The following is a 136,531-nucleotide window of genomic DNA, read 5'->3' as shown; positions in this document are numbered from 1 at the left end:
ATAGACTTTTGTGCTTTGGCTCACGGATCCTGAAAACAAGAGCTTTAATCATTGCTTGCTTTTATGTGCCGAGAGCCAAAATTGTCTTGTTAAATACAGTAAGTGATCAGTGCTTGCAGTAAAGAACATTTCAATGACTGTTTGTGTGGGTAATTATTTCAGGCTTGCCTCTCTTCCCCTCTTGAGAAAAATTACGGAATGTGGAAATTATTGCGAAGCCTCTCCGGACATGAAGCATTTTCTGCCGGTTACAGGCGCTTGCTCTGGGCAGCGTGTCAGCCTGTGCCAACATTTTGCTGCCTGGTTGTGCACCATCCTGCTCTCCAACGGGCAGCAGTCCCTGGGCAGACTGCACCAGGATCCCACCCTCTGCAAGCAGGTACACGACTGGCCTTCAGCCCAGACAGGTCTAAATAACCCCAGTATCAGTCCTAGAGGCAACAGGAGTCTCTGCTGTTCCAGCCTTGGGGCTGCCTACCTGAGCATGGTGCATCAGCACACATCGGCCAACCCAGAAAGTGCTAATTTTATGGTTTTTTTTCCCCAATTCTGCATCCCTGGATGGTAGCTGTTGATCCGTGCTTGGGAGCCCCGGCCATGCCATGGCCCCGGCCCCAGGCAGGGGCCTTTTTCTCCCAGCACTTCCCTTCCAGCCCTCTCTAACATTACACTATTAAAGCTGCCTTTTAGCTTTTATTATGATTTTTTCCAAAGATAAAACAGCGCTGTGGAAGCAGAGGGAGCCCCAGCACTAACCATGTCATTGGAGTTGACAGAGTGGGGAACCTCAAGCTGGGAGCGCTGCGGCAAGGCCAGAGCATGCAGAGGCGGCGGCGGCGGATGGTGCACAGCCACGCTGTCACTCAGCTCCGACTTTGATGAAGGGACCAGGAGAGCAGACTGAGGTGACACTGCATGCTCAAGCACTCAGGGAGTGTTTTTCTGGAAAAAGGGGGATTTTTCCCTTTGAGCAAAACACCCTCAGCCCACTCACAGCCGGGTTTGCATCACCTCCTCCTCTGCAAACGCAGCTGGCAGCTCAAACCTTGGCAGAAGGAGAAAAACCCCCGGACAGGGGACAACTGTCAGTTTGCACTCATTTCTAGAGAAAGGTTTAGGATTACAGAGAAACACACAAAACTGCCTTTTAAACACAGGCAGCTCCGCACGCAGCACGCTCCGCAGCAGGGTTTGGCACCCACAGATTTCTGCTGAGCCTGGAAACACTGGGAAAGCCCAGCCCACGGGGGAGTGGAGGGAATAACCTCCATCTGCAAACAGTGGCCAGCTCTGGCCTCGTCGAGGAAGGACGCAGCCCCGTCCCCCCACTGCCAGAAGCTTAAACCTAATGCAAGAAGAGAGGCACGCCGGCAGCCACCCGCGCCCGCTGGAGCAGACCACCCAGCTAATACCAGCTCCCTGCATTATTTACAGAACATCACAATGTCCCTGTGTGATGGTGATTCATGGGGCACTTTCCTCCTTTTCATTACGCTAATAAATCTCCTGGCAGAGCAGAGACGGCATGTACCCATACCATCCCCATGGACAGTAAGCATCTCTGCTCCCACCTCCAAGAATATTTTGTACAGGTAATTTTGGTGGTGATGTGTGGGATGGAGGAGGGAAAGGCTCCAGGAAGATCTGGGTGAGCGGATGAAGCTTAAAAAGGCAGAACAAGTCCCTGAATAGTTTCAGCATAAACACCTCTATGCAGGTTTACACACAAAGCGAAGTCTATCCCCAGCTGGCAGGGGGGCAAATGCTTTCATTCTGAGGATTATTTCTTCAAGTTTATTGCAGCAGGAGAAACGAGGCAGAGCCATGAGCTCCAGCAGACGCCTGGGTGTCCCCATCACCCCTGCCCTGGGGTACCCCAGCCCCAGGGTCCTGTGGCTGCGGGCAGGAGGGGCTGGAGAGCACAGCTGCCTGCAGCGGGGCACGCAGCATCCCACGGGGGGAACAACATGAGAATTGCAGCAGAAAGACCCCCCACAATACCTTCTTTCCACTACAACTAGAGAAAAATCATAGCAGAAACCTTTCAGGGTGGATTTGAACATAGGACTGTGTCGCCATACGTAAAACCTGCTGTGAAGGCAGACCTGAAGACAGCCCTAGAGGCAGGGCAGTCCTGCCCAGCACCAAGGGGCAGGAGACGTACAGGGCAAATCTGAGCACCATCAGCAGCAAAAGCAGACGTGTCCCATGGCAAGCGCAGCCCCGCAGCACCAAACCAAAAGCAGCCGGGCACAAACAAGTACCCGAGGGGGAGTGAGTGTATTCGGAGGATGCTCCCAACCTTAGCTGGCTGTGAAGCAGCTCCGCAGCACCAGCTCAGTCACACACACGTGAACATTGCTCCAGACCAACCCATCTCCAACTCAAATGTGTGTTTTGTTTTTTTTTTTTTTTCTCTAAGGGCAATACAAAAAGCATCAGTGCAGCCACAGGTACAGCACAGAGCAGCAGGGTTTGCCCACTTCGATCAAGACAGTATTCACATACCTTCACCCATGCCCATCTTGACAGACAGGAGCTCCTGCGCTTCAGGTGTAGCTTTCACATCCTGTACCTGTCCCCACAACCTGGCCACAGCCCCAGTGCTGGTTCCTGGCACCAATATCCACCCCAGAGCCAGGCCTCGCACTCCCAATCCAGCATTTGTGTGCTGGCTGCGAGACCACACTGTCCCATCGCCCCCCAGCACCCAGCGATGCCACCAGCGTGCTTCCCCAGCAAACTGCTCTGGGTGCTACAGAAACTGCGTTAAAGATACTTGGGTGCTGCAACCAGGTCAGAGAAATGGGCTGCTTCCCTGCCTTGCCCCTCTGCGACTGTGGAAGGCTCCCCACCTTCTCCACCCAGCCACGACCCCATTTTTCACAGCCCCATTTTTCAGAAGGCATGGGGGACCGGGGGCAGTGGGGTGGGGACCCGTCACCCGCGCACAGGGCCGACAGGAAGGGAGTCATTCCTGATGAACATTGCTTCTAAACCACTCCAATATGGCAAGGCAATGTTAACCAGCTGGGAAAACGCTTTAAAGATGCTTAATTAAAGGCTGGCTGTTGCACAAGCCCCTTTCCCATCCCCACCAGAAGTGTTTCCCAGTTTCCCGGCCTCTCCCCTGCTGCCCTCCATCCCTCGCACTTTCTTTCCCGCTGGCATCTGCCGGCAGCGTGCTGCAGCTGCCCTAGGGTGCCTCTCCAGCGATCAGCCCCTGCCGTCAGATGGACGTTTCCACTCATAGCAAAAGAAAAAAAAAGTGTAAAATTCTCTCCCTGTTGACTTTCGGGCATGGTTGGAAACAGCAGCTGCCTGAGTTCCTGCCCGGGCACTGAGAGCATCAGCTTCATCATCCAGCTGTGGTCTGCACCAGCCCCCCCCAGTCACGGTAAATCAGGAGAAATGGGGCTGAATCAGACCCTCTATCACTGTCACGCACCTCTAACACTGGCCCTCATGTAAAGCTGCAGCATCACTCGGTGCCCTGGCCGTACCCCTTCTCCTCCTGCCCGCTCTGTGTGTCCATGGCCCCTGGGGAAGGAGCAGTGGTGGCAGCGCCCCATCCCACGTGTCTCCCTCTACTCCACACCCATGGGAAGCAATGGGTAGTACACGATTAAGGCCTGGGGCTCGCCTCCCGCCAGGGGAAAGCTTGCCAGAAAGGCACCAATTTATTCTTTCTATTGATATAAATTGATTAATTATGCAAGGCAACATGTTGCTGTTTCTAATCAAAGAAAAAAAAAAAAACAGAGCCCTTGCATTAGCCGAGGGAAATGCTCAGCCTGTGTGAGGATGCACAGCCCGACGGGGCCACGCTGCCTCCAGACAGGATCCGGCCCCCACGCACAACCATAATCTCAGCTCTCAGAGTGGGAAAAGGATGCTGCTGGGTTAAACCTGCACAGGAGGAGGCTGAGAGGCTGGCATCCCTCCTGCTTTGGAAGCCACATCCGTTTGAATGCACAGGCAAGATTTAAAATCTGAACGGAGAAGCAGCTTGCGTTTTCAAAATGGCTCAAATAATACTGTTTTTGTATCAAGAAACGCAAATAAACTTAGAGGAGCTGGTTTCCTCCCAGCAACCACACCACTTGAGCTTCCATCACATCTGCTCTCAAAAGCCACGGGGTTTGGAGGCAGCAGGGGGGACCCAGGGCGGTGGCGGGGGGGACCAGGGCTGGGGGATCCAGCCCTCACCTGCAGCAGGACCCCCAGAGACACCCTTGCAGGGGGGACATGCCAGCAGCATGCCCTGTCCTTGTTCAGGCAGGCACTAATTCTAGCAAGTTGCTCACAGGTAAATAGTTTGGTTAGTTATTTCAGTAAGTAACTACTATTTTACTAAAAGCATCTCACTGCCTGCTCACAGGCTTCCAGAGGGGCTGAGCACGCGGGCTGTGCTCAATTCACCCCAGTTCCAGTTAAACCAGTGAATAACCTCACCCAACATAAGAGCACAGATGAGCCAAGGCAGCCCAGCTCACTCCAGGATTAGACACAAGCACCGTGTACTCTGTTTTCTTCCTTACAGTCACATGCCCCAGAGCTGCCTACACCTGATGGTGCTTATTTGCACCCACATGTGGGATCCAGGCCACACTCTACATGACTTGGAAGCCACCACTGGGCACCTGGTTGCAATTACGGTGGCCTCTCCCTCAGCATGGGCATTTTCTCGTCTATCGGGGAATATGGCATGAGTTTATTCTGCATATTGAGATCACGTCAAGATTGAAACTAGAGCAGAAGCCAGCGGAGTTGGCAGCCCCAGATGCTGCTCAAGGGCCACATGTGGTGCTGGGCGGCTTTGCAGGAAGGCAGGACACTGTCAGAGGAAGAAGAGCCGGGAAGGGAGGCCACCACAGCGCACCCTGCGGCAACAAGCATCAAGGTCCCAGACATCCTCAAGCCAAGCACGGGACAAGGCAGAGGTCTGCAAGCGATGCTGCCTGCACTACGGCTGGTTTCACCGGGAAGCATGACTGTGTCCTGCCGGGACAACCCAGCCCTGCTTGCTGCCCTGCTCCCACGGAGCCACTGGGCACCCATGTGCACCAGAGAAGCCTTAGGGTGAGCACTCAAATGTCCAGAGAGGTGCAGGACAGCACCACAGGACAGACAAAGCTCTTCTTGGAGACCCCAAGCACAAACACTGGATGCCTCGGGACACACCAGCACCCACAGACACTCCCCAGGCACTACTGCACACAACCTTGCTGCCCCTACCCCCACAACCAAGCAGCGTGAAGGATGCCCAAACTGCCTGGCAGCAGCCCCCCCTTACCAGCCAGCTCCTGCTCCCCAAGATGGGACAGCCCTCTGCATCCTCCACAGCCGGGGCAGCTCCTACAGGAAGGATCTAGCCCCCCGCCACATTCATAGCCCACAGGTGCCCCACAGCCCCAGCAGCACAAGCCCCACCTGGGGACTGTGGTGTGGGATTGGTGGAGATGGATGGGGAGGGAATGGGGATGGATGGGGCCTTTTCAGGGAAAAGCATAGCTTTCCCTGTTACAGGTTATAAAACGTTACAAGGGCATGTCAGGATGAAAAGTGTAATTGCAAATCAGCCCTGCTGCATCTCTGGACCTACGCATAGGCAGGGAAGTTTTAATTTCTTTCTTTTGGGGCTGCTTTTTTTTTTTTTCCTATTTTTGTTCTTCCCCTTCTGTCCTCCTAAATTTGGTCTAAAAGAAAGAGGAGTAAATAAACATTTTGGAAAGCTCTTCCTGGCTTATGCAGCGGTTGGGATGGAGGGGGAGGCCCAGGGCACAGAAACCACAACGCTTTGGGTTTTCAAACCAAAAATGAGGTTAGAAATGGAAACTTTGTTTAACTGAGACTGGGATGAAAACTTCATTTCACTCTTGGCAGCAAAGCTGGATCTCCATCGTCCTTTTGCTCTGGCACTTCCCCCATTTAACCTGGTGCCCCAAAGGCATTTCTGCAGCTCTGGCAGCGCAGGGCACCTTGCCATGGTCCTCTGAGCAAGCAGATGTGGCCATGCCACTGCCCCAGTGCTCTTGGGAGCTTGCTTAGAAACACTTCCCCGAGGAAGCGCCAGCAGCGTGCTGGGGAGTAGATGGACCCCAGGTGCTCACCTGAGTTTTCAGATATTCTCCCAGCACCTACTGACCTGGCGGAAAATAACACCTTCCAGGTTTCTGGGCTTTTTAGCAATCTGAGATAGACATGAAGAAGGGAAAAAGTCATAAAAGCAGCCACCTGGGACTATGTCCCCTCCCCAGCCCACCCCAGTGGTGTGAAATACAGACACACAGAAGACGTCATCACAGCTCGGCATCATCTTGTTAAAACTTTATTTCCAGAGGTCTTGTGCAGAAAGATACAACATGATGCCTGTCCCTGAGCCTCTGTGGGAGTTTTTCTGGGGGCATTTCCAAATGATTCCTGACCCTACGGCACCCCCTGTGCCGGGACCACAGTGCAGGGGAGTGAGCAGTCGGAGTCCCACCATCCGTGGTCCCCGGTAGTGCCAAGGATGCTTCCCGGGCAGCATCACGGGGTCCCACCAGGTCAGACCCCCCCCAGCCCATGCCTGAGCCCAGCAGCAGCCCGAGTTGGGGTCCGCAGGCTGATACCAATGATTACAAAAGACACAGCAAAGGGACTTTGAGCTTAGATTTCCCTAAGAGCCCACTGCCTGTTACTAGGGAAAGCACTCCCAAATAAGCTCCACCAAAGCACCTACAATAAAGAGGCAAAGTTTCTTCAGTAGTCCTCAGCTCTTGGTGACGTGGCACAAGAGCCTCTGCCAAGGTGCGAGCTGACACCTTCAGAAAATCAGATGATTTTTTCTTAAAGCTCCTTTTTTAATTAGGGGATGAGGCAGCGATGACAAAGGCGGTTTCCCCTCTGGATAGACGGGAGAAACACATGTTGCACTAGCACGTGATGGGATCCGCATCCAGCCAGAGAAGGGAACCCACCCAACCCTGGGGAGCGAAACATCACGGTGGAGAACTGCTCGGTGAGCACGCTGAATTTCAAGCAATCGCTGCTCGAGCGATGCCCACCCTTCCCGCACGCCAGCCCTTCCCTTGCACACCAACTCGCTTCTCCGGCAGAAACCCCCATGACACTGAGCAGACCCACACCCCCGGACAGCACGGGTGGGACGTGGGCACTGTGTCCCTCACGCCGCAGGTGACCGGGGAACATCTTGATGCAGATCCTGGCAGAGCCACCGGCCCAGCTGCCGTCCTGCACCGAGCAGCTTCGGTCGGAAGCGCATCACTCCGCTGGGGCTCTTGAAAGCGGCAGAAACGACCCAAAAGGCTGCCGTGGTGGACATTAGCCTGCGCTTGTGCTCAGAGCAAGAGCTGGGAGATTTCATCCCGGGCACCTTCCCCCTTCCGACCCAAAGCCGCTTTTATTGTCTTGATCTAATGAAGTGCAGACTTCACCTGGACAGACCCATAAGTGGCTCCTCTCGGAGGCAATGAATACAAATACTTGACCTCATGAGCTGCGGGGCAGCAATTAGTTTAAGCAGGGGGTTTGTGTAACACTTCAAAAGTCTTAATCCGTGCGGTCAGCCCTGGCACGGTATTTGCCAGAACCTATTGAGTAGTCTTAATGAGTCTGCAAAGCAAGCTTTCAATACATTTTGGGTCGCTTCAGATGCTTTAAATGGCATAGTCTATATGGTATTGTGCGGCTTTAGAAAGGTCCGGGCTTTAAAAAAGTATGGCTCCCTTTCACAGGGCAGACAGAAACCATCTTTAGAGCCGGGACCCTTAACGTTTTGCATATCAATATGGCTGGGGCTGAATGCAGTCACTCAGCTGAGAAATAGGATCACTATCAGCGTTTCCAGGCTTTCACAGGCACTTGGGAAACTTTAAAGCCCTTCGTGGAGAATAATTTGGTCGAATGTCGTGGCTGGAAACAAAACCTAAACAAGCAGAGCGCAGTCCATCATGCGGAGCTGCCAGCCAGGCTGACAACAGGCTCCAGCCGCTCCGACATCCAACCCCAGCGGGTCGGTGGCCGGGGCACTTGCAGTCCTGGGGGGGACACAGCCGAGGGGACCCCGCACCGGGCCCGGGGTGCTGAGTCCCTCCCGGCAATGGCCGCATCGCTCGGAGGGCTCTGGGATCTTAACCAGCAGGCCAGATTTCGTCTCTTCTTACTATTCTTTTACAATATCCCAGTTTAATACCAGCCACAAAGCTCACAGGTTCTGGCACCACACCAGTGGCATCTGCATCCATCCCTGCCACCGCTCACACGTCGACACCACGATGTCCGCTCCCTGCGCGGAAACAGGCAACTGGTTGCATTGAACTACGACATCGCATTAAGCCCGTTCTCGCGCATGTCACTTGTCTCATCAGTGACCAAACAAGCCCAGGGGCTGAATGGGACAAACATGCTGAACCTCAGCTACAGCCCAGAGCATCGGGACAGAAAATACATGTCACCTGCAAGAGGCACAAAGGAGGTGCCAGCGCCCAGGACATGGGAGCAGGGAGAGCTGTGCAGCAATATGCTGGTGCAAAGACACCCCGCTGCTGGGAGGAAAGGTATGCATCCTGCTGTGCATCGCAGGAGAAGCGGTACCCACCACCTCCGTCACCCCCGGACAGCAGCAGAGAGGAAGGGAGGCGATGGCACGCCTGGCAGGACACGCCTGGTGGGACAGTCAGCTTTGGATGCAAGAAACCGCAGCCAAAGCATATTTGCAAACAATGCGAGGCCTGAGGGCCCTTGAAAACACATAATTAGCTCATTAAAGAGACAAATACAAGTCACTAATAAGTATTAGAGGTTAATTAAATGTTTCCCCCATCTTTTACTTAAGGGAAAACTAGTTAATTCAGATTAAACTAATTTCTGCAGCCTCCCATGATGGCCCTCTATGGTTGCAGATTTGAAAATCTATTGAGATTATTGAACTGAAAGGTCAGAGTTTGGGGCTTTTGTTTGCTCTGCCTGGGTGAGTTCAGGGGGTGCGGGGATTTTCATCCTAAGGGTTAGAAATGCCCTGCTTTATCATCTGGGTTACTCAAAGAACATAAGAAGGTATATGATACGCAACTCCCTCTCCCTAACCCTGGACCTGGCATTTAGTCAAAACTACTGCCATCAATCATTTTTTCTTAACTAGGACATTCCTGCAGACTATTTTCTAGCTGCGAAATTTCCCCCATGCTTGGGGTCTGCTGCTCAGCCGGCCTCATCCACCGCCTGACGGCAGCCCCTGCCTGCGCTCAGCACCCGAATTTGCTTTAGCAAACACCCACTGGCTGCACGCCCCAGTGGCCAACTGGTTTCCACAGCTTTTATTGTGGATGGCAGAGCTGTCGCCCCCACGCACCCGCCCACACCCACGCACCCACCCACGCACTCAACGCTCCCACTCGCCAGCGAGAACGGTCACAGTTAATATAGATTGGCAAGATTTATATGGAAGAATATTTAATCTGGTCGGGGAGGGGAGAGGGGTCATCTGTGGTTTTATTTCTTAAATATTTCTCTCTACTCCAGAAGGGTCCGTTTCTCGCTGGAAAAGGTCTGATATAAATTAAAACAAAGGGAGGAGGTTGCTGGTGGGGTGGCCACGGGCATCCCTGGACCATGGCAGCCACGGGCATCCCTGGACCGCAGTCCTAGCCCTGCACGCTGCTGGGCAGACCAGGTCCCAGCACGGCAGCGTGCCCTGTGGATGGCTCAGTCCCACCCAAAGTCCTGCCCTGTCATCTGATAAAACTTCATGTTGAAGGGTCTGTAAAACTCCCGCAGGCGCTGGATCACCTGCCCGTCGATTTTGGGGTGCGGCCGCCCCTTGGATTTCCCCAGGCAGCGGGGCTTGCTGCCACCCTCCGGCTTCTTCAGGCAGGGAAAGCCCTTGGTCTCATTAAAATAGAAATGTTTGTCCGTCACCACCCTCTTGAGACCCAGAAAGTCCTGGACACGGCCCATTTCCCCGGCTGGGTCGCTGACGAGCCTCTCCCCGCTGACAAAGAGGAATTTGGAGAGGGGGAAGTACTGCAGCCAGTTGTCCAGGTGCTTGGCATAGATCCCAATCCTCACCGCGCTCCAGCTCGTGTCGATCAGTCCTGTGCTGATGTTTTTGAAGGCCAGGGCCTGGAAGCTGGGGATGGTGGGGTTTTTGGAGAGTGTCTGCGTGTAGTCCGAGATGGCGCGGGTGACGGGGTTGCGCACCACCACGATCAGCTTTGTGTCCCGAGACATGTTGTAGATGCGCCGGGGAGCCTCCTTGGTGACGAAGTAGCTGGGGGTCTTCTCCATCGTGATCTGTCCCTCCAGCGTCCGCGGCATCAGGCTCCTAGGGGGAGAAAGGGACGCAGTCAGGGCTCAAGGCACAGCTGCTCTGACCTGATGCCGCAACAGGGATGAGCGGGAGCAAACCCCAAAAGCCAGCCCGAAATGCCAACAGGCTCCCCCTCTGCGACTGCTTCTCTCCTTCCCCTCCTGCCAGCCAGGGACACTGTCTTGTCACACCCCACCGGTCACCTCCTCATCTTCAAAAGCCCTCCTAGGAGCCCCCCTGCCCAGGTCTCTCCTTTTTGCTCATCTCAGCCTACGCTTCATCCGCCCAGGGTGTGTGTCCAGGAAGGGACTCCCTGTCACGGGGAAGGGACTCCCTGTCACCCTGCCCCGCCAGCAGCACCGTCCAGAGGGCACTTGCAGGCTGTCAGTCCCCCTTGGAGGTCCCCCACAACCTACTTCCCAGCCCTGGAAATTCCTCCTACTCCCTCCTCCTGCCTCCAGAGAGTTTCAGTGGTGGCCACGCGCATCTCAACATGTGTGTTTTGGGACGGGGCTGGTTTTCATCCCAGCCTCTAGACCCATGACACGTCCTGGATGTGTCCACTCGCCATGTAGGGCTGCAAAGAGGAAAGAGGTCAACCTCATCACGGGGGTGTGCACCCACAGGGTTAAACCAAAGCGGCGGCTAAGGATGGAGATGCCTGAGGATGGAGATGCCCACCAAGGCTCCCACCTCCTCTGCCTCCAGACAGCAAGCAGTTAAGGCCAGAAAAAGACAGTTTCCTTTTCAGAAAAAAAAAAAAAAAAAAAAAAAAAAAAAAAAAAGGCAGAAAACCTCTCAGGGCCCAGCCATTGTGCTGCGTAAAATTCACTGCCCTGATTGTTCCCTTGTGCACTTTAATGAGGCATTAATTGCCGGAGAAATTACCCAGGCATGTCACCCTATGAGGAGAGCCAGGGGCTGAAGAATGTATCTCCCCTGCCACCAGCACAGGCACCTGCCCCAGAGCCCCTCATGTCCCCCAGAGCCCCTCACATCCCCCTTCTTGGGGATGGGCACGTCCCCTCAGGCCATCCTGGTGGCAGCTCACAGGTCCCTGTGGGCACAGCACCAGCGTGGCTCCCTGTCACACAATGCCACCCCGAGCTGCTGCTGCTCCCCATGGTTTCCCTTGCTGGCAGGTGATGCAGATGTGCCAGGGGACCAGCAGCTCTTGCTGCTGCGTCCCAGCCGTGTCCCACCAGCTCACTCCCATGGCACCCCACACAGGAGCCCTCACCAACGGACCCCACATGGACACAGAGACGGAGTGCACTTTTCCTGGGGCTCGTCTGGGATTGAAACGGCTTCATTTCCTTTGTGCTGTCACAAGCTGTGGTCCCCATTCCCTCCGTCATGCTCAGGGTGACACGCACCGTCCCCTTCCCCAGCCACGTAAGCCAGAGGAGTCTCTTGCTGAAAGCCCTGGGCTGGAAACTCATCCTGCTCGGAGCACAGCAGCATCCTGCTCCAGTGCCGGGGGCTCAGCCCTGCTGCCCACCCCACCTGGGTGCCCGTCCTTGCACTGCGTCTGTCCCAACAGGAGACTGCTTTCCCGCAGGGAGGGGACACAAGGATTCCAGAGGCTTGCTTAATACTTTGGGAAGTGACCAAACCATTTCCATAGTTCTTCTGAAATAAAACCTACAGGTCTGTGTGCACACAGAAATACACATACAGAACGAGCACTTCCTTTGCTCCCACCTAGACTTTTCTTAGCAGATGGCAGAGCACTTAACCCAGCCGGCAAGTGCTGGTTTACAAGGGGAAACTGAGGCACCAAGCAACAACATGTGTAGCAGCTGTTGTGTAGACGCCTACATCCAGCCAGCCAACAAACACCCACCATCCTGACACAAAATCACTTGTATGGGTCAGCAAACACATGGGGATCCAACCCGAGCTGCACCATGCCCAGAGACATCCCAGGACGAGCTCCAGGGCTCAGGAAGTCTCTTGAAAAAAAGTACCAATAGCCAAATATTAACTGTGACACGGGATAAAATAAAGCAGAAACATCAAATCTGAGACATTTCACTTAACCAAAAGGAGAGAGCTGGGACTGGACAGCCTCTTTCCTACAAGGACTTTCCATTTTGCCTGAACTTGGAAGAATTCTGGTTTTAAAACTCAAGGTTCCTCCTGGGGTGTCCATGCACCCCTGGGGCTGCTTCACCCCGGGTCCCCTGGGGCTCGCTGGGAAGGAGAGGAGCTTCCCCTGCCTGTCCCGTACGTCTCTCCTCTCTCATCCAGGCAGAAGGATTTTTTAACATTGCTTGTCTGAAGCCAAGCCGACCTACGCAAGGACGGGGAGAGCTCCAAAGCCCTGCTCAGGGGATCCCTGCGGGAATGCTGGCAGAGCAGGAGGATGAAGATGGACCTTCCTGCTGGGCTGCAGCCAGATCCTGCAGCGGGGCTGGCTCTTGGCAGCAGCGCTTTGGGACAGGACAGGGTGTTTTAGGGATCCCCATCCCTGCCCAGGGGAGCGGGGTCCCCACGGCGAGAGGGGACGAGCCACGCAGCAGCCGGGGCTGTGCTGTGGGGAAGGCAGGGCTCTGCCCAGCAGCATCTGTTCCTTATGTAATGGGAAAAGGCTTGAGGTTTTTTGGGTTGGTGTGTTTTTTTTTTTTTTTTTCTCTTTCCCCTGGACGTAGGAAAGAACACTTTATTAAAAGCATTTGCAAGCAACGCTGGGCCCCGCACAACTCCCTCCCCCAAACAAGAGGCAAAAGCCACTTGTGGTTCCCCCCCCCCGCCCTTTTTTTTTTTTTCTGGACAGTGCCAGCATTTTCAAAGCCACTTCTTGTCCCCAGCCTGGCAGCAGCAGTGCCCAGGCTGGGGGGTGCCCTTCGGGGGTACCTGTATCCTGGGGGCAGTGATGGGCGCTTCCCCCAAACTTTTCAGCACCTTCCCCCCCCTGCCCTAAATAACCGCGCTCCCTGGAGGGGCTGACTGCTGGCGTTCCCGTTGGGAAGCGCCCTCCCAAACCAGCCTCAGGCCCTTGCACCCCACACCCCAATTCCTTCCCTGCTGTCAGGCAAAAACCAACCTGCCACCTCCGAACGCCGCCGTCAGCACACCTCCAACCTGCTGCTCCCCCCCTCAAACCAGCCAGCAAAGCACATTTAACTCTAATTATGTCCTGAAACCCGCCATAGGGTTTGCCAGGCTGCTTCATGCAGCTTCTCCGGGCGACTTGTTGAAGCATTTCTGCAGCGCTTCCCCAGATGCCACCGGGATTCCTGCACAGCAAAACGGCTCCTTCCTTGTGCTCTTCACCCGCCCAAACCCTCTCTCAGTAAACACGGGCTCAAGACCTAAAACAGTTCCTCTCCTCGATGGGCAATAAAATGTTTATTATCAAACAGCGAACACTTGGGATGACGTGATCCGCGAGCCTGGAGAGCCCACATTAAACCAAAACACTGCTTTTCTCAGCCTGCGCTCCCCAAACCGGCACCGAGCTGACCCAAGCTCAGGAATTCATGGTTGTGCTCAGCTTTCAGAAAACCCCATGGTTTGGGTTTGCTGCAGTTGCCGTCGCGATGTTCCCGAGGACATAAACCAGAGAGGAAACCCGTGAGCTACGCCTGTAACAGTGCTGCTCTCCGGGAGAACTGATGTGCTGACCACGAAGAACGACGTGAGTTTGGATGCCCTCAGCAAAGGCTTTGCTAAAACATTTTAATAAAAGCCTTTTTACTCCCCCTCTTTCTTTTTGCAGAGGGACAGCAAGGGCCAGGCTGAGCCCCATGGTGCCAAGGCCATCCCTAAGGGTCTGTGGGACAGAGGGACCCCCAGGACCCCACTCACCACAGGCAGCCCAGGAGACCCTCACCCAGCAGTCCCAGCACCTTCCCCGCACTCATCCTGCCGACCAAGGGCTTCTCAGCACACAGGAACCGCACTGGCTTTAATTAAAGCCACCCACACCATCCTAGGCTTAATTAAAAATTAATTAAAATAGAATTTTTAATAAAAGCCCATGTTGGGGCAGGGATTCCCAACTCTGTTTGCACAGGTACTGCTGGAGCAACAGCAGGCAGCTCCTGTGCGATGGGGCGCACAGACCTTCCCCTGCCAGCATGGCCACGTTCTTGGTCCCCCCACTGGGGACAGCAACGGGGCAGCGACATCCCATGCAAAACCCCTCCGAGGCTGGTCCATCTGAGCCAAAAGCTCTGCAAGAGAGCACTGAGGCAGACCCTCGGACAGGCTCCAACACACCTACAGCTTTGTTTCCGATGGGAATGGAAGACACATGACCCCCCGTGGGCTGGAGGCCACTGGCTGGGCTTTAAACCCTCGATCCCGCACTCGGTTAATGGGGAGCCACCTCCACCCAGGTGGTGGAGGACCTGGGTCCCAACCTCATCCCTGGACCACGTCAGGAACAGCAGCCTCCGAGCAAATTGTGCAACACCTCCTCTTCCTCAGCAGCTCCATCACTCCCAGCTACTTGCAAGATAATTACGCTATTTCACGTTTTCATTAACTCCCTAATACTTTCCCCTATATTACCCCAGTTAATTATTGATAACCCCTGTCTCCCTCCAGATCTGGCTTAAACTGGCAAAGAGCAGACCTGGCTTCTATTGTGCTCCACTTTAGTGCAAGCACTGGAAACTTTAATTAAATTTACAGTTAATTCTTATTGACCTTAAGAAAACGCCTTGGGAATGCTAAGCGTTGCCTACAAGCAGGCGACACTGCAATGAGGGGGCACCTCGGCAGCCTTGTAGACAATTTGTATTTCAAGAGAAGACTGTGTGCCCAGGAGAAGAAATAAAACTCTTTTTACCTTTCTATTAAGCTGATAAATTAGCTAGCAAAACAACTGGCATTTGAGAGGCACCAGAAATGGGATTTCCTACATAGAAATAGTCAACGTGTTAGGCTGTTAATGCTTAAATAAAATACAAAAATCATGGAGAGGGGTGGAAAACGCCACCATCAACTTCAGAGCCTCCCAGGAGCCGTTTTGCTCATTGTCTCACCAAATTTTCCTTTCCACCCACCCCAGTTACCCATCCCCATCCTCCTCTCACCCCCCGAGCCGTGGTACCCGCTCGCTCGGGGGCTGCGGGATCGCTGCGGTACCACCCCGTACCCAGCAGCCGGCCGCGACCCGGGGCTGCCGTTACCAGTCACCGAGGGGCTGAGCCGACAAACTCACGTCTGTAACATCCCCTAATTGCTCTCAGCCGAGGTGCGTTTCCAAGGGCTGCTGGACCTCTCTGGGATCTTCCCTCTATTACAGTCAATGGGAAATTGCAGATTAGGGCTGTGCTCCCAGGGGGCCCTCGTTTAGATTAATTACCTCCTCTGTTGAGGTAGCAAGGTGCAATAATTTACAGCCCCGATAAAAATGCAGAAAACTGCATTAAGTACAGATTAACAGCCATAGCAGGCAAGTAATCAAAGCAGACTTCAAAAAACTGGGCCGACATAACTTTCCAGGGTTAATTGGTTCATGATTCCTTGACTCCAGGATGATTTTGTTGCAGACGAAAGAGAACTCCTCCCAGCACCCGGCTGAGAGCATAAAGTAATGGATGCGCCCGTTGGAGGACAACCTCGCTGATAAATAAGTCTCCAGCCCGAGAGCATCCCTATGTTAGTACCCACGCCATCTGCTCAAACGGCAGCTCCACTCGCGGGTCAGGCTCTGCCCACAAATTCATCCCCCCAAAAAATGCCAGGCAGCATCTTTAGCACAGACACAGGCCCAACCTGTGCCAGGAACGTGAAAAGGGAGGCCCCCGAAACCCCAGATAAACCGCAGACATGGGTGATAGGTGCAGTCTGGATCAGGGCCCGTAGGTTCTATGTTATCACCAAAAGTGGGAGAGAAAAAGGGGGGGAAAAAAAGCCCCTCTCCATTATTATTAAAAAAACAAGCCCTCACAAAAAAAAAGCCCCCGACAAAAGCAAGTGAAAGGCAAGGGGATTTCTGCCGGAGGGGATATGGTTGAGAGCTTTCTGCAGGGCCAAAGAAAGTGACTCTTTCAAGGCAATAAGATGGGCGACGGGATGACGTGGGGGACAAAACCGGCCGGGACAGCCCAGCTTAGCGTCGGTGACGGTGACGGCTCCCTCGCCCGCCCCAGCCCAGCCTTGTCTGGGCAGGGGGCACCCAGTGGGGTCCGGCTGCGGTTCCAGGGGACCTCCTCTCTCAAAGGCAGGGTGACAGGCTGCCCGGCACCGGGCTCAATGGGGGACAGAACCTTTTTTGTGTAAATGTAAAACAGTTTGGAACCAGGAGAGGGGGACAAGGCTTGGGACAGATTTATCCTCTCCCAGCAGACACCCGGTACCACCCGGATCTGCATATGAATCGCCCCAACAGGCTTATCTCACCCGGCGGGACAAGGCTGCCTTTGTGGCCGCACAGCGGCTATGAAGTTGTTAAACTGGAACCAGTTATGCAGACTTTAAGATACCAGACCTTCTCCTTCAAGGCAGCTAAAATAGCAGCACCTTTGCCGGGAAGCAAAGGGCGAAAAAGGAGAAAGGGGGGGTGGGACGTCAGGAGGGACGGATCCAGCCTTGTGTCCCTGCTCCCGGCTCTGCCAAGGAGACCCTGGCTGTCAGGGGACATGCTGGACCCCCCGTTCCCCAAAGCGGGGTGGGGGGCACGCGTGGGTAGCTGTGCTTAACCCCCACCCCTGTCCCCTCCATCACCTTCTCTTCCTGGAAGAAGCACCGGGGCATCTGTTGAACCTCAGTGCAAGGCACGGAAGGCTGAACTCACCATCAAGCCGCCCGGGAGCAAATTAGGCCATGTTCCTTTTTATTCCTAATTACTGTGATCTTCCCCATCTCCTTCCCCTGCTGCCCCTTCGGAGGAGGCAGAGGGTCCTGCCAGCGCCTCCCCAGCAGGCAGAACCCCCCCGGGCGCTTTCCATCCCAGGCCTGCCTCCATTATTTTTGATTCTTTCACCAATTCAAAAACGTGCAAATGAGGCCACGGCTTCCCAATCAGGCCTGGCCAGGAGCTAATTGGCTTTAAGCAGGGAAACCTGAATATGCTAATGATGGCAGTAACGAGCCTGTGATGCGCCTGGAAGGGGAGCCAAGCCCTCGGCTCAACGATCGGCTGACTCTGAGACACGTCAATTAACAACAAGGAAGATAATTTATTAATGCTCCTTTGCACCCCCCTGCCCTTTGCTCCTAATTACAGTTTGATACATGAAACATCGTGGAGGTTTGCCCAGTGCCGCTCCCAGCTGGAACATCCCTGAACAGCCCCGAGCGTCTCCTCCTGCCCCCAAGCAGCATCTCGCCCGGCCAGCAGCCCAGGACCACAACTGGAGGGTCTCCAGCCGTCCCTAAGGACCCCAGAGCTCTCCCAGCACCCGACCACGGGTGACGGGGTCCCCAGGCTGGGATTCAGACGGGCCAGGCTGCAGAAGAGGCTCAGAGGAGAAGGGAGATGCGATGGGATGGGTGGTGCTGCCGGCCAGGGCTGCTCCCCGTGGGGTCCAGGCCCCTGCAGACCCTTCCGAGGGGCTCCGTCACCGGCTGCAGGGCCCGGCTGCTTCATTCTGGGAAGGGCACGGGATGCAAAGCAGGAGGGAGGCAGCAATAGGGTCTGTTGGGGGGCTCCGGGAAGGGCCAGCAGCCAGGGATTTCTGAGTTTGGCTTTCCGACCTATTTAGCATCAAGATCCGGGGGATGTGGAACGCTGAAAGGGGAGAAGCCCATTAGCATTTCTAATGGAGTGGCTGCTTTCACAAGTCACCCGACACCCAGTTATTAACCACGATAAGACCGAGGCCATTTAGGAAACCACGACTGCTTTGTCCATCTATCCAAACCCCCGGGTGCCCCAAGTCCCAAGCCCTAGCAGGAAGGCGAGAAAAAGGCCATTTCCCCATCAACCCCACGGGGCAGCCGCAGCCCCCTGCTCCCACCCAGCCCCGCTCCCCGCCGCCACCCAGCATTTGCATTGCCATCGTGCTCGTGTTTATGGCTGGGGGTTGCAATTACAGGCAGCTCAAGGCCCTGAAGGTTTTTCTTTGTATGGTTATTCCAGCGGGGTCGTTAAGGCCAAAGGGCTCCCTGTGAATGCACATAACGGCATATGATTATGAAAAGCAGAAACCAGAGTTAATAAGGGTGCAGCAACTTCCCTGCTTGGAAGCGGCGGTGCTGAAGGAAGAGGCTGCTTGGCCTCTGTTACCATCCAGGGGATTCGGAGACAGTCCCTCTTCACCCTTCTCCACTGTGGAGCTATTAGCACCCCAAAAATGCAGAACAGCTCAACACCCCATTGATGTTTGCCACGGATCCACCACAGCCGCCACCACGCAGGTGCCCCCCATGCCCCTTGGACAAGGCATAAAAGCCACGGCTGCCCTGGGACGCCCGTTTGCTGTTGGAGTCGTCGCCCATGTCTGCAGCGGTGAGCATCGGGCACCCCACAGCCCACGGGGACATCTGGTACCTCCAGAGGTCACCCGGAGACAGAAGAGCAGCAAGACGGTGCTGCCTGCAGCCCTCAACGGCAGGAGGGGGACCTGAAGCCAAACCAACCTCCCGTTCACAGGAGCAACGTTTCGCTTGCAACAGGCAAAGATGTATTTTGAACAACCATCCATGAAAAAGCAGCTGAACTCACTGCTTGGGTTAAAACAGGCGAGAAACAGAAAAGCTAGGTGAATCCCCCCAAACCCTACAGAAAGCGTGGGCTGACAGGAGCCCAGCCTTGCTGGGATGCTGGACTGGGGCTGTGCTAAGGCGAGGGCAGGGCTGCAGCGGGCACGCACGCCCCTCTCCATCCCTCTGGAATGAAGCGCGTCTGCACGGCAGCAATTAGAAATCCTCTTCTTGCTGCTTGCTCCCCGGTGTCCCTTTGATTCCCGAGTCCCGGCGGCCCCGGGGGCGCGGGGACAGCCTGTGGCAGGTGTCTTGCCTGTGACCCGGGTCAATCGAGGGCTCTGATCTCCAAATGACCCTTCCCAGCAGTGAATACGTACCCGCGCTCAAACAGCTTGCAGATGAAGGAGCAACAGACTGGAGATGATTTATTCAGGAATTAAAGGTTCAGTACTCCTTTTAAAGGCTGCGCCTCGGCACTGTCAGCCTTCATTGCACACAATTAAAGGGGTTAGCTGCCCCGGCCCGCCACCGCCCTCCTCCCTTCCAGGGGAATGAAATCAAACAAAACCAACCCCCCCCCGGCCCCCGCCAAGCCCCAGCCCCATCCCTCCAGCGTATGGTTGGGGGCACTGCAGGACTTGCAAACTCGCAGCATGAGTGGCCCCGGGAAGCTGCTCCGGCTCCATTCTGCCAGGGACCAGCTCGGCTCTGCCAGGGACGCTCGGCAGAGGCTCAGGTTTTGTCCCCGCTCGCAGGAGGGGATGCTCGGGGTCGGGGTCTCTGCTCGGCTGGTGGCGGGGGTAGCCCCGGTGCCACCCGTGCAAAGCCTGTTCCTGCAGCTGGGGCTTGGCGGGATGCTCCTGGAGCCCTGGACCGGGGGAGGGAGGCAGGGGCTGCCTGGGAGCAAGGCATGGGGCTGCTCGGGAACAAACCTCCTCTCCTCTTTATGCCTCCAGAGCAAGATCCAACCCCTCCTCTGCCAGCTCAGCACCTGCAGGCTCCGAGCAGGGAAGGCGCTGGCGGCGCTGGTGTAAACTCACACCAGCATAATTGAAACACAGCCTCAAATTTCCCCCTCACACCTGAGAGGGGAGATAAGGACAACACTTAGCATCATCCGGATTATTTTTTTCCCTTCCAAATTGTGAGAACTGATGGGGTGGTTTGGCGGCGGGAGGGGGAGCATCGCTCCCGGGCGCGAGCAGCAGGAATTCAATGAAAAGCTTCCTTCCTCTTAGAAAAGAAAAGGAAGAAATCCTCTGGCAGCAGCGGCTGCTGATAATCTCTTTCCAAGGCAGTAAATTTTCCTGCAGCTACCCCGGCAAGTAATCCGGCAGATTATTACACCTTTCAGCAGAATCAGCCTTTTAAATACGCTCTCCCTTCACCACGCATCTTGTGTTTTATGACCTGACTTGCTGTCTGAGCACAGAGAAACACAAATTATGCTCTTCTGCAACCAGAGTAGAGGCACCGGTGACAAATTTTATACCTCCGGTAACTGGGATCCTTGGGCGCTCCAATAAATAAGGAAAATTTCCTCTAAAAGCTGCAGGGGGCTGCCAGGCTGGGGGCTGTGCATCACTGCAGCCTGGGGAGGGGAAGGGACCCCCCCCATCCGCTGCTCTGGGAGAGCACCCCACTAACGCCAGCAATTGCAACGCCGTGCCGAGGAGGCACACGCCGCTCGGATGGGCATAACATGATTAACGCATACTTATATACTTCCGATGGGCAGCTATTTTTTACGGACCAGTTGTCCCCAGTCTGAGCACTCCAGGCAGGCGGCGCGCTTCTGGCAGGCCGTTCAGAGGCAAAATTTATTGCCGTTTAAAAAAAAAAAAAAAAAAAAAAAATCCCTGAAATCGCTACGTCTAAGGTCTTTGTTTTCAATTACAACTCAAAAAATACACATATTGGTTTTCACTAAATTATCCTCTTGCAGCAAAGGGCTGATCGTTCCCGGTTTCCCACCTAGGTGGAGGAGAGCACAGGAAGGACATGAAAAGCCCACAAAATCTCATTTTGCTCGGGTTTAAAGTTACATGGCCAGCAGAAATGGGAACCCCTCCACTTCTCGATGCCCTTGTGCTTTCTCATTTGTCTCTTAGGAACTGCTTTTTGAGCAGAGCTCTTTTCCTTTTGCCCGCCCGGGCATCGGGAAGTGCTGCTTTTGGGAGGGGACAGAAAGAAAAAAAAAAAAAAAAAAAGAGTTACCTATAATTTTGCAGTTGCCTGCAGGGCCGTGGGCACCAGCCGTGCCGTGGAGCCGCAATACGCAAATTTGCGGCAAAATCCTCCAATATTTTGAGCGCATCCATCCCCTCGCTGCCGTGCGGTGCCACATCCTGGGGGACAGTGGCTGCAGGTGGTCCTGGCCCACAAGCAGTGCTGGCCTGAGCTACGAGCTTTCAGCTAATTAGCTCAGACTAATTAGCCAGGGTGCAGTGCCAGTGGCAGGACCCCCATGGTGATGGGTCCCTGGGACTCCTCCTCGCCTCCTTCACGGGGTGCAGGCGAGGGGTGTCTCCAGTGGCCGGGGCAGCCCTGCCAGCCCTGGGGAGGGCTCTCTGAGGAGCCCCACATGGAACACCCCAGTTCCAGCCCCGTCACAGGTGCAGGAGCAGCGGGAGCCCACGCAAGGGAGGAAGAAAGGAGGAATCCACACATGTCTGCCAGAGCGAGACCTTCCCGCTGGCCGGCGAATTGACAGCTGCTTTGATTTGATTAGCAGATGCTGACGAGGCATCGAGACAAGTCCCCAGAGCGATGAATAATTTCAGTGTATTTGTGTTTATTTGATCTCAGTATGGGGCTGGCCCCGCCACCGCACCCAGCCCCAGCCTGGACCCTCTCAGAGCGATGGGGAAGGGGCTGCCGGGCTCTCCAGATGGCCACTCTGAGGCCACCGCCGGCACGGCTGGCTGTCCCCCTCCGGCTCGTGCTCCAGGGAGGAGAGAGCCCTTTGCCATGCTCTTCTCCTTCCTCCATCCACACCTTCTGCACAGCCATCCCACTCGGCTGGCAGGTGAGGAAAGGGACCCCCTCCAGCAGCTTTTGGGGATGAGAAGAGATCCCCCCCTGCCCGGCCTCACAACTTTTAACATCACTTATTCCAACATTTTCAAGTCTTTTTTACCTTTCCTCCCCTTTTAAACAGACAAAAATGCGAACTTTGCACTTTCTGGTTGCTGGACCAGAGCTGGCATCAGAAGCCATGTGCCAGGACCACCGGCTCCTGCTGGCATCATCAAGGGTCGGATGCACGTTAGAAAGCAATTAATGCATTTTATAGTAACAAACCAGCCATAAACCCCATGGTCCGACACAGATAAACCCATCAGATGTTACCGCTGGACCAGTGTACCCAAACACTGCACCAGGTATCAGGGCTCCCCCATGAATGAGGGCGGTCGGGTGGAAAGGAGAGCTGGCCTGGGCTCCAAACTGGACAGCCAGTGGAAAATGCCACTGGCAGAAGGGATAAAGAAAAACTCCCTCCCTGGGGCGTCCCCAGGATGCTCAGCTCCTTTGCCCCAGCACCGTGGTGCACGATGGCACACGGACCCAGCCAGGGCTGAAGAGAGGGGGTCTGAGCCCAGGGCGAGAGCTGAGGTTCCTCTGGTGGCTCCTCTCGGGGTGGCTTTGGGAGAAGATGACCCAGGACCATGCTCAGCAGGCGCAGCCCTTGCCATGATGCTGCTGGGGGGGGTCTCCCTGCACCTCCCTGGCTGAGGACCCTGGGTCCTATTCCAGTAGGTAAATCAAGCAGTAAAATCTAGGCTCTCAGTCCCTGTTTTAAACCAAGCAAATTCAACACAAACAACTTTAATGTCATTCTCCTACCCACAGCACCTTCCGCATCCAGTTTAAAATTGCACTGGCTAGATCTGATGACTTAAAAATCAAAGATGCTCCGAGCAAGGCGAGAGCCCGACCCCTGCCATCGCAGTAATGCCTCTCCCATCACTGTGTGCCAATTTAGCATGTGGCGAGTCCACCGGCTACGTTCCATGAAGGCTTCTGCAAAAATGCTTTCCCAATCTGGCTCTCCCCTGCTGAACAAGCACCGAGTCCTGCGCGAAGCTTCAGCTTCAAACTAACCACGAGCCGTTCTGAAACGCATCCAAAACTGTCTCGTTTCTACCTAAGAGAACATAAATCAGTCCTTGCTCATGAACTGGAGCCAGGTCTGAGGTCTGCAACGAAGCCGTGGGGATCCATCAGCACAGTTTCCAGTGACAGTTTTAAGCTCTCTTGGCCGGATCCACAAAGGTATTTGGGAACCCAACGCTCACCGAAATCACCGGTGACTGTGCACCTCAATCCCCCTGCGAACGGGATCCCCCCTTCTCCTCCGAAGGGGGAGAACTGAGGCTCTTCCCCGACTCCCCCCCAGCCTCCCTCCCAGCCTGCCGCCCCCTTGGCTTGCCAGGAGCATCCCCCCACGCTGCCCCTGGATGGGGCACCCCTGTGCCCCACAGCAACAAAACCCCCCAGCGCTGGCCACCCATCACCAGCAGCTGCTGACGGCATCAGGTTTTGAGCAGGAGGGTGCCCTGGGCTGCCTGCACCGAGAGGGGACGGTAGAGGTGACGGGGGGGGACATGAGCCAGCAGCACCAGTCCTGCCCTCGCTGCGTGGCGCTGCACCAGCCCAGCTCCGCTCTAAGCAAGCAGCGCCTCCAACAAACAGCCCGAAGTGATGCACGAGCCGTAGGGTTTGGCCCGAGGGAGGAAAAGCACCATATTGGTGCAATTACCTGAGTTTAGACAAACCTCGGCGGGTGCCTGGGCCGGGTTCAAGAGCTGGCAGACGAGCAGCTTCATCTGCAGCATCAGCTCTCGGCTGGCGCGCGGGGACCCTCCGTGGGGCTGCCGGGGCGCAGGGAGCAGATGTCCTGCAGGCGCGCGGCCCCGGGAGCTGTTGCAGGTGTGGGGCAGCGAGCAATGTGCTGAGGCAGCAGCGCCGCCATCGCAGACCCCACTCCCCGCTCCCCAGCCGCGGCCGGGCTGTGGGCAGGATGTGGCCGTCCCCATCTCCCCAGCACCGCTGTGATGCCTTTGACAGCTCGAGCGGGCCACGGCTGGGCTGCTGCCTGCCCAGCCCCAGCAGGAGGCACGGCTCCATGCTGCCTGATGGCCCGGAGCAGGCAGCGGCTCCACGGAACAGCAGGTTACCCCCAGGTTAACCCGTCCAAAGGTGATGGTTACCCCTAATTCCTTGAGACAGCTGCCTGCAAGGAGGCAGGAATGGAGCCAGGGCTACCCAGCCCTTCTCCTCACTACCTTCCCTCGCCAAGCAGGGTGAAGGAGCCGTAACTGCATCTGAAAGGAGAGAAGTTTCGCCCTGCAGCTGGAGAACAAAGCCCAGAGAGTGCCCAACAGCCTCTGTGGAAGAGCAAACCATCCCCTTGTCTCCCCCTTCCCCGGAGCGGAGGTCGCAACGGCATCCATCAGCCCGAACCCGCTGTGTCCCCCCAGTTTCTGCAGCGGTGTTGCCGTTTGTAGCCTCCCTCCCTGCCTTTGGGGGTTGACAGGAGAAACTTCAACCTAAAACCCCCTTGTCATGTGGGTGCCATCTCTGCACCTGGCTGGTCGTCCCCCCCCGCAGCACAGCTCCCGTCTCTCTGCAGAGGACGTGCTGGGGGTGCTACAGCTCACGATGGCTCTGAGCTGGAGGAGCTCGTCTGCCCTCCCAGCCTCCGTCAACAACAAAAACCAGAAATACGGTTTGTTTGGTGTTTGTCTCGGGTCGAATGCCGTCATGCTGCTCTTGTTGGGATGGAAAATGCATCCAGTTTTCCACAGAAACAAAAAAGATTCCCCATCTGTGTCAAATTTGTAATACAGCCTGGGGGAAGATGGGAAACAAATTTAGCTCTTTTTTTTTTTTTTTTTGCTATCAGAAAAAGTCCCATTTCCTGGCAAAGAGCAAAGCCGAGCTTTGCCCCAGAGCACAGCAGTGGCGCGAGCCACCACCGCTCATGTAGCCCGAGCTGCTCTGTGCCATCCTATCCCGTGGCATCCGCCGAAACGCCGGCAGGAGTCGGGCAAAGGGAATTGGGAGAGGAGCCCCGACACGCAGCTCGTGGCCCCAGAGTGGCTGCCAAATGGTTCTTCTCCCTGACAACCTGCTCAGCCACCTCCATGCGTGTGCAGGACTTTCCTCCCCAATCTGCAGCCCATCACATGGGAGCTAATAACTGTTTCCTCTGCAGATAAGGGAGAAGCCTCAGAAATCCAGCCAAGCCCGGACAACAAGGCTTGGGGATGCTGGGGATGCTGCTGGGCGCCCAGCGGGGCAGCAGCCCGTTCCCCCCTCTCCTTCCCCTCGCACTGCGGTTCAGCTGGTCCCCAGGCGAAGGAAATCCCCCACCGAGGAGGGAGACGTGGGTGGATTACGCACTTTGCTGCAAAAAATTAAAAAAAAAAAAAAAAAGAAAAAGCTGTTTCTCCAGCTCTAGAGAAACAGGCCGTGGAGGCATCGGGAAGGCTCAGAGGATCCAGGGGGTTTCTCCAGCCCCGTGCCCAGGCGGAGCTGTTGGCAGGTCCCAGCTCCCCAGCGCCTGGGCTGGATGAGTCCCAGGTGCCCGGTCGGAGGTGGAGGGGCTCCATCCGCAGGTCCCTCGCCCCAGCATCAGTGCTCCCTTCCTCCCTCCCTCCATCACGAACAACTGGGAATTCTCTAACAAAACATTTCTTCACTGGAAAAGCATTGGTTTGTGGCAACCGGAGCTGTTTGTGGGAAAAGGACTGGATTTTGATTATTTTTAGCCTGGCTTCCTAAGGAAATGTGGCTTAAGCAATCACACGGTCTGTCTGCCCGTCCGCCCAGCTGTCTGCCTGTCTTCCCCCAGCCACGTCTGATCCCACCGGCCGATTCCAGCCGGATTTGATGGAGGACAAGGATCAAAAATAGGAATTTTGCACATTTCCATGAAAAGCTGCGGCTGAGCGGAAGCCGGGGCCCTGACCACTGCCCTTGGCTCAGAGCAAGGCAACTCCAGCATAGCCCAAAACCCAGCAGCCCTGTCCACGCCAGCTTTGCCGAGCTTCAGGGCCCCCAGGTCCCGCTCAGTACCTGGGTATTTGGGTGGCCACTGTTGCGGAGGAAAGAGAAATAAGCTCCTCGCAACTAAAATTCATTTGAGGAAATTGGAAAGACTCTCAATAATAGAATCATAGAATGGTTCAGGTTGGAAGGGACCTTAAAGACCATCTAGTTCCAACTCCCCTGCCCTGGGCAGGGACACCTCCCACCAGACCAGGTGGCTCCAAGCCCCGTCCAGCCTGGTCTTGAACACCTCCAGGGATGGGGCAGCCACAGCTTCTCTGGGCAACCTGGGCCAGTGTCTCACCACCCTCACAGTAAAGAATTTCTTCCTAATATCTAATCTAAATCTCCCCTCTTTCAGTTTAAAACCGTTACCCCTCGCCCTATCGCTCCACTCCCTGATAACGAGTCCCTCCTCATCTCTCCTACAGGCCCTCTTTAGGTACTGGAAGGGGCTCTAAGGTCTCCCCGGAGCCTTCTCTTCTCCAGGCTGACCAACCCCAACTCTCTCAGCCTGTCCTCATAGCAGGGGTGCTCCAGCCCTCTGCCCACCACACCGGGCAGAACTGCACTCGCAAGCAGGAAAGTCCTCCCTGGAGCCAGGGACCAGCCTCTGCCAGGTCTTGGGCATCAGTTAATAACAGCAGCCTGCCCAGATGTCCTGAGGGTCACAGTCCTGACCCCAGGGTAACACCAGCCTGCTGCTGGCTTATCCCAAATCTGCCTTTTTCATAAGGACAAAAAGGAGCAAACATCCTGGCATGCCCCAGCCCCACGATGTTAGCGTGTCTCGCTGACACGGCACCTCTTCCCGATGAGGGGAAGCCCCTCGGGTCGGGCAAAAAGCTGGCTCCGCAGCAGGCAGGGCAGCGCAGGAGGGACTCGCCAGCCCTGGCAAAGTGGGACAGAGGAGCCGCAACAAAGGAAGGGCATTTCTGCAAAGCCCCAGCCTCGGGGCTTCGGGAAGAGGAATTCAAAGGCTACATTATTCACTCCCAAGTTATTATGTGTCGTCGTATATATTCAAGACGGTCTTAAGCCCTCAGAAGCTGGTGGCCAGCAGAGCAGCAGAGGTTGAAGCGTAGAGGCTGGCAGAAGCAGAAAGTTGCTCTTCACTTTGCCCCTGTAGAGGTGGGGAGTAAATCTCGCACCGCCTTTTCCACTGATGCAGCGACCATAATATGTACTTAATTTAATTTGTGCTGTTTCCAGTCATCAACTTTTATGCACTTCCAGGAAGCGGCAATAGGTTGATTTTCATTTCTACATTTGAAAATTGGGAAGTCAACCACCAGCCAAGATGGTGTTCCCCTGAGAGCTGGGCCAGCTCTGCCGGCTGTGCCACCATGCTGCCACCTCCACGGCTTGAGGCCAAGCCCCGCAGGTGCTGCCCAGCCCTCGGTGGCGGAGCGAGGGGCGCCCAGACCTCCAGCACCCCTCCCCGACGAGCCTCTCCTGGCTCACAGCAAACAGAGCGAAACCTCCATCAGCGAGCATGCTCCAAACCAGGGCTGGGCATCAGAGACCGCAGGGCTGCTCTCCCAGACCTGCCGGGATGTCCCTGCCATCCCACCGGTGTTTGCCGAGGCGGCCGGACCGCACGAGGTTCTGCCCTGTAGGGATGCTCGGGGCTCCATCGAGCTGCCCTGTAGAGCCGGATGGGACCCTGCCTTGCTTTTACAAGAGCTGGAGACCACCACGTCTCCACCGAGACCACCAAGGCGGGGCAGGAGGAAATGCTTGTCTGCCCTCAAGCTGCGTTTTGCGGCGGGAGCAGGAGCCTCGGGCTGTAAATGCCGGCAGCTCCCAGCCGCTGCTCCTCCAAAAGCCACCAGCCCCCAAGTGCCGCTGCCCCTCATCCCTGGGGATTGATTTAGGGCAAGATGCACAGGCAGCCCCACAGCAGCCAACCCTCTGATGTGGGCTCTCTCACGTCTCCTAACGTGGGTGAGCTCATACGGAGGCTGCCTGTGTGGATTCTCTGGTGTCTAACAACACGGCTGTGCTCCAGGTGCAGCCCCTCCTGGGGGGTCAGCTCCCCGGGACAGGACTGGAGGGGCATGGGCACTAATGGGGTGCCCCATGCATGTTCCCCCCTGCCTTCAACTGCTTATTCACAGCTTATAGGTTTTACCCCTAAATTTATCAGCAGTAAAATGTTTTCCTGAGCACCAGAGGCTCTCCTGCCTTGGAGCCTGGGGGAGTGGAGAGGAAGCAAGGCACAGCAAGTGATTCTGTGGTGGCAGAGACCAAGGCTGTCTGGGACTGACACCATCTTCCCTGGGCTGCAGCCAGACACTCAGCTCGTTCTTTTAATCCAGCTCATTTTTTGAACCCTGCTCATTTTTCCTTTCAGATACCAACAGCAGACAGGCTGGCGGCCACCTTGACCACCTCTGTTAAGGACCTGCAGACCAATAGCTACAGCACAAAACTCTTTGGTCCCAAGGGAGTCAGACCTGGCTGCGATACGTGGGAGGACCACAGCCGCCTGGCACTCTGGAGACATGAAGAAAGCAAGAACCGTGTTCCTATGGGCTCCTCACTACCCCAGAGCCCAGCACAGGACCACATGGAGACTCGCTTACCCACTTACACAGCACTGGGAATGGTTTGGTGTACCTGCCTGAGAAAGAAAGCAGTAATTCCACCAACCAGGAGTCTGAATCTGTTCCTCATCTCCTACAGCGTCACCGCCTTGGCCTCCTCAACTAGACACTTCAGTATCTGGGTGATGATGGATGGGTGGAGGGATGATGGATGGGAGTGTGCAGCTAGATGGACAGATTGATCCCAGCATCCCTGGCAGCTGCTCCCAATAACCCAGCTCAAGGCGGGGAGCAGCGGGGGCTTTGCAAGGGCTGGGGTCCATAGCGGAGGTCCGGACGGTGAGCCAAGCCCACACCAGGGCACATAACCAGTAAGACAGGCTGCATTTAAAGGACTGGCAACATCAAGCCTTGCAGCAATTGATGGTCCTGCTGTGAAAGAGCTTCATGAACAGCCGCTGATAAGGAATAGCACAGGGGAGACTGCAGCCATGTAAGCGTAAGCAGCACAATTTGGGCTGTTTTCTGCTAATACCCAGCCTAAGAAATCATCAACAAGTGGCACTCGTGGAAACCCCGTCCCTACATAACTGATGGGGACAGTGAGCACCAGGCACAGAAAACAAACCCAATGGCAGCCTGGCTCTACTGCCACCATCCCTGTCCCATCAATCAGCAACTGCAGGCAAAGAGCCAGCCCACGACGAAGCCCAGTGCTGCCGGCACCCGACCCGAGCACAAAGAGGCACCACCATCCCCCAGCACAGCTACACCCACACCGCCGCGCACACCGAACAGCACGTCTTAAAAGTAGCCATGAGCAGGGCAGGTACAAGATCCTGGACCCCAACATTACACCAGCCAGGAACAAGGCAACGATCCCGTGGCTCTGGCAGGATCACCCGCTTAGCTGGGACCCGGGGAGCATGCATTCCTGCTAACCATGCCGGCAGAAAGCAAGGAGGGCTCTCGTGTGGTCTGCGCGGCCCCAGGAGGCGCGGGGGAAGGCCCCCAGGCCTGGGGGCTGCTGCGGAACCACAGTTTTCTCTTTCTTCCCCGTTTTGAATGCAGCAGAGGAAAAACCCGGGGCTGTTTGGAGTGCATTAAGTGGTGGGAGGCCAAGAGGCGTTCCTCCCAAGGCATGTTCAGCCGACAGCCAGCACGCCTGGGAACTCCAGCTGCTCTGCAAAAGCTGGGAGGACACTGGGAGCTTGTTTGCCGCTGGACTCATGCGGAGTGGGATGTTACAAGCTGACGGGAGCATTTCCCAGAGCCCCCTCACCCGCTGACTCAGCCTCTGGGGTGCCACCACAGCCCCCCCACCCGTGGGACATCTTCCTCCAGCATCCTTGTCCTCATCTCTGCAGTTGGTGATTTGGAAACGGTATCCACCAGGCTGCCCCCCACTCCCAGGTAGACTGTACACCCCCTCAGGTGGGCTTTACACCCCCTCGCACAGCTGAAGCCACAGGGGAAGGGGAGGCTGGAAATCAGGGAGTGATGCTCCGGTGCAATACTGGAGTAGCTCGCTGTTCCACATCACGGCCACAGACCATGGCTTAGGAAGCACCAGCTTAAAAGCCTCCAGGGACACAGGGGATGTTGCAAGGAGGATGCTGGAGGATCTGGCCAGAAATCCCACCCACAGAGCAGGGGCCTGGGCAGAGCCGGGCTCTGGGGTGAGCGGCAGGAGCTGCCCCACTGCAGGGAGCCACAAGGTCCCCAAGGTCAGATCACACTCCCATCAAGGTCCCTCCCCCTCCAAAAAAAACATGCACTGAGGCACGCTGAAACCATGAATGATGCAAGCGCTGGGCTCCTGCTGGCCGGCTTCATGAGCACACTGCACTGATACATCCCGCTGAACCCCCAGGAGCTACAGGGTCACATCCCCCCCTGCATGGTCCCACCAGCCCATGGACCCACCGACCACCAGGACGCTGCAGCAGCAATGAGCCCCATGACATGCCAGCGGCCGGTGTCATGATGGGACCTGTCCCCAGGCAGAGGAACCGGGGCCACCTCTCCTTCAGCTCTGGTTTTCCACTTTCCACCCAACTGCGTAAGGAGGAAATGGGGAGCACATGGCAGACTAACCCCGGGCTGTCAATGCCAAATTAACCCCTGGCTGTCAGCAGCATTTGCAGGGACATTGAGGGCACTCGGGTCTTTCCAGTTGTGGTCGGAGTAGAGTGACCCTGATGGGATATGGCTTTTAAGCCACGGTTGGTCTGTGCGGACAGGCACGGGGGGGGGGGCACAAGCAGAGCTCTCCTCCCAGTGACAGTGGCTCAGCAGGCTGGGACACCCAGGGGTGGCTGCAATGGGAAAAATAAAAGCAAAATAAAGCAGGGGGTGGAGGGAGAGAGGGGCTGGCAGTGGGGTGGGATGGCACCGAGAGGTGGCTGCTTGCACCCTCCCTGCCCGGTGCCCGCCCGGGTGCTCCGCAGGTCATGGGGATGTCCGGGATGCTGAGGGTGATGCTGCATTTATCCAGGCTCACGCCACTCGCTACACTCGTGTTCCACTGCTCGACACACAACTAAAACTTTATTAGCAGATAAAACAGATCTATTTTTAATCTGTGAGCAGGGGCAAGGCGCTCGCCCGGCTCAAGTTCACCGAGCTTGTTTTCATCATCGCTAAAGTCAGAAAGATGCGGGAAAAGCACACGTAACCAAACACCCCGAGAGCCGAGCAGAGCCGCTGCCTGCCGACTGCGAGCCATTCACGAGGACAAGCCCGTGGCGAGGGCACTCGAGCGGCTCTGCCCAAGCTGGTGGCTGGGGGCTCAGCACAAGGAAGGGGTTTCAGCACGGGTTGCACAGGGCTACAGCACACCAAAAAAAAATAAATAAATAAAAAATTAATTATAAAAGAGCGATACACTGGTCAAAGCCAGGGCAGGACCACACGTGCGTCACCCCATGCCAAGAGAGGATAAAGCTCCCATTTTCTGCGCAGCATCCGACTGGATGGCAGCTCCCCTCAGTGAAAGGTCTCAATGGAGCGAGCGGCGCAGGCTGCGGGGCTCCGTCTCACAGCAGCACGGCCGCCATTCACCCGCGTTCGGGCCTGACTGGCAGGCAGTGGCACGGCCCACAGGTTTCCCATCCCGATCCCGGGGACTGGGCCAGGAAAGCTTCGGGATCAGAGGGGCACAGGGGAGGGCAGGATGGGGCATTAATGCCGCTTTGTGCTCCATTTTCCAGGGCGGGGGGAAATGAATGGAGCCCAGCGCAGAGCCCTGCCGCCCCTGCGGGTGCCGGACATCCCTCTGTGCGCTTTTGATTGAATCAGTCCCTCGGATGGACGGACGGACAGACGGCAAGGTGGCTCAGAAAGCGCTGGTAGTTTCCGCTTCAGAGAGACGCAACCACAGGGGTGGTCTGTCCTGGGATTTGGGGGTCCCGCTGAGCCCCAGCAAAGGATGCTGTGCCTGCTCAGAGTGCTTTTCCTGGGGGTGTCTGCCCCCGCACCCCCACCACTGTGGGCTTTCTGCTGAGAGAAGGGAGGACGGGGAGGGTGACACCACACCAGGGTCCCACCAGAGCCCCCAGGCTGGTGCCAGGCACGGGACACGCACTGTCCCCCGCCAGAGACACAACCCAGTGGGCACAGGGATAACGCCACGCCGGATCCCACCATGCCGGCGGGTACCTGCCCAGGATGTGGACACACGCTGGTGGCCAGGATAAATTCTGCATTAGGATGAAATTTAACGTTGGAGGGGAAAAGATAAGTTCTGAAAAGTCACCTTCCAGTAAATCGATTTTTTTTTTTTTTTGCCTGCACGGCAGTAGCTTTAAAGTTAAAAAACACAAAAACAAAACAAGAACTTCTTTAAGCATTTCAGAATAGTTTTGCCTAGTTATTGTGAAAATTTAGATCAGAAAACGTGTTGGGTAAAATATTCAATTCCCCACAGCCTAGAGAGCCTCATCAAAAATCCATTTGAAGTATTACTCTCAAATCCCTCATGGCAATGGGATATTTTAAGGTCAGTTAAACTTATTATTCACTCAAGATTTTCTTTCAGGTCCCTGCATATTTCAAACAGATTTTTTCCCCATCTCTAGCCCAACTGTGTTACAAAAAGCCCTTTCCCCTTTTTTTTTCTGAAAAGAAAAAAAAAATAAAAAAAGAAGTTGTCAAAAGAAAAGATACTAATCAGAAACAGCTTCTGAAGTCTTAAAACCCGCTACAGTTTGTACTTGTTACCAAAAAACATTGACGGTATCTCCAGATCCTTAAATCCCTTGACTTTTAAAATGCTGAATGGAGCTGCGCTTGGAAGAGAAGAATTAACTCAAATTTGTTTTTCTTATTTGCAATTCAGTTTCCTTGAGACAGGGTACATTCACAGATTTTTTTTTTTTCCTTCTCCCTTCCATTGTGTAAGGGCAGAAAGCAACTTCTAAAAGTGCAACCTGCATTATTTTTGGATTATTTAAGATTTCTAACGGAATGTAACTGCAATTTCTGCTCCTACCATCCCTTTTCCCTCCAAGGACACTTTTTAGTTTTTTTTTTTTTTAAATAAATAAAGATCGCCCATCTTTTAATTTCTGAAGTGTCCCCACCTTGGGGAGAGGCACAACAGCTCTCCCAGCAGCACACGAAAACCAAGAGGGGTCAGCTCTCAAATCCAGGGTACCTGCACACCGTCAGCAGCATTTGTCCCTCGAGACACCACACAACAACCCATATTTTAGAGAAAATATAACAATATCTATTTTTACAGCCATCCACAGATAAACTCCGATTACAAGGTTCTGAAGTAGCAAAAAGCTCAGCCTTTCCCCTAAAACGCAAATGTCTGTTTTCTGCTCAAAACCTCCCCAGTTTTGAAACACCAACACTGACCAAAGCCAAGATTTCACTTGGAAGATCATCCCTTTCTTTGTACTTAAAAAAAAATGCAAACTCCTGCCCTGAAGAAAATTAAACTTTTGACCACAAGAAATAAAAGCTTGGATTCCCCACTGACTTGCACAGGGCTTGTATTTGTGTCTTCCCAAAGACAGAAGCTTTCCTGGAGAGGAGATTAATTGCTGACACAATGCAGCTACTCTAATTAGCAGGGACCCTCAGAAAGGTGTGATTTCGGGTCATTTGCAAAGCCGGACGCACGCCTGCGCAATCCCAGTCCCCCACACGCGGGAAGCTGGCCGCTGGTCACGGCAGAGCACAACTCCTCAGCGCTGCAAACCTCTCCTCTCCTGGCCAGCAATATTGCACGGTCAGCATTTTCCACCTTATTTTGGCACTTCCAGATCTTCTTGGGAACTTGGGGAGAAAATCCGCTGCTAACCTCGCAAGAGGCTGAACGCCGGGACGGACCAGAGGACACAGGTTCCTGCCTGCTCCAGCCTGGCCTTCGTCCTGACACCACCACCCTGATCATGCCCCAAGCCTGCAGGAACATCACCCCGTCCACCTCCTGCACTGATTCGTTCCACCCTGCTCACCACCTCCTAGCAACCCTGTAATGCAAACGAGATATTTGGCCATAGAGACGCAGTATGGGGAAGATCACGCACCTGAAGGAAGGCTGGGAGGGTCCCCCCAGCTTCTCTGAGTCCTTCCCAGTTTCCACAGAAGACAATGCAGCAGCAGGTAATCACCAGAAAACCATCTTGAGGACCCGCTCCTAGGAGAAGCGGTTCAGGCACCTTTACCTTCATCCCCAAAGCCCTTCAAACGCATCGTCCCTCCTCCCTTGACCCACACAACGCGTGGCTCAGCCACTGCTAGGAGTAGGGTGGCACCTCGCAGGACCTGGCTTCCAAATTCTCTCCCAGGAAGGATAACTACTGCAACCCAAATGGTTTGAGCTCAGTTTCTCTGCCAAGTTATATGGTTAAGTAGGAGCCACAGGAGAGCCAGCGCAAACTAGACCTTGTTCTGCCCAAATTCAGTGTCTGTAACAGTGTGTGCTTGTCCCACGGACCTGCTCATGCTCTGCTCCGGGGAGCTGGCAGTGATTTTGCTAGCATTTGGCACAGATAATCCTGCTTCCAAACTGGTCCAGCCAGGTCAGTGTGAACTGAACCGAGAGACCAGTCTTCCCCAGGACCTATCCCAATTACTGCTGGGTTCTTCAGACCCTATAACATATATGGGACTGGGACAGCCACAAAGGCACTTCCAAAGCCTCACCTCCCTGAGACAAAGGGGTCATTCTTACAAATCATTGCCTGCTTCCTGAAAGATGCTTGACATTTATACCCCAGACAATAATAATTTCATGAATTTCTGAAGGTCACAAACAATATTAAGAGCTCTACCCAAAGCCAAGGGTAACGCAGCCAACACAGGAGGCAAATTGAGCTGAGAGGAAAAGATTGCAAGTGCCCATAATCTTGCTCCAGAGAGCAAAGAGTTTAGAAATTATTAAACAGTTCTTAGTGTTTCCAGCCATCTGGCCTGCATTTCTCCATTTATTCAATCAGACATATGTTGCTTTTATCCCCGCCACTGCCAGCTCTCCCCTGTTCTCTGAAAACATGTGCATCCTCCACTCTCTGCTCATTTTCAGCTCAGCACAAAGCAGAGGCCGTGAGCTTGGCACGGTGCAGATATCTAACAAGTGAACGTGCCCGTTATAGCCACTTCCACCAACAGATTTCTCCCACTTGTACCTAAAAATCAGTGTTTGCACAAAACAAGGCAGGTCTGGCAGACTGAGATGTAATTCCGAGTTGGGAACCCCACTGCTGCAAAGCAGCATCGCTCCACCGAAGCCAACAGCATCCTATTGCTTCATGCCAGCCAGGGACTGGAAGGAGAGATCTCCTCCAGCTATGAAGGTGTGGAGAACCAGAGCCCACAAAGAGTGTGTCTCTCTGGGGACATCACAGCACGCGTACGCCAAAGCAAGGAGGCAGATTCCACGCTGCTCTTCACAGGCTCTGCTGTACACTAACACGTGCAAGAACATGTCCAGGCCATCCCTGTCAAGGTGTAGCACCACAAACCATCTTCTCTGATCAGCCCCCCGTTTGGACCTTTCACTTCCAGCTATGATTTCTTCCCTCTAACGAGAAGAACGCCCGCCTAGGGGGACCAGAAGCCAGAACGACAAATAACAGATGGAAAGGGAGAGAGAGGAATGCTGCACAGCTCCAGCAATGCAGGCTCCCACCGCGTGAGCCAACGGCATTGTCCTATGGCCTCTATGGCCTTCAGAGGGCAAAAGAATGAGGAGATCCATCAGCTTGTCCAAGGATGGCCAATGCTGGCACACCAGTGTTGGACACGGGAAGCAACCTACGAGCCATGGAGGCTGTTTCAGAGCTGCAGCCATTGCTAGCAAGAAGATAGAGCTGTTGGTTGGGAGAAGGCTTAGCTTCCACCAAGCATGAAAACTCCCGCCCTGGCTCTTTTGCAACCTGGAGATGACTGCTCTCCCACAACGTGACTCTCATCCCCCACCTGCCTGCAGCAAAAGCACGTCTTCACCTTCACATCAGCTTTGGCTTCACATTCCTCTTCCATGAGGCTCCTCCAAAGACCGCCCTTCAAGCTGGAACCGTCTCTTTGAGTCCGCAACAGGGCAAGGAGTGAATTATGTTTAATTACACACTGTCCAGGGTCTTAAGTATCAGGCCAAGTGTTACCAGATGTGCAGGGATCACTGTCAAAGTGGATCCGCAGCCTTGAATGCCTGTTTGGATATTTAATATGTTGGTATTTGGGGCATGAGGGCCAGAGCCAGGGGTTTCAATGCAAATGTTACGAATCTCTTCTACTCTTACCATCGCCTTTTAATAATGCCATAAATCATAAGGCACTTCTCAGGTGACCACGTAATTGCCCATTTGTGTATGCAAGCAAGCTTCTCTGGACTCTAACTCTTTGCTGCCAGCAAAGGAGACCTGCTGAGAGCAAACTCCAGGGTTTTACATGCCCCATCTCTCTCCTTCAACAAGTCATCTCTTGGCATATGTGCTTCAGATGCACTGTGGCAGCGCACGAAAAAGAAAAGTAACTGATACAGGAAGATTAAAAAAAGGTTGGATCGTTCTGTTCCTAATGCGAGCCTTGCTGCTCGCAGTCCTTTGATTGCAGCAGAAATAAAAGATGGAAATTCACTGGAGGCAAAGGAATTAATTAAAAGGAGAATAAAGGAGCATCAGTCTGTTGGAGTCCTGGCATCAATTCTGAGAATAGTTTTGAAGTGGCAACAGTTTTACTTGTTCTTTAAAGTTGTTCTTCTACGTCCTGCACGGTGACTCAGGGAACGAACATGCAGCATGTGCAGCGCCATAGCTTTCTCGTAGTTCCTGAGCCTTCAGTTTTCTCGTCTTCGAGAGATACTTGCTTCAAGCAAGAACTGAGACTCTCCCCATCCCATCAACTCCAGGAGCTATGGCTCCAAAAAATCTGGGGACAAGGCAACCCAGCCGGCACAGGATCTACCTGCCCGCTGGTGGGGACACCCAGCCACTGCCTTGGCATCCTTCCACCTTCTTCTGCTTCAAGGAGGAGATTTCTGCAGAAACCAGGTCTCTTCAGGACCTCACACCACCATCCTACACTGAACTGCTCCTAACTGCTTTCTTCTGATCCACTGAGATCTTCAAAGCATGGTGGAGCCATCATCCTTCATCGGGCTGCCAGCACTCATTTTGGCCTTGTAAACTGTCTCTGGACAGTTTCATAACTCTGCAAGAAATAACTGCTGAGGTTTTGCTGTAGGTGAGAAGAACGCTAACCACCTTCAGCCAAACCACAGCTCAAACTGGGATTGTCTTGAAATATAGCTATGCACATAAATGCGGACCATGGTTCTTCACAGCTTTCTTTTGGTTCCTGAGCCTTCAGTTTTCTTGTCTTCGAGAGATACTTGCTTCAAGCAAGTACTGAGACTCTCCCCATCCCATCGTCTCCAGGAGCTACAGCTCCAAAAAAACCTACCAAGTCTCTTGAGATTCATAACAAAATCAATAAGAGTTCCCAACCCTGCCCTCCACCCAGGTTCTGCTTTAAAAATTTACATTCAGCTGCCATGCGAAGAGCAAGATCTGTCACTGAGAGCATCCCAGCTGAGCTCGGGAGGGTTTCACGGCCAGATTTCTTTCCAAAGGGCACTGGTTACCCCTCCTCTTCATCCACGAACTTGGCTCCAGCTTCACCCAAAGAGAAGCATGGGGTCTGGGGACTGTTTTCAGGTCAGAGCTGGGTACATCGCGCACACGCACAACCTGTTGTGCGGTTCATCAGCCTACCATGTCACGCAACCAGAAACCCACTAACAACAAGGCGTATGTTAACACTTACAGGCAACTGGTCGGGCCGCGATGGAAAGGCTGACGTGAGGCTCCCACAGCTGGACACAGCTGGAGTTAGGTGATCATCAAACCTTGGCAGGACTGATACATAATTTAAGCCCAAATTTGCCTTTATTTTAAAGAATGTTTGCCTAGAAAAAAACCCCACATTTAGAAGCGGTCTTGCACCATCAGAGTGATTAATACTAAAAAGGAATCGCTCATTCAAGGTTCCTGTTCAGTAATTCAAGTTTTATGAACCTTTTACAGGGCAGAGAGCTTATTGTGACAGAGACCTAAGTTCTGTGAATACAGCAAGCCCTCACACGCTTCCCAACACACTTTGAAGCAGAGAAATATTAATTTTTAATATACATAACAAGATCAGAACAAGGCCACCCCTTGTTATCTGCCTTGTAACAAGATCAGGATCAAACCGAGGGTGCTCTCGGGGAGGACGCAGTGGCTGGGTTACACCGGCACCGTGTGTCCTTCCCATCTGCACAGCAGGTAATGAGCCAGCATGCCACGCTCGCAGCCCGTGCCCGGGCTAATTACGGTGACCCGCTGGGACCCGGGTGGGCTGTACCGGGCTCAGCAGCCCCATCTCCCCCCCGAGGCTGACGGGCTCTGACACTGCCTCCGCCCCGCCATGGGATGCGGCTGAAGGACGAGAGATGAGCTCCAACGGCCAGCACAGGGCAATGCCCACCCTGCTATCGCCACCTGAGGTCCAGGGCCGGTCTGCGTGATCAGGGCAGCGTGGTCTCCTAAACCACGCCAGGCACCCTGCAGAGGCAGGGACCTGCAGCAGAGCCGGGGGGTGGGGGGAGCTGGGGACACCCTTCATCACTGCCTGGAAGAAAGCGAGGGACGTGGCGCAGGCACTCAGAGACCCCCCGATCACGGAGCCAGGGGACAGGAGAGACCCAGAGCCATCTGCTGGTGCTAACGCCAGGATAGCACCCTCCAACAAAACTGTAACCCACCGTCCTCCCATCTAACCCACCCCACCTAAGACAAGATCTGAGCTTCAAACCTGGGCGGATGCAGAGCGCTGCCATCCTTTTAGCAAACCTCCCTCCCCACACAAACTGAAAATAAATAATAAAGCACAACTTCAGCTGCAGGAGCCAGCCAGATAGAGCCTGGACCCCAGGAAAGCCTGGCAGGTGAGGGCAGGATGGTGCCCCGGAGGCTCAGCATCGTGAGCTGCCGCAGCAGGTTTGGTCCCACCCCTGTACATGGCCCCTTCCCTGGACCAGGGCGCTGGGATGCCCCCACCATCGCACTCAGACCTTCATCTCCAACGCGTGCGCTGATCCGGCAGCAGCACATGCCTCCCCTGCAGGGCAGGATCAGGCCCTTGGGGATGCCTTTCTCCCGTCTCTTTCCGGCAGCAGCCCAGCCCCTTCCCAACGGATCCTTTGTGAAGGAGAGGCACCAGCGGCAGCTCTGCGCCGCCCGGGTGGCAGCGGAGCGGATGCAGGTTGTCACGCTTGGGTCTCTGACACCGCAGGGGGATGTTCAACTCCCTCCCTCCCCCCAAAATGGGCTTTTCATGGAGACAAACGTTCCCTTCCCTCAACAAAACCTAAATTCTCAGCAGAAAGTACTTGGCAGCAGCCTCTTGAAATTTTTCTCATGGCTTGTGTGGCTTAGGAACATGACTTTCTGAAATATAAAAGCAGCCAGAGGAAGAGGCCGATGCTCTTGTTGAAGAATAACATCCCCCTGCCCCCCGCCCCAGCTACGTGCCCCGCTGGGCTGTCGCTCGCAGGGACAGAGATGGCAGGTCCCAGCCAGGCAGGTCCAAGCAGTTGGAAAAAGCTTTGCCCAGCCATCAGTAACCCACCCGGTCCCAGAGCATCACTGCCATGATGGGGCTGCATCGGCCAGGGAATGGAGGGGCGGCCAGCGGCCCCCTCCCGCTCCCCAGCATCTATTGACAAGTGGCAGTGATGAGGGATTGCGCTGACGAGCACCTGATCAATGGCACTTATCGAGTCCCCTCCGTGCTCCCGGTAATTGGAGGATTTCTTTCGCTTCCACTCTTATTGACGCTTCCTCCCTGGCAGGGTGTCCGTGGGGGTGCGGTGTCACTTGGAATTACAGGAGAGCTGAGCAGCACAGGCAGGATCGGGAACAGCGGCACGGCACGCAGTGGGAAAGGGCAGGGGAAACCTTCGAGGCATGATCAGCATCTACAGCCAGCCTCAAAGAAGGAAAAAAAAAAAAAAAAATAATAAAATAATCACAGGTAGGACTGCCAAGGTGGCAGAGGCATTTCAGGATCCTGCTCCATCGGTGCGCAGAGGCCTTGGGCTAGAACAGGGATGCAGGACTCTGCTGCCAGGTCCCCCCCTCTTGCTGTGCCATGTGTTTTGGGAGCTTGATTTCACCTGCAGCACGAAGCGAGCATCCCCGGGCTCACGAGGGGCCATCCTGCCCTCAGACGGGTGCTGGTGAGGGGAGCAGAGTGGGGCCAGGCAGGAGCCAGCCCTGCCCACAGCCCAGGCCCCCCCAGGACTGGGGTTTGGGATGCTCCGGAGCAGCTGGGAAGTTGGGCGGTGTAGGAGGGCTCCGCCAGCCCCCGCCGAGCGGCACCACGCAGCGCTGGGCAGGAGGCAGAAGCGTGATGTGGCCTCCGGGGACAGGATCTGTCACTTTTCTTGTCCCTTCCCATCAATCACTGGCGGGTCTTTTTTTTTTTTTTCTTTAATTTTTTTTTTTTTTTCATTTTGCACAATACGGTGCTCACCGAAAGCGGCCGCTAATTCGCCAGCGGAACTAGCCCAAAGGGTGCAGGAGGGGGCAGGCGAGGAGATGGCCAATTTTTCATTCCGACTGCAGAAACACCCCCTCCCCGTGCACCCATGGGTAGCTGCGCACACAGAGGCCGGCCACACACACACGCGCTGTTTAGGGGCTAAGTAATAAATCAATAGCAAAGTGGTCAGCCTTTCCCTCTGCAAGGACGCTTAACAAGGTCACATCCTTATTCTCTCCAGACTAATGAGTGGAGATTACTAATAAGACCTCAGTGACAAGTGACTATATTAATGTAATTCTCTCCTGCTTGTAATCAATTTTGTGTGTTAAAATGCACAGCGGTGTCGGCCGCCCGGCATGGCTGCGCCGTCCCCAGTGCTGCAGAGCTGCCGGCTGCACTGGGAGAGAGGAGTTTGATTCCTCTCGTGTCCCGGCCGAGCCATGGGGTTTCCTCGGCAGAGCACGCTCGGTGGTACCAAAGCGCTCCCAGGAGGAGCCCAGCAGCGCATCCCGCTCCCAACGTGCTGCTGTTCCCCCTCAGCCGCCTAAACCATCTCTCTGCTGGCGCTCGAATGGCCCAAACGACAGAAGTTTTCTGCGAGTGCTTATGAGAAGCTCATTTCAGCCATTTCACCCCGTATTTTAGTCTCAAACACCCACCACTCTGCGCGCTCCAGGTCGGGGTGGCTGGTGTCACCAGCAGCCCCAAAGCGAGCATCCGTGCTGGAACAGGGATGCTCCTTTTGGTCTGTGGCTCTGGATCACATCGGACGTGGAAAGCCTGGATGTCCGCAGGGAGTCATCCCTGCTGCCTGCAAACCCCGGCAGCACCCGGGGTCGAACACTTCCAACCACTCGCAGGTGCACGCTGCCTCTGTGCCCCGGTTACCGCCCCAGTGGCCTGACTGACTGCAATATTCCCCATTTGCATTTCAAACGACTCCTCAGATCAAGAGTGACTCACTTAAAGAGATGCATGAATAATTTTGAAGCCGTTTAGGCTTCTGTGATCGGCGAGCTGTCTCTGCGCAGAGGGAGGAGGCGGCGAAACCTAAAGAGTTGCAGTGGATTTTCCACCCAGGACCGCTACCACCAAAAGGTGAGCGTGTCAAACGCCAGCAGACGTGGGCACGCCGTGCCCGAAGCACCGACACATCAGGATCTTAGACCCTACCCAGGGGAAAGCCCCCACTTGTACAGCCCAGATGAGACTCCCCCAGGCCAGGACACACAACCTAATGCCAGGCATACGGGGCCCGGGAGTTTAGGCAGAGCCCCAGTCACTAACGGAGCGGTGCAGGATCAGACCTGCACTTCTCCAGCCTCTCAGCACATCCGTGGAAAACTGCAATATACTTCTTGTGTGTATTTCATGTCTTTGTTACAGAGCAGAGCTGGCCCACCCAACTCGGGGGGACTAATTCGGACAAGCCCAGGGTGAGACAGCGCCAGAGAGATCCGAGTGGGAACCTGCAAACCCTGACTCACGAGGGCAATGCGTGGCATCCCTGGACGGTACATCCTCTCGCAAGGAAAGTCTCATCCTAAACCATCACCCCGGCGGTGCCGATGCCGGAGCAGAACCTGCCCAGCCTGCGCCTCCCGCCTCTCCAGCTCCCAGCCACAGCCCAGGCTTTCAAAGAGCTTTTCAAAGACCTGCAGAAAGCCGCCCGGAACATCCCTCTGCTCCTCACTTTAATTTCTAAACAAACACACCAGAAAAATGTGGTGGGAGACGCAGAGGGAGATCCGAGAGCTCCGCCGGCTCCTCTGCCCACCACCCCCAGCTAGACGAGCCGGGGATGTTTCAGCCCGCTGGAGCAGGGCATGGGGGGCACGGCTGGCAGAGACGCCTGGCGCAGCTCGCTCTACCTCGGAGCATCTCGGTCTCCCCCACAGCACGGTCCTTGCTGGAGAGCTGAAATGGAGCGTGAGAGCAAGGGCAGGAATTAAACTGAGCCGCCCGAGATGCTCCGTGGAGGAGGACAGCAGCGGGGTCACCTCGCGGGACACAGCTGGAGGGGAGAACAGACCACCCCAAGGGCTCCAGGCTGGTGGCCAGGCGATGCCAGCCCTTCCCAAGCCCCTTCAGCCATCCCAAGAGCTGGGGTGTGGGGAAGGAGCCATTAGGCTTCAGTCTCACCCAGCTCCCGGAGCCCCCTCAGCTCCCGCTCCAGGTCCCGCGGGACACGGGAGCATCCCTCCGACGCAGGCCGTCTCCCTAAGCAGGCGGATTTCCAAAGCCCTTTGAAAAGCCATTTAGAGCTAAGTCCTGGTATTAAACCTGGCCTTTCATTAGTCAGGTTTTCAATCTCTGCCCAAACCCGTTTCAGCAAAAAGTTTTTTAAAAGGTCAGGAAGAAGCTTTTAAGCATATTTGCCAATTAACTATTGTAACCCCCTCCCTGACTCGACGCGAGCTGCCCACTTCCGTCTCAGGGGATGGTAATTACTGTTTTATAAATAAGCTTTGAACTCTCTTAAGTAATAGTCTCTCCTTGCATAAAAGCACTCTCTAAATCCACTGCCCTTTTCCACCTTCTGTCACTGTCTGCATCTAAAAATAATCTAGGAAAAAAAGCTCATAATACTTTTAAGAAGAAACTCTCTCTTACTGTGATGACTATTTCTCCGGCCCCTCAATAATTCAACTAACAGAAACGCTGCAGCTTTCACCGCTGCTTGTGAAGTTTTCATACTTGACATCTTTTCAGAAGTTACATGGACGTGAGAAAAAAACCTGTCCATGTTTATACGTTTAAATTTTAGCCCCTGTGAGGTTACAAAAGAGTAACCAGGGGAGCATGAGAAAAAGGGCGTGAATGAACAAGTATTTCCCAAAGGTATTGATTCGCATAATATTGATTTTTTTTATTTATTTTTTTTTAAACCAGCCCCATGATTTCTAGGTGCCCGGCTTTATGTATTTATTTGAGCAGTCTGGGATAGCAACACGGGCAGACTCAAACTCCTTCAGACACTCGGGTTACTTCTGCACACCCCACTGCACAGCCTGTATATAAAACCACCATTTATTTAAAAGAGACAGCCACAGAGAAAGCATTCCTCAGTCGGGAAGACCATGACTTGTTCCACTCTGCAAGTCACAGCTTTTATCCGGAAAAAAAAAAAAAAAAAAAAAAAATCACAGCCAACACTAACACGCAGCTTTAATCGCTTTAGCCTGACACTATCTATGTAACAACACATGGAATAACCCGACTCGATTTTGCCTTGCAGCTGAGCCAGGCTAAATTTCAGACTCGCAAACCTGCTTGTATCAGCAACAAGCACTTCATGGGCTTCGGCGGGCTTTGGATGGGGAACAAAACTCAGGAGCTGCCACATGAAAGCAAGGGAATAACGTCAGCGTGGAAGTGGGGGGCAGGAGGGCCAAGTCATGCTCCCTTGCCCCATCGCCGACTCGGCGCTGGGGGGAAAAGACCCCCCCCTACACAAGGCAGGCACAGCCCCTCTTGCCTGCCCTCCCTAAAATCCGCCTAGGATCCCTTTAAACGGTTTCAAATGTTAATTCCTCATCGTGACAGCAAAAGCTATTTTTAATCCCACGTGAAAGCAGTTTGCAGAAGACCAAACTTTGCACGTATTACGGCTTGCTTCCCAAGTCCAGGCAGCGCTGTGTGTTCGGGAGCAGGAAAATGGGGGGGACACCATCGCGGGGGGACCTGTACGGCTGGCACGGACACGCAGAGCCCTGTCCTAAGCGTAGCGCTGGGACTAAAGCCTTGTACAAACAGCCAAGGGATAGAAAAGGGACACGGAGCCCCTCTACACATGGACACATTTCTTCTGTCCAACAGCAAATCCAAAGTATCGTGCTTTAAAGTAAAAGCATCAAAATATCTTCTCCACAGTTATGAAATCACAGCTTTTTCTCAGTTTTCCTGCACTTTTTTATTTTGCGTTTTAGGATTTATTTTCCAAACATAGGGGTGTTTGGAACACCCTCCAAACAGAGGGCAGGGGAAGCTGATAGAGAAAGGCCTCGGTTTTGTAACGCAAGTTAAGAAAAGAAAGAAGCGATCACAAAGTAATAAACCCAAGAAGCGTGCTGCAGGACTGAGTTTCTGCAAATGCACCAAGGGAAACAAGGGCCACTCTCAGCCGCAGAACGCTGAAACGCGAGTCCATCAGGAGAACAGATTAGCCGGTGTCAATGAATAAAGATAATGTCCCGGAGCAGCTCTCAGTGCATCGCCATCTGACTCCTCTCGCAAGACCCTTTTGTCTCTTCCCACCTATGTATTCCTTAAATGTGCCCGTGAAAAGCTCGCCCTGGAAGGGGATACAAGCTCCGTGCCAAAATGCTGCCTGGTGACTCCAGAAGAGTAGCTGTAACATCGGATTTTATTCAACAGCTTGTGCTATAGAGTGGCTTGATCTGTCTGTGCAATCACAACACACACAAAAAACCCCCTCAAGGCATCTACTTAGCTCTACTTTTCAACTGCCAATAACACTCACAGCAAAAGTCAAAAGAGCAGCGCTGGAGCCGCGTCCTTTCCCTGCCGCTCAAAGGCTTCGGGGTTGCAAGGTTCGGAGATAACAAAGTCTGGCTCAAGAAATCCTGGATGCCTTTCAAGAACATTATTAGCTCCCATGAATGGATTTGAAGGAGGGGAGGGGGGGGAGAAGGGAAAAAAACCCCAAACCCTACATGGTATGGGTTGTAGCAGCTCTCTGCTGACCATCCACCTCCCCTGGGCACACACACACACGCTCCCCAGCTGGGACACCCCCAGCACTGTTTAATGCGTGCAGAGAAGCAGAGGGTAATGCATGACAAACCACGTGAAAAGTTCCTCCCCCCGCATGCAAACCTGCATGCCCTGCAGCTGATCAAAAGGGAGAAAATGGCAAAAATAAGCTACATCCAGCCTCCAAGAGATTCAGAGCTCCGGGAAGGCTCGGCGGCACCGGAGGATGCTCGGCACCGATGCCCGCTCGCTGTGTGCCACCGCAGCCCACTGTGGGGCTCCAGCCTGGCCGCTCACCTAAAGGCGTTTGCCAACTGTGACGAGCCATCCCATAGTACTTTTTACTACTTCTGCCCCAAACTGTAAGAAAGTAAGGAATTCTTTACAATTCCTATGAAATCCAGTGTGTGCCATCATCCAGGGCTTCCCAACGGCTGCTCTCCTGCAGCGTGCGACACGCGGGGACGTGAAGGGTTGTTGGGAGCCTTGGCCCAGCCCCGTTCCTGTGTAACTCTTTCTTTGGCTATTGGAAAAAAGCAGGAAGAGGAGATGGAAAAGAGGGACTCGGATCATAAGATCATACATGGAAATACAAGAGAGAGGAGAAGTGTCGTAGTGAGCTGGTGTTGCAGCAAAGTTTCGGTGGATGGAGACAAGGAAGCTGTTCTCTGGATAAGCACCCTCAGGCTGAGTGCTCTCAACATGAATTCCCTCAAATTCCCTTTTATGCAAACCAGCATCTGCCAAGACCATTCCCTGCACCGCCTTCGTGTCCCAAATCCGCCGTTACCCACCACTCCTCCTGCCCCATTCCCCACAGCACCAGCGCCGCCGAGGCTGTGCCGGATTATGGTGCAAGGCAGATGGAGCGGTCCAAACCTCCGAGCATCATCGGGCAGGCTGTGTGGGAAACGAACCCGGCTCTGGCAACCGAAAAGGGAACAATCCCGTGCAAAGATCTCAGCTACGTCCCCGAAAACACGGCCAGCGGGGCAGAGCGGCGGCGGCTGGAGAGGCCCCCGAGCACACAGCCCCCTGCGAAACGCGAACACCCCGAGCACCCCAAACACCGCCTGCGGCCCCGACGCCGCTCCCCTCGCACGGGGAAGGCCCTGGGCTGAAAGTGAGCGCTGCTCTGCGGACACAGAGGGGTTTACACCCCTTACACCCCGCAGCGACCTGGCCCACAAGTGCAGTTTTCCCTCAATTCACGCAAGCAAGGGCAGGATTTGGTCCCGTGCCGTCAGGCTGAGCATCCTTTCAAATATTTGCGACGAAACTCTAAATATCACCGGCAAACATCTCACATTTAATTAAGTTCTTACGTTTGCCTTCGCCTGCGCTCCCACAAAGCTGACAGCCAGCCAGCGGGGTCCCCAGGTTCCCAAACAGGACACTCGCACGCCCCAAGCCCCCGCGTGAGCGGAGGAGCAGACACGCCAATATCACTTTTTCTTTTTATTTAGTTTTACTTTAAGCAGTACTGAGTGCCAAAAAAAATTAAAAGTAGTGTTTTGCTTTAGGATAAAACGTCACGTCATGCTTGGATTATCCATTAGGTAATTTATGTTGCAGTCTAGAAAAGGTGTTTAATCTTCTTATAATTAGCTAAACCTATAGCAACTCCAGGAATTTCATATAAGACGCTTGCTGCTTGTGCAGAACATTTTCTTTTCACTAGCAAAAAGAACTACTCCAAAAAAGGGACTTTGGGCTATTTCAAATTTAAATAAAATAAAACACACTAGTAAGAACAAATGGTTTCTGTCAGTAACTTACGTTATAACGTAAACTACTCGGCACCCACAAGCAGATTCTCCTGCCACAGCAGTGAAATCACTACAGGACTGAACTACCAAGAAAGAACAAAATAATTCTGTGGCGATATTTTTCCGAGGGAATTTGGGTTTTTTTGTTTTTCTTTTTTTTCCACATTTACTTAAGACAAGCAACAACCTACAGGTGCCTTCGGGCCAAATATCTTGGCACGAGAAGCAGTTGGTGTAATTTTGGTTTCCTAGCAAGTTCAAATATTTTAAAAATGTTTACACCACTTTGAGATATTCATTGGAAAAACCTGAACTTGTGTCCAACTTCTATTTTCCTCCACTCCAAACGCACCCCAGCTTTAAACATTTAGCTCTGTCTGGCTTTCCCGGGAAAAAAACCCTCAGTGTAGCAAGGTCTTGTAAAAAGACAAAACAAGAGAGGCAAAGAGAAAAGGAAACTAAGGAAAATAGTTGTGCATGTGATTGAAAACACACTTACTCTATGCGGAGTTAAAGCAAAACATCTACTGATATATTTTTTTTTTTTCCTCGCTAGAAAGGATGCAAGCTCTTCCCAGCCCAGCGTACGCTTCCCTGCGATGCATCTGGCCGCGCCAAAAACCTTCCCTGCTCCATTTCTCCAAATTTACCATAACCATATGCAGAATCATCTTAAAACATCTCGCTGGTATCCGGCCAGGCTCCCTGCAAGCACTTACAGCACTAAAAACTCACTACACAGCAACCCAAAACTAAGATTTATTTATTCTTCTCTCGCTGTGGTCCGTCCTGCAAACGTCTCGCCGGACTCCGGCGAGCGATATGAAACCGTTCGATCTTCCACGCTTTAATTACGTGCTCCCAGTCATTAAACTCGCATTCTGCCAAGTGAGATCTATCTTGTAATCCTCACCCAAAGAGGTTAGTTATCATCATTATTGTTTCTAGAGGAGCGTAGATACAAATGGAACTGAGAAATGAGCTAATAAATCACGGCAATATTAATACAGTCATAAAAATAAGTGCGCTACTTACTGTGTTTGAAGGTGTGTTAAGTCAATAACTTTACAGTCCAGATGTGGTCTTACAGAGCTGAAACTCTGCGGGTAAAATTACCGCTAAAATTACACTTTCCATTAAACACGCTGATTTTCACAGGTTATTATTTTGGCAAGGATTGTGAAGTCGCAAGCTCCCCCAAAACATCGAGAAACATTAAGAGCATGTAAGAAATAAAGTATTCCGGTGGGGTTTGGAGGGGCGGGGGGAGGATAGGATGGAGAGAAGCAGGAAGGACAGGGAGAGCTACTCCTTTTATTATTTTCAGATGTTTCCCCGAGAACACCGCAGTGCTTTTATAAATCTACACATTTGGACTCTCTTCAAAATAACGGACCAGATTCTTTCCTGGCCTTCAAGGGACTTCGCGCTCCGGCTCCGTTTGGCCCGGCCACTCCGGAGTTGGCCAGGAGACGGGAGTTTAATAGACACCACATGCACAGTAGCTGCTCTTCCGAATGCTTTATCGCCTGAAGAGTTCAATTCCACCGAAACCCTCAAAACTAAAACAACTCCCTTGAATCAATACGGCTCTGCCCTTTGACACAAACCTACCGAGGAATCCAGGCGATACTGTTTTACCCTTCCTTCGCCGCTTCACCGTTTTTAACGCACAGCCAGGATCAAGCCCGCTCCTGCAAGCCGAGGTCCTCGCCCCCTGTATTTTTATAAGCCACTCGAATAAAACAATTCCTAAAGCAACCCGGTGGGGGAAAACGGTGGGACAGCTGAGAATAAAGCGTTCGAGGGTAAAATCGCAAAGCCTGGATAATTAAAAAAAAAAAAAAAAAGGCAAATTTCTGATGCCGGCCGTCCCGCTCCCGGCCACCTGGGCTGCGGGATGGGGGACGCGGGGACACACAGGGGGACCGGCTCTAACGCTCCCCCCGCTGTGAACCCGCAGCTCGGCTCCCTTCGCATCCCTGAATGGGACTCGCATCCCAGAACGGGACTCGCATCCTTCCCTGCCCCCCCGCCGCCGTTCATTCACCCCTCTCTCTCAGCTCAGCCCCTCGAACCCCCTTTATCTCCAGGGTCCCGCCGCGCTCGGACCAGCCTGTTGCAGAGCAGCCCCATCGCTGCACGGGAGACAACTAAACGCGGCTCGGCGCTTAATTAGCGATTGCCGGGACCACCCCACCGCCCCCCCCCCCATTACCTGTACCAGCGCAGCCCCTTCTCGTAGCACCTGTCGAAGAAGTGGGGTTCGGCGCCCACCGCTCGCACCCCGGGGTGCGCCCGCAGGAACTCCAGCAGCGCCCGCGTCCCGCCCTTCTTCACGCCCACGATGATGGCCTGCGGGAAACGCCGGCTGCCGCCCCCCGCCGCCCCCGGCCCCGCAGCCCCCGCCGCCTCCGGCCCCGCGCCGTCGGGGAGCGCGGCGGGCGGCGGCAGCAGCAGGGCGGGAGGCAGCGGCTCGCAGGGCCCCGGCAGGCAGTAGAAGAAGTAGGTGAAGAAGAGGATCATGGTGAGGAGCAGCGAGGCGCGGCGGCCCCCGACGGGTCCCAGCAGCCGCCCGCTACATCCCATCGGGGGCCGCTCCCGGCCCCGCCGGGCAGCGCATCCCGCACCGCCCGCCGAGCCCCCCCCCCACCCCCCCGCCCCGCAACCGCCGCCCCTGCTCCGCGCTCCCCTCCGCGCCTCTCCGCGCACACCCGCGCCCGGCCCGACCCCTCCCCTCCCGCGCCGCCCCCCACGCCCACCCGCGGGGCGGGGGAGGGCACCGACACACGCGTGGAGGGGGGGGCGCGGCGGCAACGCCCCGAGGGGGCGGGAGGTGGGACACGCGTGGGGCACCGCCGGGATCCCCTCGGGGGGGCGGGACACTCCCCCCCGGACCCCCGTAGGCAGCCCCCCCCGTGGGTGCCAGCCCGGCCCGGCGCAGCCCCGGCGACCTCCCGCCCGCTCCGGCGGAGGGAAACGCTCCCGGCCCCGGTGCGCTGGAGGAAAGGATGCGTTTACCCCTGTTTTCCCATCCGGTTTTCTTTCTTTTTCCTCCTGTTTTTATAATTTCTGGGGTGTTTTCGGCCGCTCGCATCACGCAAAGGGCCGCGCAGGGCAGGCGGCGGCTCCGCGGCGCTGAGGGACCGCGGGCGGGCGCCGGTCTGGAAATAAAGAGCCATCGCCGCGGTGGTAGCCCAGTGCCAGGCAATTAGCACCCACTAATTAGGCTGCTCCGGCTGCAGGCGTGGAAACTCACCCCCCTCCGTGTGCGTGTATTGGTTGTTTGGGGTGAGAAGGACAGCCCTGGGTTTCTACCCAGGCCCCCGCACCTTCCGAAATAAGCCCAAAAGCAGCAGTTTAGGTGTTGTGATGTTTTTAAAGTGAGTGTGTGTAATGGACGGTGGGGTGGGATGAGGTGGCTTTTCTTCCGCTGCTGGGAAAACCTAATTCCCCGGGACCCAGAGCAACGTGCGTCCTGGGTGCTAAATAAATCCTGGCCAGTGCCACAGCATTGGTGACACATCGGAGCCAGGCCCTGCAGCGAGTGGCTCTGCAAGCAGCATCCTCTGGTGCCACTGGCCAGGTCTGGGCTTCACATGTGGCAGTGGCACCGTCCCGGCTTGCTCCTGCCCTCCCAGCAGTGTGTGCTGTCACCAAATGCCCATTAGCCAAGACCCAACCCCGGGGTGCCCAAGCCTGGGGCCATTACACCTGGGACCTGCTGTGCCTTCACTGCAATGCTCCCTGTGTCCCCCCTGCCCCGTGCCTCGAAACACTGAGGCTGATTTCCAGTCTTGTGTTAAAGCCTTCCTTTTTTCTATCTGAACTCAGCAGTGTCTTAATTAACCTGTTAATATAATTAGCTCTTTTTACAATGAAATCCCCCGAGTTTTCCAAGAGGGGGAGCCTGGGGGGGAGGGGGAGATCCGTGGCCTGAGACCAGCAGGGGTGCAGAGCTGCGCAAACACAGCTGCATTGGGAGGCAGCGATGCTCCTGCACGGCTGCGTGGTGCCACAACCGCGTGGTGCCACAACCGCGTGGTGCCACCGCTGCACCATTGCACGCTTGTGCGATGCCACGGCTGCAAGGTGGCACGGTTGCACGATAGCACCGTTGCAAGACTGCGTGACAGTGCAGATGGATGACAGCTGGGTGGCAGGGTTGCAGGATGACAGGGCTGCAGGATGACAGGGCTGCAGGGTGGCAAGGCTGCAGGGTGGCAAGACTACAGAGTGTCAGGATGGAAGGGCTGCAGGGTGGCAAGGCTGTGTGACAGCATGGCTGCAGGGTGGCAGGACTGCAGGGTGACATGGCTGCAGGGTGGCACAGCTCCAGGGTGGCAAGGTGGCAGAGTAGCAAGACTGCAGAGTGGCAGGGTGGAAGGGCTGCAGGGTGGCAAGGCTGTGTGACGGCGTGGCTGCAGGGTGGCAGGGCTGCAGGGTGACATGGCTGGAGGATGTCAGGCTGCAGAGTGGCAGAGACACAGGATGGCAGGGCTGCAAGGTGGCATGGCTGCAGGGTGACCCAGCTGCAGGGTGGCAGGGCTGCAAGGTGACACAGCAGCAGGGCTGCAGCATGGCACAACTGCAGGGTGGCAGGATTGCAGGGTGACATGGCCGCAGGGTGACACAGCTCCAGGGTGGCAAGGTGGCAGAGTAGCAAGACTGCAGAGTGGCAGCGTAGAAGGGCTGCAGGGTGGCAGGGCTGTGTGACGGCGTGGCTGCAGGGTGGCAGGGCTGCAAGGTGATATGGCTGCAGGGTGACACGTCTGCAGGGTGGCAAGGCTACAGAGTGGCAGGATGGAAGGGCTGCAGGGTGGCAGGACTTCAGGGTGACACGGCTGCAGGGTGGCAGGGCTGCAGGATGGCAGGTTGGCAGGGTGGCAAGGTGACACAGCAGCAGGGCTGCAGGTTGGCAGGGCGGCAAGGTGACACAGTTGCAGGGTGGCAGGGCTGCAGGGTGTGAGAGTTGCAGGGTGGCAGGTTGGCACGGCTGGAAGGTGACACAGCAGCAGGGCTGTAGGGTGGCACAGCTGCAGGGTGACATGGCTGCAGGGTGGCAGAGCTGCAGGGCGACACAGCTGCAGGGCGGCAGCAGGACGGGGCTTTGTGCCCTCTCGTGGCTGGTGCTCGGAGGCTGCGCTGGAGCTGCCTGGCGCATCCCGCACAGTAGCTTTTCAACGAGAGGAAATAACCACGCGAGTACGACTGGAGATCCCTTCCAATTCGCAACGCGAAGGTTCCCCAGGGAAAAACGAGGAGGAAAGATTATGACAAGGAAGTGAATCTGTTATCAGGAGCAGTCTGATAAATAAAAACCCATCCAAAATCTGCCGCGCGGCACTTGCCAGCTCTTGTTGGGTTTACGTAAGTGATTAGAAATAGGAACTGTTTCACTCCGGGCGAGAGCACATGGGAACTGCTCCAGCCCCCTGTTTGGGTTGAGGGGGGGCTGTTGTTGTTGGAAAATGCCAATTTGTCAAAATGGAAACATTTGGCAAGGATATACCCATTTTGACAAACTTCTGTCAAAACACAGCCAAGAAGGCCCGGGAAAGGCAGGCAGGGGAGCGCAGCACAGCGCAGCCACCCTCCTCATCCTCAGCACAAGAGGATGCCTTGGGGCACGGGGTTGGGGCTGCCCACCGTAGGCTGGTGCCAGCCCCCCCCTCCGCACCGTGAGTGCTGCCGTGGCTCAGCGCTTGCTGCTGCTTGGGCACGGTCAGAGAAGCAGCACCTTTTTCTTTCTCACCCTGAAACTGGGGAAAAAGGCTTAAGACGTGACCTCTGGACTCGCTGCTGGGGCCAGGCGCCTGGCGGCGAGGAGGGGAAGCACCAAGCACCGTGGGCACTTGGCCTGTGCCCAAGGCTTCCCCAGGCCCGTGTTCGGATGAGCCGGTGGGTGGCCCTGCAGGAGGGTCCCCAGCTTCAGCCTTGACCCTACCGGACAAGGACCTTGCTGGCAGCTCAGGCAATTAAGGACAACAGGCACTCAGGTGCGATTTTTTAAGCAAAATTCAGACATTTTCTTTGAAAAAAAGGGAGTTCTGAAATGAGCAGCTCTGATTTTCCCCTTCCCCTTGGCAGGCAGCGGCTGCCCTCATGTCTCCGTGGCTGCCCCAAGAAGGGCTGTGCGGGATGTAGGATGTGAACCCCAACCAGCGTGGCCGGTGCCCGGAGCCTCTCTGATCCCCTGTCTGCATCGTCTGCCACATGTCTTCCCCCTTCGTTAGCACATCTTCATCTGCAGCTCTGATAACACAACCTCTTGTGTTATCACAAAGCCAAGCTTTCCGAGAGTTTGGTGATCCTGTTGAAAGGTCTCCCGCTGCAGTTGCTGGCCGGGACAGGGCTTGCCTTCCCAGGCAGGAGCGATGCTGCTGCGATGCACATCGATGTGTTTGCACAGAGGAGCCGACACCAGACAGGCAGCAAGGAGAGGAGCCAGTGCAGCCAGTACACCGGCCATGCTTGCTGGTCCTCCACCCTGCACGGCAGGGAACGGTGTTGGGGGGTTTATCCTCCCCCCTGGGGAGAGCGGGGACAGGCACTGCCATACCCCAACACCTCAGCTTGCTCCCAAGGCATGGTCCCTGCCCTGGGTGGCTGCGTAAGCCCTGGCACCGGGGCTCTGCACCCTTGGGTGGCACCTGCGGCTGCAGGCAGGGCTGGCAGCAGCAGCCCCACGGGCACTCCTGGGGCACAGCCGGTCCCCAGGGCCACTCACAGCGTGCAGGAGCCACCAGGCTGCTCTGGCAGAGGCAGATGAAAGTGTTTGGGGCTGTCACCGGCGTTATGGATGGGCTGCGAGCGCTGGCGGGGAGCGGCGCGCAGACACTGCGGATGTGGAGGAAGCCTCCATGTTTCCGACCCCTGATTGATGAGATGCAAGTGCCGGCTGCTTCACTTACTATATCACCGGTCCCTCAGCCTCCGACTGGGATGAGGGTCCTTTGAAGCCCAGAGACGATTGTCTCTGTTGAAAGACAAGAAGGGTCATTTTTCCCCCCAGGATCCCCCCTGACCTGGCTGACAGATTGGCAGCTCCCCAGGGGACTGGGGTCTCCATCAGCTTGGGGTCCACTGGGCCACCGCGCCCATGTGGAGGAAGATGCTCCGTGGAAGGGCTGGAGCGTGGCCAAAGGCACGTGCAGTGCCTTCCAAGGGCAAGAAGTGAGACAAATCCGAGCTGACCAGGAGCTCCCATGGCAGTGATGCCTGGTGCTGGTGGGTGAGCAGCAAAAGGGGAAAATAAAGCAGCCAAGAGGCTTTAAGATGGCCAGTGCCAGTGCTGCCAGGCTCGCAGGAGGCACCAGGAGTCACAAGCAGTGGCCTAGCCTGCAGGATGCTCAGCAATAGCGATGCTCCCTACAGGCAAAGACCCACCACCAGATTTGCAGTTTGCCTCAAGGCCACCTTTTGTTGGTGACAGGCCAGCCCGGCTGTCTGCGAGGGTCCCCGTGCTGCTGGAGGCCACCTGCCTATGCGCTCCCCAGGGCTGGGGGTGGCCGCAGGCTGCCTCCTGCCCTACCAGCTTGGCTGGGCCAGTGGTGACATGAGCTCTCCCTCCAAACTGCCAGGGTGCTGCTGCTACAGCGTCCGAGGGGGTGAGCAAGGACCTCCAGGTGGGATGGGGACACATGGGGAAGCACCCCTCTGGAGATGCGTCCTGGTCCTGCAGAGCCTGGCCCCTGCATCCCCACCTCGCTGGTGCAGGGCAGGCAGCTGGGGCTCCCCGGCCAGCGATGGTGGCGTGCAGCTTCCCAGCCGGGCTGCGGATGTCCCCTGCCACTCCAGGGGCTGCGGGGTCGGAGGCTGGAGCCTGCCTTGGCAGATCTTGCGATAGAGCATCAGTTGGAAATGTCTGGTGAAGGTCTCCATGGGCTGTGTGCCTGCACAGCGGCAAGAGGCCAATGCCAGACACGGTTGCACACATACGTGTGGTTTGAATTGGTTTTTTTGGGGGGAGGGCTCCTCCAGCCAGGCGCATTGCCCTCTCCTCTCCGAACACAGGGCTGTACCTGCCAGCCTTCCTCAGGGTGGCTCAGCCCTGAAGGGAGGAGGCGCTGGGACAGAGCAGGGTCCCGGGACAGCCATCCCCGAAACTCCCTGTGCCCCAATCCGGGGCTCACCCAGAGCGGAGGGTTCGCCAGCCCCACCACGGGCTGAAATCCTGGTCCCAGAGCAGGTGAGGTTCATGCCTGATCCGGGACAACCAAGTGACAAACCCCACCAAGGGCCAAACAGAGCAACATCAGCGTGGCACCGCATGAGCTCAGTGCTCCCCTTGTCTGCCCTCTCCCCCACCCCAAAACCAGCGGGTCCGAGCAGGATGGGACCCCGGATAACCAGCCGGCCACCCCAGCACCGTGACCCAGCCTCTCCTCCGGAGACCTCCCCTCTGCGGCCGCAGCAGGCAGGCAGGAGCCACAGCATGGGTGCTCTGGGATTTCCCAAAGTTTGTTATTACAAAGAGAGAAAGAAAAGGGCTCAAGGGATCAGCAGGGATGAAAAATGCTTTAGAAACACGGGGGATCATTTAACAGGTCACCTCCACAGTGGAGTTTGCCAAGCTGATAAAGGCAAGCAAACTTATTAAGGCGCGCACAGCTTGATTCGAAACGGCTGCTCCCAAACAGCCAATTACTCCAGGCCGTTCAAATCCAATTAGGAAGGCTGTTTCCCTGATTACGCTGGTGTGTTTTACAAATACAGCACAACTCCTTGGGTTCAAAGAGCAATCCATAAAAGGGAGCACAGTAAGAGGCGAGCCAGCGCCTGCAGCCAGGAGAGGCAAACCCCAACCCCATCCCTGGGGATGCAGGTGTCCCTGTCTCCAGGGATGTGGGTACCATATGGGATGGGATGCCCAAGCCCCAGACATGGTGATGCTCGCTGGAAGAGCAGCACTGTGACTGTCCCTAAAGCAGCACAGCCCCCGAGTTGAGGAGAAGCGATCTCTGAGGTGTGGTCCTCATCAGGACCTGGGCCCTGGGATCATCCAGATGCAGGGTGCCACCAGGGTCTCTGTCAGTGCCACCCCTCTGTAGTGCCCTCCAGGGTCTCAGCAAAGGCCACCCCTCGTCACCCAGCTCAGCTGACCGGTGATGTTCGCAAGCCTTTCCCCAGAGACCTGGAAAGTTTTGAGGTTTACCCACTGGGTATCGAAAAAAACCCAGACATCCTCAGCGTAACATTGCAGGGGGATTTGCCCTGACCCTGCCGGTGGGGAGAGGCAGGTTTTAGAGAGAGAAACCCAGATGGGACTGTCAAGGCTTTGCCCAGGCTCACCAGGGCCAGCAGAGCTGGGGTGGATACGAGCACAAAGGAGGAGGAAAGAATCGTGTCTCCCCTAATTGGGATCACGGGCGCTGCCAGGCAGCAAACAGCCCATCCCCTCTGGACCTGGGGAGTTCCCATCACCTGGGGCAAAGGCGACACCAGCAAACTCATCACCTCGCTCACGCAGAGGATGAAAAATTAACCCGCAAACTCCATCCTCAGTCCCAGAGGCTGAGCCGGGCTTGGGGGGGGGGCGGGGGGGAGGAAGGGCCATGGCCGGGGCCGAGCAGCAGCTCCAGCGCCTTCGTGGCCATCCAAATCCTCACCACAACCGCTCCAACGGGTTTGCTTCAAAATCTGGCGTGCGGCCACCTCTGGGGTGTAGCACAGCCCCTGTTATTAAAATGTGTGACAGCAGCTCAAGATGGAAAGTGAAGTTGTACATTCTCCATCTGAAACTCCGGGAGGAATTTCAAGCAGGGGAATGCAATTTCCAGCCTGGAGGAGAGCCAGCAGCACCAGGGCGAGATTTTTCTTAATATGGTTTTGCAAAACTCGAACACAGAGAAATTGCCTGTAGCTATAGCAATACCAGCGAGCTGGAGACAGCCCCGAGCGGGGAGGAGGTGAGGCGTTTGCACAACAGAAACACCCACCGACTCCAACAAGCCTGCTGTCCCCCCGCCACTGCCAGCACGATCGTACACCTTACCTCCCCGCTCCAGCCCGGTCTCCACTGGGATTTGGGGGCTGAGCCAGGTGGAAGCTGTGTGGACCAGGGCAAAGCCGCTCTCCCGCCCGTCTCAGGAAGGGAGCACCATCCCGGGAGCGAGGGTTTCGGCAGGGGAATCAACACCCCCGGCATCGGGCGCTGGCAGCCCACTGCAAAACTCCCCACGGGACGGCAGGACACAGCTGCACGGCACAATACACCTTCCCGCAGCGGTGCAGGCGACCAAACCGCGACGCTACATGTCACAGACGGCAAAAGCTGCTGCTGGCAGCGTGGAAGGGAGGACGCGGCTTTTCCCAGACCCTCAGCGCTTGCAGGTCTCCACTCCCTCCGTCAGCCTGGGAGGAATGCGGGTTCAACAGCTCCTAACAGCATTTCGGGGCAGCGGTGGGGTCCCGGTAGGGTGGCAACCTCCCCGGCCATGGGACCCCCGGCCGCCCCGCTGCCCTCCGCCGCCTGGCCAGCCCGGAGAGCGCTGCCTGCACACCGCAGCGCAGACACGGCTGGCTCCCGGCCAGCTGGAGTTACAAAAGGAGCCTCCCACCCCCACCCCCCCACACACTATTCCTGCTTTTGATTTAAATAATCCCAATAAGGGGATAAAGCAGCCAAAACCCACTGATTTTCTGAACGCTTCAATTTAAAAAATAATGTACACAAAATGTGCGATTTTTATGAGAGTAGGCAGAACTGCAGAGTATCAGACAGCCCTTCGCTAACCAAACCTCTGTCCCCGGGGCACCAGCTATTAACTCTGCCATCCAGAGCCCTCAGACATCCTCCCCACAGCATCCCAGCTCTGCCTTGGCCCTGCTTTCTTTCTCATTTCCCATGCAAGCGCAAACCCGGGGCTGGCTGCAATTATCCTTTATTGGTGCCCTCCTGGGTGAAGACGCAAGACTGACAACAGTTTCACATCATCCTGGGAGTGAAAAATTAGAGGGATGAGGAGGAAGCACAAAAGCGAAGGTGCTTTTTGTTTGTTTGTTTGTTTGTTCGTTCAATTTGCTGTTACTCAGCATCTGGTCACACAGGTGTGTGGAAGCAGAGGGATTTCTTTACCCTGGTTATATGTATGGGGCAAGAAGGCCATTCCCAGCTGAGGAAGTCCCCTATTGAAGAAGCCAGGCGATGCCACATCCCTGTTTCTTGGGCAGGGAGGGAGCAAGGTCTCAGGTCCCACCACCAGCTCCTCGGTATCAGCCTCTCCGACACCCCTTGCGTCCCCTGCAGTTATTTCTGCATCTGCTACATCAATCTGCGCAACGAGCGGTTGACTGACTGACCAGCCAGGGGTACTTGACAACTGTTTACCTGCTCTTTACAAGCTCAGTAACTCAGTGGAACAATAATTATATGCTCACTGCTGATCTCATTTAGAGTTAATTACATGCCAAATAGACATATCTCTAATGTGCTTGGAAGCATCCCAATAAAGGCTCTGAGCAGCCCATCAATACGTACGTGAACACGAGTATTCGTTCTGCTGGTTGTTTCACCACCCGGTGCTTATTTGCAGGTCTAAATCGATGGCATCACCTCATTTAGGTCAGTGGAGGGGGAGATGCGGCGTTAGTTCGGCTCTGAGGGAGGAAGCAAACACAGGGGAACCTCTCCTGGCCACAGCAGGTGAGACCCGACCCACGGCAGAGACAGGGTCAGCCCCAAACCCACCAGATCTGGTGGCAACGTGGCTAGGACGAGGCCAGTTTGGCAGATAAAATAGCATGTCACACTGAAGTTCCTCCTTTCTTTTTAAAAATCCATCTACAACAGCCTAGTATTAAGGATGCTGCATGGTTTAATCCCACTGTTTTTAGCCTAAAAGTCGAACTGACTCCATTTGGGTCATTCTCCCATTGCATTTCCCCCCTGCTGCTGGGCTGGGGGCTGCCAGCTGCGCCAAAGGCACTGGGGAGCCTGGAAGTTGCACCGGGATGCTGCAAAATGATGGTGGCAAGGGAGGGATGCCATCCCCGAGCCCTCTCTCTCCAGCACTGCGGCGCTAAACCCACCGGAGAGAGCCGGGAGGGCTGGAGCCCGGCCGAGCTCTCCCATGCTCCGTGCTGTAAAAGACAGGCGCAGCTTGTCACCTTGGAGGGCAGAGCTGGAGAATTAGATCCTAAATGCTCACAAGTATCAGCCGGGACGCGCGCAGAGCTGTTCCCAATCAAGCAGCGGGCCAGCACAGCTGGGGCGCATCCTCCCCACTCGCTCGCAGCGTGCTGGCTTCCCCTGAGTCCCAGCTGGCGAGCTCAACGCCATCGTGCCCAATCTCTGCGGGAGCCGGCTTTTTTCAAGCAAATCGGTTTACAAGTTTCCTCTTTTTTTTTTTTTTTCCTCCCCTTCCCCCTGAAAAAAAAAAAAACCCAAAACCATTTGGGGATGGGGGGGTGTTTTGCTTGTTTGCCTTTAAAAAAAAAATAAAATAATGTCACCAGGCGCAGATGGCCACATTTACGAGTCTATGGAGCTCTGGCATGCCCACTGCTAATTCCTCGCACAGGTGGGGGGTAGCTTTCATTTGGCTCTGGTTCAGCCAAATATTCAGTGGCCAAAGGGAGAGGAAGGTGTGGGATGGAGAATTGGAACATCTGGAGCAGAGCCGAACAATAACGAAAGGCAAAGCGAAGTTTTAAGGAAAATGTCTCAAATGGATGGAGGGGAAAAGCAGAGTTCAAAAGGCTCCCTGCTGCCAGCAAGGAGGGAGGCAGGCTCCCAAGTGTCCTCCTGTCAGGCGTTTGTTTGGGTTTTGGAAATAAGAAAAAAAAAGTGTGGTGTTGAAGGAGTAGGCAAAACCACTGGATTAAACCCTGGCCAGCTGCGCCCCCAGCAAAACCTGCTCCTCCGCTGCGGGCAACGCAGATTCCAGAGCTTCATGCGATAAAACCTGAATTTCAGGAGTTTTACAGTAGCCGCAGAGGGATCAGAATGTGACTTTGGGTCAGAATCCTGACTTTTAGCCCCCACGAGATGGGGATGGCCCCACTCCTTGGGCCAGCCCGGAGCTCTCCCCGCATCTCGCAGTTGATGCTGGCTGTCCCCAGGCACGGGGCCGTGGCTGCAGGTGTCCCCGGCATCACACAGGCTCCACTTCCCAAGCAGCCCCTCCAACGGTATTTAAGTCATATATAGGGATAATGCATTTTCTTTGTCTGTTTTCATCGTCTATTCCAGTCTTAATTCTGCAAAACCGCTACGACAGCAAAATATTGCACCATTAAGAACAGCTAATGAACAGATAATGAATCGGGTAATGAACATAACGAGCTAATACTCTCATTCCCCCAAATAGTGGCATGCACTCATGAATTACAGCTGCTGAAATCAAAGCCCGAGCAGTCGGCAGGTCACTCCGGAGCCATGCATGCTGAGCACACCACGACCCTGCTTTCCGGGTGAAAAACACCCGCTTTCCGGCAAGACCTTGGGTCTCACGCGGGAGCGAGGAGAGGCGAGTGGAACGGAGCTGCAAGGAGCATCCCTGCCTGCCGGGAGCTCCTGCCGGCACGAGGGCAGGGTCCATCCCTGGCTGCCATGCCTTGCCCAGCAGGCGAGGGCTGATCCTGCTCATCTCTCATCATCTGCCATGCACATGCTGAAGCAATCAGCGGGGAAAGGCTGGAAAGCCTCCAAAAATGGGAGAGGGCGCAGGGTACGCTTGCCTTCCCGCAGCCCCGGGGCTGCAATACCTCCCGCACCAATAAACTGCAGGTGCTGGGGGATTGCGAGCACTTGCCCACGCACTTCAATAGCATTCGGATCCTGCCTCCCCAGCCCCTTCCTGGCTCACGCACAGCAGGAAAAATTATTGTGGAAAAAAGCCCCATTTAGAAACAAAAGCCTCTGGGTGGTGAGGATCCCCTTTCCCGGGGACAGTAGGCATCTGGTTCCTATAGCGCAGGCACCCACATGTGCTGCTTGACCCCCAGCCCCCATTCCTTCCCCGAAAAGGCAGGTCAGCGCTCGCTGGCTCTGCGGGAAGGAGCTGGGGCTTTGTCTGGAGCCAGGCCGACGACAGGAGCTTTCAGGCAAATCACCCGGGCTCTGCCGTGTCTGGGAGAGATGGAGCCGGGACCGAAGCTGCCGGTAACCTGAGGCTGGTCAGCCTGAGAGCTCCACTCCAACGGGAGAGCCACACCAGGGGCCCTTGGACCGGCATCACTCCACGTGGGCTCATGGTACCCACCAGCATCCCATGCCTCTCAAAGGTTCATCCACATATTTGAGGGCTTGTGCTCTAGGACTCTCCTGTCACTCCCCACACCACGGTCCCAAGCACATCTATGAGGGTCAGCTGCAAAGTGGCAAAAGCCCCCATCCCCAGCTCATCCATCCAGGACCCTCTGCCTGTTCCTCCACCTCTCGCCAAACACATCCCAACAGCCCCTGCCCCCGTGTGAACTTCATAGATGAAGCCCCAGAGCCCCAAGGATAAGGGTAGAGCCAACAGCCCTCACTGGAGGGAGCATGGGAGCATCCCCACCAGCTCACTGGGCCACAGCCACCCCCACCCCGGGTCTCCCCCATCACCTCACACAACTTCCGAGCACAGATAAAAACAACAAGAAAGCCTATAAATCTATAATGCTGGGAACAGGTTTTAGGATCACACCTTGGAGGTGAAACTCAGACAGATGTCCGTCCATACCACACATCCTTCCTGTGTCGGGGCTCGAGTCCCCGCTGCAGTAGCAGGAGGGGACCAGAGCAGCCTGGGATGGGGGACCAGAGCATTCTCCAGGCACCTCCTCATACTGGGGTTCTCGTGCAGCCAGGCTTTTGCATCCCAGGCTGCCAGGATGATGCCAAAGAGCAGGACAGATGACAAGTCAAGGGCAGCTGCGGGAGCTCAGGCACAGTGGCTGGCTGCCGTAGCCCCCCCAGCAAGGACACGTCTGGGATGAGCCTGCTGGCTCGACCCTGGCTGTGCCTTCCAGGGCATCCCTGCATCCCTCTCCCTCGCACCATCCCCACCTTGAGTTCCCACAGCTGTCAGAGCTCCTTGGAGCATCCTCTGCCTCCCCGAAACAGCCAGGGCTGCCCCATGGGGTGCCAGGGGACACTTTGGTGCTGGGACCCCCGATGGTGCTCATCCACCCCATGCAGCACAAGGCACAGGGCCAGGAATTGGCGCTGGCCCCCCCAGCCCCTCTCCCACCGTCCCCTGCAGCAGGACCAGCCCGCGGGACCTGCCATCCCGGGGCTCATGTGAATGCCCTGTGGTCATTTTTAACCTCAGATCTCTGGCATTATTAATAACATACATGTGGGTCTCACTTCCCCTATGGGATAACATCTGGGGGATATTCATCACGGCCACCGCGGGCTGCAGCCCCCCGCTCTCCCCGCGGAGCGGGATGGGTCACATCTGAGCACCGAGCCGCTTGATGTGGAGTCATTAGCATGCACAGACTTCCAGCCCAATTACTTGACAGATGAAATCAAGATCCATTGGCCTTATTGTTTGCATCTGGAACACTGCATCCGCACACACACACTCCTCCTGCCTCCTCCTCCCCAGCCCAGCCCTGGCTGCACCAGCGTCGGCTTCATCTGGATGTCGTTTACCGTGGCTTGGCGTATGGGAACGTAGCAAACACGCCATAATAAAATTAGTCCTACAAAACAGCAATTATCCACAGCACCTTCAGAGGGGAAAAGGCGCACCATTTCCCAACCCTGCTTTCTCTGCCTGTTTGTGGGGAAGAGGAGCCCGCTGTTTTTTCCTCCCGTGAGCGGCTCTCACAGGAGAAGGTTTCCTCTCCCAGCGAGCATGAAGCAAAGCCCAGGTGGATCACACCGCAACCTGTTCGCAGTTCCAGTTTTGCAGCCAAGCTGCTGCCGTTCTACCCACCGATTTTACACAAAGGAACAATTATGCTTCATTTCTACCCATTAACACGTTCGACAGCGCCGAGCTTGCTTAAGGAGGAAAGGAGAAAAAAAAAAAGTTGCATCAGAAATACTTGAGGCACTGAAGTCAGCACACAGGTGTCGGGGCTGAGACAGTGCCCGGCAGCGTGCCAGCGCCAGCCCAAGCACAAAGCACCTAATCCTGGCGATTACAGCCCATAAAGGGGTGCGTGGGGATGGGGCTCACACCCCAACACACCCCAGGTAGCACCGGCCGGGTTGGGCTTTGCCTCGAAGCCTCTCCCCGGAGCTGTTAATTAGGGGAGAGGAGCTTAATTCTTGCCACATGTCTCCCACAGCGCTTTGCTCCTCTTGAGGAGCTGGTGCTTCACCGGGGTCTCTGCTCCGCTGCAGGACGGGAATGCGGGATGTCTCCAGAGGAAGCCTCGAGTCTTCCTGGGCCGTTACTGGGGAAGCAGAGAGGATCGGCCGTGGGCAGAGATGGCCCTGGCTGCTGCAGGGACATCATCCCCACTTGGCATCGTCCCCAGGGCGGAGGTGCTGGTGCCCCCGTGGTGGCTCACCCGGCGTGCAGGAAGATGCCCATCCAGCCCCATGGCCAGCACAGAGCCATAGAGGAGACCAGGGGCTGCCTCAGAGGCAGGCACCGAGCACCAGAAAGTATTTGGGTTTCTTTTTTCCCCTGTAACCCATCTGTCCTTAATTTCTTTGGGGGTTTCACTCCAAATTCTTCAGATTCTATGGCAAATGCTTTGCAGTCGTCGGCTCAGCTTGCCTCAGCGCCTGCCCAGCTCAAGGCTGCCTGGAACCAGAGCAGAGGGAAGGGAAAATGCCAACCTGGCAAATTCGCCAACAAATAACCCACGTCCAACCAGCATCAGCAACACGGAGGCAGTGGGAGCCTTTACTGGGGGCTGTGCCAGTCTGTCCCTCTGTGCAGCAGGAGAGAACGATAGATTTTGTGGCCAGGGACACCAGATGGTGCACCAGCCCCGGTCCCAGCCCGTGTCCCTCCATTGCTATGTGCTGTGCTCCAGTCCCGAGCTCCGGCACATTTTTGCCAACACCTGGACCAAGCAGTGCCAGTCCTGCCCGGGCATCCCTTCCCTTCCTGCAGACCGCAGCCCCAGGAGGCACAAGCCCGCCTTGCCAGAGCTCTGGTGGGAGGTGTTTCCATCTACTCCTATCATTTGTAGCAACAAATTGCTTGTTTTGCCCTAATTTTGCAATTACGAGACGGTAGCTCTGGGCTACAAGCAAATGCAAATGTCTCAGGCTGGGGGGAAAAGCCATGTCATGCACCCATCCCCACATGGATCAGCAGCGCGGGATGACGTACACCGCAGTCGCCGCTAATTAGCTGCTAATTTTACAGACTTCTTTATGGTTTGCAGTCATTTAACCTTTCCCATGGGCTGGAGCCCTGCAGCCAGAGCTCTCTCCCAGTGGGCACCAGGATGGCTCTGCGGTGGCTCCCTGGGGAGCGCGGGGCGGCAGTGCCGGCGGCGGAGCAGGACAACTGGCGCCAGACACAGCCCCGTCCCCAGGATGCTGGGGACAGCCTGGGAAGCATCAGGAGGCACTCACGACCTGGCTGAGGCTGAGCTCGGGGTGCTCACAGCTCCCTTTGGGTGCTCCCACCTCCTCTGGATGCCGGGATCTGAAATATCTTCCCCCTGCTGCCATGTGAAGCAGAAATTCAGACCCTGCATGACACTGGGGAAAAATAATCCTGCTCCAACAGGAGAGCAAGCCCACATATAAGTTCAATTTAGGCCCAGTTTTGGAGATTCAAGCAGTGCCTTGGCTTGACACGGGCTGTCTGCGAGAGCATGTTTCCTCCCCAGAGCCTACATCCAAGCCATGGGTTTGATAAGTATCAGGATACCGCGCTGGCCTCAAATGGAGAAATTAAACAAATACCTTGCATATTTTGGTGATTCACGCACGTGAGCAGCCGTAATTGAAGACACGATCTATCTCGCCCTTCAGCATGTATTGGCAAATTACAGCCCTGTGTTATTTCCCTGAGTTTAACCTGCATCGAGGCAGAGGGGTTCGTCTTGCCTTTGCCCCTCGCAGGGAGCCCAGCTCCCAACGACTCCCTCAGAAACAAGAAACGCTCCCAGTTTATCTTTGCCCATTGTGCAAACCCTCGTTCCGAGAAAGCCCAGCACACGTGTGGCTGCCCCGGCCCCAGCTGGGTGTCTCGGCACGTCTGGTGCCGCCTGGCGCTCGGCACAGCCGGGATGGGCTGCCACGGGGAGCCTGGGTATGCTGGAATATGTGACCACTGGGTTTTTCTTTTCCCCCCACAAACACCGTACCTCCAGGGTAACTTGGAACAAGGCAAACAGCAAAAAAAAACCAAACCCAACTCAGCAAACCGCAGCCCCAGCCTGTCCACCCAGCACAGGAGCCCCAGCAGCGTCCCAGCTTTGCGAGGAACCTCCTTCACACCAGGGAGCCCAAGGGCTTGGGGACACATCTTGTGGGGAGGCTGGGTGGCACTGACCGCCATGGTCCAGAGGGAAATCCCCTCGCAAAAGAGCCCAAGGGACACAGCAGCCGCCTTCCCGTGGAAAACCCATCTGAGAGCTGCAGCCCCCCCTTCTAATGCCTCTGGCTCCCCTGGGAGCCCGTCACCATCTACATGGGTCCCACCGGGGACAGACACCAGCTCTGGCAACACAGTTTCCCAGCAAAGACCTGCTTGGGCTCACAGCTCTCCGGAAGCCTCATGTACCCACAAAACAGGGTGTTCGTTAGGGGCTGCGGGTGTATTCAGGGCAGGGGGTGCAGGGTCCCTGCTGAGCAGCACCCCCATGATCCACTGCCTAGACTGGGGGCTCTGCGCTGCAGCTCCCACCCCACAGCCAACGTCTCAGCCTGGTGTTTATTAGCATTTATGCGACATCTATTGTTCAGTTTTTTAAATACACAATAAAGCGCACAAGATGAGGATGCAGCCCAGGGTTGGCGTTCAAGTCAGGTCCCAGGGCTTTGCTGGGTTCAGCCGAACCCCTCGCAGGGCTCTGGAGGGTTTTGGGGTCGCATCCACTCACCAGATGGGGCTGTTGGGAGGAGGGTTTGCTCCCGTTGACTCCATCAATCTCTGCCTGCAGAGTTTTGGGGTTACGGCCTTGATGGAGAGCCCTAAGCAGTCTCTGCCCCAAACTGCAGCTCAGTCCATCACAGGAGGGGTCAGGACTGGCTGCTCCCTCCTTTAAGCCCTGCTCTGGGCAACATCTGAGCCAGGTGGAGCAACTCAGCCCCATCAGTGTCCCCGGACCCAGCCCCATCAGCTGTGCAGGCAGGATCAGGCCCAGAGTGCCCCATTTCTCATCCCCCAGGTCCCGGACGACCCGGGACTTTCAAAAACTCTTTGGGCACTCAACCCACTTTCTCTTGGTGACTGTTTCCGTCTGAGTACTGCCGGAGCCAGAGCAGCACAGGCAGCTGGTCCCCACCAGTATCCCCTGAGTCCCACCAGAGTGTCCATGCCCGGTTGTTTCCATCCCTCTGCTGCGCGTGGGCTGGAGAGGAAAAGCGGACAATCCCCAGTATTGCATCTTAGGAGCCATCAGTTAAATGAGCTCTTTTAATTAAGTGCAATCTAAGTTATGCGGCAATGTCAGGAGAGGTGATAGAAAACACTCCCCTTGGCCCAGCCAGCGGAGAAGGGTGCATTTCATGAGCTTCGTTAGCCCGTGACCCGTCATGGACCTCGCCCCACGTGCGTGCTCGTGCACGCTCGCACAGACGTGGCGCCCACGAACTCTGCTCGCTTCAAGCCCGACATCCCGGGAGAAGAGCAGGCCACCCCATTTCTGTCCCATGGTCGTGGACAGGAATGGTGAGCTCGTCCGGACAGACGGCAGGGACCCACGCCGTGTCCCCGTGCCTGGATGGATGGACACGGGACACGGCAGCACCTCCCACCCGCCCTGAGCGTTTCCTGAGCATCACATCCTCGTCAGAGCCTCGACGTTTAGCCCGCCAGAGCCAGCAGCTTAAATTAATCTGAGATTAACTAGTTTGATCTCTTACTTTGAATTTTATGCCCGTGAGTTTTTTTTTTTTTTTTAAAGCGCAGAGAAGTTAATTTCCAGCAGAGCTGTCGTGCTGCTGGCAGGCACAGCCGCCGCCATAAAATACCAGCCCCGATTTAAGACGTCAGAGGGGAACAAAGATAGACTGTGATGCAGAAAAGATGCACGCATTTAAAATAATCTCCGAAGAATGCAGCGCAGCCCTGCCGACACATGTCTCCAGCGTCTCTCCCAAGATGATCTTTTCCTCTTTAAATAGACTGCGCCGCTTATTCCCTCCCAGTGGCTTTCCCCTCTTTATTTTGCATGTAATAACGACACAGTTCGAAACCATCGTCTCCTCCTGGTCCCTCCGGGAAGCCCCTCGCCGGGTTCCACTTGCCATGGGCACAGCCAAGCGTGCGGGCTCCTCGGAGGTGGCCTCCGTGCCACCGCTGCGGAGCACCCGGAGAGAGAGCCCGCAGCCCCAGAGAAAAACGTGGGGTTTGCAGAAATTCTTGGCAGCCCTCCCACAGCTTCCCTACTCCTGAAATTAAAGGATCAAGCCGCAGCAACCCCTCCATCTAAATTAAAACGAGCTATATTTACTGTTCATGCTAATTGAATTATATTAACTCTGAGCTGGATGATAAGCAGAGCCGTCCCTTACAGTTCCTGGTCTTAATATGTTTAGCATTCAGACAAAGGCAGGCCAGTGTGTTTTTGTGTTCAAAGCAGAGGAATTTGGTCCTGGGCTGTTTTCATCCTGCCCTGACAAGGCCGGTCAGGAAACTCGGAGGGGTTTCGGGGGTTGCGGTGCGGAAGCACTGGTGAGTCCAGTACAAACGCGGCGTTTCTTCCTCCATCACTGGGGAGTGGAATCCCTGCCGGGGCGGCATTGGTGGTGCCGGATGGTGATGGCAGCGCTGAGACGGGCTCAGGGAGATGCCGGTGACACACAGGCACCGAGCAGAGGGTGGTACCAGGGACAAGAGTGGCTTCTCCCCCTGATCCATAGCTCCCCAACTCTGCAGGGCTCGTGTAGCGCAGGATCCAGCTCATCCTCTTTCTGCTGCAGGATCCGGTCCCTGCGGTGCCATCCCCGCTGTCCCCATCCCGGCGGATGCAGGGCAAGGTAGGACGCAGGGAGGTGCACGCCCTGCACCACCCACCCAAAAGCTGGGGCTGAGCGCCATGAGGCGACAGGACAGAGATATTGGTGGAGAACAGAACATGCCATCAGCCCTAACCTCATAGAGATGAACTTAATTCAAAAAAGTCTGCCAGGAGGCTTCAATAAGACCAAAGGACCCTGCCAAGAGTCACACTTCCTATATTGAAGTGCATAAAAGCTGGACATGTAAGACATGAAGAAAGCACTGTCAGGGTAGGCCAGTGCCAGCCAGCAAATATATAACAGTGGGAACACGAAATAATAATCACTGGCGCATAAAACAATAGGAAAAACCTGCCTTTTGAGGCAGCCATCAATCCTCACTCAGCAGGGAACATCAAGAGACGCTAATACCATACAGGTTCTGCTTAAATATTTGCCTTCCTTAATGCTCACGCAAGAAGCATTTGCTTTGAAGTTGAAAATAGACTGTAAATGTCTTTTGTGTGAGATGAAACATGATAAGACATGAAACCGGGAGGCTAAACTGTAGTTAATCACGGTGGTTTTACAAGCAACAAATCATTATTGTAGACAGTAAAGTGTATCGCTTAAAAGCGTGCGCCACGAGGCTCAGCAGAGAGGAGAGCCCCGGCCGGGCATCACCTGCCACCAGTGGGTTTTCGGGTTGTGGCTCGTGGGGGTGGCCACGGGAGCAGCCGTGATGCTGGACCGGTGCTCGTGCAGGGCTGGACTGATGCTCTCAGGGCTGGAGCGATGCCGGCACAGCCCGGAGTAACTTTCCCCAGCGGCGCCTTTCCTGGGAACCATAAGGGCAGTGAGTGCGTTTTGGGGATGGCTCATCCATCTCCATGCCGGGGCGCGGGGAGGGCAGGAGTTGCTGTGTGCATCCCCACACCGGCACCGCCATTTCGGAGGCCGGCACTGGCTCTGGCCGCACCCACGGCGTGGGATGGGGGTGACTCGTCCCACCCTGCGCAGACTCTGGGACATCCGTGCAGGGAAGCCACCCTCGAAAACTTGGGATGCGCTTATGCTGAGGAGGGAGCCTGTGGTGGACTCGGCTCTTTGGGCAGGGGAAGGGCAGCACCGCTGTCAGCCCACGCCGTGTGCCGGCTGCCGAGCGCAGCAGCGCGCCTGCAGGGCGGCACGCACAGCCGGCCCGGGACAGGTATCTCCCACATCAAAAATGAAGATCATAATTAGAAGCGATGTGCACTTGGGAGCGTGAGATAAGACCCCAAAGCAAGCATATAAGTATGACTGATTAACAAATAAACCCTCGCTAGTTGCCTTAAAAAGTCGGATCTCAACAGCCGGGGAAGGAAAAAAAAAGAAAGATTTAAATTTTCCTTGGGCTAAACATTTTTCCGGCCCGCTCAGACTCGCTCTGAATGTTTCCAGTCATTATCTCCCTAATTAACGCGCACCACAAACCGAAAACAAATTTCCCCACCTCGTGGCTCTGGGAGGTTCAGCCGGATTAAACAAACCTTGGGAACGAGATCAGCGACTGCCCGGTGAGCGGCGTCTTGGGGTGGGAGGCAGCCCGGAATAGGGAGACATGAAGTTATTATCGGTGAATGAAGTGGAATAAGCCTTTAATTTTCTCCAGCTGTTGCTGGATGTGCGGAGGGACAGGTGAGCTCCCCGGGACGGAGCGGCGAGCCGGGCAGTGGGGAGGCACCTTGCCTCCTGACAGCCTGCCGCATCTCAGGGAAATCAGGGGTTTCTGTAGGGGTTTCTTAATTACCATCACTTTACTTTCTATAATTGATACAAACCCAGCTCTGGCCCTTATTGCATTTTTCACAGCCCCAAAAGAAATTCAGAAAATCCATTTTAAGCAAACAGATGCTCCAGGGCCCATCACTGGTGCGGCTCAGGGTCGTGGCTGGGGCTAAAGGTGCCCGTTTGCCAGGACCAGACTGCGCAAGGGCACACAAATTGGGTCGCACTCCCTGCCCCAAGGGATGCCACAACGTGCAAAACCCCAAAAAGCGCTGTTTTGGGGTCTTGGTGCATATTTACAGGCATATTTACAGGCAGAGGCACCCTCCTGCCCACAGCGTGCCATCCTGTCCCCAGAGCTGCCAGCATGGGGGAGCCCGCGGGCTCAGCTGGAGTGGGAAAAACTGCTGATCAAAGGGTAAAATTAAATAAAACCACACAAACAAAAAAGAATGAGACATCCCCTCGATGCCGGGCAGTCCACTTAAAATATAAGTGAAAATTTCAGGTAAAAGCAGCTGGGTACAGGCAGAGGACTGCCCGACCAGCCAGCTTGCTCCTACGGAGGCGCTGGCTCCAAGGAATAATGTTAATTAGAGCTTCCTAATGCCTCCAGGTCATTTTCTTTTTCCTTGCGTAACGCAATTTCTATAGGCCCTGTCGTCTTTATTAGGAGAATTAATCTAAATCTCGCTGTGCTCTGGCTTCTTTGCCGTCCACCGGAGCCATCCCGAGGAGGGTCAAAGAGGCAGGTCGTCTTCGTGGCATGCAAATAAAAAAATTAAAAAATTAAAAAGGGAGGTCAACTGGAGGCTACGGCGGAGGAAATTGATGATTTTTTAAACAACCAGGGAAGTTTGCGTTGGCCTGGTAACGTAACTCAATTTCTGTCATTAAACCCGCATCGCTGATGTGGGGCCGCTTTTACCCAACTAAGCCAAATCCTCTTATTAAGCCAGAATTGTCATTAGCGTAATAATAAAATGAGGATGAATGGCAGACGGGAAGGACTGGCCGCAGCCCATGGAGGTGATGGGGATGCCCGGTGCCACCGAGTGGGGCAAGGGCAGAGCAGGTTTCCTGCAATCCGGAGCACCCGCAGCGGTCCGGAGAAGGACGAGGGACCCCACGGTCCCCGGGATGGCTGGGGATGCTCAGGGGAGCTGGGAAGGGACATCTGCCCTCAGGGTTGCATCCTGCACCCTCAACACCAGCCAAAATCCCTGCTGGCATCAGCGGCTCCAGCCAGCTATCCAGGAAAACGTCCCATCCTTATTTAAACCATCTTGAGGTGGGGTTTTTTTTTGGCTCCGGGTAATTTCCCTTCTCGCTGCTGCAAGGGTGGGTGCGCAGGAAGGCGAAGCCACTGCCGTGCCCACCCCAGTCTCGTCCTTCCACGCTTGCAGCGCTTGGGAAAGGGTTAGGAAAAGCACTTGCACCCTCCGGTGCCTGCGTCCACGAACTGCAAGGCGGCGTGGAAGCGTGGCTGGGTCCCCAGGGGCCGGGCAGCCCACCAGCAGGAGGAATCATCTCCCTCCCTGCACCGCCAGCACTCCCGGGGAGGTTTCCTTCCGCCGCAGCATCTCAAGGGAAACCACCCCAAAAATACCTTCCTGCCCAGTGGGGTGGGCGAGGGGCAGCGAGGCAGGAGGTGGCCCAGGGATGGACGGTCCCGTGGTGCTCCAGGGTGGGAAGCCAAGGGGCAGCTCCTGCCCTCCCGGGCTTGCGTGGAGGTCACCAGGTCCAGGGCAAAGCAGCAGATCAGGGCGTTAATGAGTCGAAAAGCAGCTTGAACCTTCAAGCTGAAACCTGCTTAGTAATTAGATCCGGAGGTCAACCCACGCACGGGAAGGTGTTGAGGGCAATGCCACGGGGCATGGAGCCAGCGGCAGCACAGGAGGGAGACGTGGCACCGGCTCCTGCGCTCCCGAGCAGACTTTACCCCCTTGGAGCAGGGAACTGCAGTCTTGCGAAGTCCAACTTGAGTCTCCAACCTCCATGAATCCAGTATCCAACTCATGGGGTGAAGAGACCTTTGCGAGGCAGAGAGGGCTGTAGCTTACAGTCCTGCAGGCAGCTTTGTGCAGGGAAACTATCGTGAGACAGCGCTAAAACCCATATCCCCTCTGCCCAGAAAATCCTGCCAGCCCAGAAGGTACCCAGAACACACTATGAAACAAGCTAAAATCAGCTTCAGTTGGCCAAAAATGCTAACTGGAGTGAAAAGGAAACCTTCCCCAATGAAAATTGTGACCCCGGTAATGCCCAAAGGCCTCCAATGCATCAGCATCCCCCTTTCACACGGCAAAACCTGGGGCAGCGGTAAGAGATACAGGGTAAAACCACACGCACCAACCTCAGGCCAACCGCTTGGGTGGTGAGACCTCGCTGGATGGAGGACACCGTGAGTCCACACCAAGGGATGCAGGCCCGTGGCTGGAGATGGAGACACCAGATGAAATCTCCTCTCAGCTTTCTGACCAGGGCTTTGGAGCCACAGGAACCTGCCCTGCATCTGTACTTGCCTGGCACACATCCCACCACTGGAGCAGCCTCCCCATCCTTGCATCCAAAACTGGGAAAACCGAGCAGAGAAGGAATCCCAGGACAGATGCACCAAGGTGCCATCAACAGGTTTGTTTTGGGGTTTTTTTTCCAAAAAAAGAGGCTATTTCTCCAACACAGTGAATCAGTGCTTTATTTTCAGTATTGAAAGAGGTACCAGATCAGCAGTGAGCTCCAGGTAATCAGCTGGCACATTGCACTTCTTAATCGGTGCCCTCGTAACGGTGGGGTTGAGGCAAAACGCAGGTGGAGAAAAGCCTCTTGGGTGCCCTGAGAGCAGACGCACCGTAACGGCGTCGGCAGCGCCGCCTCACCAAACCACCTGTGCATCGCACTAGAGTCGCGCCACTGGACCCATCGGTCAGCAAAAGGTTTTAACCGTCTTCAAAAATCCTTGCGTACAGATTTCAAAGAGGATTTGGTTTCTGGGCAGGGAGGGAAGGCCACGAACCAGATGCTGAGTTAAGGAGAAATCAGCGTCACAGCCCTCCTGAGTGCAAAGGGAACGCAGACGTGATTCCTACAGCCTGACATGTGCAAAAGTGCATCCCGTGAGCCCGACGCTGGCCTCCCTCGCACCAGAGTACAGCAAGGAGGAACCGTTAGTGCCCCTGGAGTTTATAGCACAGTGATAAATCTGGTGTAAGGCCAAGTCAGAATCAAGCCCAGAGGGTATGGGAAACCTATAACTGTGTGCAAGATGGGTGGAGGGGGAAAATACCTGGATGCTGTCAGGCGGGATCATAAAATCATCCTTGCCCTAGCACCCTGGAGGGGTTTATATAGGGCAATTCATACCATGATCCCAGCCCAGAATAGCACCAGAGATTAACCCAGACTCTGACCTCAGCTAATCCAGCGTTACTCCCTCGAAATGCCAGCGGAGTGACTCTGGATTGCATCGGTGCCAGGGCAGAATGGGCCCCCGCCCGGGGCTGTGATCTGGAGGGTGTCCTGGCTCGGCTGAAGTCAACAGCAAAACTGCCGCAGAGCCCAGCAGAGGCAGGACCGCAGGCACGCGTGCTGCTGTAATGGGCAAAGCCACAAGGACCCAGTAGCAGCTGCTACCGGTGGAGGCGAGGGTGCTGGGGAGGGGGAAAAGGGGGGTAAAATGAAGAGCCGCATCCTTTGCGTCACCCCAATTGGTGTGAAACACCCTCAGGCGCAGGTGACACAACCCAGCAAGTGCAGAACTTCAGAAACCCCCTTTTCCCCCCCCCGGTATCCCGAATCGGAACAGCCCTGAGAGGGAACCAGCCCGGGGAAACCAGGAGCTTCTTCGGGGTTTCTCTTGCTCCCGGTGCCCCCTTGACCAGATGGTGCACCCCAAGGTGTGACAGCAGGACCAGCCCAAGAGCAGCATGCCAAGTAGAACAGCTTGCTTACTTCTCCTTCAGGTCCTGGTCTGCTTTGCCTAAAAGAGAGGGGAGAAAAAAAGATCAGGGCTCGCGTTCCTTGCTCCAGAACCCCCAGCCCCTTTTATACGGTTATTTTGCTATATGCAGCTAACGTCTCACAACCATCCCAGTTCGACAAGTTGAAGAGCAAGTCGTGGCCGGGGTGCTGCCCTGAACTTGGTCTCCCAAAGCCTTTTACTGGCTCGGGGGAAGCAAACAGCACGATAACCACCACGACAAGAAGCCCTGCCCTTCCCCACAGCTCCACTCCCTACCCGTAGGGCAGCTGCAATATTTAGACTTCCCCGAGGAGTGAACCAGCAAACTCTCCCAGCCCCGTTTTTGCCCTGGCAGGAGCTCCCAGTCCTTGCTTTTGCACCACCAGCAGGAACCCCCCAGTGCTCAGACACCCCTCGGACAGATGGAGACCTGCGGCCGCATCCAGGAGCCCCAGCACGCTCCGCATTTCACCATGGGAGGTCAGAGAGCCCCCACTGAGCCGCCGGCCAAGCAGACTGATGCACGTGAGATTTATTTAGGATGCCAGTGGCTCCTTGGCTTATCTGAACGGCCAGTTACGCCCTGCTGAAAGCAGCGCATCGCACGCAGCATGGCCGGGCTATCAGCAGCTTCCCCCAAAAATAACTACGTGGGCTGAAACAGCTGCCAAGCCGCAGCCTTTACCTTTCGGGACAAACTTCAGCGAGCTGCTGAATATTCAGAAGCGGGATTGCCCCCTCTTCGGCCCGTCGTTGAGGAACTCGTGGCCAAGCCCGTTGCCACACTTGCCACAAGACACCTAGAAATGCAAGGAGAGGGTTCAGTTTGACAGCAAGTGGCCTGTCTCAGCAGACAGGCTCATGAAAAAAAAAGCTCTTAGAGTTGGGTTTTTTTGATGATTCCCAAAGGTTTGGGAATTGTCACCTTTAAAGCCCCCGGCCGCTCCTTGCGCTTGGCCACGCTGTCCTCGTGGACGGTCTCGGTGAAGGCTGGCCACGGGGACGAGTGCTCGTACTTCGCACGGCTGGAAAAGAGCTCATGGCCGCACTTGGCACAGACGTAGATGCCTGGGGAGGGTGGCAGGAGAGGGGTCAGTGCTGGGGGGGGCAGCCCCCCGGCCCCACTCCCCGGCCAGCTCCCAGCAGTGATGGCCAGTGACTGGGGGGGCAGCAGTGGGGACACGACAGCAGGGTGACACGAGGACACTCACACACGCTGGACTTTGCCCACCTGGGCCACTGCCTGCGGCTGCTGCCGGACCCCCAGGGCCAGGCAGGCGAGCGGGAGCTTTTGGGACATGGGGCAGGACCCACAACCCCTGTAGGGGCTCCTCTACCGGATGGCTCCCCTCTAAGCCAACCCCTACAGGGACCCCCCCAGCTCTACCTTCGCAGGCAGCATCTCCCCCATCACCCCCTCCTAGCCCCATTGGGGAGGTCCCCCAACAAGGACCGCAGAGAGGGGACCCCCAGCCCGGTCCCCACGGGTGGAGGATGCCCCACGGGAAGGATACCCACCCCGAGGACCGCAGCCCCGGCGGAGAGGACACCCCCTGCCCGCCCCACGGAGGGAGTTCCCCCCCGACCCCACGGGGAGCACCCCAGCGCCCCCGGCCCCGCTCACCCGGCTGGAAGTGGTCTTTGAAGACCTCGCCCCCGAGGAAGGAGCAGAAGGACATGGCTGCGCCCGCCGCCCCGGCCCGGTTCCGCCCGCCCCGGCCCCGCCCCGGCCCCGCCTCCGCCGCGGCGCCGTCTCGCGGCCGGCAGGGGGCGCTGCGGGGCCGGCGGTACCGGGGCGGGGGGGTCCCGGTACCCGAGGGGGGGGCCCCGCTCCGCCCCCCCGCCCTCCGCCGTGGGAAACGCCGGGCCCCGCAGCCCCCGCCCGCCGGGTGAGGAGGGGGCGGCGGGGGCAGCCCTGCGGGGAGCCGCGGGGCGGTGCGGAGCTGCGCGGGGCGGAGCGGGGACCCGGCACGGTCCTGCGGATGCTCCGGCATCGCCGGGTGGAGCGGGGCCAGCTCCAGCCCGGCCCCCATCGTTCACGCCCGGCACCGGCTCCGCTCCCCCGCTCCCTCCTCTCCCGGCACCGTCATCAGTCCTTGGATCCCGGCACCGGGACCGGCCGGCCTTCTTCAGCGCCGGCACCGGCTCTTCCATCCCGGCGCCGACACCGCTCCTCTCCCGGCACCGGGACTGACCCTCCTCCCCTCCTCCCCCCGGCACCGACACCGGTTCTGCCCCGGCACTGGGACCAGTCCGTCTCCCCGGCGGTACCGGGGCTGCTGGTCCTTCTCCAGCATCAGGACCGACCCTTCCCCGGCGGCACCGGGACCTCCCTTCTGTCCCAGGTACCGGTGCTGCGGGAGCGGGGAACTCGCGGGGAGGGGGCCGGGGCACCCCGGGCCCCCTCAGCGGCGCTGGGTGGTGGAGGTCGGGCAGCTCTCGGGACGAAGAGGGGGCTCCCCCCCCCCGCACACACCAGGGTCTCAGCGGATGGGGTGCAGGCACAGGCTCAGCGGGTACCACCCCATCCCGCCACCCCAGGAGAGCAGAGCCAGGGGTCACCCGTGGGGACCCTCCCCACGGAGGCCAGCGCGGGGCGGCGACGCAGGGTCTGAGCTGTGTCCCTCCGTGGGGTGCGTGGGGCTCCCAGAGAAGGAGGAGGCAGCAGCCCAGCATGCGGCAAGGTAAGGGCTTTGAAGGTGAACTGCAGGCAGCCGGCTCCTTGGCAGGCTCCAGGACGTGATGAGCTGCGTGCGGCTTCCTTTTCCTTCCCAAAAACCAGGCACCACGAGTTTCTTCTTCCCTAGTTTTATCTGAGGACCCTTGGATAAGTCCTCATGCAGTGGGCTGTCATGGAAATTGCACCTTCCTTGGTGCAAGAGCAAAAATGCCAGAGTCCTTCGGATGGAAGCCGGGGACTGTCCTGAGGAGCCATCCATGTTACCGGCGCCCTGCAGCCCACAGCAAAGCTCTTGGATGGGTCCCTGCTCCCTAATGCCAACGGACATGTCCATCAGCCAGGAGCTCATCCCGGGGTCATGCCCGGTGTGGAAACCCCTACGTGGGGCGAGCGCTGGCGGTGCTCCTACCCGCTGGATGCTGCCGGCTTGAATTAGGTCAGGCTTTCATCGCGGGGAGGCTCAGCTCCCCACTCCAGCCCCGGGGATTGATGATTTGTGGCAGGCACCCGGGCAGGGGGAGGAAGGGGCTCTCGCTGCAGCACCGAGGGGCGGTGGGGAGACGAGGACGTGTCGTGTCACGGCACAGAGAACAGGTGACGTGCTGTTTTGACAGCACCTTCCCTATGATCCACAGAGATCAGACGAGCAGGGTGTCGGGAAAGGCTCCAAATAGACTCAAGGGACGTGTACACCTTCGGGGCGCAGATTTTCAGCCAGTGGAAGGAGCCACAGCAGCTGCTGGGACCCAGTGTCTTGGCAGCATTGTCCACCCAGCCTTTTCTGAAGGTGAAGCCTGTGCTAATGAAAGTGATGGGTGAACCAGCCGGATTGTTCCCCAGGGCTGTGTCCTGCTGAAACCAGGGCTGAGAGCTCTCCCGTGAGCTGCAAAGGGCCACGCCATGAGGGATGCAAAGGTCTCAGGATGGCCCAGGAGCACTTTGCTCACTGAGTTAGTAGCGGCTCTTGGCATCAGCAGCAGCCTCTGTGCAGGGAGGTATGGTGAGAGATGGGCAGAGAACAGCTGAGACATGGAGGCAAAGCAAAGTCCGTAGGAGTGGAAAGGCTGAGTTCAACCCTGGGACAGCACGGGGTGGCAGGGAGGCTTTGGGAGAGGGTCACTAGGGGACCAGACGGGGTGCTGGGGCTGGGCACTGGGGCTGGCTGGCTCTGAGCATCCCAGCTGGCACAGCCGCCCTGTAGCTGTTTGCATGGTGACGAAGCCTTCCCAGCTCCTCGCTCCCCCAGTGGCATGAAGTCCGCCCCAGTATCCACCAGTAAACCCCCTGAGAAGGAGAGATGTGATGTGGAAGCGGGAGACGGAGCTGGGATCCCGCGCTGGTCTACCCATTGCCCAAAGTTATGTCTGGAGGTTGCGGTGAGACTTTCTTCAAAGCCCCACACTCCTTAATCACAGGATAATGCAGAGAGCTCTCCAGTTACAGCGCTAATAACCACAGCAATTTGGTTTCTGTAGCAGTATATTGTGGAGATAATTAGATGAGGGATTTCCAGCTCGTTTGGCTGGGTGATGAAAGCCGCCTCTGCGCCCAGGCAGAGCTGTGCCACCGTCCCCGCCAGCAGCGCCAGCCCTCTGCCCCAGCCACCAGCACCTCTACCTAACTGGAGAGGGCTGCTGGAAATTAATTTTTCAATTAACTCTCCCTGATTTCACAACAAAAGCAAACACCAAGTTGGGCAGTGCCCACCTGGGAGCGAGCAGCTCAGGGCACTGATGGGGCAGATCCTGGTGTGGGGAAACTTTCTCTTTCCAAGCGGTTTGTAGGTAATTGCACCCTGGGGTGACCTAACGCCGGGGAGCACCATGCTATGCCACGCGGCGGAGGCTGCTGCTGCCTCGGGCACGTAAAGGGAGCTTTTTGGGGGAAGATGCTCAAAGACATCATCCCCGTCAGGGCTGCAGCTGTGTCAGGGCTGCAGGCTGTGTCAGGTCAAGTCCAAGACCTGAATTTGAAGGAGAGCTGAGAGCAAGGAGCAGAAATTTGGAGCCTGGGTCCAGTGGAGAGGCTTGGTCATGTTTTCAGGAGCAGCGAGGGGGGTCAGCAGTCGTTAGAGACCTTGTGTCCCTGCCCAGCTGGAGCACTCGCAGCTCTCGAGGCTCTGCAGAGATGTGACCTTCCTGGGCTGGGTGTCCCGAGCACCGCTCCTCAAAGGGACATCCCACACGCCACCGATCCCTTCTGGGTACCACTGGGACTGGGCTCCCAAAACCCCGCAAGGCAGGTGCTGTGCAGAGGCTTCGTCCATCACCCAGCCATGCCCACTCAGCTCTTGATGGAAATCCTCACAAGGACCTTCATATTCAATTTATCCTATAAAGCAGAAAAAGATTCCCCCTGCCCAGTGTGCCCCCATGGTCACAGGCTGGGGACGAGCTCTGTGCTGGAAGGTGGGTCAGCGCTGGCACCGAGGAGCTGGCTCCGGGGGCACCTCTAGGCTCCATATTTGCTCTCTGAAGCTTGAGCCAGCAGCAAAGCCTTCACCGGGGCTGCTCCGTGTGGACCCTCTGTCTCAGGGTGCTGGTGGTCCAGCCGTGGCACCCGGCGGGGTCCGTCCCCGGTGCTCCCCCACCCACACTCCCCAGAGGTGGCTGCGTTTCAGCAGCGTGTCTATAGCCCCCGCTGTACTTGACGTCCCTGCCAGATGAAAACTCCCATACAAACCCAGGCTATTATTATCTCCGTCTTCCACTGTGCTAATGGTCTCTCAGGAAACAGTCTTCTTTTTTTTAGCTTTTAAAACCCACAAATACCGGAGTGGTGGTAACCAAAAGCCAGGCACGGCGGAGCGGAGTGCCGAGCTCTCGCTAAGCACAGGGGAGCTGGTGTCCCCCTAACCCGGCGGGGACGGGGAGCGGTGGCCAGGCAGGACCAGCCAAGGACCAGCCCCAGGGCTTTCTGGTAGGCACAGAGGAGGGCTGGGGAGGGCGACGGGCAGCACGGGGGATGCTGGGGATGGCGGTGGCATGGGGCCACTGGGAAACCTGCATGATGAGGGGCAAGTGGGGGTCCCAACTGTCTCCCACCTGTTGTGCTTGGCTGGGAGGTGGTGGGTCTGTGGTGTCAGGAAAGGGGTCCCTTCTCAGGCCCAGATCTATTGCTCGTTTTCTTCTGCTCACTCCCCGTTTTGGTGTTTCAGTGCTTTGCGCGATGCCCTGGACCACTCTGTCTGCCAGAGGGTGCCGGTGGTGCCGGCAGTGCCGGCAGTGCCAGCAGTGTTGCCCATGGGCTGGATGGCGCCAGTCCCACAGCCAGGGTTTTTGCGGGTGCTGGGTACCACCCCGGTAATCACCTGCCCGTTATATTTAGGGTTAACAAGTGGCTCCCGTAAATCAGAAGCAAAGCAAAAGCCACAAAGCGTGAGATTATATAAACGAGGCTGGAGGCAGCTGCGGCACAGCCTGTAATTAATTCGTGGCAGTGAAGTGCTTTGAAGATCCAGGGCGACGCGGATGCCGGGCGTAAGGCAGTCCCAGGGGCAGCATCCGCCAGCGGCAACGTCCTGCTCAGCCCCGGCTCCCCTGGGACAGTGTCCCCGCTCCTGCCGCAGGGATGCTGCGAGGGGAAGGGGGCCTTTGGCAGGAGCGCAGCAATGGAGGGATCACGGTGGCATTTGGGGACGGGGCAACACTTTGCCATGGCCATGAACACCCTCAGGGCTGCAGAAACTTTACGTGTTAGGAAAACTTTTGCGTGCCTCCAGTAAAAACAGAGATTACCGACCCCCTGTTTGCAGAGCATCCATCCGCACAACTGAACTGGGGCCGCAGCTCGGGCTTGCTTTATTTCAGTTCATGCAATGCATTAAGCAAGGGCCAAACCACTGTTGGCTAAGCCAGAAACATTTAGAGGAGTCAGAGAGTCCTGCCTCCTGGCGTTGCATCCCTCCTCACAGCCCCCACAGTTGCGCTGGGACCAACGTAATGTCCTGGTGCGGGAAAATCCCCCTTGTTTCGCTGCAGACCTGGCTCAGGGCTCCGGGTTCTCGGAGGCCCCGTTGCTAATTGCCTGGCTGAGGTTTATCCTTGTTACACAAGCAGTTCTCCGCAAGCTGTCATTGAGCTCGTCTTGCCCTGGTGCCTTCTCCATCCCACCCCTGCCAGGAAGCACAGGGAGAGCCATGAGCTGTCCGTCCACTGGCAGCTCCATGGCCCCAAGGGCATCCCGAAATAGTCTGGAAGGTGCCCAGCCCATAGTGATGGGGTCCCCGGGGGCACCCCGCTCCTGCTCGGTGGCTCATGGTGATGCTGACGGGCAAGGCAGGATCGGGGCAGGGACATGCTATGCCTTGAGGTGGCACGGAGCTGAGCTGCCTCCTCCCATTCCTTCGGCAGCACCGGCACCGTCGGCAATGCGAGCGATGGCAGACCAGGCTGCGGTGGCAGCAGACGCCTCTCCAACCCTGGCACCATCCCCGGGCTCACCTCGGTGCGGGGACACCGATGGGCTAACGCTCCATCCCACCGGCAACAGGGAGGACGGCTGCAGCCGGGATGGCTGCGGGCTCATTTTCGCCATGGATGGGGACATGAAACCTCTCCCCTCGCCCCAGCCCGGGGGGATGCTCCTGGCTGACCTCCCACAGGCCCCCCAGCCCCGGCTGAGCCCGGCCAAGTCCCGCACGGCCCCGTCCTCCCCCAGCGTATCCCCGTCAGAGAGCCGCGCTGCCTTGCTCCGGCTGCGGGAGGCCAGGCTGGAGGACACCAAGAGACGGCTGTCGGAGGCTGTGCAGGAGCCCCTCAGCCGGCTCAGCCGGCTCATGGCCGAGGAGAGCAGCCCCATGTCCCGGGCAAAAGCGGGCACCAGGGGTCAGGAGACGGGGGGCCATGGGGCTGGGGGACGCCGGGTACGGGACTGGAGCCCCTGGGAGCCCACCCTGAACTGCCGCTATGAGATCTGCTCCTACGGGGACGTGATCCAGGTGGTGGAGGTGGCACAGAAGGATGCTGAGCCCCAGCTGCCAACCCCCGAGGAGCCACCGCCAGCACGGCCGGGGGGCACGGTGCCAGGCAGAGCCCTCGCCTCCGTCGCCCTCCTCGCCTACGGCTACTTCATCCTGCCGCTGCCACCCTACGCCGCCGGCCTCTGCCTGGGGCTCATCTGTGGGCTGGTGCTGGGCTTCCTCGCCATCCTCCTCTTCATGCCAAAGCCTCCGCCGACGGCACGGGTACCACGGGGCCGCCTGCGCCCCGAGCTGCTTGTGGGGGAGCCATGGGAAACCCACCACCTCCAGGTAGGAGAGGGGTGGTCCGGGATGGGGAGTTGGGTGGCAGCTGGAGGGGAGCCCGGGGCTCGGGGTGCAGCACTGAGGGGGTGCCGAGCCCCCGGCGGGTGCAGGCTGCCATCCCTTAAGGCACAGCGGGAAGCAGCCGGCTCCCTCTCCTCCCACCCAGGGCTGGATGAACCAGCTGCACGTCTACGACCCCGAGCTTTTCCACCCCTCGCTGACGCACTCGGTGCTCGCCACGCTGGACGGGGCCACCCTCAAGCTCTCCTACCCCAAGAGCAACATCCCGCGCCGAGCCACCTTCGAGGAGGAAATCCTCGACGCCGTCTTCATCAGCCACCGCTACTACGACCTGACTGATGCCAAGGTGAGTCCGGCAGGGCAAAGGACCCTCCCGTGGGAGTGGGGACTCTCCCCTTGTGGGCACCCCCAGTGTCCTGACCTCACCACCACTCCTGGTGTTGCAGGTCTTCCTCTGCCCCCCCAGCCTGGCCCGAAAGCGGATGTGGAACAAGAAATACCCCATCTGCATCCTCCTCCCTGATGCAGCAGACATGGAGTGCAGAAGCAGTGAGGAGCACGATGCGGAGCTGCAGAGGGATGAAGGGACGAAGAAGGTGTCGGTGCCGGGGCAGGACGTCCCTGGGGACTGCAGGGAGAGGTGCCTGTACCTCTTTGGGCGAACGGGGAGGGAGAAGGAGGAGTGGTACCAGCACCTCGTGCGAGCCTCCCGTGGGACCCCCAGCAGCAGCCACGGAGAAGCCAGGGGAGGTGAGAAGCAGCCATCGTGGCCTCTGCTCTGTGCTGGGACTGATCCGGGGTGGGAGCTGCATGTCACCACATGTGCATCACAGCATGTCATCACACATCCATCACGGCCAGGCAGCACATCGGCTCTCATGCCATCCTGACCTCATATCCTCCTGTCCCCAGGCGCGGGACCAGCTCCGCAGAGCAGCGGCAGCAGCAGTGGAGGCAGTGCCGAGGACATCCCCTCCGCCATCCCGTCCAAGGACCTGGAGGGAAGCGTACAACAGATTTTCCTGGATTACAGCACCTACATGGCCCGATTTGTGCCAGCGCAGGCGGGGGGCAGCCCGGACCAGAGCCCCTCTCACGGAGCACTGGGCAGCCCCACGCCCACCAAGGTGAGTGGGACAAATCCAGCACTGGGAGCAGAACACGAGGCTAAGCGGGGGCTGACGGACCCTGTGTCCAGCCACTTCCAGTCCTGTGGTTCGTCTCCTCCCTCCTGGCACCGCGGTTTGAGCAGCCAAGCCACAGTGCAGGGGAGCGCCCAGCCAGCGGGTCCCACCACTCACGGCGCCACCTCGCTCCAGGGGCTCGCGGCTTCTGTCCCTCCGCAGCTCGGTGAGGACCCAGCCAGGCGCAGTGAGCCATGCATGGCCTGGATGAACGCCCTGGTGGGGCGCATCTTCTGGGACTTCCTCCGGGAGCCATACTGGGCCGAGCAAGTGTCCAACAAGATCCAGAAGAAGTTGAGCAAGATCAAGGTGAGAGGCAGGAGCACCAGAAGAGGAGCACTCGGAAGAGTCCCGTCCCATCCCTGGGGCCCCATGGCGGGTGCCAGGCTGCGGTGACCATCCACGTGTGGTTTCCCTCCATCAGCTCCCATATTTCATGAATGAGCTGACGCTGACGGAGCTGGACATGGGCACATCCATCCCCTCAATCCTCAGTGCCTCCAGCCCCACTGTCAATGACCGAGGTAAGAGCCCTGCAGAGCGGCAGGGACCCCAGGGCTGGCTCCACAGCAGCTGTTATTGAGGTGCCAGCCCGGCCCCTGAAGCAGGGAGGTTTTGGCAGGCACATGAGCAGCCCTTGTCCCCTGCAGTTCTGACAGGGGCTTGCCCCATCCCTCTCCCCGGCAGGGCTCTGGGTGGACATGGAAGTCACCTACAGCAGCTCGTTGCAGATGACGCTTGAGACGAAGATGAACCTCTGCAAGCTGGGGAAGGAGAGCGCTGCTGAGGAGAGCGGCCCAGCAGAGACAGGCGGAGAGGGGTAAGGAGATTGCATGGCTGGGTTTCATCCCCCTTCTCCTCATGCCTGAGCGAGGCAAGAGGGTGCTGGACCCAGGGCACCCCCCTGATGCTTCCCGGCGCTCGCAGGGCCAGGCCACGGCTGATCCTGCTGGCAGACAGCGACGCGGAGTCGTCCAGCGCCGGCTCCTCTGATGAGGAAGACGTCGCTACTGCAGAGCCCATGGGAGCCCTGGGGGAGAGGGTCCCACCACCCGGCACTGAGGGGTAAGGGGCTGTTTGGGGACTGCACTGTGGGGGCGGATGGGGAGACGCTGGGGGAGGTACAGCACTGCGCTGGCACAGGGACTCGGCGCCGGTTGCCCCGGGAAGGCACACAGAGGCACCCTGGCACATCATGGCAGCCCTTCACAGGGGACTCCTGTCCCCGCGGGGTGCTCATGGCAGATGGCTGGGGGGTGCTCATGGCAGATGGCTGGGGGGTGCCGAAACCCAGCGTGGTTCTGGGTCTCACCCCGCTGTGGAGCTGCGGCTCCCCTCGCTTTAGCCACATCAGCGGTAACAGCACAAGCCGGAAGATCCTGCGCTTCGTGGATAAGATCGCCAAGTCCAAGTACTTCCAGAAGGCCACTGAAAACGAGTTCATCAAAAAGAAGATCGAGGAGGTTTCCAACACGCCACTGCTGCTGACGGTGGAGGTGCAGGAGCTGGCAGGGACCTTGGCCGTGAACATCCCCCCGCCGCCAACCGACCGTATCTGGTACCAGCCCTCCTTCCTCCCATGCGGGACCCACGTGAATCCTCCCTCCAGCTCCCCTTGCTCCGGTGGCTCAGCCAAGGAGCCAGCTCTGGGGCTTCAGGACATGATGGTTTCTGCCTCTTTCCTTTCCCCTCACAGGTACAGCTTCCGAGTCCCGCCCCAGCTGGAGCTGAAGGTGCGCCCAAAGCTGGGCGAGCGGGAGGTGACGTTCCTCCATGTCACTGAGTGGATTGAGAAGAAGCTGCAGCATGAATTTCAGGTGCCTGTCACGAAAGTTTGGGACTGTTAAAGGGCTCAGCGGAAGCACAGGCATTACCGCGATCAGGGATAATCAGCCCTCAATCTGGGTCAGGGTTAGCTCTACAAAAACCCAACATCTGACCTGGTCTGGCAGCTTGGGATAGTCAAGAAACATGACCTGGGTACTAACTCCAAGCGCTGGTGCTCTGAGCACTACAGTGCTTGAGGAAAAGCTGTTTCCTCCCAGTATGTGCAGCCCTGCCCCAAGCAGGGGGATCAGGAAAGTCAGCAAGTCCCAGGGAGATACCCCTCAGAAGGGATGAATTCACCCATCCGCTCTGGTTTTGGGATGTCTGGGAGGTGCACGATACATCACAAGATTCCTGCTGGTTTGTTTTCTGCCTCTCACCTTTGAGACCTCTAGACAAAAAGCAGAAATGTCCCCACAGATATTTGGGTACCCAAATCCCCCCGAAGAGCTGCCATTTGAATGCCTTCAAAGTTCTGGTCCCTGCCCTCTGCCTTGACCACTCTTGAAGCCATAGAGATGGACAGGGCAAAGAAGAACTGCTCCTGCTTGCCCAAAGAAAAACTGCTCCTGCTTGCCCCCACCCTGAGATATCCAGAGCTGGTAATCCCCAAGGGCCAGGCACAGTCAGCTGCTGATGAGGGGATGGGAGCCCAGGACCTTCTGTTCAGTCCTGGTCTCTGACCGGAGCTCCTGTTGCTCCTGCCAAAGCCACTTCCAGGCAGATGTGTCACCAGTCAGGTAGTGGTATTCAAAACCACTTACTTTTTATTCTGGATTCCTCTTTTCAGAAAATTTTGGTGATGCCAAACATGGACGATCTCATCATTCCCATTATGCACTCTGGCCTGGATCCTCAGCCACCCACTGGGGGACTGCCCAGAGACCTACCAGCCAGGGGAGAGAGGAGGCCTTGAAGCACAGCCCCACGGGGAGGGCAGAGACACTGCACAGAGCTCAGGGACCTTGCTGGGACACGGAGCCAGCCAGGGCCTGGTCACTGACCGCACCCAGGGCTATGCTGTGGGGTCTGAGCTTCTCGGTTCATCTCATCCTCAGCACTTATGTAGATGAGCCTCCTCCTTAAATACTGCAAGCACACGTTCAGAGCAGAACCAGACCCAAGGAAACGGGTTTGCTGGAGACCCAAGAACTTCATGCACGTCCTACCAGGTTCCCAGGACTCCTGGTCAAGTGGGCAGCTCTGGACCAGCGGAGGGCTGGGCTTTCCACTGTCTGGTTCCCAAAGAGGAAGCAGGACGCCCAGACCGGTTCTGCACTGAAGGAGTTGTGATCATCGCTGATCCAAGACATCACAGCTCCAAAACACATCACACCCTCCCCGCAGCTGGACTGCATGGAAAACATGGGTGGGAAATGAGTCCAAAATATGAATAAACCCATCACTGCCCAGTCTTACCTAGCACCCATCTTCTCGTACACAAGTTCCCACATCTGCTGAGGATGCTGGCTGGGATCGTGGGGCTTTGTGCAAAGAGAAGTCCACAGGTCATACTTTCAGCCCAGCCAAAGCAGTGCCTGGGTGTGCGTGTGTGAGGGGCAGTGAGGGGAGAGATGGTCAATGAGACTGGGCAGAGGCAGGTAACGGGGAGGGCCTGTACTGCCAGCGGAGACTGGGGCAGAAGTGCTGGTACCTGCTCTGCTCTCCTTCGGAAGAGAGGAAGGGGAGTGTTCACCACGGTTTGGGTGAATGCAGGCAGTGGGAAAAAATTAATTGAGCAAGGGGAAGGGAGGACCCAGAGGACAGAGCAGACACTTGGCTGTCCCAGTTAGTCCCTGTCCAAATGGGCCAGCCCCAAGTGCTACTTGTCCCATCCTCACCCGCTGAGGAGCCTCAAGGACACACTGCTGCCCACAGGCAGCACTGAATACAGGCAAGACACCCCTCCCGAAGGAAGACAGGCCACAGGCATGGCTTGAAGCCTTTTTATTGAAGGCAACCAGTTATGCAGCCTTGCATATCTCAATCCTTACGGCTCTTCCTGCACTCCTGGCTTCCCTTTCACCAAGTGTTTCTTCTGAGGGCCCTGGAAGAGAGCAGAGAGGACAGCTGTCAGTGTTAGTGGCAGGCAAACCTGGCCTACAAGACCGCATGTGAGCTGCATGGAGCGGAACTGCAGCTCTGGCCCCTTTCTGCTGTGCAAAGCTGCTCCTGGTCTCTGCTCTCCAGCTGGGACCTCTGTGCCACCATTGACTAGCCACCCCAGGGGCTTCCCTAGCCCTGCAGGAAAGAGGAGCAGAACATCATTGCCCTTGCACAAGGAGTTTGTTTCTCTGGACAGCACAAAAGCAGCCAGAGCGGCAATGAATGACCTGCTCCCAGCCAGGCGGGCTGGCCTGCAGTCAGGGGGCATGGAGGGGAGCGCTAATTGTGCTGATGAACGCTATCAGGAGCCCGCTGTGGTGGATGAGCCCTGGAGGAGGCAAGGCCTCCCACAGCCAAAGGCACAGATCCTCATCAGCCGACTCAAAATAGCCTGAGGGCTTTCCACCAGCTAAGAAATGGGGTTGTCTCGGACCAAGTAAGTCCTATGGGAGCAGATGGCAAGAATTATTTACCTGCCTCTACTTCCAGCCAAATGTAAAGTTTTGCCACAGTATACATGGGGGAAACTCTCACCCCACAGTAGAAAATGGCAAAGAAAACATCTGCAAGCAGGTAAAACCACCTCCTGTCACTAAAGTCTACGTCACGGCTACTCAGGACTTGCAGCGACAGCAAGAGCAGAACGCAGAACAAGCTGAGATAAAGGAAAACAGCTTAACCTCTAAAGAGCTCTGCAAAGGCACTGCACAGCCAATCCCTCTTCCCAGGGCTCAGGAGGCTTAGCCTGTTTCACGTGGGATTTCTAGCTGACAGGCCAGATCCAGACCCGGGTTACGTCTGCGTGGTATCCAGGCAGTTGTTTCTTTAATTTCTGCTGGCTGATGGCCTGGCTTACTTAACACTTCCTCAATTTCACATTCAGACTTATGCACCAGCCTGGTGTAGGTTGCAAAACTATTCAGGAAACTCTGCTTGTTTTGGATTTATTTAATTTATTTTTTTTTTGCTCTAGGTTTAAGAAAAATATACTGCTCGGCCTTTTTGAAAGCTTCCTGACAAAAGAAATCACAGATTTGTGACTGAATTTGACCCAACCTTTTCCTCTTAAGAACATTAAAGTTATAAATCATTCCAAACAAATCAAAGACGTGCACAATTACGGGTGAAAGGGACCATATGTCCAAGGCAGTGCCTGCCAAGTTAACTGCTTGTTTAAAACATCCTGTGGTGAATGGAAACTGGTTGGCCATATGGTATATTATTTGCTAGTTGGGTTGTCTTGGATCACTCGCACAACCATCATGTTCTTCCTTAGCATAATATCTACTGTGTGAACTGAATTCATGCCTGCCTTTTATGCAAGACAGTCCTGATCACTCATTTGGCTCTTGTTATATCGAGAAGCAGATGCTTGGTTGGAGTCAATCAGTTGCTTTAGCCCCAGCTGCAAGCATGGCCCAGGAGCTGGAGCCGGCGCAGAGCGTAACTCACCATGAAAGCCCGCTTCTCCTGAGCTGTCTGGAAGCAGCCATGGCCAAACTTGGAGGTAGTATCAATGAATTTGAGTTCAATGGCTTCCTGAGACCGGCGGCTTGTATGCACCAGAAGGGACTGGAGAAGAGGAGTTACAATGCATCAGGCTTATCTTTACAGCAAATCTGGACATCTGCTCTGATGGAAGCAGGGTTGAAATATCCTAGGTGCATCCATGAGAAAATAGCGCCAGGAAAATCTGCCTTCTCAGAGAAATGCCCTGGTGCTCAGGTGGCAGGTGATGCCTTGGATTGCAGAGCAGCTCCGAAATGAGCCTGCTCTTCACTCAACTCACTCATTTCCTCACAGTCTGCTTGTGGCCAAGGTTTCCCACGGCAGCCACACAGGCTTGCTGTCTCCAGAGAGAGCACATCTGCCTGCACGCTGCCGCAAACAACCTAACTGCGAATGGTCTCGCTGAGCACCTTGCTCATGCGCCACATGCCCTCTGTAACCTGACCATTCTTCCTGATCAACATTTGGAGGCAGTGGCATTCTCAACGTGGTGAATCTGTCTGCGGTGAATCTACAGCCCATCTCTCCCCAGAGCTACTCTCACCTTACGGAGGGTGAGCACACGCTTCTTTGTGCCCATGACGCAGCCCTTCAGCATGAGGAAGTCATTGTTGACCTCCCCATAGTGAGGAAAGCCACCCTGTGGGGAGAGGCAGAGAGAAGGTTGGCAGGCAGGAGAGCTGGATGGGAGCAGATGTGTCCACAGGTGGCTTTTTCTAGGGAAGGAGAAGGTAGTGACTGACAGTTAACTTCCACCTAATGACACTCTGCACGCTTCAGGTTGCCTGCTCAGGACAACCAGAGCACGTCAGCCACACTGACCACATGATCCCAGCTAAGGAACACTCCCCAAGAACTGAGGAACCAGCAAACCTGCTTCCTACCCCAGAGGATGTGGGTGAACAGAAAGCAGAGCTGACTAGATTCCCAAGCTAACAGTTTTTACTAAGCAAAAGTGAATTTTTAAACCAAGTAACAAATATTTATCTGTTAAGTATCAGATTTTTAATGTCACTTATAGTTTTTTTTTTTTCTTTTTAAACAAAGTTGTCAGTTTCTGCCCAGCTTATCAGCTGAAAATGAAATGTTGGGGTATACCAATGGGCCTAAAAAAACACCTCACAGAGATGGTTTTCCATGTCCAAAATGTAAGGAAAGGAATCACTGCATTTCTTTCAGTGAATTCCCTTCAAATCATTTCCTACACAGTTGTCTCCAGCCAAGGAATTACTTCAGATTCCTGTAGCCAGGGCCAGTCACAGCCCCGTTACCCCCTCAGCCCTTACCAGCGGTGTAATGGTCTTCTCCGTGACATCGTAGTGCGTCGAGGCATTGTTCTTCACCACTTTGCCATCCTCCACGTGGATCCCATGGCCAATGCGGTAAATCTAGGAAGGGAAAGGAAATTGAGATGGTGACTTTCCCACCCCCTCAGTGAAGGACGTCACAAGGAGGATGTGTTTTTTACCAAGGTGTGCCCCCTGTGATGTGTCCCTTGAGCAGGGAAAAAGCACCAGCAAAGACATGGAGAACAGCGGCACTGCATATCTCTAGGGAAACATCTGAGAAGCTGGTGGGGACAGAGGCCACCATGCAAAGAAGGATGGTGACAGCATGGGGGGAAGGAAGACAGAAAGGCGCAGTGGTGCTCTGAGGAAGCCCATCTGGGCCATACCTTCTTGTTGATCTCCGTGCGGTGGTGGTAGCCCTTCTGGCCAGCCCGAGCAATGGAGTAGCCAACCCGGGCTGGGTGCCAGGCTCCAATACAGGCAACTTTGCGTAAGCCCTTGTGTGTCTTCCTGGGGAGCTTCTTAGTGTGCCAACGGCTTGTCACCCCTGGAAGTGCGACCAGACAAAGCAGTGAGACCACTGGGGAGATTCAAGGCTGGTGTTTGAGTGGTGGGGAAGGGAAAGTCTCATCATTCTGCAATTCTTGGAAGACACCATGTTGGAAAGAGACCAAGAGCTGTCACCACCATGAGAGGCCAGAGCACAGAACTGTTCTCACTTCCCATGGATTTGATCAGACTGTGATATGTTCCTGCTGAGCACATCCACGCACACGCATAGAAACATCCACACCTCCACATACGTGGGGTTTGTGAGAAGTGCAGTGGCTTTACGTACTCACACTGCCTCCGAGCCTTCTGGGAGGACTCTAGGCACAGCAGAAAACATGGCTCTTACTGAAATTAAGGAAACCAAGCTCTGCTACAATGGAACTGCATGACATTATTGAGGTCCAGAGGCTCTTTGCTACTCCCTGTGCAATAAGTTGGTGGTTTTTCAGCATGGCTAACACTCCCCTCCCCCAACACTACATTATGGGCAGTGCCATATGAGGACAGAACCAAGCCCCTGGCAAGGGTCTCCCTGCTCTGTACCTTTCACCCCATGCCCCTTGGTCACGCCAATGACATCAATCATCTCATTCTGGCTGAAGACATTATGCACGGAAACCTGCTTCTCCAGCCTCTCACGAACCCAGTCAACCTTCTCAGCCACCGTCCCGCCATTCAGCTGGATCTCCATCACGTGGGCCTTCTTCTGCCGTAGTGGGAGCAGCTTCATCTGCATTAGATAGTGCATTAGGGAAAAATGTTGCCCCTCACCTCCCGTGCATGAACATGAGGGCAGGGTTGCACCACTCACCACTTGTGGGGGGCACGGGGGGCAAGCAGGGCCAGCTCTTCACCACCTCTCCCTGCCACACTGTCAACCCCTTTCATAACAGCCAGTGACCCGGGTCAGCATGCCTACATATCTCTTGGACCCAGCTCCTTGTCTTTGAGATCAACCACCCCATCTCCCAGTGCTCCCATTCAAGGCAGGAGCTGATGCACACCCTCTCTCCAGGGAGCATAGCAGCAGGCCAGCCTCATCCTACCCCAAGAGTTAAGCAGAGTAGTAGTAGCCATGGTAAATGCCCCAGAGGAGCCCATCACCAGAGCACCGTCTGAGGCTGAACACTGTGACCAGCCAGGATGCAGCTCTGTGCTCCGACCCAGAGTCAGCACCTCTCCTTTGGTCATGTTCAACCTCTGCCTCCGGACTGAGCAGTTATTTCTAGTTCTCACCAAGAGGTGCCTCTGCTCTCTCCCAGCCCCAGCTCCCTGTGCAAAGCCCCTGCCAAATCGCCACAGCAGGACTGTGAGGATCTGTGCCAGCCAGAAGTGAAGCCTTAAGCCAGTTTAGCTCTGCCCCAGACTACAAAGCAGCCATTTACTCGAGGGATCAGCATGAAAATGGGCCCTGTGGATCCAGCAAACAGCATCTGGCAAAACTGTGCCTGCCCATGGGTTATTTTTGCTCAAACATTTGACACCAGTTGCTAATTTGAGGTGATCATGGGGCCTAAGGTCCCTTGCTGACACCGGGCTCACCACCTGCTGAGGCTCTGTGCAAAGTCTGCTGTCCTCCACGGGGTGTATGGGCTCCCCAGAGTGCCAGAGCCACAGCCCCCTCCAGCAGTCCCCCAGCAGGGGACAGGGTTGGTGTCAGGAGGTAGCTGGAAAGGTCAGCCAGCACCTCGCATTGCCTGCATACCCTGTCCACACCCTCTGACCAGCGTCTGCCTGCTCAGCCTCCTGTCACCCCTCCAAGACACCCCCCATAATCCTCCCTCACCTTGCTCCCCAGCTGACGAAGACCCCGAGCCCCCCATGCCCACCCCCCAGAGTGAGGCTCTGACCTGCGTGTGCACAATGACACGAATGACCTTGCAGTACTTTTTCATAGCGGCAAAATCCTTCTCCAGCTGCCTTTTGCCATCCTCATCCTGCCATTTCTTGCAGTACTTGGTGAACGCCTTCTTCTTGCTCTTGTGCCTACAACAAAGGTGTTTATCATCCAGTAGAACTGATGGTGAAGTGCTTCTGCACATCGCTATGCCCTGACGCAGCACAGCGTGGGGGGACCGATCACCTTGCCAGACACTTCCCCAGAGGCACAAAGTACCTGTGGGTACCCAAACCTCGCCTGGCTGCTGGGGCCATGACACAGGGCTTTGAGGTGGGAAGAGGAAAGTGAATAATGAGCTGCGAAAACGGGCTGGTAATTCAAACCTCTTTGCATGAGGAATCCAGTTGTCTCCCACTGACTGGCGCAGTGCCATCAAAATACAAGCACAAAATCCAAGCTAAGTGGAGAAAGGAGAAAACAGGCTCCGACAGGGATCAGAGGCATGTGGTGGGTGGATCTCAACGGCACTTTTACAGGAGACACGATTCCTACAGTTACGAAATTCATGTTTCCATTTTCCTCTCTGCTGGTGTGGGATTTGGGGTGTTGAAGTTTACAAGGGCCAGGGGTCACGTTCTGCATCAATTTTCCCCCTGACAAATCTGATTTTACTCCCCTCATTTGGTGCCTCAGCTCAAGTATTCCAGTTTAATGGAGAGTAGATGGGCCTGACCTACACAAAGGAAAACAAACCTGCAGCATGCGCTGCCATATGATATTGTAGAGAGAGCTAACTCAGTTCAACTATTAGAATAAATTTACATATGCATATGCTGATTCCCAGCATCAAGCTGTTTGCAGTATCTCTGTTTGCAGTATCTCTGTGCATGACTAAATAAATAGCAGTTTCACTCCACCTCAGGGCCAGCTGCCAGTAGCTGAGCTGTTTGCAATGGCTGGGCATCACAGAGAGCCCGCGGGGAAGAGCTGTGAGAGAATCCCCACTTGCAGTGCCCCTGGGACCCTCCCCAGCCACGGAGGCACGTACCAGTTCTTGTAGAAGCGCCGTCTGCACTCATCGCTGATGTGCTCAGCAAAAACAGTCTTGAAATTCCTCAAGCCCTTCGGTGTTTCTACGTACCCCACAACTCCCACCACCACCATCGGGGGGGTCTCAATGATGGTCACAGCCTCCACCTCCTCCCTTTTGGAGATCTCTGCAAGACAGTAAAGGAAAATGGTGCTCAGCATCGTCTAGGATCGGATCATTCCCTGGAGCCATTCATGGCCCATGCCACTACAGCGAGCAAGCAACGTGCTGGGGGCAAAGTTGTGCTCTGCTTTCACAGCCAGCCTCAGCCCTTCCTTCTCCCATGGCTGCAAGCCCTGCTGGAGGACCACGCAGGGTTTGTTCCCCAGAACAGGCTAGACCCTGTGGCCCAGCACACGTTAATCCATCTTCCTCCCGCTGGTGGAAGCAGTGGTTCTTGCCCTGGAGTTTGGCTCCAATCCTGTGGGGATCCTGGAGGGTAACATTATAAACTTCCCCAGCAAGACGCTCCAAGCCCAGGGTTTGTCACGTAGTTACCCTGCAGGATCCTTCTGTCAGTAGGATACAACAAACCACCAGTCACCATACCGGTGTGGGGACTTCCCAGGAACTCCAGGTTCAGCTCATGCTGGCCATGAGGTGGCCTTTGGCCATCCAAGATCTGGACGGCATTACAGGCGATAGCCTGGAAGCTGTTTGGTCCACCACCCATTCCCAGGAGCAGCCTTTCCCACCACCAAGTCTGTTCCCTCACTTCCCTCCTGGATGTGGCTCCCCACTCCCATCAGCCAAGCCTTACTGAGCCCAGGCCTGTGCACCTCCCGCACAGTGTGCGTCATGCCAGCTTTGTAGCCCAGAAAAGCTGTCAGGTGGACTGGTTTGCTGGGATCGTCCTTAGGCCATGCCTTCACCTTCCCTCGGTGGCGACGGCTTCTCTTGTGGGGGAGGAAGCCCAGGTGGCCATGCCTGGGAGCAGAGAACTTGCGGTGGGACTGCAGAGAGGAAGAACAAGAAAGATCAGCTTCACTTTCAGGTCCTAGAAAATGCCAGGACCCAAAGCACAACGGGAAATCTCTCCTTTAACATCAGTGAATGCTGGAGGGATTCTGGGCTCTTCCTCGCTTCCAACACGAGAGAAATATCTCCTAACAGGAAGGGATTTTGCTCAAGATTCCATCATGCGCATGGAAGAATTTAGTAAGTTTCTGGACAAATGATGCCAATTAACTAAAAAAAATTTGATCTCCGTCCTTCTGCTTGAGGACTTTGAAGGACAAATATGTTCTTTAATAAGTCTGCCCTTTTGTGATATTAATTATAATGACTTATTTTGCATTCCGCAGCACCAAAAGGGCCTGCTCAGAATTCACGGGCTTTGTATCATCAAGGCAAATGGTACCAAACAAGCACAGCTAACGATCAGAAGAAACGGGAAAGGATGCCCAAAGGAATCAGTAATAAGAACATGCGCAGGTTAAATATGCACCTTGAAAACCAAATTAGAAGAGCTAAATATATAAACCCCAATCGCAAGGTCATGCTGAGTCAGGCATGGAGAAAGCAACAGCGCTTTAGAAACATGGACAACTTCTCACACGATTGGCTTCAAGGCAGGGGGGCTGGGGGTCAGCCCAAGCAGCAAAGGGTTAGATCTACGTCTACTCCAACTCCCTCCTCGTTAAAATGAGTCCCGGCACCGGGCTGCACTTTCCACCAAGCTTATTTTCCAGCCCAAGTGGAGCTCTGTTGAGCTCAACCCCATTTCAGCTACGCTAACGTGGCTGGTAACCCAGCCCTGCCGACTGCCCCTCCGCACACGATCGAAAGGTAGCAGAGCCCAGCCGTACGAACCATGGGACGTCTTCAGCCCAGGTCAGCCGCAGAAAGAGGCTGTCGCTAAGTGCCTCCCCTGCCTAATACTTGAGATGGCTGATGGTCTGAAGACACAAATTTAGCTGCCTGCTTCACCCGCGGCTATATTCATTTCGTGCTGGGCCAAGCTGGCAGGTCGGGCGTACCAGTTGCGGTGTGGTAAAAGGTCAATTGCCGGTGTCTCGGTTTACACTTCTCCCTCCTAAACAACTTGAACGTGAATGGCAGGAATTAGGACGGCTTCCTAATGGGATACCACAGGTGTGGGCACCCTCAGCACGGTGCAAGCGGTAGAGACAGACTAAAAATCCTTCCATCGGCCCAGGCAAGGAGGACTTTGTGATTCTGACTGGAAAACGTCGAGGCAATAGATGGGGTTGTGCGGGCGGGCTCTGCCGCTCCTCCCGGCCGGGGCCTGAGGCGCCTGAGCTGGGCCGCGGGGCGGGGCCCGGCCCTGCCGGGCCTACAACTCCCAGCATGCACCGGGGCACAGCGGAGCGTGCGCGGAGCGGCGCCCTCCGACCCCGCCGTCCCCCGCCGCCGGGGTGGTGTGGGGCGCCGCCATCTTCTTCGCGCCGCCCGCTGGGCCCGCTGCCGCCGCCGCCATGCCGGAGGACAGCGACTGGGAGGCGTACAAGGTGCCGCCGACCCGCACCCCCGTCTCCGAGAGGACCACGTCGGTGCCCAACCCGATCGCCTTCTTTCAGACCGTCTTCAACTATGTCATCGACGCGCCCGTCACCTTCGTCCGAGGTACCGGCGGGCCGAGCCCTCCCCCGCTCCCCCCGCCGTCCCGGGGCGGCCGGGCCTCCTCACTAGCGCCGCTCCGCGGTGCCCGACGGCTGCGGGAGTCTGGCTCCGGGATGGCATGGGGGTACGGGACAAAGACGCAAGGACAGCGGGACAGGCACGGGGAGATGGGACACGCAAGGGCACAAGCACCGGGACACACAGGGAGATGGGGGACAGACGAGGAGCCAGCATGAAGAGAGGGACAGACACAGGGAGGGGGGGACAAGGACCCAGCATGAAGAGACAGAGGGAGATGGGACACAAACAAGGACCCAGCATGGACAGGGGGACAGACTGAAGGAGATGGGGGACAAGGACCCAGCATGGAGAGACAGAGGGAGATGGGACACAAACAAGGACCCAGCATGGACACTGGGACGGACAGAGGGACATGGCACAGAGACAAGGACACAGCACAGACACTGGAACGCACGGAGATGGGAAACAGACAAGGACACAGGGACAGATGGGCACACAGGGGCCAGGAACACCAAGCTGCACACACGCGGGGCCCGCTGCTGCAGTGCAGCCCAGGAGGGCAGCAAGGCCATGTCCGCATTGGGGCTGTGCTGCCGCTCGCTAACTGGGGGTGTCTGACCACCGGGCTGTCCCTGCAGAGTGGATCGAGCGCCAGCAAGCCAAGAACAAGTACTACTATTACCACCAGAAGTTTCGCCGCGTGCCCGACCTGAGCGAGTGTCTGGAGGGCGACTACCTCTGCTTTTTCGAGGCCGAAGCGCAGTGGAGGAGGGACAGGTATGGCTGTCATTGCTGTGGTTACTCAGCCCTGGGAACCGCAGCAGTTGGCTTGAACTCTCAGCATTTTCATGGAGTTTCCATTTCATAGTCCTGCTGTCCCCTGCAGCACACCGGAGCCGAGCAGGGTGGCGTTAGGACATATCCTCCTGCACTGCCTGGTTCCTACAGCACTGCTGCAGGACAGACCACTCTCTCCTGTAAAAACCCAGAGCTGACCTTCCACAGGGCGTCATCACCCCATTGTTCAGCTTTTCTGTCATCTCTTGGCTGTGGTTGCATCCATTATCATCTTTCCTGCAGGATGGTTGATCAGGAAATCGTGGAGATCGTCCGGGAGAGGCTAGGCGCATGCAAGCAGAGGGAAGGACCCAACCAGTTCCAGAACTGTGCCAAGGAGGCGGAGCTGCTGGCACAGGTCACCAAGGCCTACCAGGACAGATGTGAGTACAACTGCACGCATCTGCTGCAGCTGTGACAGCACCTGGGGAAAGGGGGTTTTAAGCCACTTCCCAGACTTGGAATCACAGAATGTTTTGGGTTGGAATGGACCTTAAAGACCATCTAGTTCCAACCCCCCTGCCATGTGAGGGGCACCTCCCAGCAGACCAGGTTGCTTAAAGCCCCATCCAACCTGGCCTTGAACACCTCCAGGGATGGGGCAGCCACAACTTCACATGGAAAGGGGCTTATTTCTTTCTAGCTGCTATGGGGCACACTCCTCAGACATTTACTTTCTTTTTAGATGGCGATCTTGGTGTCCACGGAAATGCAAGGACGTGCCTGATGAAGCAGAAGCACAGGATGATGGAGGAGAGGAAGGCACAAGCAAATGCATCTCAGTAGATCTAAATGGTTAGCACCCCCACGGTGCTTGTGTGGAATAGTGCATGTTGCCCCTTTGAACTCTGATGCTGTTGACCTCTACAATAAACGTGCAGCCCAGACATCTGCCATACAACCTGAATTTAGACTCGTTCTTTGAAGAGACCTGCAAACATTTACAGAATTCTTCCCTTTTCAGATCTGCATTCATCTTTGAATTCCAGCTGATTGTTACCATCCCACGGAATCCCAGTCAGCGCCACGCTCCAGGCACCCCTGGCTGCCTTAGCTGACATTTCCCCTCGGGAGCTCTCCCCCACCTCCATCAACCAGCAGAAACACTCTGCTGCTCTGCCCAGCCCTGGCGGAGAATTCCCCCAGTTAGGGTAAAGATTACGTGCTGTAGGACAGCACATAATCTTCAGAGCTGTTTCTAGACCCCATTTGGGATTAATACATGATTAACAAGGCTCAGTGTAATGTAACATACCATTTCATTCAACAGATGTTCAGGCTCTGGCCTGCAGACGTGAACCTACTTAAATCCCCAGCAGAGATTTAATCCATCTGCCCACTGAATGCATCAGCCATCCCGTCAAACCAATCACAATTTCTTGTTCACTGATCACTTTATTGTCTTGTACAAAACCCACTTAAGTTGTTGCCACAGCAGCTGCCTGGGTTCTCTGCACCGAGACTCTGGTGTGGGTCTTCGCCAGATGATCAGTGAACTCCTGCAAAAAATAAATAAATGTTTTATTTTCTTGAGCCACTATCACAGGTTTCTCAGCACTGCATCCCTTTGCAACAAGTTGTGTATGTGGGAGCTGGGGCAGTTCAGATACAAATTATATTTTTACTGAGCATTTCAAAGCTTTCCTTTGTCCACGAAACGCCGTTTTTAAGTATTATTACTCAAAACTGCAAGCTGAAAAAAAATATAATCACACACTACCTGACAGTCAGCTCTGACTACAACTCTACTCCCCCATTACTAAGCTGCAAATTCTTTGGGTACAACATCTGAACTTTACAGGGTGGGAAGGGCAAGATTTGAGCTGCAAAATGCAGAAATACTCTTACCTGGTAAGGAGACTTGGTGAAGACAGTCTCTTTCCAGAGGTCAGGGGTCAGATAACTGTAGGTCTTGGAGATGGCATCAAAGGTGGCTTTAGCTACCGAGATAAGTCAAACATTACACATCACTGCAAAAGAAATACGCTCACTAGTACCCACCCACACAGCTCCAAAAATGTAGAATTTAGGAAGGAACAGGGAGACCATAGCAGGGTCTCCCTGATATACACACCCAAAACTCAAGTTTCTTTCTCTCTCCATATACGACAATTACACTACTTCAAACAAGTGCAATCGCGCAGATTGGGAGATTTTTTTTTTTAACAACGCACATATAAAAAGACAATTTATTGTAATTAACTTTTACAGAACTTCAGGATCATCTACAGTGGGACTAACCTGCACTGTAAAAAGTAACAGAAGTCTTCCCTTTTGCTGAACTGCTAGAAACTTTCGGTTCAACGTGTATTAAAAAATACTATAGAAAGGGGTATGTTATGTCCCTGTCAATGACAAAAACGGCAATACATACAGCTAAGCTACCACAAGAAAAGCTAAAGCTTACCGAAGTTGCCGAGGGTGGCAGTGCAGCCCCTGGCCGAGGTGTAACAGTCATCGATACCGGCCATCATCAGCAGCTTCTTGGGGACAGGGGCAGACACAATCCCTGTCCCGCGGGGGGCCGGGATCAGACGCACCAGGACAGATCCACACCGGCCGGTGACCTACACAAACACAGCGGGGGTTACATCTCCCAAAAACACACGCTATAGCATCATCACTGAGACGAGGCCCAGCGAGTCCTCACCTTGCAAGGCACGGTGTGGGGCTTGCCGATCTTGTTCCCCCAATAGCCTCGTCGTACAGGTACGATGGATAACTTGGCCAAAATGATTGCCCCACGAATAGCAGTGGCAACTTCTTTAGAGCATTTGACACCAAGACCAACGTGGCCGTTGTAGTCGCCGATAGCGACAAAAGCCTAGGATTGAAAGAAGAGTTTTCAGTGGTGGCTGCACTGCATGGGGTCTCCCATCAAGGATGGTCTCTCAACAAGGATAACCCCAGGTGCGAGCTCAGCACTGAACAGCCTCAGCTCCCTCCAAGTACAAATCAAAACATCACCTGCTAAAACCTGCACAGCAGAGCTCACAGCTTAAGAAACCCATTTTTCCCCTTAAGAGTTCCTCCTTCAGTCAAAAAACAGCTACAGCTGAAGAACTGTGACTCAAATCCCTGCTACAGCCTCATACTCTTCAAAGGTCCCACTAATTTCCAAACAGCGTTCCCTCTTTGTAGCTAAGACTTCTCTCTCTGCCACAGCCCCTGAAAAGCCAACATCGTAGCACAAGTACAACTTAATTTTGTGCTAGGGCTGTTTCAAGTAACATTTAAACATATTACGAGGGTTTTAAAACCAATACAAAAACTTCGTAAGCTGCACAAGCAAATCTCCATACCAAAATATTTGCTAAACACTACTGAAGAAAATTAAAAGTATTTGAACTAATTTATCAATATGGTATTAAAAAAAAAAAAGCAGCTGACACATACAAAGTTTTTGCTGTGAAAAAGCAGAAGAAAAAGGCTACCTTAAACCTGGTACGCTGACCAGCACGAGTCTGTTTCTGGACAGGCATGATCTTCAAAACTTCATCTTTCAGAGAAGACCCCAGGAAGAAATCAATGATCTCCGATTCCTGCAAGAGTCAGTCATTTAATCACACAAGGCCACACTTTTAAAACAAACCAAACACAGCTAGTAAGGCTCCTACAATTCAAGTTCAATAAGCCTCTACGCATGTATTTTTTTAAACAATAGGTACTTAAGAATGTTGAATTTTGCCAGCATAAACTCATTCTAGCTTGCTAGACAGTCCAACGTAGCAAGGTAACATTTCAATTTTCCATCGCTGAGCAGAGCTATGACAGAAACACTTAGGCAACGTGCTGCCATCTCCACACAAAGCAGACTACAACACAGAAAACCCACCACGCTTCACAAGTGACTGCGTTGGTCCCTCAGTTTCTGCTGACTTATGCCTTCAACTCGAACCTCCTTAACCTAAAGCATCCTAAAGAGCAAATGGAGCAACTACTGTGAGCTCTGCATTTCAGATTAAGATTCTGCTGCACGTTCCTTTAACATACACAAAGCCTACCTTGATTGGAAGCGAGAAGAGATAGATCTCCTCAAGAGACTTGATCTTCATATCCTTGACCAGGCGACCAAGCTTGGTGACAGGAATCCACTAACAAAGAAATCCGTGCAAAAGGGTCAGCGGCAGCACCAGCTGCCAGCCCCGCAAGGGAACCGGCTGGGCTTCCGCTCCGGCTCTCGGGATGGCAGCAGAGACCAGACTGCCACAGGGCCCAGCTCCACCACCCGGGACGACCCCACACAGCCCGCCCAGCCCCGGGTTCCACTTACTTCCTTATCTTCGGCCTTGCCTCCACGGGCCCCGCGGCCTCTCCCCCGGCCCCTGCCGCGGCCGCGCCCGCGGCCCCGCAGCCCGGTCCCGAAGCCGCCGCGGAAGCCCCCTCGGGCCGCTCCTGCACCTCCCGCAGCACCGGCGTCGTCCGCCATTTGCTAGAGCAGAAAAGGGCGCGTTAGCGGGGACACCGCCACCGCCGCCGCCGCACCGGCGGGAAACGGCAGAGCCCGGAGGCGACCGATACAGCCGGGCGCGGCCGCCCCCGGCCCCGATGGGGGTGGATGGGACACAGGCCGCTCCGCCGGCGCCATCGCGCCCGCCCGCCGCACTTACGTGATCTCTTAAGAGTAGAAGGCCGGACCGCCCCGCCGCTGGCTATTTATACTCCGCCGGGGTCTCGCGAGAGCGCCGCCCGCCCCGCGCGCTGAATGAGGAATACACTGCGGGGCAGAGCGGCGCCTTCCGCCCGCTTATACAGGTTGCGGGGCAGGGAGACCCATCGGCAGCCGTGCGCATGCGCCGAGTCGGGTATATAAGGGGGCGCGCGCACATAGCGCTCAGTCTGAGGGGATGGTAGGTGTTGGGGGGTTGTGGTATCTACTGCCTTTTGTGTTCCTGGAACGTTTAAAAAAAGGCTTTTGGGATGCTTATGGTGCTGTCTGAGTTGGTGTTGGATGGGCCGCAGAGGGGAGGGCCTCGGTGAGCGGCCTGGGAAGGTGTTTCGGGGGTCGCGTTAGCTGTGGCCGCCGGGCGCAGTCTGAAAATCACTTGGGGTCTCCTGTGGCCCCTGGTGAGATAACTGTGCCGACAGTATAGGGAACATTAAGCTTATTGCCCACGGTAATGTGTGGGGAATGAAACCCATGTTCCCATAACCCTTTACTTAGCAGGCATCGGGGAATGATGTGTGCTGAGGCTATGGCCGTTTCTCAGAGTTAACTTTTTTCTCCATCAGCAGGTGCTGAGCGCGGCCCGGGACCGCTCGGTCTCTCCGGACGGACGGAACTGCCGGGCGTGGGGCTGCTCAGGCCCCGCCTTCCCGAGTGGGAGCCGCCGGCCCCGTCGTGTGCGGCGCCATGTGCGTGTCTGACACCTTCGGGGTGATTCCTGCCTCCTCGGTGAGCCCTGCGAAGCAAAGGGGGTGCTGTAATGGGTGATGACGGAGTATCGACTGCTGGAACGCGTTGAAATGATCCAGCTATGTATTTTTTTATATGCAATAAAAGATGAATCACTTGAAAGCTTGTTTGTCAAGCCTGTGTTGTTCCTTTTGACTTAAAAATCCCACATTTCCCTGTGGTTGGAGCTGGGGGGTCGCTTCGTTGGGGCGGGAGTATGCTGATGGAGAACGCTTCGGAGCACTGTGCGGGGGCTGCTCCGAGGCCGGCGGTACCGGCTGCTCCGTCCTCGCCACCGCGGGGGCTACGGCGGCGGTAGGGGCACCGCCCCCTGCCCACACTAAAGATGGTGGTCACGGCGTCCTTGCGCGGTGCGTCACGTCCGTGCGCCGGAAGTGGCGCCCTTCACCCGTAGCAACCGGGAGCGCCGGAAGCGGCCGGCACGCGGAGCGCGGCGGTGCGGGAGATGGAGGCGGCCGCCGCCAGCCCCGTGCGCTTCAAGAGCAAGTGAGGAGCGGCCGGGATGGCTGGGGCTGGGCCGCCGCGGTTGTGATATAACCCCCTGCCTGCCCGTCTCTCTCTCTCTCTTCCAGCTACGCCGTGTCGAGGAAGATCGAGCCTTTCTACAAGGGAGGGCGAGTCCAGGTACTGAGGCAGCGAGGGGCGGGGTTGGGAATACCACCCTCTCCCGGCTCCGTAACGTTCCCGTGTTCTGTTCCCTTTTCGCCAGATAAACCGGGATGGAAAGTTCATGTTTTGTCCCTGTGGGACCAAGCTGAACGTCATCGAGGTGGAAACGGGAGCTCTCCACAGCCTCCAGCAGGTGAGGAGGCTGTGCCTGTCCGCAGCACGAGAAGGACGTGGACCTGTTGGAGCAGGCCCAGAGGAGGCCGTGAGGATGCTCTGAGGGCTGGAGCACCTCTGCTGTGAGGACAGGCTGAGTTGGGATTGTTCAGCCCAGAGAAGAGAAGGCTCTGGGGAGACCTTATTGCAGCCTTCCAGTGTCTGAAGGGGGCCTATGAGAAAGTTGGGGAGGGACTTCTTACAAGGGTGCGTAACGATGGGATGAGGTATAACGGCTTCAAACTGGAAGAGGGTAGATCTAGATTAGATATCAGTAAAAAAAATTTCACTTTAAGGGTGGCAAGATGCTGGAACAAGTTGCCCAGAGAAGCTGTGGCTGCCCCATCCCTGGAGGTGTTCAAGGCCAGGCTGGACGGGGCTTTGGGAAACCTGGTCTGGTGAGAGGTGTCCCTGCCCAGGGCAGGGGGCTTAGAACTCGATGACCTTTAAGGTCGCTTCCAGCCCAAACCGTTTTATGAGATCCAGCCTCTTTTGACTGGTGGTGAAACTGCTGAGAGTTTCCCAAGGCTCCTGGGGCATTTTTCTGCTCTTGCTGGCTGTTGTTCTAAAACTCCCCGGAGCAAGAAGTGGAGGATGAGAATTGCTCTAAATGCAGACAGATGTTATTTGTGTTGTCCCTAAGTGCAGCTGGGAGCTGCTGGCTGTGCTCTGTGTCAGCAGAAGCATGTACAGAAGGGAACTCTGCGAGCATGCCACTCTACGGGGGGTTTAAATGTTTTTTTTTTTCCTTTAACTTTTATAGGATGAAGAAGAGGATATCACTTCATTTGTTCTTAGCCCTGACGATGAGGTATGTGTTTGGTGTGTGGTTTTCTGTGCTGCCCTGTCAGGCCTGATAAAAGCCAGTGGACACTGAAGGCTTCCCTGCCTGGAAGTGCCCTGCATTTCCAGAGATCCCTGCGGAATCCTCTCAGGCACTTCTGTCTGTCTCCCCTTCTGGGCTCAGGTCAGACAGGAATGCTGAGAGACTGAGCTTCAAAAGTGTCATAGCAACTGGCATTTCTGTGCTTTGCCTGTGGGCACTGGAAGAAATTGAAATCTAGTTAGTAGTTAACGGTGTTTCCTTCACCTTGCTTTTGCGCAGATCCTGGTGACAGGGAGCCGAGCCCTGTTGCTGAAGCAGTGGAACTGGCGAGAGAACAAGTGCGTTCGCACATGGAAAGCTGTGCACACAGCACCGGTTGCTAGCATGGCCTTTGACTCTACTTCAACGTTGTTAGCCACAGGTACAATCCTATTTCAGTGTCACACGATGGGAATGATATTGAGTGGCCCTTCTGCTTTTGAATAATTTAGCTCAGCTGGACACAGCCTGAGGTGGTGGCCTCCTGAATTCAGACATAATCAGAAGAGGTTTTACTTGGGTAGAAGTGATGTCTTGACAGACAAGGGATCCTTTCAGTGTTCTATCTAAAATATACTTAGTAAAATAGTGATAAAAATCAGGCATCTGTGAGACAGTGTGGTGTAGTTATCCTAGTGCAGAACTGGAACGCTTGGAGATGGAAGAGGGCAGGCATGACCTGTAACTTAATTGTACTCCAGGATTCTTGTCTGCGAGCAGTCAGGTTTTGCCCAGCTCTCTGAAAGTGTAAGGTGCTCCTGAGCTTCTCTTGGTGTGGGTTGTCGTTATCAAATTCATTTTTCTTTCTGCTGCCTCTGCAACCCATGAAATTTTACAGTTGCTGATGTGTTGGACCTCTGGTCTCTCTCTCCTCTGTAGTTCATTCGTATATGCCCTTCTTTACCCAGGTGGCTGTGACAGCACCATTAAGATCTGGGATATGATCAAGCAGTACTGCACACACAACCTAAAAGGATCTTCAGGAGTTGTACAGTAAGGATGGGTCTCATTTGTCAGTCACTGGCGTTAGTGTGATGTTTGGACACTGGGATTGATGTGAAATGTCTGGAGTTAATGGAATGTGAAGGCCCGTTCTGGGCTCTTTTGTTTCCCGTTTTTTGAAATGTCTAGTGAAGGAGCAGGGCTATGATTGACTTTAGTCCAGAGAGAAAAGACTTGGATCAATAAATCTGTGTCGTGGTTTGGGCTGGGATCTAAATGGAATATCTGTGCTTACTACCTGATGCACTTCAAGAATGTGGGAAGACTGGCAAAGATCGGTTGTAAATTTTTCTGGTGGGTGGCAGAGGAATGAAGTCCTACAAAGTCCACTTATAAATTCATCTCAACTGATCTGTCAAACTCTTTGTGTAGAATGTGTATTTATTTAAATGTTGGGCTAATGCCAGCATGCCAGATGGTTTATTCCTGTCCTGTTCAAGTGCATCTCCTTCTGTTTAGCCTTGTTGAGTTCCACCCTGATATCTCCCGTCTGCAACTCTTCTCCTCCTCAATTGACTACAAAATCCGCATCTGGGACCTGAATTCCAGCAAGTGTGTTGCTATGCTGGATGGCCACTTCAGTGCTGTCACCTCGCTGGCGTTTGCAGATGGAAACACGCTTATTAGGTAAAACTTTGCAGAGGCATAGCCTTTCTCTGCTGCTCTGCCTCCTGCCAGAGACTGGGTGTTTCTGTAGGGCCTGGGAAGGTCACCCTGTGAGGGGAAGGACTGCTACAAGTGTTCAGTCTCTGCTTGACTATACAAGCAAGTGACTGGAGGTCTCAGTACTCATGTGTCTGGTGATATACCATGCTGTCACATGGAAGGCTGGTGCCCTCTTTCACGTGGGCCTCTTCCCACAATTCCAAATTGGCACTCAGAGCCGGAGTTGAATGGATTTAACACTGGAACTGCTCTTTTAACTTGCAGTTCTGGCCGTGATAAAATCTGCATGGTGTGGGACCTGAAAACCAGAGAAAGTAGACGAACCGTCCCTGTCTACGAGGTGAAATTGCGTTTCATTTATTTGAGATCCTTTGTAGCTTCTAGGCCACAGTTTGTATGGTACCGCTCCCTCTTTATGTTCTTACATGTTGTGAAATCGTGTTTCTTTCCCTTTTACTTTCCAGAGGCCTTAAAACTCTGTCTGAAGCTGTTTATTTTCTTTTTCTCCTTGCCTGGTGTGGTCATGTTAGTTCGAGGAAATATATGCCCCCAGTGCTGGAGGAGGAGGGAAGGGCAATCATGGAAAAAAAAATTTGTTCTCATGTAGTCTCATGCCTGCCTGTCCTTGGTAGCTGTGCAGTGTGGGGCAGTGGAGTGGGGGGAGGTGGGGGTGTGTCTGTTGGTACGAGAGGGCAGTTGCACAGCTCTGGTTGCTGAAATGGGACTCTGGTCCCTTGCACTCAACTGGTGTTTGGCCAACTCTCTTGCAGAGCGTGGAAGCTGCCGTCTTGTTACCTGAAAAGGGAGATTTCTCTCAACTGGGTGTGAAGAAACAAGGGTTGCACTTTGTCACAGCTGGCAGCAAAGGTGAGCGTCCTGGCATGTCGCTGCCGGATTTGGAGACTGAAGAAGGACTGTACTTCATTGCTTTTGTTCCTGGGATGTGTGTTCTTTGTATGGCAGAAGCCTTGGGCTGAACTTTGAGGGCTGGAGAGCAGAGCCTGGTCCTGAGGTCCTCTGACAGTAATGGATGAGCGGGATCGATCAGGCATGCTGTGGAACTTTAACTATCTATGTTTTCAAACTGCAAAAAGTTTGATTTGGGATGGAGAAGAAAAACTTCGTGGGCCTTCCTGCCACTGTGATTGGATCTTTTCACAGTCTCGCCTTAAAGCTGTGCAGCTTTTTCTAGTGGGCAAGGCCAGGGTTTGTTTTATATTCTTTGGACAATCACTGCCTAAAACAGTGTCTCTGACAGGTAATTTATATCATAATTTTTGTTAGGCATCCTGAAAGTTTGGGAAGTTGCCACAGCCGCTTGCGTGTATACCCAGCCTGTGCCCTTTGAGTCCAAGGAGGAGGCCAGCGAGCGCAGCCTCACCCAGTGCATGCTTGTGCCTGAGAGACATGAGATTGTCACAGTGTCCGTTGAACACAACATTGTTTTTTACGATGCTCAAACTCTTCAGCTCAGGAAGCAGGTAACAACCCTCAGCCTCCCTTTTCCTCTTCCTTTATCCATACTTTAGGATCAGCTCTGTTCCTGGCGAAGGCTTTGTGCAGGGGTGCCCTCCTCTCCTGCCTGTTCTTGAGCTGTTCCTTGGTTACAAGTCAGAAAGCCAGTTTCACTGGTGAGGTTGTGTGGAGGAATATTGCACAGACACAAACATAGGAAAAGAAAACAGAACAGGCCTAGCCAAAAATCCTCCATCTTGTATCTAAGATTATTACGTGCAGCATTACATGAAAAGTAACAGTAACGCAGCCTCACTGAGCATGGTGCCATTTGGTACTTCTCTAACCAGATGACTTCTCCCTGTTAAACTGTTCCTGTTCTGCCATCCTCAGCTTGCAGGTTACAACGATGAGGTTCTGGATGTGAAGTTCCTCGGGCCTGGTGATTCTCACGTTGTTGTGGCTACCAACAGCCCTCAGCTGAAAGTGTTTGAACTGGCAACATTGCACTGCCAGATCCTCTATGGCCACACAGGTGTGTGTGATCAGCTCTGATGTACGTGGGTGGGAGGGAGATGTGAAAGCATTTCTTTGTCCAGCTTCTTGCTAAACTTTTATGTGGAGACTGGAGTCCTCGAGTTCTCCCTGGAACAGCATCACAAAAAGTTTTGGAGTTGTGCAGAGAAAGTATATGTTATGCCATCCTGGTCTTGCAAACACCAGTTTACTTTATCCAGGTCTGTCAGTTCAGTCCCTTTCACTAGCTGTGAGATCAATTTAAATTGGTATGTGAATGCAGGCTCTGAATGCAGTTTTGTGGCTGCAAGTGACAGACTCGCACCAATGCTGTAAGCAGCCAGTCACTCTGTAGTGAGTTTGGATATGTTCCTGAGTGTCCCAAACCTGTCCCCGGGTCATTAAGCAATGGGCTTATTAATTCATGCATTTCTATTGTCTGATCTCAGTATTACTTTGCATCCAACTATTTTTTTCTTCTTCTGTTTAGAAACAATTCTTGCTTTGGATGTCTTCAGAAAAGGCCTGATGTTTGTCAGCTGTGCTAAGGTGTGTTAGTTTTCTTCATTTAATGAAACTCTTCATTTCTAGTGATCTTTGTGGGCAGAGTTGTATTCTTTTTTGGTGATCAAGAAAGGGCTTTTGTTCAGACGGAATTCCTGTCTGCTACATCCCCCAAATATGAGGTTCTTTCACTATCCCTTTTTAACATTGTCCCTGGGGAAATGCGATTGATTGTATTTTATTAGTCTGAAAGGAGATGTCTCATTCTCCAAGCGTCTTGCTCTTGCATTAGAGTTCAGAGATGTCATTAGTGTGAGGCTGATGGGGAGCTGTGGGTAAAAACCATGTTGGAAGAAAAGGTGTGGACTGCCCTGATACCCCCAGAAATAAACCTCCATGCTGGAATCCCAGACTGGAGCAGACGGAGTTTGGCTGTGTCTGCCCTCACCTGCTCTGATTAATTCAGGCAAAGGCTCAAGTTCGAGAAGTGAATAGTCAGGCTCATGGATGTGGTGAACGCATGGGGAACCAATCACTTGTCAAAAAACCACAGCAGTTTATGTCCTCTCCTATTACAGGACAAAAGCCTTCGAGTCTGGCGGATGAACAAAGATGGAAGGGTGATCTGTGTTGCCCAAGGACTGGGTCATGCACATGGGGTAGGCGCTGTGTCTTGCTCAAGGTAATAAAAATCAGACGAGGGTTTATCTTTACAAGCATGAGTCATGGTTGCTTTGCTGATCCTCAGGGTGAATGTTTTGGTGGATGCCTGCCTCTGAGCCATGCTGTTTCTCATTCTTGGTTCCAGCTTGTCATGGTGCTCTGAGTTGGAAGGAAGGATAATTTTTTTGGTTTTTTTGATGCACATCTGTCTCTGCTTAAGTTGTAAAGTTTGCATTTCTTTGTTAGTCTAACTCCTGTTTGCCTTAAAGAGCAGCAGCTGGATAAGTTGCCCCATAAAGCTTGAGTGATCTGGAGAGGAGGGTTGGGGAGTGAAGGGAATGTGTCTATGAAGGCGCTTGCTTGAACAGCATGTCTGTTTATCAGCTCTTCTCCTTTGTCGGTGCTGCCTAACAGCCTGGAAAGCCCAGCTTGCCTGTTCAAGAGCTGCTGTGGACCTTTGTCTGTAAACGATGAGAGCTAGCAGTGCTCTGGCTTAATGTCTGAATTGTTGGAGGCTGTCCCAGGGACCTAAGTAAAATGAAAGACAGCTTGAAAAAAACATTAAAGCACTCTGTTTCACATCCCAGCAGAGAGACCATGTGTAGATCCCAGTAGGGGAGGGGAAGACCTCTTTTTCTGTGCACAGGAAGCCACTGTTTTGCTTCCTTACACTTGACATCTTTATTCCTTTCAGACTGAAAGAAAGCTTCATAGTAACCAGCAGCCAAGACTGCACAATCAAGATCTGGAATATCCCGGAATCCCTCACTTCCAAAGCAAAAGCGGCCTTGATCTCCAGTCCAGAAATCCTTCATGCAAAAGTGACTGAGAGGGGTCATGACAAGGTAAAGCTCATGTGATGTTAGAACATGCTTTTAGTACTTAAACCTTTCTCTGTGTTGTACCCTACATTTATTACCTGTCTGAAAGCTAGAGCAAAGACTTAAACTGCTTTGCGCTCTCTGTACTTGTGTGACTTCTCTAGGACATAAACAGTGTGGCAGTTTCTCCAAATGACAAGCTCATTGCCACAGGCTCGCAGGATCGGCTGGCCAAGCTGTGGTCCTGTTCTGATTGCTCTTTGCTGGGTGTCTTCACTGGACATAAGCGTGGAATCTGGTGTGTGCAGTTCTCCCCGGTGGATCAGATCTTGGCCACTTCTTCAGCAGATGGGACCCTGAAGCTTTGGGGCCTTCGGGACTTCAGCTGTCTGAAGGTAATCATAGTCATAGGGTTGGAAGGGACCTCTGGAGATCGTCTAGTCCAACCCCCTGCCAGAGCAGGGTCACCTTAGAGCAGGTTGCACAGGAACGCGTCCAGCTGGGTTTGGAATGTCTCCAGAGACGGAGACTCCACCACCTCCCTGGGCAGCCTGTGCCAGGGCTCTGCCACCCTCAGGGTAAAGAAGTTCCTCCTCACGTTTAGGTGGAACTTCCTATGCTCAAGTTTGTGCCTGTTACCTCTTGTCCTGTCCCCGGGCACCACTGAAAAGAGCCTGACCCCATCCTCCTGACACCCACCCTTTAAGTATTGATAAGCATCGATAAGGTCCCCCCTCAGCCATCTCTTTTCCAGACTGAAAAGACCCAAATCCCTCAGCCTTTCTTCATAAGAGAGGTGTTCCAGTCCCCTGGTCGTCTTGGTAGCCCTTTGCTGCACCTTCTCCAGCAGTTCCCTGTCTTTCTTGAACCGGGGAGCCCAGAACTGGACACAGCACTCCAGGTGCTGCCTCAACAGGACAGAGCAGAGGGGGAGGATGACCTCCCTCGACCTGCTGGTCACACTCTTCTTGATGCACCCCAGGATGCCATTGGCCTTCTTGGCCACGAGGGCACATTGCTGGCTCATGGTCATCCTGTTGTCCACCAGGACTCCCAGGTCTCTCTCCACCGAGCTGCTCTCCAGCAGGTCAGCCCCCAGCCTGTACTGGTGCATGGGGTTATTCCTCCCCAAATGATGAGAACTCAGACTGCCCCTTGCTCTAGGCAACCCTTGCGTGCTACAGGGATTGATTAAGGCTGTTTCAAAATAGTATGTGCTGGTCAGTGCAGCTGAAATTTAGCAACGTGTCCATGCTGAACGAATAGCTATTCGGGTCTACCCTTGTTCTCCAGGATCTTGGATATGTAAGCTGCATACAAAGCTCCAGGACAAGAGCATCTGCCCAGTGCTTAAGTGATCTTTCTTTTCTAGCTAACCAGGGAGCCACATGGTTGATCATAGGGGAAATGCACATTCACGCTACTGAAGGAAAGCTGGCTTTGCCTGACATAGCTGTGGCCACGAAGGAAAACCACACAAGCTTAAATTTCAGACTCACTCTTCATAGAAGAACTGTCTTTCCATTCCAGCAGTGTCTCACTAAGACCATGAGAAGGCGCTTGCCACTCTGTGCCACGTTCTGCCCAGCAGTGTTACCTCACCTCATGCCGTGGCAGGGGAATCGGCCTTTCGGGGAGATATCCTATGCGGTTGGCCTCACCGTTCAGACCATTTGCAATATGACCTTGGCCAACAAGTTTAAGCAAGCAGGTGGTTTGAAGAGATGATACAGGGACAAGTAATTTCCTACTGCCCTTTTAACCTACACTAAAAGTCCCGAGAGTAGAGGCTGCTTTTTGGAACTTCCCTATTGGGGCTCTAAGAGTAAATATCCTCTTGAAAGAGGACTTTCTGGAAAGGCCTGGCACCAACTCTAACGCTTCTGAGCTTCCTTGCTGTTTTCCAGACCTTTGAAGGTCATGATGCCTCTGTACTGAAAATTGTTTTCGTAAGCCGAGGAACACAACTGCTCAGCAGGTAAGTGCTTCTATACCAGGAGTCTGGAGGAAGATGTCAAAATGAATCAGAAGAGAAATCTCTTGGCTTACATCAGCAGCGGGAGGGAAGAGCCTTGTGCAGTGGATTTAGTTTTGGAAAGACTGATAGGAAGATGCTGTTTTTATGCCAAGCTTTCTGCTGGGGCTAACTTATCTTCCTCTTCTCCAGCTACGCTGTGGATTCTAGTTAGCTGCTGTGACATTGCTGGGTTGGTGACATACACTGCGGTTAGGTGGAGCTAGGGGTGCATCTCACCCTACTGCCTTTGGTGAGGGCAAAGCAGCCAGAGCTAAACAGTTATTGGTACCTGGGGATACCACCGGAGCATATGAGGAAACGTAGGTAATAGCATTTCCCAACTAGGAGTCACTTGAAGGAATGCTGGTAGTACTGGGAACTGCTTGTTTGGAATTCTCAAGCTCTTTTGACATTTTTGGTTAATTCTACTCCTGTTTAAAAGGCACTGGAATGGGACAAGTTTATCTGATATTTGAGGTGGGGCAGAGCGAGAATGGATCTATCCCGTGGTTCTCTGAGTGAAGTCTGTTGTGTTTCTTTCTCTTCTGAAAGCGGTTCTGATGGTCTCTTAAAACTCTGGACAATTAAAACAAATGAGTGTGTGAAAACTTTAGATGGTCATGAAGATAAAATCTGGGGTCTTCACTCTAACAAGCAAGATGATATGGTTGTGTCAGCATCCAGTGACTCCTGCATCACGCTGTGGAAGGTACAGTACGGGGTCTTTCTGTGTTTCCCCTCTGGGTTAGAAATCAGAATGCAGTTGGAGAGCCCAGGATCCCAGGGGCTTGTTTGTCACTGTTCCAGCATGACACATGCTCTCCTCATTTTCTGCACTTCGAAACCGGGTCCATAAGGCATGTCTTCGGGTTTGGGCTGGGTTTCTTTTGCCATACTGTGTTTCCCCAGTTGCTGTTGTAAGAGGAACAGCAGATGGGCTTTAGCAGCCTGCCCGGTGCTGGTGTTCTAAAGGTGGTTTGGAGGGAAGTCGTGAGTTGCTGGATTTAATGGTTAAATTACTTGACCTACAGATTTTGCTGCAGAAATCTCCTAATCGCTTGATGGCTCCTAATTGCTTGATGGCTAAATAAAAAATAATCTGTATTAAAACAAGATTTGACAAAGTTATATTCTGTTTTTCTCTACAGGATGTCACTGAAATTGAAGAGAAAGAGGCGCAAGCTAAACAGGAGGAGCAGATTATGAAGTAAGTCGATCCTGTGCAATGATGAGCTGTGACAGGCAAACTCTGTCCAGTGAAGCTGTTGACACCTAGAGCCATCCAGCTCCATCTAATCCACATATCACATCGTTTAGCTATTTAGAGGCTGTCAAGGCACAGTAGTCTCCTCTTCTTTGTAGTTTATCTTTAGTTCCTGCAAAGCCTTACTATAATACTGTCACCTTGACAATTGATTAGTTTTTTTTATGCACTGCTAAGATAAGCAAAGTCAAACCGCCAGAGCCTACTTTCACTTTCTCCTGCTTCAGCCAGCACTGAGTAGCTCAGGGAGCCCTTGAACGCGCCAGGGTAATTATCTGCACAATGAGGGCACCGAGGCATTCATTGGCAAGCACCATTAACTTCTTGGCATTAAAGCTCTGCACGCTATTGTTGCCAAATCTGCTGCTTTCTGTAGAGAGTTTTTTACCACCAACCAAATACTTGTCTCACTCTCTTGACCCTGAATTGTTTTCCAGAGAGCAAGAGCTTTCTAACCTGCTTCACGAGAAAAGATATCTCAAAGCTTTAGGGTTGGCAATCTCTCTGGATCGTCCGCACACGGTGTTGATGGTGATCAAAGGTGAGTCCACGTTGTGCTCTGAAGGCATTTTCCTGCCCTCTCTGCTTTCCAGAACATCTCTTCCAGGTAGACAAAGTCTAGAAAGTCTCATTTGTCTGAAAGACTCAGTTTTCTCTTTCTCTGATGAATCCCGTTTTCCTAAGTGAAATCGCCCTTGGTAACAAATGGTCTCCCTGCTCTCAGCCCATGGGTGCGTGGGCTGGACTCCTGCATGGACTCTTCATTTCTCTTTTTCCACAGCCATCCTCAAGGAAACCGATGGGAGGAAGCACTTGGAAGAGAACATTGTTCGGTTGCGGAAGGATCAGAAAGGTTTGTTGTAACTTGGTTTAAAGTGATAAACCCATTCAGGTTAGGGGCTTGTTTTCTTAACTGAAATTAAAAGGAGAAGAATCTCCTTAGACTCAGTATTTACCGCTGCGCTCCCACCGTGCTGAAGCGGGACTGGCCTTGGGCAGCTTCTTTGTGATGGTGCTGCTTGTGGTGCACACCAGCAACTGCTCTGAGCTTGTGTGAGTGGCTTTGCCTGGCCTTGTCCCCGCCTTGTTTGGGATGTTCGTGTGACGGCTCAAGAAATGGTTCAGTGCATAGCTGTTCTGCCCCTCTGGGCTCGTCGGTCAGGGGGTGTGGGAGCTGAACCGCTCTGTACGACAGAAGAGATGCTTTCGAACTTGGCGTCTCCTGTGTGCCAGCACCATGGCACAGCCAGCCTGTACAAATTTCCTTCCTCCCTAGAGGCGGTGTTAGCGTTCTTGGTGACGTGGAATACGAACTCTCGAAACTGCCACGAGGCCCAAGCTGTCATTGAAACCCTCTTGAAGCACGAAGCACCGGACAGCCTCCTGCAGTACTCGGGCATTAAATCTGCTGTGGAGTCCCTGCTGCCTTACACCGGTGGGTCACGCTGCTGGGACAGGCTGCGAGCCTGAACTCGCCTCCTGTCTTCTGAATATTCCCTGTTTGCCTTGATCTAAAGAGAGGGGAGGTTTTTGCCCCCCGTTCTGGTGAGCTTTCTCTCCTGTGATGCTAACCATTGCGTTTCTCTCTTTGCAGAGCGCCATTTTCAGAGACTGAGCCGTTTGCTACAGGCCTCCATGTTCATTGATTTCATGTGGCAAAACATGAGGCTGGCTGATGCAGCCCAGCAGGAAGACGTGACTTTGTGACCTTCCTCCTGCCAGTTGCTCCTTCTGGAGGGGAGAGTCTGAACTGCCTTCCCACCAGGTATGGCAGCTGGACTATTCCTGTATTTTATAATAAATTTTTGAAGTTTGAATTTCTAAAACCAGTCCGGCATTCAGTCTCCTTGGGGCTTGGTGAGAGGAAGGGGTCATTCCTTTGGCCAAGCCGTGGTTTCCCTTGCTATTTGCACACCCTGGATTTTCAGGCCCAGACGCTTAAACAGCACTTAGTTTGGAGAAAAGGCAGAAGCGTTTGGTCTTTGCTGGGGATTTAAAGACTTTGCGGAGTTGGGAGACACTACGGGCAATGTCGTGTCACATCCCAAAGCCCAGCTAGGCGGTGCGTGTGTCATTGAATCAGTGTTGTGTCATTGAGTATTTTCTTTGCTTGGGAAATGCAGCCTGGGCCAAGGCAGGTCTCTCGCCTGTGCCTGCCCTGAATGTTAGCGCCTGGGAGGGAGATAAGTGCAATTTTAATTCCCCAGCTAACAAATTTTTTGAAGTACAAAAAACAAGCAGTCTTCATGGATATTTACTTGTATTTTATTTTAGTCTCCAAAATAAATGTAATAAAAATGTATAAAATTCAGAACAACATAAACACGTCACAAGTTATATTGCTTTTTTAAAAAAAAAAAAACAAACAAAAACAGCTAATAACTAAAATTAAAGGTAGCAATCTATTTAAAAGTCATTTTTCTTATAACTATTTTTATAACTCAATTCTAGCAAATAAACTTAGGATGAAAATTGCTGTGAGTTTCAGTAACTACCAGACCCCCTTGAAAGGGGAATATTTTGTTCGTAAAAATGAGCTCTGGCCCCCTTACCTGGTTGGGAAACGAGCTGTACTACAAGCATTTTTGTTTGTGTGCCTGCACACACATCTCTGTAGGGAGGGGTCAGAGAAGAGGTTCCTGGCCAACAGGTTTTGTTGTACTCGCAGCCATTCAGCAGATCCAGCCAATTCAAATATTTGATGGCCAGTTTCCACTACCCAAGTTGATCTAACCTTTAAAAAAAAAAAAACCAAAAAAACCCAAACCCCAAGCAAACGCCGAAACACCAAAAATAGAGGTTTTTTAAAAAATATATAAAATAGGTGGTTCAAATAAATAGCAGCATCCCATCAACTACCCCATGCCAATAGCTGTAGCTGTGGATTTCATGGGTGACTCTGTCACTTACTCTGGGTTTCGCTCCGCGGCTCGGCAGGGTGGCTGCAGCGCTCTGCCAGCTACCCCCGCGTGGGGAATCACATGGTAACGACTGTGACATTTTCTCATACTACACTGCAGGATGAATACCTGCCTGAGGGAGAATTAACTGAATCCGAAGTGACCGCTAACTTACAGAGGAGCTGCCGCATACGCAGCTGCCGTGACTCCCCTGATGAGTTAAACCACTAAATTCCTTAAGTCCGGTAAAGCCCCTCCGGGCTTCCCGACCTCCCTGTGCGAGCTGCAGCACTAATCGGGGTTACCCAGGGAAGCAATGTTTGCATGTGAGTTCTGTCAGGATCTAATTGTGTCCTTGGAAAGTGACAACTCCCAAGCCCTCACAGTCCCCGCACCACTGCCCACGGCTCCTGTGGGATGTCAGTGAGGAGGGAGCCTGGCTCTCGGTCGTGGGGCTGGCCCAGGGCCGGGTCCGTGCCTCCCCAGCAGGGACTAGTGCACACTCGGGGGAGGGAGCAGAGCCTGGAGGGCAGGCCGGGTGGAAGACTTCTGCACAGCTTGCTTCGTGATGGTGCTGCACTTCTGGAGGATCTCATGGGCTGAGGGGCGCACGGGCATCTTGGGGACACAAGTGTCCAAGTCTGGGTCAGTGAGGGAGTAACTTAAATCAGTTGCAGATGACTCCACGAAGCCTGAATCGTTCCTGTCCTTGTGGGTGAGGTGTGGAGACTTGTTGGTGTGCATGGCCAAGGCGTGCTCCAGGGGAGAGCTCCTGGCCTGCTCGACTTCGGGCAGAGATCTTGACAATTCAGGCTTCCAGCTCAGCTGGCCGTCCCACTTGCTGCTACTCCCTGAGCTGAGGGATGAGCTGTCTGACTCCAGGTCCGGGGTGGAGCTGGGCCTGGGCAGAGACCTTGATCTGCTTCTCGTAGAGCTCACGTCCTCTTCAGTCTTGTCAAGGGAAGAGCAAGCCCGCGCCCTGTGCTGTCCTGTGGCCTCACCCTGGGGCTGAGGAGCCGTCAGAGAGGAGCAGAGGTTCGGGGTGGAGACGTTGAGTCCGCAGGTCATGATGGTCTGGAGCTTGTGGTGAGGATTCTTGTAGGGCTGAAGGTACATGGAGGGCATGTAGCCGGTATGGCCGTTGTATCTGAGGGGGAAGGATGAAAAGCAACACTGAAAAGAGCCCTTCTCCCAGCTCCAACTGAGGGGAGGGAGCAGAGCACCAAGGGGAAGAGGGTGAGGACTCAGCTCAGTGCCATACACAGGACACAAAGGGGAAAATCATCCCTAACCAAGGGCAGTCAACTTTGGGGGAGCTCCTCTGCACCGCGCTTGGAGAGGAGCAGGCAAGAAGCACCTGCAGCAGGTAACCGGCTCCCTCAGGGAACAAGCGCTTCGGAAAAGCCTCCTTACCGGATCAGCCACCAGCCATTCTCAGATTTCTTGACCACCTCCACGACGACACCGTTGTTCAGCGAGAGCTCGTCTGCCTTCTGAGACTCGTAGTCCTGCACAACAAAGTACAGGCTCCCTGCAGAGAGAAGGGGGAGGTTGGTTTTGCCTTGTGGAGAAAATACCTCCATCCCTGTGACCAACCAGAGAGGTGTAGGGCAAGCGTCCCTGAGAGTGACTGATTTGCTCAGAGACCCACAGCTGAGGGTAGAGCTGCTCAGAAGAGCCAGAGATACAGGCAGGGACTCCAAACAATGGCTAAAGCGGTGGGGTTTTTACAGAACTAATTTTCTGAAGAAGGAATGTGGTGTTCCAGGGAGACAGGAGCAGACTTACCCTCCTCATTTGAGCTCAAAGAATTCTGGATGTCCTCGTGGACGTCAATCTCTTCCAGGTATGAGGCTGGGAACCAGGCTATCTGCTTGTCTGTGTTTTCCACTAGCCACCATCCTGCAGAAAACAGGGAAGGAGGAAAAAAAAAAAAAAAAAAAAGGTCTTTAACAGCTTGCAAGTGGACGGATGACCATAATCCCGGGGTAGGGGCTGCTCTGCTCCAAGAGCCAGGGGCATTCTGCAGAGCAGCTCAGCGCCTGGCTGATGCCGTGCTGACACTGTGTTCTTTGCTCCTGTGTAAATCCAGGTAAGGACCCCGTGCGTACGAACACCCACCCGCACCCGGGATGCTACCGACTCGGCATTTGCCAAGCTATGAATCCCTGAAAGCGAAGAATCCCTATCAAACTTACCAGTCATGTCCTTGATTAACACTTCAACAATTTCCTTCTTAGTGACTTTGAAAGTCTTGTTCTTTGTGTCTTTGGTTTCAAAGGTTTCGATGCATCTGTAGCTCTGGGATGCCTGAGGGTGTGTAATAGAGAGCTGCCGCCCTGGCTGGTTTTTCTTCCCCCCTCCAATTTCTGATGGCATGATCACAACACTGAAAGGCAAAGTTTAATATCAGTTTACTGAAAACTCACATGCAAGGCCGAGTTTAGTATTAGTTTTGGTAAAATTGTCTATGCAGTAGGCTAAGAAAAGCTTAGGCATCAGAAACAACATCGACATATATTAAAGCATTCAGTAGAACTTCCCTGCTCTGCTGCCCCAGTATTTAACTTGTTTCTCATCTACCCGTATTCTATAACATTGCTGTTTCATGAAGACACATACAAACAAAAGGTACAAATATGATTTCACACCTGTTCTCAGGAAAGCAGGGATCTAAGTCTTGGGTCTGTGCCTTGAAAAACTGAATGACGTCTTCACCCTGGGAGATTTTAGCCTCTGTCTTCAGCAGCTCCTGGGAGTAAGTTTCCAGCAGTTTCAGTAATTCCAGGCACCTGTTCAGCTTCCCGCTCTTCCTGTGCTTTGAGTTTACGTCTTTAAAATGATAAAAGCGAAGCTGGTGTAAGACAACAACGGATCTGGGCGCTTTGAGAGCAGCGGTTTTTGCCTGAGCAGAGGTGTGCCCTCACCTACCGCCCTCCCACACGCAAGCCCAAACTGTAAGAAGCCGAGACAGCAGCTGTCTCTGCCTTTTTCATAGCTCCTGATACAATTTTTTAATATCTAGAATTTATCTTTGTTCACACATAAATGTGGCAAGGAGCTCTGGGCCAATATTTGGAGTATAATGTTAATTTACCAAGTGCAACTATCTATTAAAAAAGTCTTCCTGAGTTATTTTAAGTCAGTAATAACCCTGAGCACATTGCTGTAACCCAGCAGTGCCATGCCACAAGCAGGACTGAGCTGTTAATCTGTTCCAGAGGAAGCTCAGACTCGGATACTGAAGTCTATGTCTTCAGTTACGACTGTCCCCAACAGCTCCATCGTGTTTGTTGGTCCATCAGGGTTTTGTTTTCCTTACCTTTAAACCGGGGTATTGTCCGTTCAGATCTCCTGAGTGAGCCGTTCTCGATGGGGAATTTTCTCTTCAGCTCTTTCTAAAAGTGAGGAGGAGGAGACAATAGTGATGCTTTGCAGCCCTGACACACGGCTGGGCTCCTTCCCCTCTCCCCGGGACGGGAATCCTGTTTTCAGGGAAATACTTACATGGAAACTCTTAAACTCTTCAAATGTCCGGTAGATGACAATTCTGTTCTGATCTGACCAAGACACAAACATCATGTATTTCTGTAAAAATAAAAGGGAAAAGAAGTGCATTTTTTTTAATTAAGTGTTCATTATTGGATGCTTTCAAGCAGTCATCATTTGCCAACACATGGTTTAGTTCTGGCTTCAGGCTGCAAGACTGTCACTTTAAAAAATTAAATAAAACATTAGACCTACAAAAATATTTCCTTAATTTTAGGGCCTTAAATGGGTAATCATTGTTAAAACCAGGGGAAATTTATGACACTGTGAACAGAAAGACAGCAGAATCTAAGATAACCATTTTCTTACGATATTAAGACCATTAAAAAACAAGTCCAAGACCCCTGTCCTAGATCCCAAGGCTCTAATCCCAGCACTGCGGGGAAATGCGTAAGTGTAACCCTGTATGAGTAATGCAAAAAGCCCGCCAGTTTCCCAGTTTGTAAATATTTAAGGAGAAAGAAAAATCCAATAGCAAAAAAAATAATATTAAAGTACCTTCTGCTTTCTGCATTGCATCAGGCCTACAGCCTTTACATCCACTGGGTACCTGCTGGAGCTCATCTTCCCCAAGGCTGCTGCTCCTCCCTCCCCGGGGCAGCTGGAGGCTGAGCGGAGATGTGGCTCCGGGGACGACTGCCCTGGTTAAATACGCTGGAGCCGGAGGCAGGGCACAGACGTTGTGCGCTTCCTCCTCCGCCCGGTAACGCTGGCAGAAATTCCGTAATTTGGCAAACTACCGCGTGCCTTTTACCTGCCCCCCTGCTTTTAACATGCAAATATTCCCGGGTGCAGGTGGCAGGGGCATAGTTCAACGAGCTGGGGAGGAAAAGCATCTTATCTTATCACATCCTTATTAGAATAATGCTGGTAAGCGAGCCTGGCCCTGCAACTGGGTCTGTTTATCGTCCCTGGGTGTTGGGGAAGTCACCGGGGCAGCAACACCTGCTATGAACTGAAGCACGTTTCCAGGGACGGACATGTCGTGTTTATGGCTATATTGCATGGATGTGCCTGTCGGAGTTGCCCGCAGCGTGGGCTGCGCTCACACCAGTCCCAAAAACCGATTAGGAACGTGGCTTGTTGTCAAGCACAAATCAGTCACAACTCCACACGTGCGACAGCTGTTACAAATCTCTTCTCTTTACTGCTTTGTCCCATCTGCTGAGATGCTTCACTTCGGATGGATTTCTGGGAGCTGTATCGATATTTGCATGCTCTCAGAAATCAGTGGGAGATGCTGATGCCAACGTTGCTGGAGCAAAGGAGGAACAAGCACATCCATGGGCTGTAACTGGAAAAGTCCCAGAGCTTCTCAGCTGTAAATATGCAATGGAAACTCAGCTCCAAGTGCCCCGTTCTCTGTCCTGCCTCAAACCAGGTCTCCATCCCCCCCCAGGGCAACCATGGACCGGCTCCCACTGCCCGAAGGCACTGCAGGACCGGTAATTACAGCCCTGGAAAGCCTGTCCTTTCACTGAACTGCTGCCTTTAGCGTGCCTCAGGTTATGACTTGGCTGATGGGCATCTGTGTGATCAAACCGCCTTCTCCGTCCTCCCTCCCCCTCTTCTTTGATGAAGCCTAAATTGAATCATTATCATTATTGGAGCCCAAATTGAGAGGCTCAGCCCTGCTTTGCCTTTCATTATCCAGTTATAACTGGTGTCTCAAAACCCTTGGCAACAGCTGCAGATGATTTTTCATCTACCAAAAAAAACCCCAGAATCTGAAAAGGAAGCCAAAGAAGATGCCTTCTGGATGGCCAGAAAATACAGTGAATATGGCCCTGGTTTGCATTTCATGAGCATGTGAGGCTGCTCTTGCACAGCAGGACAACAGTTTCTGGGGACAGAGGGAGTGCTTTCGTTGCAGTTTAATCTATTGCTATGGGATATCTGTCCTCTGTTGGGAAGAGAAGGTTGTACAGAGAGCACTTTGGTCCTGTGTGTCGGTTTGGTGGGAAAACCCCTTTGATGGCATCTCCAGGGCACTTCCTGGCTCAGGAAGCCAGGAAGGAGCTCCCCTGCGGAAGGGCGATGCAAAGCAGGTTGCTGCTCTCAACAGTCCCAGAATCGGACCCTCCATCCCTCTGTTCACAAAGGGTCCAGCAAACGCACGTGCTGTTAAATCTACCGGGTTCAAAAGGTAAGGGTTTTATGGACAGAGAGAAAAATCGCTTCATCCAGAGAGTTTATTCTTTACGATTGTGCCTATGTAGAAGCTGCCAGTCCCTGAGGTCGCAAAACACTTCACCGACTCCCTGTCATCGTACCCACGTTCACGGCCTTCTCCTTGGCAGCCAAGCTGCAGCCACGCTCGCCTTTATATGGCTGTCATGCGGCTCTCGGAGATGGCTGGAACCAAGACTCACAACAAAGCACACTGGTTTGGTTTCCTGTCTCAGAGTAAACACAAACCACAATGTATTTTCAAGAGCGTAAAGGTTTAAACATATTTAACCTTAATAGGAAAGGCTAAAGACAATTAAGATCTTAGAAGAGCTGCAATCTGCAGGCACAGGAGACGGCCAGGGGAGATTCAGACAGCACCGCGCTCCATGGCCGCAGGTACTGCAGGGGTCAGTGAAATTGCGAGTTGCTAGTTTCAAAGGCTTCACTGTATTTCACCATTTTTAGGGAATTCAAGCAGAAGGGCAGCGTGGAAAAGGTATAATGAAATTTCAGGTCACCAGAGGCTGAAGAACCTGTTTGGAGAGTTGATTTTCTGGGGGAGGTTGGCTAGGGAGGGGGATCTGAGATAAAGCGAAACTTTAGAGATAAAGCGAGATATGAGCAAAATACTACTCAAAACTGGATAATTAGTTATTGAGAAAGCGTATTGCAGAAGTAAAAGTCACTGCAATGCAGAAGAGAGGTATGGGGGGAAGAATGGCCAGGCACTACCCAGGGGTAATACTTCTGGTGTCATCCCCGAGAGCTCTGTTCAGGGCTCTGCAGTTGTCATCGTCGAGTATCAAGTATTGTTGGCTTGTTGTTGTCAAGTTCGATGTCAAGAAACTGCTCAAGAGATTGACCTAATGAGTCACGTCGTATCAGTCTGAAGTGATGCCATCTGCGAAACCAAAGAAAGGGCCATGCCAGATTGCCTCTGCATCAGCACAAGTGCTCCTCAACAGCGTTACTGCTCCGCCTTCGCAAAACTCTGACGGGTCAGGGCCGTTTCTCATGGAAAGAGTGTGGATAATTGATTAGAAGAGGCCATTGATTCCAGGTCTTTGCTGGATACATTTGAGCACACTTACGGAAAAAAAAAAACAAACCAACCCAAAAAACCGTCTTCCTGACATTACATCAAGTTTACTTTATCGTTTCTACTAATTCCATATCATCCTGCCATAAATTGGTACCTCCTTATGTGTAATTATTAACCGAAGGGTAGGAGTGGTATGCCTGGAAAAAGTAAAGCTCAGCGAGTATTGCTGGGCTCTGCTATTTCATCATCAGTATTTATTTACATAGGTTTCAAGGACCGCAGTTACTTTTTCTTTAGTCGTTTTACAAGGTACAAAAAAGATCATAAATTAGCAAGTAATATATAGGAGGGGACTGTCCAGGTTTGACAAGACCGAGGAAGCACGCGTTTTCCTCCATAATAACTGCAGACGTTTTGCAGCCTGCTCCAAGAAAGTCACGTACGCCTCGCAAAGGTGGAGCTCTGCCTCCTGCTGCTCGAGGAGCATCATCCCTGCCATAAACAGCTGCTTTGGGTGTACGAAATACTGTTTGTCACAGAAAGTGACTAAGGTACAGTCATGGGGAACCACACCAGAGTCCCTGCCCCAAAGAGCCCACGGTCTGAAGGACAGGGGAGGTCATCCAGTGGCTTCAGGGAGTACCCCTGGCCACCCAGGCTGCCCCTCCGCTACTTCCATTACAAGACCAGCTTCCCTCCATCAACTGTAAAATCTCCATGACAAATAAATACTTAGGATCTGGCTTTCTTACCATTTCAGAATGGATCAGGAATAACTTAGTCTGGTGTGCTTACCCAGAGTACGGCAGAGTCCGGACCAATCCCTCACTGCATCAGATGGGAGCCAGAAGCAGAGTTTGAGCATGTGGATGCTTGGGCATGCCAAAGGCAGCTCTTCACCAGCTCCACCACGGCCATTTTCCAAGTCTAACAAGCAAGGGCCTTGTCACAAACGCACACACACACAAAAGAGAAGGAGCTGTGTTATGAACAGCCTTTACCACGCATAGAAGTCAGGTCCAGGATGGCCAGTGACCTGCACATCTCATCACTGCAGATGTGTGGGACTCTAAATCAGGCTTTTCTCTTTCTATGCCCAGAATGGGAGGAACTGCTAGAGGTGAGCCTCACTGACCTCTTGCAAACCCACCAGGGAAAGGCAAAGAGAGAAACAATCCTCAAACCACCCGTGAGATGCTACGACTGCAAGGAAGAGATAGGAAAAGAGCCGCGGGCACAGCCAAAGGGGGCCCTCGCCTGGCACAACGCCGGCAGGAGAGCTTCATCTTTTCCCACCATCACCTTCAGGATCAAAACCTGCCCTTTGCTGTTCTTGAAGGTCACCTGCAATAACACATGACCTATCAGCACCTTTAATGAAAAGCCCAGCTGCTAAAAGCTGATTTTTAAGAGTACAAAGAGCTTTTAGACTTCAAATAAATAGAGAAACAGACGTTTATTTAAAAAAAAAAAATCAAACACTGGAGTTGACAAAAATACCCTTCACCTCATAAACAAAAGAAGCAATTGAACTTTCACGCAGGCTGGGATGAGAGATTTTGCAATATCTAATCCAGAAGAAGGTATTTCATTTCCTCCTAATTTCAGCAGCTTTTGAAGCATTTTTTCAGTGGCCAGTGGAAGCAGAAAGACTTTGAGCACACGCAGCAGCGTGGCACTTCTCCACCCCCAGAAGCGGCTGCCTTGCAGGAGCTTCAGAAGATGCAGGTCCATCTTCAGTGCAGGGGCTCATTAACTACTCACAGGCAGATTTACTTCCTGATAAGCAGGGCTCCAGCATGAAGAGCTGTGGTAACTGCCACTGGATGTACAGTAACGGGAGCTGGAGGGTAAGTATCTGCAGCGGGGCTGTGCGCGGGACCTGCCTTTCCACGTGATGAACTTGCCGTGTGTGTGCACAGCACCAAGAACGCGTTTTGCAATACACACAAGCTGAATTTTCATTCAGATCCCAGCGAATCGCTGCCGCTTATAACAGTGTTCTCTTGCTACAGAGACCAAAGATCCGTTAAGGCTGAGCGTGTTTCTCTGTTCTCCAGCAGCTCAGGCTGGTAAGGCAGAGTTTGCTGGAAGGAAAAAAAAAAAAAGTAATTTTGCAGTGCTGCTACCTGAGCTGTCTTAGAAACAGTCCCAGCCAGCAAGGCCTCCTATGGCGGTGCTGGGAAAAGGGAGCGCTCATTTTCTGCAAGCCCCTGATCTGCCTTTTCCACAAGGAAACTCCACGCGATCTCTGTGGCTTCGTGAGCCAGCACGTGGAGAGGGGCTGTCATTCTCCTCTCTGCTCTGCTGTCCTCTGCCACCCTCCCATCTCAGCGTGAGTCCCACTCCTTTTAATCTGCAATCTCCTGTCATGGGCGTATGCCTGGGGCATCCTTGGTTATTGCCCCCACGCAGGAGACCAGGGCTCAGGACATGAGGGTCCTGTCCCCTCGGGTCACTGACAGCAGGGCCACAGCCAGACTGTTGGTATAAAATCACGGCAGCACATCAAACTCCTCAAACCCCGCATCTGCTGGCTGAGAGGGGTGAAAGCACCAGAGCGAATTTTCCTTGAAATGCCCTCAGGATCCAGCTGCCCAGCCCAGGGAGAAAGCTGCCTTTCACAGGATGTTTGCTTGCCGCCTGGGGCACAACAGACAGGCCCCTATTTACCAAGCACTTGTTGCAATGATTTCATAGCTCTCTTATAAAAGTGGCATGTTTCTCTAAGGTTACGCAAAGGACAAGAGCATGATTCAAGAAGAAAACTTCCAGGAAGGAGGAGAATGTAAAGCTTAAGCCCCTGCACAAGAAAGTTTTCTGCATCATTTCCTAGAAGGAAAAAAAAAAAGATGTTTGATGAGCGCGTTGCATGGTACGAGGCCAATGCAGCGTGTGTTCACGCTGGGACCTGGCTATGTGATGTGAAGGGAGACGGAAGGCTGGGTCGAGTTTCCGAGGGGTTTCAGTCCTGAGGAGGCTGTGCCTCTGCAGTGCACCACCTGCCCCGCACACTCCGAAATCCGTCAGGGGAAAACCCAGTGACACAACCGGTACAGGCACAGCAAGCGAAGCAAGCGCTGGTGAACACGTAGAAATACTGTTTTCACTTGGGCAAAATCTATTCTTGCCTCATGCTAAATATGGCAAAGTCTGACCAGAGACAACACCGTTGTATTCCTGCCAGATTAGTCAGAGAAATGCTCGTGCTATTCTTACCCCTTTCCTCATTCCGCACAGCCATCGATAAGCAGAATACACAAAGTGTCTTACCTCTCCTGGTGTATCCACCAGTGCTTGAAGCTCAAGTTCACCTTTATTTCAGACCAAAGACAAGACTTTGGCATTCCTTTCCCCCTTCAGAAAACAGGGAGAACAATATTTGATCTTCATTCAACAGCCTGGCGGGGAGAAGAGTAATGTGGAAGAAATGTTGTTTCATTAATGTTTAATTCTTAACGATTCAACACATTCTTATAGCAATTGTTATCTGAGCGATATCTCTTCCTCCACCACTGACTGAGACTTACTACTGTCTATATGCTTTGATCTACTTGTAGAAAAAGGAATCACCCGACAACTAGGGAGAGCTGCATATGGATGAGGGAAAAGACAGAAATCTCCTACCCTGTACAGGACAAGCCCTTTTAAAAGCACGTTTCTCATAACAACAGGGTCATTCATTTTTAGGAGATGAAAATGGGAGTCTCCGATAAGGAAGGACCCTCAAAATCCACGTGGGAAACAGCATGCTACAACATTTTTAAATGAACTTCAAATAGCATCTTCTTACTAAAACAAAGGGTGCTCCTACCATGCAGTCGGTTCTGCTGCAGCAGCCGGAGCCCCAGTCCCCGCTGGAGCCCACCCTGAACTCTCCTGCCGTTCACAGAGGGCAGTCGGGCCAGTCTCCTTTCACAAAGCCAAGAGGAATGGGTGCTGCTTGCTGAAGATTTTGTGCTTTATTTTACACAAGCACAAAAGGAAAATCCCAATTTTGCTGTGTTTGTGCTCAGAATGCATTAACTGATTCCACAGATGCTCGGAGAGAGTCTGAGATGTAGGAGGCACAGACTGGAGTATGACACAAGCATCGGAGCACTGGCTGTACCATCTTGCACAAAATAATTTGGTTTTCTCCCTATCCCTGCTATTGCAAATATATACACAGGTACTTCTGAATTCTCATTTTAATCAGCAAGAGGACCCACAGGTTAAAACGGCACAAACTTTAAAATAACATGCTGCAGTCTCTGGGGATAGATCCCCAGATTTGAGCAAGGAAGAGTCCTGGTCCCATCTGTGCGAAGTCTTACATCTCAGACTGTTTTGAACAGATTTTAATAGTTCTGGATGGATATGAACTGAGATCAATGTCTCACCCATTCGCTGGCAGTGAAGTGTGTCAGTACGGCAGCAAGCTCCTTCCTGAATATTTGGAGCAAATTCACGCCTTGTGAAATTTTGCAGGTGATGCGTTTCTTGTATACAAGCAAAACTGTTCAATATGATTCACTTATCTGGAAATACACGTTATTTTTTGATGCTGCGATTTCCTAGTTGGCTGTAATTTCACAAATACCCGCATGACTAATTCCTGATGCTGGCTTTGCAACTGGTTGGACTTCAGGCTCACATCCTTACAAGTCAATACAAATCAGCTTCCTGCTGATGTATTCCCCTGGAGAGGGCAACAGTTACATTCACTGGAGCTATCTATAAAACCATCACAAAAACCATGATAAGAAACCTGAGGGGTATTTTCCAAAGATCTTTAAATAAATTAGTAATAATCAATTAGTGGAAAGCCAGTGGTGTTTAGGTTCCCAAACGAAGCAGAAGGCTTTGTGAATATGATTCCGTGTTCTCTGGTCAAAATCTAACTTTTTATTGCAGTACTGGAGAGAAACGCATGCCAGCAGGCAGTCCGGGCTCACTGGCTCTGCAGGCTGTTACATTTTCATATAATCCCACTGCATCCTAGAAAGTGGGCTGTGCAGACAGCAATGGCTTTGTCCTCTCTGTTCGTTAAGCCCATTATCTTTGAAAATTAGCAGCCTTTCTGTAGGTATAATCATACCCATGCATAAAACGAGCATCCTGATGTAGCCTGGGGTCACGCTGCTGGGTAGAGAGCTGCGTGAAGCCTCCTTCGGGCCACCCTTCTTTGGGGCCACCCTTCCTTGGGGTCACCCTTCCTTGGGGTCACCCCTCCTTCGCTCAGGAGCTGCATTTAAGCTCGGGCCTTTGTCCTCCCCCAAAGCCCACTCTGGGTATGCCTGTGCCATGCATTTCGCCTATCCTGACTCAACTTTCTGGCCGCGGTGCTGTGGGGATCAGAGGGCTAGAGAGGCGTCCGTCCCCAAAGGGGTGTCTGACTCCAGATTCTGCCCTCGCGCTAGAGAGCAAGCAGACAGATGCATATCTGGCCTCAAATATGGGTCATTTCCCGTTGCCAGCCCGTTTCTTCTTTCCCCGTGCACCCACTATCAGTTGCCTGTTCCCAAGCTCTTGTTTAGCAAGTGCCAAGATAAGAGCAGAACATCAAACAGCAGTCTTCCTCTGAGAAACGCAAACACGCCCTTTTCATTTTCTCAAGCGCCAGTTTTGTGGATGCTTCCTGGTAATTACCATCATTGCCATTCTGCACATTACCCTGTTCCAGTCACAGATTACGCAGCTGTAAGGAAGAGGCACCAATTCAGTAGACTTGAGTGAGCCCAGTCTTGCAGACAGAAGTAATTGAAAAATAGGTGCTTTGTTGGCAGTGCCCACACCCAGGAGCACTGCAACGTGCCACTGTCAGCAGGTGCCTGGACTGCAGACCGAGGAAGCCTCGGGCAGCGTGGGATGGAGCCGTGCTTTGCTCCCTGCCCCCAGGAAGCAGCTGCTCTTAGGAGGGGTCTTCGTTAGGCGCTCGTTTGGTAACACGCTGTACCACACCGCCAGCTCCTAAATCATAGAGGGCTGGGTGGGAGCGTGCATCATGCCAGCCTGCCAGTACATCCCAGGGACGCGCAGGGATGCTCCAGTGTCACACAGTCCCGGTGAGACACACGGGGCTGAACACCAGTATCCACCAGGCTCCTGCTGGGATGTAGTAGAAGGGATGTCCAAGGAGAGAGGGAAGGAGGGCTGCTGAGTCCTTCCTCTCGCTGCGCTGTGTCCCCTCCTTTGGACGGAATTAATTAGGCTCTGCGCTCGGATTCAATTAGAGACAGGAAAGTGGATTTCCTCTCTCTGATTTGAATTTGAGCATCTCTCCATTTTTTTTCCTCGCCTGCTTTGAACCAAGATAATGCTTGCTGTGAGGGCAAATAGAGAAAACTGGGAGCACCTTTTCCTAAAGAGTCAGCTCTTACAGCCGACCAGAAAAGGGGCAGGGGGAGCAACACGGAGCACAAATCCCTCTGTAAACAGCTTCTTTCCAGGTTATGAACGCCTCCCTTTTAAATAAAACATGCTTGTATTTTAACTAACTCAATAAATGAAATCACTAACAAGAAAGCAAACAGACTGTTAGCAGCCAAACAAGGAGATTGCTTTGACTTAGAAACAGTTCTGCAACTATTTAATTGCTTGAAGGCTAAGCAATAAAGCACTGTAGGAAATTCCCCGGGTCTCTCTTCTAGATACCAGCATACCTTTTCTTCCTCAATTTAAACAAAAAGAATGAGATTATCAACATAATTTAAATATTTATTGGTGTGTAAAGAAAACAAACATAAAGAATGTCGTTTCCCCTACTTGATCTTTCCTTCGTGTGTAAAATTTATAGTTGTCTATAACTTTAGACAAAGCCATTTCAGTAGTTCCTATCAGTTACTCATATCTCTTCTCCCTTCCTCATGAATATCAGCAAATAAATGTTCTCATGAAATTGCAAATAAAAAAAATAATGGAGCACTCATAAATAGGAGGCACAAAGATGGAGATCCAGATCATCAGCTCAGTTCTGCACAGACCGGGAAACAGACCATCCATTTCCACATAAAGCACACTAAGTTTTGAAATGTTTTCGAAGGCAAGTCTTTGAAGTATTTCTCTAAAATGACGTATTACCTACTAAACATTTTACACCATGCTGTGTTAAATATATCGGAGGATAACAGCTGAAAATGAGCAGTATTTTTCCAGCAACTTTCAAACAACTTATGTCTTTGCAGAATTGGTGGCACAACTGCACTCAAGATTGGGTAAAAGGCTCAGGATGAATTTCAAATAGGCTATGGAACAGCCTGGAAGGAATAGGATGTGGAGAAGTACAGCTCTTTGCAGGGGCAGGTGCTGCTAAGGAGAAGGCCCCAGGCCGCGACTTCCTGAAGGGACAAGAAAAGGGCTGGTGCTGCCTGAAAGGAAGAGAAGGAGGAAGGGGAGGCAAAAACCTGCCCCAGCCAGCCAATACAAGATTTCTTAAGATGATATTTTGGTCTACCTCCAACCCGTCCATACGTTTGTTTGTATTAAACAAAATAACCATATTTTTTACTTGACCTGACATGAAGAGGTGAAAAGTGGAGATGGATACAAAATTCACATTCTGGAGTGTATTGTCCACAGTGGGAGATTTATCCTGTGGTCTCAAAACCTCTAATGGCACAACAGCGTCAAGCCAAAAAGAAGGAAAAGAGCAAGTCTGTGCTGCCCTCCCACTTTTCATCGTCTGACCCCTGTAAAAACTACTCTTGCACTTCAGGTGGTCAAATCAGCCAAAAGCTGATTTGCCAAAAGCCAAAATCTGCACTTTCAGCGAGGAGCCAAGCTGCAGATAATTAACCTTTTCAAGGGGTGAGAGACCCAGCTGTGAAGCTAAAGCTGTGCTGGGCCATCACCCAGGTTCGATCAGAGCTGGGTCACCGTCCTCACATGCTCGCAAAGCCTGTGGCTTGCCAGGAGTAAAAGGAGAGCTGCTGAATGTCCATTCGAGACCGAAGAGCTGGGGCAAGGCCTGGGCTCTCCTTCCCCCCAGCTGCAGATGAGGGCTCGCTCCTTTGATGTACCTGCCTTTGTGTAACACACACACACAAACGCTCTCAGAAAACAAACAAACAAAAAAAAGTAAATCCTTCCTCAATATAATTTTACAAGCCAGGTGTTAAAACACATAAAATTTGATACGGGTGTGTTCTGCTATGGTTATACAGGTTGGAATTGAGTTATCACAGAACCATAGAATGGTTTGGCTTGGAAGAGACCTTTAAAGGTCGTCTAGTCCAACCCCCCTGCAATGAGCAGGGACATCTCCAACTAGATCAGGTTGCTCAGAGCCCCGTCCAGCCTGACCTGGAATGTTTCCAGGGATGGGGCATCTCCCACCTCTCTGGGCAACCCGGGCCAGTGCTTCACCACCCTCACTGTAAAAAATTTCTTCCTTCTATCTCATCTAAATCTACCCTCTTTTAGTATAAAACTATTACCCCTTGCCCTATCGCAACAGGCCCTGCTAAAAAGTTTGTCCCCATCTTTCTTATAAACCTCCTTTAAGGACTCAAAGACCGCAGTAAGGTCTCCCCAGAGCCTTCTCTTCTCCAGGCTGAGCACCTACAACTCTCTCAGCCTGTTGTTTGCTCTTTCAATCACACTGCTGACAGTGTCTCTGTGCTGGAGATAACGCTGAAGTGCCCTTCAACATTGCTGGCACATAGGAGAGCTGCTTCATGCCATGAGCTCTGCTGCACACTGCATATATATATATATATATATATATGTGTGTGTGTGTGTATATATATACACACACATACATACACACATACAGATGTGAGCTGGACAAGAGCTGGCAGGAAACTCACATCACTGCTCCATGTGAAGGAAAACCTGCCCTGTTCTCCTCAGACACACGATTCAAACCCAGAGCGGGCTGCTGTATTGTCAAAAAACATCAGAAACGTGCACTTCTGTGTGTGGTGTTTAACGGCAAACACCCGGGACGAGCCTCCTCATCCGCATACGGGAAAAACCCCGTCCCTGGAGCCAGCGCCCGGCCAGGGGTACAGCAAAGCCCTCCCGAGGTCCCGGCCCCGGCTCCCGGCGCTGCTCCCGCCTGAGGGGACCCGGGGATAATTCAAATGGCGGCCTCCCGCGACGGTCGCCCCGGCCCGTGGTGCACCGCGGCGCCAAGATGGCGGCGCCCAGCGAGGGCCGGCCGGGTCGTGGCGCCTCGCCGTTCCCGGGCACCGAGAGCGGCCCCTTCACTTTCCCCTTCACCGTCCCGCACGGTGCCGCGGGCTCCGGGGCGGAGGAGTCGTCCAAGAAGCCGTGCCGAGCCTGCACGGATTTCAAGAGCTGGCTCCGCGAGCAGAGGAAGCAGGCGGCCCCGGGCGGTGGGGTGAGGCGGCGGCTTTCCCGCGGCGGGAGCCCCCTCTGTCACCCCCGGGGACATGGCAGAGCTGTGAAACGGGTCTCCATCCTGCCCCCCCCAAGTGTGATGGGGTTATATGGCCCCCTCCTCGGGGTGTGAAGGGGCCAGGGGCAGGGTTTCCCCTCTGTGGGGGTGTGAAGGGGGCTTCCATCTTCTCCCCACCGGGTGTGAGGGGCGGCTGTGTCGTTATTCCCCACAGAGAGTGTGAAGGACCTGTGATCCCCATCTAGGCCTCCCACCTGAGCAGAAAGGGGCTGTTTCCACACCAAGCGCCCACATCCCCTCACAACCTTCTCTTCTGCTCCAGGAGCCGGTGGTTGTGGAGGAGAAAGAGCCCCCGCCGGACTGTCCCCTCGACAGCGAGCAGCTGGGCCGCAACACCTGGGCGTTCCTGCACACCATGGCAGCGTACTACCCCGACCACCCCACCGGTGCCCAGCAGAAGGAGATGAGGGAGTTCATCAACCTTTTCTCCAAGTTTTACCCCTGCGAGCACTGCGCTGAGGATCTGAGGGAAAGGTGAGTTGCTTCATCTTTGGGGTTTTTTTGGTGGCAGCTGCTGAAGGGGGTAGCCTGAAATGCTGGGCTGCAGCAGCTGTTTGCATATCGACAGCTCTTCCTGCAGTTGGGATTTGTAGCTACCGGAACTGGTTTCTTCCGTTATTGCATCAATTGGAGATTCACTTACTCAGAAAACAAATACCTTTTCTCGTGCTGTTAGGTTGCGTGCTGCCTCCAAGACCTCCCTGAGGCGATTTTGGGATTTTCTGGTTCAAACTGGACTTGCGCTTAGTTGTGGAATTAGACTGGAACTTGAAATAATTAGGCTTTCAGGAGGCAAGTGTTCTACCCCTTGAAAATCCCCTTTATTGGCAACCTCAGCAGTGGAGGCAAAAACTGAAGTGGGCTGTGATATTTGATAAAGTTTTCTGCTCCTGTAACTGTCACCTTCTTTCTTAAAAGTTTCAAGTCCTCTTTTTTGGATGATGAATGCACAAAAAAAGTTTGAAACCTAATTGTTGACTTAACAGGCATCACGTGTCAAAACAACTGCTCAGGTTTTTTTCATTTATTATTCTATTTTTTTTGAAATTCGGTGTTTTGATGGACTCAGTACTTCTTGCTTTTTATAATAGATTAGCTGTTTGACTCCTCCATCTTCTAGTTGACAAGACTAGGCAGTGAATGAAACTAAGCCAACTGCAGGCACCAGTATTTTATAGTGGAGGTTTGGCCTCTGATAATTACTGATCTCTGTGTGCTCTCTTCTGGGTTCTCTTCGTGACTCATCTTGCAATAGCAGAAAAGGCGACTCTGGCTGGCTGGGTGCTGTGTACCCGCTTTTAGTATTGGTGACTGTACAGTTAAAGTAACATTTGTTTCCTCTTCCCTGTTTGCAGATTACGTACAAATCAGCCTGATACTAGCAACAGAAATAACTTCTCCCAGTGGTTGTGTCTTCTTCATAATGAAGTGAACAGGAAACTGGGGAAATCTGAATTTGACTGCACTCGTGTGGATGAACGCTGGCGAGATGGTTGGAAAGATGGTAGTTGTGATTAATCCATAGAGACTGCTTTGGAAATCTAACAGACCAATTCAATACGGTGTCAAGTCACTACAGGGAGATGTGCGAGTAAATAATTGTGTGTTTGTGTGCTTGTGTGTGTGACTGATATGGATTCTGGAAATAAACCAGTTCTAAAAGTAATTTTGAAAATCTTATCCTAATAATATTTTGATAAATGGTTACATAAATATATTACCTGAGGGACTGAGGCCTTACATTTGACACAGGACTTGCCAGAAACCTGTGAAATTTAGCCACTGACAAACTTGTGGAGACTCGTCATGACATTTCTTTATTTTAGGGTTATTTGTCTGGGCTTAGAATTTGTTTTCCCTGAACACAGTTGTAGAGGGCTGCCTTGTGGCATTTTACGTTTATCTGCAGGCATTATCCCGATGTTTTAGAAAATGCATCTGAGTAATGGTAATTTTCATTTCTGTTGTTCTGATAGAGAAAACTCATGCTATGTTTTGTGCCAAGTCTGTACCCTCGGATCTCTCTTTCTGAGATCTCCAATGCTTGTTGTTAAACATCTGTCCATTTCCTTTGATAAAAGGCCTGAAGGCAGGTACATTTAATTTAAATACTAAAACCACGGAGCCCAGATTTCTCATTTTATATTTGTGTTTCAACTTGCCGTGTAAGAGGACGTTGTAGAAAGGGAAACTAAAGCAGGACACAAAAAACAACCCTCATCTGATGAATGGAATGAAGTATCAGCTGTGTGAAATTCAAATGTTTTAAATTGATTGCTAATTTTCTTTGTATCCAGAAATGGTATAATGATAAGTTCTACTGAACTACTTATTCTTAAACCTCTTTTCCTCTGCTGTAAAATTTTGTCTGCTCTGAAAATAGCTTGAGACTGATACCTGTTATGAAGCATATTCAGCTTTGTTTAGCATACAGTATTTCTGAGATGTCACTCTAGTTTTGAAATCCTTGACTGATAACTTGCTGACCTGGTTGATTGCCTGATCTGGTATTATCCCCTAGCTAAAAATCTCTCTAGAACAAAAGGACTTTACAAGCCCCCTGCAGTATTTGAGTCCTGCTTAAGACTGTGATGTCAGCTTTACATAGCATTTATTGCACAGGGGACTCAAAGGAGTCACTAGGGTAGATTCCCTGTGTAAAAACTGGTCAGAATCCATGCTATGTATATTTTTCCTAGGTAAGGTATACCGCATCAGTGTATTCATACATAAATGTGAATTTCAGATTCAAGTGAAATAGCAGCATAAGTGTTTTACACCACAATGCATATAAACATGTGTCTCTCTAAAAAGAGACAGCTTACAAAAAGAGGAGTCAAAATAATTTCAAGTTCTTAAAGTAGATAGTGATGTCATGCCCTTATTGCATTTCTGGCTGTGAAAAGTTTGCAGGAGTTTGCACAACCCGTGACAATAGTAGGCTTTTTCCTTCTGTAGTTCCTCCTGAGGTTTTCTTGCGTCTTTTAGTGAGCTTCCTTATTTCATGCACGACAGTATATTTGTAAATTTACTCTTGCTGATAGAGTGTTACCTGGAAATGTGAATGATACTTTTACAATAGTATTAGAGCGATGACAGCTCATATCTAAGAACTTTGATCTTCAAACGTGTGTGCATGGGGCTCCTTAGTGTTTATAAAAGCAATAAGAATTTTGAAAATACATTTTAGTGTTTTATGGCGTATTCAAGTTCTTTCAAGTTGGACCTGTTAAAACACTATGAGGCAAATTTTATGGACTAGTTGTTATTGAAGGTTTTTTATGTAATAATGTTTCTAAACACAAACCCAGCAAAACTGATGACAGCGTACTTCGTGAAGTATGCAGTCTGGCTTGTGACTTGAAGGTGTGATTCAGGTTATTAAAAGTGCTCAGAAAATTTCCCTGTTAACGTGTTGAGGTTCCAGGCCTTGGTTTTTGTCTTTTTGGTAATAAACTCAGTCCCCAAAACAAAGCACATCAGTATCCACTAGTGGGGAGTGGACCAACAAAAAGGCCATAGCCCTCCCCTTTTGTCAGGCCTGATTTGAATTACTCAGTTCTGTCAGGATAGTTTCAGCAGCTTTTTCTTCTGAACTTGGCATTTTCTTCTGAACTTGCTTGTGCTACAGGAGGAGTTTACTGTTCTTCCTTTTCAATCTGCCCTCGACTATTCTCTGTGACAATTCTATTGCTCATGGAGCAGATGATTTCTTCCTAATTTGCTCCAGCGTAAAGGAGCAGGTTGGTAAAAAAACCTGTCTCATCCTTTTTTGTCTTAATACTGAAAATGGGCTGGTTCAGTGAGTCGCACTTAACTTGTGCAAGCATACTTGATCTCCGCGGCCAAGTCCTGGGACCACTGCTGTCTCGTGCTGGCATGAGGTTGGTGATAGGCAGGTGCATGGTAACCTTCCACCGTACCGCAGTGTCTGTCCACATATTGAGAGCATAGAGAGGAAAATAAACACGTATCCTGCTCAAAATCAGGGGGAGCAGCTGTGGCGACGGAAATTTTTTGTCACCTTGTGTTGTTTCAAGGAAGTGGTAGGTAGATATGTGCAGAAGGAAAAGCCCTGTCTGCCAGCACGTACTGTTCTGTGGTCCTGGCAGCGGTGCAGGGGTAGGGGAAGAGCCTTAAAGCTGAAGCCAGCATCTTTAGCAAATGCTTCCTAATAATGAGACCACCAGCTGTGGCTGCTAGGATGTGCAGTTTGTAACTTTGCTAAGTGGCCATTTGGTAAAACCTACGCTTGCATTCTGTTCTCTCATGTTTCTGGCTTTGCAGAAGAGCTTTGACTTAGATGTTTCTCAGGCATATCGTTATCTCTATGGTCTTGACTGGGGGGGGGATTTTTTTTTTTTTTGCTGCTCATTTGTACCACATCTCAAGTTTTAATCTTATGTAAGGAATTTCTATTGAAGGTACTTGTGTATAGAAAATTGTGAATTCTCTTCTAAATGCACTTGATTAAATCTAGTTTTAAAAATATCTGTATTCAAATTATATTTCCTGTTGATGTGAAAATAATAAAGTAACTGACTTCATTCCTGGCTTCCCTACTGCATGAGGCCTTAGGAAAAGGCATCATATAGTGCTGGTGTGTCTAACCTTTGCACGCTGATGTATTACCATCTGAACTTGATTGCTCAACTAAGGTTATGTGTTTCTGTCAGTGTATTGATCAGACAAAGTGGGGCTGCAACTGGTCCTTTTCTGGTGTGCTGCTGAATTGACACAATTCTCTGGACCAAGAGACTACAAAAATGCAGCAGAAGGACCAGCAGAAGTACAGCAGGTCCTTCCCCATAAGATCAAACTTTGTTTTATCTGGGGACTGATGGGATTTTTTTATGGGGT

General features: G+C 53.7%; 9 protein-coding genes and 2 non-coding genes across 16 annotated transcripts; 5 read left to right on the top strand and 6 right to left on the bottom strand.

The window, feature by feature from the left end:
* Window positions 1-9,498: 9,498 nt before the first annotated feature.
* Window positions 9,499-49,646, bottom strand: HS3ST6 (heparan sulfate-glucosamine 3-sulfotransferase 6). Its single transcript, XM_063344084.1, has 2 exons — window positions 49,276-49,646; window positions 9,499-10,327 (listed from the first exon to the last, which is right to left on the bottom strand). Exons 1-2 carry the CDS (start codon window positions 49,644-49,646, stop codon window positions 9,709-9,711), a joined length of 990 nt encoding a protein of 329 aa, XP_063200154.1. The 3' UTR covers window positions 9,499-9,708.
* Window positions 49,647-72,531: 22,885 nt separating this feature from the next.
* Window positions 72,532-75,541, bottom strand: MSRB1 (methionine sulfoxide reductase B1). The gene is made up of 4 exons (XM_063345042.1): window positions 75,435-75,541; window positions 74,736-74,878; window positions 74,496-74,610; window positions 72,532-73,828 (listed from the first exon to the last, which is right to left on the bottom strand). The coding sequence occupies exons 1-4, from the start codon at window positions 75,487-75,489 to the stop codon at window positions 73,797-73,799; spliced, it is 345 nt and encodes a 114-aa protein (XP_063201112.1). The 5' UTR covers window positions 75,490-75,541; the 3' UTR covers window positions 72,532-73,796.
* A 98-nt stretch (window positions 75,542-75,639) lies between these two features.
* On the top strand, window positions 75,640-86,695 carry LOC134519242 (testis-expressed protein 2-like). 3 transcript variants are annotated; one of them, XM_063343126.1, is made up of 13 exons: window positions 75,640-76,155; window positions 79,242-79,409; window positions 80,843-81,741; window positions 81,902-82,102; window positions 82,203-82,506; window positions 82,669-82,883; window positions 83,103-83,249; window positions 83,365-83,464; window positions 83,628-83,760; window positions 83,868-84,005; window positions 84,286-84,498; window positions 84,637-84,757; window positions 85,558-86,689. In XM_063343126.1, the coding sequence occupies exons 3-13, from the start codon at window positions 80,860-80,862 to the stop codon at window positions 85,681-85,683; spliced, it is 2,580 nt and encodes an 859-aa protein (XP_063199196.1). In that variant the 5' UTR covers window positions 75,640-76,155; window positions 79,242-79,409; window positions 80,843-80,859; the 3' UTR covers window positions 85,684-86,689. The 3 variants fall into 3 exon arrangements, with proteins under 3 accessions (XP_063199196.1, XP_063199195.1, XP_063199194.1); XM_063343125.1 differs by having other exon boundaries at window positions 83,076-83,249; XM_063343124.1 differs by lacking the exons at window positions 75,640-76,155; window positions 79,242-79,409 and having other exon boundaries at window positions 80,629-81,741; window positions 82,669-83,249; window positions 85,558-86,695.
* Window positions 86,696-86,699: 4 nt separating this feature from the next.
* Window positions 86,700-95,260, bottom strand: RPL3L (ribosomal protein L3 like). 4 transcript variants are annotated; one of them, XM_063343130.1, is made up of 10 exons: window positions 95,133-95,260; window positions 93,914-94,106; window positions 93,112-93,280; window positions 92,074-92,209; window positions 90,767-90,953; window positions 90,058-90,218; window positions 89,669-89,770; window positions 88,927-89,022; window positions 88,326-88,445; window positions 86,700-86,814 (listed from the first exon to the last, which is right to left on the bottom strand). In XM_063343130.1, the coding sequence occupies exons 2-10, from the start codon at window positions 93,951-93,953 to the stop codon at window positions 86,758-86,760; spliced, it is 1,068 nt and encodes a 355-aa protein (XP_063199200.1). In that variant the 5' UTR covers window positions 93,954-94,106; window positions 95,133-95,260; the 3' UTR covers window positions 86,700-86,757. The 4 variants fall into 4 exon arrangements, 3 of the variants coding, with proteins under 3 accessions (XP_063199200.1, XP_063199198.1, XP_063199199.1); XM_063343128.1 differs by lacking the exon at window positions 95,133-95,260 and adding an exon at window positions 94,966-95,114; XM_063343129.1 differs by lacking the exons at window positions 88,927-89,022; window positions 95,133-95,260 and adding an exon at window positions 94,966-95,114.
* A 246-nt stretch (window positions 95,261-95,506) lies between these two features.
* On the top strand, window positions 95,507-97,495 carry NDUFB10 (NADH:ubiquinone oxidoreductase subunit B10). The gene is made up of 4 exons (XM_063343132.1): window positions 95,507-95,739; window positions 96,396-96,534; window positions 96,838-96,977; window positions 97,280-97,495. The coding sequence occupies exons 1-4, from the start codon at window positions 95,592-95,594 to the stop codon at window positions 97,378-97,380; spliced, it is 528 nt and encodes a 175-aa protein (XP_063199202.1). The 5' UTR covers window positions 95,507-95,591; the 3' UTR covers window positions 97,381-97,495.
* A 474-nt stretch (window positions 97,496-97,969) lies between these two features.
* On the bottom strand, window positions 97,970-101,058 carry RPS2 (ribosomal protein S2). Its single transcript, XM_063343131.1, has 7 exons — window positions 100,868-101,058; window positions 100,599-100,688; window positions 100,029-100,136; window positions 99,245-99,418; window positions 99,002-99,161; window positions 98,443-98,534; window positions 97,970-98,093 (listed from the first exon to the last, which is right to left on the bottom strand). Exons 1-7 carry the CDS (start codon window positions 101,021-101,023, stop codon window positions 98,013-98,015), a joined length of 861 nt encoding a protein of 286 aa, XP_063199201.1. The 5' UTR covers window positions 101,024-101,058; the 3' UTR covers window positions 97,970-98,012.
* LOC134520246 (small nucleolar RNA SNORA64/SNORA10 family) lies at window positions 98,610-98,749 on the bottom strand. Its single transcript, XR_010072391.1, has one exon. It is a non-coding gene; the product is annotated as a small nucleolar RNA SNORA64/SNORA10 family (small nucleolar RNA).
* Window positions 101,059-101,623: 565 nt separating the features above from the next.
* On the top strand, window positions 101,624-101,748 carry LOC134520260 (small nucleolar RNA ACA64). Its single transcript, XR_010072404.1, has one exon. It is a non-coding gene; the product is annotated as a small nucleolar RNA ACA64 (small nucleolar RNA).
* A 660-nt stretch (window positions 101,749-102,408) lies between these two features.
* On the top strand, window positions 102,409-114,854 carry TBL3 (transducin beta like 3). Its single transcript, XM_063344704.1, has 22 exons — window positions 102,409-102,496; window positions 102,583-102,634; window positions 102,720-102,812; window positions 103,596-103,643; window positions 103,938-104,079; window positions 104,606-104,690; window positions 105,159-105,326; window positions 105,630-105,705; window positions 106,136-106,232; window positions 106,650-106,846; window positions 107,214-107,355; window positions 107,827-107,885; window positions 108,419-108,522; window positions 109,198-109,348; window positions 109,489-109,719; window positions 111,232-111,302; window positions 111,894-112,050; window positions 112,490-112,548; window positions 113,043-113,146; window positions 113,387-113,458; window positions 113,882-114,040; window positions 114,200-114,854. The coding sequence occupies exons 1-22, from the start codon at window positions 102,456-102,458 to the stop codon at window positions 114,310-114,312; spliced, it is 2,421 nt and encodes an 806-aa protein (XP_063200774.1). The 5' UTR covers window positions 102,409-102,455; the 3' UTR covers window positions 114,313-114,854.
* Window positions 114,855-115,456: 602 nt separating this feature from the next.
* Window positions 115,457-119,649, bottom strand: NOXO1 (NADPH oxidase organizer 1). The gene is made up of 8 exons (XM_063344444.1): window positions 119,553-119,649; window positions 119,013-119,093; window positions 118,828-118,903; window positions 118,157-118,337; window positions 117,704-117,894; window positions 117,294-117,407; window positions 116,919-117,036; window positions 115,457-116,652 (listed from the first exon to the last, which is right to left on the bottom strand). Exons 1-8 carry the CDS (start codon window positions 119,616-119,618, stop codon window positions 115,998-116,000), a joined length of 1,482 nt encoding a protein of 493 aa, XP_063200514.1. The 5' UTR covers window positions 119,619-119,649; the 3' UTR covers window positions 115,457-115,997.
* Window positions 119,650-131,362: 11,713 nt separating this feature from the next.
* GFER (growth factor, augmenter of liver regeneration) lies at window positions 131,363-136,212 on the top strand. Its single transcript, XM_063344796.1, has 3 exons — window positions 131,363-131,593; window positions 131,934-132,145; window positions 133,027-136,212. Exons 1-3 carry the CDS (start codon window positions 131,387-131,389, stop codon window positions 133,187-133,189), a joined length of 582 nt encoding a protein of 193 aa, XP_063200866.1. The 5' UTR covers window positions 131,363-131,386; the 3' UTR covers window positions 133,190-136,212.
* Window positions 136,213-136,531: the final 319 nt, after the last annotated feature.

Source organism: Chroicocephalus ridibundus, chromosome 8 (genome assembly GCF_963924245.1).
Source record: "Chroicocephalus ridibundus chromosome 8, bChrRid1.1, whole genome shotgun sequence".
In the NCBI taxonomy this organism is placed as follows: Eukaryota; Metazoa; Chordata; class Aves; order Charadriiformes; family Laridae; genus Chroicocephalus; species Chroicocephalus ridibundus.
Note: the sequence above shows the minus strand (reverse complement) of the source record. Positions and strands in the feature narration are given on the sequence as shown.

What these genes read in the sequence shown, in the direction of transcription:
- TBL3 (XM_063344704.1), top strand. Translation starts at nt 102,456, where the DNA reads ATGGAGGCGGCCGCCGCCAGCCCCGTGCGCTTCAAGAGCAA. An exon ending in GAACCGTCCCTGTCTACGAG is followed by an intron (nt 105,706 to 106,135) that starts GTGAAATTGCGT and finishes ACTCTCTTGCAG; the next exon opens with AGCGTGGAAGCTGCCGTCTT. An exon ending in CTGAGAGGGGTCATGACAAG is followed by an intron (nt 109,349 to 109,488) that starts GTAAAGCTCATG and finishes TGACTTCTCTAG; the next exon opens with GACATAAACAGTGTGGCAGT.
- GFER (XM_063344796.1), top strand. Translation starts at nt 131,387, where the DNA reads ATGGCGGCGCCCAGCGAGGGCCGGCCGGGTCGTGGCGCCTCGCCGTTC. An exon ending in AGGCGGCCCCGGGCGGTGGG is followed by an intron (nt 131,594 to 131,933) that starts GTGAGGCGGCGG and finishes CTTCTGCTCCAG; the next exon opens with GAGCCGGTGGTTGTGGAGGA. An exon ending in GCTGAGGATCTGAGGGAAAG is followed by an intron (nt 132,146 to 133,026) that starts GTGAGTTGCTTC and finishes CCCTGTTTGCAG; the next exon opens with ATTACGTACAAATCAGCCTG.
- LOC134519242 (XM_063343124.1), top strand. Translation starts at nt 80,629, where the DNA reads ATGAGCTGTCCGTCCACTGGCAGCTCCATGGCCCCAAGGGCATCCCGA. An exon ending in GGGAAACCCACCACCTCCAG is followed by an intron (nt 81,742 to 81,901) that starts GTAGGAGAGGGG and finishes CCTCCCACCCAG; the next exon opens with GGCTGGATGAACCAGCTGCA. An exon ending in AGAAGTTGAGCAAGATCAAG is followed by an intron (nt 83,250 to 83,364) that starts GTGAGAGGCAGG and finishes TCCCTCCATCAG; the next exon opens with CTCCCATATTTCATGAATGA.
- RPS2 (XM_063343131.1), bottom strand. Translation starts at nt 101,023, where the DNA reads ATGGCGGACGACGCCGGTGCTGCGGGAGGTGCAGGAGCGGCCCGAGGG. An exon ending in GCAAGGCCGAAGATAAGGAA is followed by an intron (nt 100,689 to 100,867) that starts GTAAGTGGAACC and finishes TTTCTTTGTTAG; the next exon opens with TGGATTCCTGTCACCAAGCT. An exon ending in TCACCAAGTCTCCTTACCAG is followed by an intron (nt 98,094 to 98,442) that starts GTAAGAGTATTT and finishes TATTTTTTGCAG; the next exon opens with GAGTTCACTGATCATCTGGC.
- NOXO1 (XM_063344444.1), bottom strand. Translation starts at nt 119,618, where the DNA reads ATGAGCTCCAGCAGGTACCCAGTGGATGTAAAGGCTGTAGGCCTGATG. An exon ending in AAGAGTTTAAGAGTTTCCAT is followed by an intron (nt 118,904 to 119,012) that starts GTAAGTATTTCC and finishes CCTCACTTTTAG; the next exon opens with AAAGAGCTGAAGAGAAAATT. An exon ending in CCCTGCTTTCCTGAGAACAG is followed by an intron (nt 117,895 to 118,156) that starts GTGTGAAATCAT and finishes TTTGCCTTTCAG; the next exon opens with TGTTGTGATCATGCCATCAG.
- NDUFB10 (XM_063343132.1), top strand. Translation starts at nt 95,592, where the DNA reads ATGCCGGAGGACAGCGACTGGGAGGCGTACAAGGTGCCGCCGACCCGC. An exon ending in GCCCGTCACCTTCGTCCGAG is followed by an intron (nt 95,740 to 96,395) that starts GTACCGGCGGGC and finishes CTGTCCCTGCAG; the next exon opens with AGTGGATCGAGCGCCAGCAA. An exon ending in CAAGGCCTACCAGGACAGAT is followed by an intron (nt 96,978 to 97,279) that starts GTGAGTACAACT and finishes CTTTCTTTTTAG; the next exon opens with ATGGCGATCTTGGTGTCCAC.
- RPL3L (XM_063343128.1), bottom strand. An exon ending in CAAGGGGCATGGGGTGAAAG is followed by an intron (nt 90,219 to 90,766) that starts GTACAGAGCAGG and finishes TCGCACTTCCAG; the next exon opens with GGGTGACAAGCCGTTGGCAC. An exon ending in AGAAGACCATTACACCGCTG is followed by an intron (nt 89,023 to 89,668) that starts GTAAGGGCTGAG and finishes CTCTCCCCACAG; the next exon opens with GGTGGCTTTCCTCACTATGG.
- HS3ST6 (XM_063344084.1), bottom strand. Translation starts at nt 49,646, where the DNA reads ATGGGATGTAGCGGGCGGCTGCTGGGACCCGTCGGGGGCCGCCGCGCC. An exon ending in AAGGGGCTGCGCTGGTACAG is followed by an intron (nt 10,328 to 49,275) that starts GTAATGGGGGGG and finishes TTCTCCCCCTAG; the next exon opens with GAGCCTGATGCCGCGGACGC.